At 40.6% G+C, this 139,616-nt stretch overlaps 14 protein-coding genes across 22 annotated transcripts; 7 read left to right on the top strand and 7 right to left on the bottom strand.

Annotated features, from left to right (window-relative positions):
• Window positions 1-22,349: 22,349 nt before the first annotated feature.
• LOC115753345 (transcription factor PIF1-like) lies at window positions 22,350-23,548 on the top strand. Its single transcript, XM_030691910.2, has 3 exons — window positions 22,350-22,486; window positions 22,574-22,639; window positions 23,051-23,548. Exons 1-3 carry the CDS (start codon window positions 22,448-22,450, stop codon window positions 23,417-23,419), a joined length of 474 nt encoding a protein of 157 aa, XP_030547770.2. The 5' UTR covers window positions 22,350-22,447; the 3' UTR covers window positions 23,420-23,548.
• Window positions 23,549-24,556: 1,008 nt separating this feature from the next.
• LOC115753329 (26S proteasome regulatory subunit 4 homolog A) lies at window positions 24,557-29,882 on the bottom strand. Its single transcript, XM_030691897.2, has 6 exons — window positions 29,298-29,882; window positions 28,299-28,544; window positions 27,222-27,391; window positions 26,916-27,132; window positions 26,658-26,798; window positions 24,557-24,791 (listed from the first exon to the last, which is right to left on the bottom strand). Exons 1-6 carry the CDS (start codon window positions 29,772-29,774, stop codon window positions 24,708-24,710), a joined length of 1,335 nt encoding a protein of 444 aa, XP_030547757.1. The 5' UTR covers window positions 29,775-29,882; the 3' UTR covers window positions 24,557-24,707.
• A 5,301-nt stretch (window positions 29,883-35,183) lies between these two features.
• LOC115753381 (LRR receptor-like serine/threonine-protein kinase RGI2) lies at window positions 35,184-63,581 on the bottom strand. Of its 3 annotated transcripts, XM_048275413.1 has the most exons (5): window positions 60,510-63,510; window positions 59,953-60,275; window positions 53,421-53,446; window positions 35,600-35,977; window positions 35,184-35,551 (listed from the first exon to the last, which is right to left on the bottom strand). In XM_048275413.1, exons 1-5 carry the CDS (start codon window positions 63,493-63,495, stop codon window positions 35,479-35,481), a joined length of 3,786 nt encoding a protein of 1,261 aa, XP_048131370.1. In that variant the 5' UTR covers window positions 63,496-63,510; the 3' UTR covers window positions 35,184-35,478. The 3 variants fall into 3 exon arrangements, with proteins under 3 accessions (XP_048131370.1, XP_048131376.1, XP_048131380.1); XM_048275419.1 differs by lacking the exon at window positions 35,184-35,551 and having other exon boundaries at window positions 35,756-35,977; window positions 53,423-53,446; window positions 60,510-63,566; XM_048275423.1 differs by lacking the exon at window positions 35,184-35,551 and having other exon boundaries at window positions 35,774-35,977; window positions 53,419-53,446; window positions 60,510-63,581.
• LOC115753343 (B3 domain-containing transcription factor ABI3) lies at window positions 53,472-57,372 on the top strand. Of its 2 annotated transcripts, none has more exons than XM_048275426.1 (7): window positions 53,472-53,597; window positions 53,980-56,093; window positions 56,186-56,278; window positions 56,456-56,556; window positions 56,682-56,728; window positions 56,957-57,033; window positions 57,184-57,372. In XM_048275426.1, exons 2-7 carry the CDS (start codon window positions 54,306-54,308, stop codon window positions 57,292-57,294), a joined length of 2,217 nt encoding a protein of 738 aa, XP_048131383.1. In that variant the 5' UTR covers window positions 53,472-53,597; window positions 53,980-54,305; the 3' UTR covers window positions 57,295-57,372. The 2 variants fall into 2 exon arrangements, with proteins under 2 accessions (XP_048131383.1, XP_048131390.1); XM_048275433.1 differs by having other exon boundaries at window positions 53,486-53,597; window positions 54,196-56,093.
• Window positions 63,582-69,218: 5,637 nt separating the features above from the next.
• On the bottom strand, window positions 69,219-74,510 carry LOC115753384 (60S acidic ribosomal protein P2-1-like). Its single transcript, XM_030691972.2, has 4 exons — window positions 74,485-74,510; window positions 70,562-70,674; window positions 69,559-69,794; window positions 69,219-69,443 (listed from the first exon to the last, which is right to left on the bottom strand). The coding sequence occupies exons 2-4, from the start codon at window positions 70,647-70,649 to the stop codon at window positions 69,417-69,419; spliced, it is 351 nt and encodes a 116-aa protein (XP_030547832.1). The 5' UTR covers window positions 70,650-70,674; window positions 74,485-74,510; the 3' UTR covers window positions 69,219-69,416.
• A 5,099-nt stretch (window positions 74,511-79,609) lies between these two features.
• On the top strand, window positions 79,610-83,597 carry LOC115753356 (putative kinase-like protein TMKL1). The gene is made up of 3 exons (XM_030691928.2): window positions 79,610-81,186; window positions 82,646-83,450; window positions 83,492-83,597. The coding sequence occupies exons 1-2, from the start codon at window positions 79,776-79,778 to the stop codon at window positions 83,284-83,286; spliced, it is 2,052 nt and encodes a 683-aa protein (XP_030547788.1). The 5' UTR covers window positions 79,610-79,775; the 3' UTR covers window positions 83,287-83,450; window positions 83,492-83,597.
• Window positions 83,598-84,050: 453 nt separating this feature from the next.
• On the bottom strand, window positions 84,051-84,894 carry LOC115753379 (zinc finger protein 6). The gene has a single exon (XM_030691959.2). It carries the CDS (start codon window positions 84,849-84,851, stop codon window positions 84,282-84,284), a length of 570 nt encoding a protein of 189 aa, XP_030547819.1. The 5' UTR covers window positions 84,852-84,894; the 3' UTR covers window positions 84,051-84,281.
• Window positions 84,895-86,443: 1,549 nt separating this feature from the next.
• LOC115753346 (sterol 3-beta-glucosyltransferase UGT80A2) lies at window positions 86,444-97,464 on the bottom strand. 3 transcript variants are annotated; one of them, XM_048271494.1, is made up of 15 exons: window positions 97,362-97,464; window positions 97,049-97,276; window positions 95,079-95,266; window positions 94,383-94,619; window positions 93,643-93,754; window positions 92,489-92,659; window positions 91,202-91,265; window positions 90,971-91,028; window positions 90,711-90,888; window positions 89,605-89,735; window positions 89,199-89,301; window positions 88,978-89,054; window positions 87,950-87,997; window positions 87,709-87,858; window positions 86,444-86,921 (listed from the first exon to the last, which is right to left on the bottom strand). In XM_048271494.1, exons 1-15 carry the CDS (start codon window positions 97,447-97,449, stop codon window positions 86,754-86,756), a joined length of 2,001 nt encoding a protein of 666 aa, XP_048127451.1. In that variant the 5' UTR covers window positions 97,450-97,464; the 3' UTR covers window positions 86,444-86,753. The 3 variants fall into 3 exon arrangements, with proteins under 3 accessions (XP_048127451.1, XP_048127453.1, XP_030547773.1); XM_048271496.1 differs by having other exon boundaries at window positions 97,061-97,276; XM_030691913.1 differs by lacking the exon at window positions 97,362-97,464 and having other exon boundaries at window positions 95,079-95,253; window positions 97,049-97,183.
• LOC115753352 (ribonuclease P protein subunit p25-like protein) lies at window positions 97,156-121,137 on the top strand. Of its 3 annotated transcripts, XM_048271506.1 has the most exons (10): window positions 97,156-97,275; window positions 113,290-113,302; window positions 117,133-117,265; window positions 118,557-118,637; window positions 118,727-118,815; window positions 118,912-118,986; window positions 119,277-119,377; window positions 119,460-119,552; window positions 119,652-119,714; window positions 120,090-121,130. In XM_048271506.1, the coding sequence occupies exons 1-10, from the start codon at window positions 97,245-97,247 to the stop codon at window positions 120,188-120,190; spliced, it is 780 nt and encodes a 259-aa protein (XP_048127463.1). In that variant the 5' UTR covers window positions 97,156-97,244; the 3' UTR covers window positions 120,191-121,130. The 3 variants fall into 3 exon arrangements, with proteins under 3 accessions (XP_048127463.1, XP_030547781.2, XP_048127469.1); XM_030691921.2 differs by lacking the exons at window positions 97,156-97,275; window positions 113,290-113,302; window positions 117,133-117,265 and having other exon boundaries at window positions 118,042-118,637; window positions 119,277-119,352; window positions 120,090-121,134; XM_048271512.1 differs by lacking the exons at window positions 97,156-97,275; window positions 113,290-113,302; window positions 117,133-117,265 and having other exon boundaries at window positions 118,596-118,637; window positions 118,727-118,819; window positions 119,277-119,352; window positions 120,090-121,137.
• On the bottom strand, window positions 101,499-106,065 carry LOC115753354 (thioredoxin-like protein 4B). Its single transcript, XM_030691926.2, has 5 exons — window positions 105,820-106,065; window positions 105,537-105,694; window positions 104,856-104,922; window positions 101,769-101,879; window positions 101,499-101,645 (listed from the first exon to the last, which is right to left on the bottom strand). The coding sequence occupies exons 1-4, from the start codon at window positions 105,949-105,951 to the stop codon at window positions 101,781-101,783; spliced, it is 456 nt and encodes a 151-aa protein (XP_030547786.1). The 5' UTR covers window positions 105,952-106,065; the 3' UTR covers window positions 101,499-101,645; window positions 101,769-101,780.
• Window positions 107,177-112,017, top strand: LOC115753347. Of its 2 annotated transcripts, XM_030691917.2 has the most exons (3): window positions 107,177-107,312; window positions 108,467-108,634; window positions 110,357-112,017. In XM_030691917.2, exon 3 carries the CDS (start codon window positions 110,367-110,369, stop codon window positions 111,543-111,545), a length of 1,179 nt encoding a protein of 392 aa, XP_030547777.1. In that variant the 5' UTR covers window positions 107,177-107,312; window positions 108,467-108,634; window positions 110,357-110,366; the 3' UTR covers window positions 111,546-112,017. The 2 variants fall into 2 exon arrangements, with proteins under 2 accessions (XP_030547777.1, XP_030547775.1); XM_030691915.2 differs by lacking the exons at window positions 107,177-107,312; window positions 108,467-108,634 and having other exon boundaries at window positions 109,280-111,563; window positions 111,632-112,017.
• On the top strand, window positions 113,462-116,187 carry LOC115753351. Its single transcript, XM_030691919.2, has 5 exons — window positions 113,462-114,666; window positions 114,777-114,861; window positions 114,972-115,450; window positions 115,567-115,822; window positions 115,921-116,187. The coding sequence occupies exons 1-5, from the start codon at window positions 114,661-114,663 to the stop codon at window positions 115,938-115,940; spliced, it is 846 nt and encodes a 281-aa protein (XP_030547779.1). The 5' UTR covers window positions 113,462-114,660; the 3' UTR covers window positions 115,941-116,187.
• Window positions 121,138-121,913: 776 nt separating the features above from the next.
• LOC115753350 (pantoate--beta-alanine ligase) lies at window positions 121,914-125,048 on the top strand. The gene is made up of 4 exons (XM_030691918.2): window positions 121,914-122,752; window positions 123,573-123,686; window positions 123,998-124,129; window positions 124,719-125,048. Exons 1-4 carry the CDS (start codon window positions 122,165-122,167, stop codon window positions 124,833-124,835), a joined length of 951 nt encoding a protein of 316 aa, XP_030547778.1. The 5' UTR covers window positions 121,914-122,164; the 3' UTR covers window positions 124,836-125,048.
• A 521-nt stretch (window positions 125,049-125,569) lies between these two features.
• LOC115753353 (vesicle-associated membrane protein 722-like) lies at window positions 125,570-128,381 on the bottom strand. The gene is made up of 5 exons (XM_030691923.2): window positions 127,967-128,381; window positions 126,927-127,068; window positions 126,721-126,841; window positions 126,468-126,530; window positions 125,570-125,864 (listed from the first exon to the last, which is right to left on the bottom strand). Exons 1-5 carry the CDS (start codon window positions 128,154-128,156, stop codon window positions 125,718-125,720), a joined length of 663 nt encoding a protein of 220 aa, XP_030547783.1. The 5' UTR covers window positions 128,157-128,381; the 3' UTR covers window positions 125,570-125,717.
• Between the last annotated feature and the right edge of the window lie 11,235 nt (window positions 128,382-139,616).

Below are 139,616 nucleotides of genomic sequence, written 5' to 3'. Positions count from 1 at the left end.
AAGATAGCAGTGTTAATGTAATGCCAGTTACAAGTGGGACAACTGAGCATCCAAATGAAGGGGCATCTACAAGGGATCATGAATAAAATTTCCCTGTTTAAACCTCAGACACCTAGAATCGGGAAATATTGGGATATATAGGCGAAAATAAGATCCCCTCACCCAAGAATATGATTGATGATGGACAGACGGAATCTCCTAATCCAAATGGCCATGCTGGCGGTCGAGTTTCCAGGGGTTAGTATTGCATTTTTGTGCTCTCAACTTTTTGTTTGATGACTTTACAATTATTTTCAAGCTCCTTACCTCTTATGAGTCCTTTCCGTTCAGCCACTCCTAATTGCGACTTGGGGACTAAAAGGCATAAAGTCTGAGTATTTTATTTTCGTAACTTTTAATAACAGTCTTTAACAAGAGCTGAATTGAAACCTGGATCCGGATCTCAGCCTTTCGACAGGATATTCATTTCCTCAACAGTTCAATTACAGTTTTGTTTTCACACATCTTCTCGTGGTTAGCAACAACAATTCTGGTGAGTTGGAAAGATTGCAATATACATTTTCAACCTGTCTTTTGTTTTAACCAAGAGGTTTTGGCACATGCAAGTACATAGCGGTGAAAGGGAGGGGGTTCCTTTTCACCCGCCTTCTTTGGCAAACAGGAGAATTTTCTTATATGAAAATTGTGGTGGAAAAGAGTTGGATGCTAGCGGGTTGCAACTTTCCCAGTAAGATAGCGATACAGGCTCATACTAGCTCACAAAAGTTGCAATATTTATCACTTGGCCTTGTTCCATGATTCATTGCTTTGTCCAATGTTCTAATCAGCTCAATTTGTTCTTTCATTTCTGGGATATGTTTATCCGATATTATTTATCTGCTTCTCCCGTTATTGGCTCTTGAGGCTCATACATAGCAAGAAGTACGTATCATCTTTGTCTCAAAACCTTATGTTCTACATTCTCCATCATCTATCGGTGAAGATGCTTACGCATTGTCGGTATTTGAGGCGCATGGAGATGAGACTAGATGGCCGAGATATTGGTGAAAACATGTAAATTTTTTGTTTATTCTTCTTATGTTGTGTCGATCTCGTATTAATGGCTACATGTCTTATTCTCGGAGAAGTAAGCACGGCGGAGCAGGTGGGATTACCTTATCAATCAAGGTACTAGCGCGGACAACCTTTGCAACATGTATGAAGGGTGAACACCGTGGATTTGAGTTTTTGACAACAGCAAGTCGGAGGGAATTTGGGAGCTGCATTCTCAAAACATCTCACGGTGCAATGTGCAGCACACTGCAGTTGCATGCAAATTCCAAATGCTGAAGTCAATGGAGCCAAAATGGATGGATTCGAGCAACGCTGCGAATACGCAAAGGGTGTGTTAATGGGCGGGTCAAACTTGCATCTAATCTCGCTGGGTAAGGTAAGTGAGTTGCCGCATACTGATTGCCAAGTCAATTTGGCAATTTGGTTTGGGCTTTAGACTTGGACTATAATATCTTCTCATTTTTGGGTTTTGGAATTACCTCCGTGTATGCTTCACTTCCGAAGTATATAACCAGAAACGAGCTTCTTCTATTGACTAGCAGCGTTGATTGTTGTCGAGTTTTCTTACTTTATGGTTCCTTGAAATTACAAGTAGATGGAATGTCCATCAAATGTACAACATAGTCCACGGCTCCACGTGTGCCACGTTTCCAAGATGATGAATCTCATTTTCGGCATATTGGAGGATGTCCCTTCCAACATTTTGTGCCATTTTCCAGACTCTTACTCGTGTGATTTCAAAAGTTTTAAACAGTGGATTGGAGAGATAACATCTGAGCCAGTGGGTCGCTGCAAATGCGCGTATCCTACTACCCCTAGGTAGTCCCCGATTGAAGCGGGTTCACTTTTCTCGTGGATTAAACGATCTCAATGGGTTGGGACTAGACACAAGCACAAATATAGTGCCAAAAAATTTTCTGCGTTAATTTGAACATACCTTGCTAGTAAGTGCAATCAGATTTCATTTTGCCCTTGAAAAGACACTCCATTGGGCGAGTAACTGCCGATCCATGACCCAAAACTATAGACTAAATGTTCGTCATTGTTGAATATTAGTGGGCCATAGTAAACTAGTAGCATCGATTTCAAGATAAGAAGGTATCAGATTTCTTAACCCAACAAGTGAACTCAACTGCAATATCGCCCTCAACATTGGATTGGAATTTCTTACAGCTCAGAAATAAAATTTCTCCAATATCAAGAATGATTTGTGAAATGGTAACAAGAGCCAAAAACATAAATATGTTATCAACATCTACGCTCGGGTTCTACGTAAATGTTTTTGACTTGGCATTCACTTGTATCTGCCCCAAGATGAACCAAGCCTTTATTTCAGATTATTCTCGAATTATATCATTCACCTTGTTCCTCACGTTTCAACACTATTCATGATCTCCGAAGCACGCCAGTTATTTGTTCCCACGCAAAACCAGACTTTTCTATGGCCTTCTACTTGTCATTCTCCCTTCCTTTATTAGTACCCATTTGCTTCTCTTCTGATATCCATGCACCAACATCAGTAAAGATCCAAACTTTCGAGCCCATTTCAATCAACAAGTGTTCCTTTGTTAAAATTTCTGCAACGGTGGGGATGTGGGAGAATTAGCTAGGAAAGCTGAGAGAGAAGGCTTCATTGAGGAAGTTAATCTTGCACAAACCAAAACATGAACGGGAAGTTGCCAACGAAGGAGGTAAAGTTGCAAAGAAGAAAGACAAGGAAGAATGCAAAGGCGTCTGCCCAGGGATCCTCTCTGTTTGCTTATGGAGTTAATTGTTCAGATGTCTTCTCCTGTAAATGGATTATATTTAGAAAAGTTCATGTTATGCGCCAATCAACACGCTTTGCAACTTTCGCGTGGCTCGCTCTCGATTATTGCAATTAAATATCATGTATAACAATAACTTGCCAAATCAAATCACCAGACAGATGATGATGAAATGGTAATTCCAGGACTCTTTCATTATACTATGAGGCACCAGAGTTAGAATTTGAATCAGCACTTCTACTGAAATATGAACCCTGTTTCCATAGTCAAATATAGAAAACGATATGGTTCCCTTTTTTTCATCCGAAGAACATCTGAAGGGAAGAGTCGTATTTCATTCTACATCTAAATCAGTAAATCCTCTTAATGCATCGTAAGGAAGAATGAAAAATCAAAGCCTTTGTGAGTATATATTGACTAGAAGGAAAGCTGGCTTACAACGAATAAGGAACTGTTCAAAATTCACTAAGCACTGTGTGAGTGTATACATAGACAGAGAGAGAGAGAGCCATGAAAATTTTTATGAATGGCATTGTTCGATGCACAATGACTGAAGTCCAGAACATAACTATTGCTTGATTGGGTTTCCTGTAAGAGATTCATTAGGTGCATCACATGTCCCGGATATGAAACAATCTTCTCTTGCACAAGGCAAGATATCACATATTTTCTCATTTGAGGTGATGTAAGAAATGCATTTAGCTCAATCTCTCTGCTGTTACTACTTACTGACACTACAACTCAAAGAAACCTCCAACCTGCCAAATGACCCTTAGCTTACTGCCAAAACAACAAACATTTTTCTATAGAAAGTGCAAAGCATCATACCTACAGCAGATAGCAATAATCTTGATGGGCCACCACATTAAATTTCCAGCCACCCGGCACGGATGACGCTATGCCTATCACGCTGATCACCACATTGCAGATTATTTAACTCCCATTTTAATTTTAAAGTTCATAAAAGATTCCAAATGAAGATTCAATACATTTAACGGTTACTACCGAACTGAACAAGTTACTGAGAATCTTCTGCTCATGATAAAATTGCGCAATGAAACATGAAAAGTAAGAGCTCCAAATTATCATAACGAAGGCCCCCACACTACTGACCGAATCAACATGTCAAATCTATCCAGAGCCACATGCTGGCATGGTATTGCCATCCCTCGGTACCTGCTGGGGTGACGGTTGTCAAATCTATCCAGAGCCACATGCTGGCACGGTATTGCCATCCCTCGGTACCTGCTGGGGTGACGGTTGATCAACCTTCTTGGAGGATATTTGTTTGCCAACAACACAGGAAACACCAAGACAGTAGGCAAAGGTACAAGTGCCTAAAATAGCCAAGCGCCTTCCTGCTTCTTTGAATTTGGCTCTCGTGGATTCAGTCAAGTCACGATCTGCCTTTTGAATAGTAGCAAAAGCTTCCACAATATCAGCACCGAGAATAGATTTCCCATTCTTATGTCCTATATCACCAAGAAATTTCTTAGCCGCACGTTCCTGCATCAAATTTTACAACAAGTTAGTCAAGGCAGGAAACACTTTACATTTGAACATAGCAGTACTCATGCTAAGTGATGCCACCATAAATGATAGCATTTGAATCTCACAAGAATTCAAAAATTCAACCAAGAGTGAAAACATAAACTACCACAGTGTCCACCTGAGGAGAGCGCGTCCCAGGCCAAGAAAAGTCTTTGGCGGATGATGAGCTCTTAAATGCTCGAAAGCTCAAGCGACAATCGTCCGCCTTGATCCCCACATGAAGCACGCGTTTAAATGCGGACAACATTCTGCATGGAAAGGCAAGAAAGTTCAATTCATTACAATCCAAAAGGCTAGTCAATATAAGATATCTCAATGGCTTTCATAAAGCATTCCGGAAGAAGTTCGCAAATAATCAACTAAAGCAATTTGATAACATAGTTTAGCACTTCAAATAACCAAAACCGATCAGGCTTTATGCAACATAAAAATATCAGACCATGTGATGCTCCTTTCACAAATACAGTAATCCGTTTCTTGTGCCCTGACTCATCAGTCTGTGAAACAATGCCTAAGTTAATTACAATCCATAAGGCTAGTCAGTATGGCTTTCATACAGCATTCTGGAAGAAATTCACAAATAATCAACGAATGCGATTTGATAACATAGTTTACCACTTCGAATAACCAAAACCGTACAGGATTTAAGCAACAAACACGCTGCGAACAGAAATATCAAACCATGTGATGCCTCTTTCACAAATAAAATAATCCGTTTCTCTTGCCCTAACTCATCAGTCTGTGAAACGATGCCTAACTCATCACCGATCGGCCGAAGCAACAGAAAAAGAGAGAACGAAAAAATTCAAAACCCTAGCCCTAAGAAACTGAAAAATCAAAAAGACTGAAGCGTAATAGATCCAGAGAGAGAAAAGAAGTAGAAGGAAGAGTCGCGAACCAAACCTGCAGAGAAATGGCCAAACTAGCAGCAGATGGATCGGTCGCTCCTTCGATGAAATCGGCTCTGTTGTAGCTGAGAGGGAAATGCGACACAGAGGTGGCTTCGTCCCTCTTTTGCTTTTTTTTTTTTTTTTTTCTGCTTATTCCCCATTCAGGCCGTGAGGGTGAGGGGAAGCGTGAGGATATGGGTCGTTCATGGGCCTTAAGCCCACCAGAGCGGTAATTGGAAAATGCCTTTGTTTTTTTTTTTCGGATCACTAGAAAAAATGCCTTTGTTCACGGAGCTATTTAATGAGCAACTTATGCGGCGGCCTTCGAAAAGGGAATTAAGAGGATGTAAGGTTTAATCCAACCCTTGATATGGGGTGGGTTATGCACATTAGAAATAGTTTCTATTTCTCAGAATTTAAAAGGAAAGAATCCAGTAATTTTATCAAGAAATTGGATTGCTTGTCAATGATGCCCTCATGTTAACGTTGATCGAAGTAGCTACATATGCTATATCGCGCCCGTGTTTTTTATTGACCTACTTCGTTCCATGAGTTGAATTAGATTGAAATTGCTTTGATTTTAGTTACGATGTTCCTCCCCGTATGACGTGGAATTAAATTGATTATTTAATGTAGCCGAACCGCATGTTGCTTTAGGAAACAGTTCATAGATCGGACAAAATAGGGCAAATTACACCACAAGTTTTTTGTGTAAATGTAATCGGGTAAGTGCAATCGAGCCCGAAACCTTTCAATTGGTTCAATTATGTCATAAGCCTTTTCGGAGATTAAGTCCTGGAAATTGCGATTGAAGGATGCCAACCGGGTGATTATTGAGAACCACGGTGGCAATTTTAGGCATTGTTCATTTGGGAGCATTGCTCTTGGAGCACCTAATAAAAATCACAAGGAGAGGGTTGGGGTGGGGATTGGTCTGAATAGAGCATGGATTAAATGTTATCCTCGTTCATTTAAAATGAACACATGCCATTAATAGGATGGTCTTATATTCATCTAAATTGTTACAATCCTGTTAATACATTTTCTTATGGCAAATATTGAACAGTCGTTTATGTTTGCATACTTCTATCACATGGTTTGGATAGTTAGATCAGAAGAAGCATTCTCATTGAATCGTCAGATTATGTAAATTGTCGAAAAATATATTCCTAGATAATTTAGCATAAAACATTACTGAAATACTTGCAGGTCTATGGTAGTACGAATTGGAACTTGCAATTTCACAGAAAATGCACATTATTGGGAGCTTCAAGAAGCAGAGACACTGCAAAGCCTTTAAAAATAGTGAAATTGCAACTTCACTTTGAAGGATAGATGATTCTTCAAACCAAACTTTTGGCAAAACATCAGTAGCGTCTTTGGTTGTTTTGGGACTTCATTGACACATGATATGCTGCCGTAGGTGTTCGGCTTGTGGAAGCGGGTTTTCCGAGTGGGCAGGTTGGGGCATGTGAAATAGAAACAGGATCCGAACCTAACGAGAGCAAAAAGAGAGCTGTGTTTAGTGATCATGAGCTGGCACCCCCTCAGTGCCACTTGCGAATATAGGCTAAAGAACTAAATGACAAAATAATGAAAAAAGATACAAAACATACTAACTACTAGACGAAAATACAGTAATCAAAAGGGCAATGTTCAGTGATTGAAGGAGATAGTCACAAGCCCTACCTTCTGTTAGCATAAGACTAGAGTGAGAAGAGATTCAGTTGCTTTTGAGCTAGTCTTGTACGCATGACTGTCCTGTGCCCTAAAGCCAAGTCCAGGAAGCACATGTAACGGGAAAGCTCTCTCTTCTTTCTTTTTATGCCTAACTCATTGGTTAGCTCAGCTCGGATGTGAAGGTCTGTTCAAAATGCATTTATTCCTTGCTTGAGTTATAACCTCCTTCTCTTGTGGCTTAATCCCCATTAGATCGTTTGCTGGCCGTGTTAATTTGCACCTTGCAAGAGTGAGTGAAGTCCTTTTACTGTACTTGTTTAGGAAAGCTGGCATAAGGAGCTTAAATTCATTCAAAATATCTTTGGCTCTCTATTGGAGACATGGATTAAGTCTTTACTGCTTTCCTGCTGTATCATAATGGCAGCCCAACCTTAAGTTTGTTGGTTCTCTTAATCTGTTGTAACTGATTTAAGGCCGATAATTAGTCTTGCCATCATAGCTGGATGACACTTGAGCTTCGGCCACGGCGCCTAACTCCCCTCCATTTCATGTTTTTCAAATTGTGAAACTGCTTATGAGTATGGTTGACATGTAGATTTACTAAAGAACGCTGGTTCATTTTTGTACTTGATCTTAAGGAACATGTTTGACATATTACGGTCTGTATCTCAATTTAAGTTGTAGAGGAAAAGCGGTCATCTAAATATGGTATTGCAGTATTGATCAAGAGTAACATTTTTATGATTTGCTTTTATACATATTATTCTTTTTGTGACTTTTCTTTTAATGCCCATACTGTATTTCTCTAGAGCTTGAGGTGGTAGATGAAGACACTGTTTATTGTTAATTGCTCTAATGTCCGGTACTCAAAGTGCTAAAACAGCACTACCATCCAAGCATGCTGTTATCCTATTCTCTGGGAGTCTTTCTTCCAAAAAGAATTGGAATAGGTATGGTCATCACATCTTTCCCAGGACATAGCGACAAAGAAGATGCTTTTCACAATTAATGTCTGGATAACATAAGAAAGAACAACATAGATATGTAGTTCTAGCTTCATGTTTCTGTTGCTTTGAATCGAAGGTTCAACATAATGGTTCTAGAATTTTGATCGATGGCATATTCGGATCCTCATTCCTTCAGAAGAATTGCATTGACAAGTTGATGCTCTTGTTAATGGCTATCTTTTCTGGATGCATCCTTAATTACCTAGAGTGGTGAACGAGTGCTTGTCTTGTTGCTTCAGCCTCTAGTAGATGATGGATTTCCCGAAGTGTGCTTCTTCTGTTGGAGCAATTTCTTCTGGCATGGGACCTTTGATTTTCTATAATAAGGCGCATGAACTGGTTGAAATCGGAAGGCCAGTGAGAGCTTCTGGTCATGCTGTTGAGACTGACGTCGATGTAGACCTCAACGAAATATACTTCTTGATCATGCATTTTCTGTCGATTGGTCCATGCCAGAGGACCTTTGGCCAACTCTGGAATGAAGTTTTGGAGCATCAGCTGCTTCCTAGAAGGTATCATGCTTGGGCTTCTAGGAGTGGAATAAGAAGTGGGAATGAGGATGATGATGGCATCTCTTTCCCTTTAAATTACAGTAATCTGGTGGAAAGGTATGTTAGCTTCTACTTTCTAGCCTGTTACCTTTTCACACCAAAAGACTTTTAAATCTTATCGTCCAAGTGAATCAACCGTGTGATTTGCATTTATAAATTCACGCAATCACACAACATCTTTGCAGTGTATTTGTATAACCTCATGCTTTATAAGTTTGCTTTATCTCGAATAGTATATGAAGCGATAGAAGCTAGATATAATGTCATGACCTACTTCCTGGAGTTGTTCTTGTGACTTTCTTTTGCTGGTTATTGAGTATTTAAATGATGATTGTTAATATCCATGCCCAGTTTTTTTTGTAATTCATGGTCTTGTCTATAATTGACCGTTCTAATCAATCCGAGACTTATCAAAACCTTTCTTAATGTTCACTTGGTGGGGCTAGAGTTTGAGGGGGAAAGAACAGATCAAAAGTGACATGCAGAAGGATATTGAATTCGGATTTTGCAGTTTTTTCTTCTGCAGTACCTCGACGTGACATAAGCGTGAAAGGGATTCAGGCTGTAGTTATCTTAAAAGCAGGAGACATCAGTGTTACTAACCATAGCGTGCTCCTTCATATTATCCTACTTAGATGATGTAAATTTAACCATCTTACATTGTATGTAAATAGGTGTCCGCATATTGGGAAAGACCACTTGGTTAAGCTTCTCAAGCAACTGATGCGGCATACAGGCCATTTAGTGCATGACAAGGTTGGAATAGATGCACTCAGCGCTGCTGATGTTCCAACGTTGCTGGGAGTAGGTTCCTTTTCCTTGTTGGATGGTATGTGATGTTTCATGGTAGTTCGATTTCCTATGCATTGTTTCTTCTAATAAAATAAATCCATTTATGTGATCAATATTGTGCCTGTTTACAGTTGTAATATGTCCTATGCATACTATTTTATTTGCACCTTACATAACAATGGACCTATTAATTTTTATTTTCAGCTTACCACATATATGTGTAATTATTTTTTTTCAGTTATATTGATAAGCTTAAGAACTCCTATATATCTGCATTTTGCATGACAACACACACAATCAAATTTTATTCAACAAAAGAATTTGTTCATTTTTTTGGACTATTTATTTTCATGTACTCAAGAATTAGTCACACATGAAGTATTTGAGGTCTTAGACAATAAAGAACAAACCACGCCTAGAGGGGATTTGTCATAGTGGGCTCTTGAGTTATATAGATGAGTTGAAGAGATTTGGTCTGCACCTTGCACAACAGCGAACCTTTTATAATCATCATTTTAGTCCAAGTGTGGACAAATCATATTTAACATAAGCCTTCTTATCCAACTGTTTGTGAATTAAAATTTTTCCAAGTGTTTTTAACTTTCTTAGATTTGTATGGTCATAATAGTTCTCAGTTGTAGACATGTAAATTATCCTTGAGGGCAAAACAAAGTAGACAACTAAAATATAGATCACGAAAGCTCAATTTAGATAAAGATACATCCCCACATTGGTATACGTGTTGAAAATGAAGGTTAAAACGTTTCGAAAATTGCAGATGAGGACAGACAAGGGATGCGCCACGTACCGGCGCGGCAGCGGCGCAACAGTTTGAGCAAAACCCAAGTTTGTATCCTAGTCTGCTGCCTTGTGCTCTCACAGGTTCCACATTTTATTCAAATGCATTGTAGTGTAAAAACTTACAATCAAAACTACTGCAAAAGCGTACTTTAGTTTTATGCTAGGCCTAATTGATTTAAATTAAGAGGGGAAAAATGTATAGATGGCAGCCACATATACTCTATGGATGAACTGAAGATACAAAGTATGGTTTGCCACATTTAATTAGTGAGCTAATCTAAATATTATGTACTTCAAATATATGGTATATTTAACATTATCGCAACGTAACATACTCTATGAATAAGTTCAAGTCCCTTGCATGTCCATTGTTGGGTTTATGAGTAAATTCACTCTTTTTTGTGCATCTCTACAGTTCACTTAGGTTATGGTAGACATAGCATTAGTGCATGCAATTTATTAGCTTTATGATGGTTTCCAAGTACTTATTGTGTGAGTTCATTAGATTAAATACATCAACATGATTGATCTTATTTATATGTATTCTACGATTCCTCCATTGTTATTTATCTTAATTTATATTGGTCATGAACTATGTAGATAAGTCCAAAAGATGTTGTATTCGCACTTTGCATGACAACTGGTTTATCCTTATCCGATCCCCATTAGACCCATCAGGTGCAGATTGTGTTCGATATAAGTTCTTTTTTTGGAATTTGCAGACTTTTTACATTCATGTTAGGTCTCAATGATGGACATGTGCAAAATGTTCGAGTAATGTTGCAGACTTTAAAGGTGCAACTTATACATAAAAAGGCATGTCCAGATTGGCATGTGTGTCCAGATTGGCATGTGTGTTACAAATGAAGAGCAAATGTGTAGAAAAGGTGGATGGCCGAGGACACTCTTCACGTCAGTGCGCCACATATCAGTGCGGTAGACGTTTTGTATGAACATCTCATTAGCCCTATATAAGAAAAATATGGTTAAGCTGATGTTCCCATCTTCTAGTAGGGTTCCTCCGTTATAAAAAAGCGGGAAAAGCTTCTATAGTGGGCAGCAAAAGGCAATAAATGTGTCTACAGATATAAAAAAATCTGGAGGTCTCTATTCCTGTTTTTATGCATGAGTGGTGTTTTGCCAAGCGCTGTGATTTCAGTTTATTCTGGCCTGTTTGTCTTTCTCACCTCGGAGGTCCACTTTTATCTTTGGGCAAGAGAGTGACTTTCTTTTAGTAACTTTTCTTGATTAGCACCGTAGTGATGCTACTTTATGTAACTGTATTTAGGTAAAGGTCGATAAAGTTATTAATATGCATATTTGTGGCCTATCTTTGGTGAGTGAGATGATACTTCTTTTTTTTCCTGAAAGTGCATCAATAGGAGGTTCGTTATCCACTTCATGCGATAGTTTTTTTATTATATCTTCATTTTTACAATAGTCAGTTTTCTTGCAGCAGTGGTCTACTGTTCTGAATTGTTCTTGATTGAGGTTTTCTGTCCTGTCCCTCGAATGGCATTTATGAGACTTAAGCTTGCAGTTCCGCATGTAGCCTTGGTTTTTTTCGTTAGTCCTCTCGTGCTCCTCTACGTCAAGCCTCCTCCCCCGGTTTTCTCCTTCTTCGACGCTGCAGGTAATCATCATCAAGAGCAACCCTCAGATCGGGCTCCCCTTTTCTTTCTTTCTCTGTTTCTGAGTTGTTTCGTGCTTCATTTCCTTGTTCCCAGTAACGGGTCTTCTTTTATGTAAGCGTGCGTAGGCAAATTATTGATTGGGATACAGAACAGGGCATCACGCTCTTCTTCCTTTCTTCGTTTCTTTCTCTTTCATGCTTCTTATATCTTCTGCCATAGAAGCATGAAGAGGGAAAATAGCGATAGGGTAAAAGCAGAGAGGGGTTGTGCTCTAATAAGTCCTCATCAAGAACCATATTTAATCAATCCATTTCTGCCGCAGGGTACATGTTCTCGAGCGATGTGAATGCCGCCATGGAAAAGTACGAGTGCGACTTGGTGAATTCGGTGATGGGACGAGCAGAGGCGATCCACAGGAGCTTCAGCACCAGCGTATTTCTCTCTTGACCTCCTTCCTTTTTGACTGATTTCAGATATTCCTCTTATCAAAAGATCGCTTCTTTTCCCTTTCGTTTCTTTTTTACTTTGGTTTTTGTGATGATAAACTAATATTCCGGGAATTTGATTATCCAGCTGACTGTGGAGAGGTTCGTCGGGAAAGAGGAAGCAAAAGCCGTGATATGCAACGCGGTGGAGAAACTCAGAGCAGACACTCTGGTTATGGGAAGCCATGGATATGGCTTCATGAAGAGGTACGTCCACTTGATTCCTCCCTTGATAAGTCTCTTTTCTATTCCAAAGGAAAACACAAAAAGTCATTTACAGCTAGTTTTCTCGTAAACACTTTTGAAATCAGCTTTCGCTCTTGACAATCTCTTTCTAGTTTCTGCCGTAGAAGCACGTAGAGGGAAATTAGTTATTGGGTCAAAGCAGAGAGGGGTTGTGCTCTGATAAGTTATCACCAGGAGCCAAATTCATGGTTTAATTAATCCATTTCCGTCGCAGGGTACATGTTCTCGAGCGATGTGAATGCGGTCATGGAAAAGTACGGGTGCGACTTGGTGAATTCGGTGATGGGACGAGCAGAGGCGATCTACAGGAGCTTCAGCACCAGCGTATTCCTCTCTTGACCCTCCTCTCTTTTTTGATTGATTCCAGTTATTTCTCTTATTCAAAAGATCGCGTCTTGTTCCTTTCATTTCTTTTACTTTGGATTCATGATGGTAAAGTCCATATTCGGGGAATTGATTTTGCAGATGATTGTGGAGAGGTTTGTCGGGAAAGGGGAAGCGAAAGCCGTACGTGGTGGAGAAACTCAGAGCGGACACTCTGGTTATGGGAAGCCATGGATATGGCTTCATGAAGAGGTACGTCCACTTGATACCTCCCTCCATAAGTCTCTTTTAAATTTCAAAGGAGAAACACAAAAACGTCGTTTACATCTAGTTTTCTCGTGAACCCTTTTAAAATCAGCTTTCGCTCTTGATAATCTCTTTCTAGTTTCTTTCCTCCATTTTCTTCGCTTCTTCACCATTCGATGGATAAGAACGGACGAACCCAAAACAGAGGACGAGAGAGAAAAACAGAGAAAGGACGAAGACAGGTTATTAAAGCTTTGATATTTGACGTGGGCAGGGCTCTACTGGGGAGCGTGAGCGATTACTGCTCGAAGCATGTCAGGTGTCCCGTGGTGATTGTGAAGCATCAAGTCAAGGATAACAGAGAAATCTACACTTTCTTCTTGAACGAAAAAGCAACGTAGCCCTAATCCTGTCGTTACTAGTGGCGTCAATCTGCGGGCCGTTGTGCGTATACGCAGTTAATTTTATGGACAGAATAGGCTTTGCAAATAATTGTTTTTAATAGGCTTTGCAAAGAGTTGATTTTACTTTGATTCCGTGGTCGTGCCATGCTTGAAGTCTTGGTGGCAACCTAGAAATTTTCTCGGTTGCAACTTGGGTCAGCTCTATTAGAACCTTATTTCGGACTCTAGGAATTTCGAATGGAAACATAGTTTCGACGGACCTTCACAGTGAAATCACAAGCAAAACCATGTGTATGTAAATTATTCGTGCAGATAGATAAGAGCCAGTTCTCTTCCTGAGGCAATTTTCCATGTCAGCTCTGCCTTGATCGCAAAGCTCTCGATTGATATACTTTTCATCGCTTTACCATCGTCGAGTCTTTCACACCAGCCAGTGGTCGCTGCAATCCTTTGACATGCATAATCCATAAATCCGTCCCCAATCCCACAAATGGGGCAGCAGAGGATCGTAATTGCACAAAGCGAACCCGAAAGACAAATTGATTGGACAAGGATCAGGCGATCGAGTCCCACAAAGATGGACATAACTTATATGTCCTGCAGGCCCTTCGCGTCATGTATTAGGCAGGTTCGGCTTCCTAAACACGACCAGGTTTGATAAGGGACAGGGACGTGAAGTTTGATTCTGCAGGCACCAATACCTGGTGCTGCTGAATTGCTAAGGACGATAATCTCGACTCGCAGACTTGGCAGTTCATTGTGGTTACTGCTATTCCAGTGGTCTGATGAGCGAACAAGTCAATGCATGAGTTCATAAATCAAATTGTTTTTCCTATAACTGCCATATCCCAACAGGGCTACTTGATGTTGGGGCATGATCCATCAGTACACAATGTTCAAAACGACAAAATTTAGCCAAATCAGCCAACACCGATACTAAGCCCAGCAATTTTGGGAAACTCAGTCAGTGAGCTCAACTGAATCAAAGGTCAGAAAAGAGAAGTGACAAGAGAAATACGCACAACTAAGTCATCGTCTGAGTCATAGTCACCTGCTGATTCTACGAAGCTCAGCCAGGCCTTTTTGGGCACGAAGGCAATACTAAAAGCCAGCAGGGAGACGAATGAAAAGATGTACACCATCATACCAGATGTCCAAGCAGACAGAATTTCTGAAAACAAGATTTCCAAGTGACTGAACTGGCTTTCCAGCAGGCATTTAGCAACCCAGAAACAATGACTCATCCGCCAATACGATCTTCTAAACATACACTTTATCAGTTGTTGTTCCTTCATCTGATGTAATGTTACAAAAGGTTAGTCATGCCAAGTGATGCCACAATGAACAATAGAGAGATTCAAAACAATTATAAACTTTCGTTGAGCTCGAATTGAAATTCAAAAAACTAGTAGAGTTTTAAATTTATTAACTAATAAAGAACACTGTAGCTAAACAGACAAGGTAGACATGCAAAGAATGCATACTTGTAGTGTTTCCAGCTCAAACTTGAGCTTCAATGAGACTTCTTTCAGTTTTTCGATCTACAAAGCAAGGAGAGGGCAAGCAGGTTAGACTGAGAGAAACAAATCAAAGCTGTATAGATAGGTACCTTACCTCTTGCACGTCCACTCTAAAATTGGCAACTGTATTCAATCGGTCATCGATCGCTTTTACACATTCCAAGGTAACCAGCTCTGCTTCCTTTGAGGAGAACCCTTCACCCTCTAACTTGCTCTTCTGCATTGTGGAAGTTAAAACAATTACAAAAAATAACAACTGTACATTATTTGTCAATGAGAAATTGGAGAACCAAGATAAAATGCAACTTACCAGCTTGGCTACGTTGAGATTGAGATTGAGATTTGACCTTGAAGTTGAATAATTTCTTGAGTCAACTCGAAGAAACTGCATCAAATTTTACAAGAAGTTAGTCCTGACAGGAACAATTTACATTAGAACATAGACTGCTCATGCTAAGTGATGCTCACATAAATGATGACATTTGAATCTCACAAGAATTCATTAAACTCAACCAATAATGAAACATAAGCTACCGAAGCCACAGTGTCGACACAAGAAGGGCGCATCCCAGGCTGACAAAAGTCTTTGGCGGATGATGCGCTCTTAAATGCTCGAAAGCTAGTGAGACAATTGTTCGCCTTGATCCCCACATGAAGCACGCGTTTAAATGCGGACAACATTCTGCATGGAAAGGCAAGAAAGTTCAATTCATTACAATCCAAAAGGCTAGTCAATATAAGATATCTCAATGGCTTTCATAAAGCATTCCGGAAGAAGTTCGCAAATAATCAACTAAAGCAATTTGATAACATAGTTTAGCACTTCAAATAACCAAAACCGATCAGGCTTTATGCAACATAAAAATATCAGACCATGTGATGCTCCTTTCACAAATACAGTAATCCGTTTCTTGTGCCCTGACTCATCAGTCTGTGAAACAATGCCTAAGTTAATTACAATCCATAAGGCTAGTCAGTATGGCTTTCATACAGCATTCTGGAAGAAATTCACAAATAATCAACGAATGCGATTTGATAACATAGTTTACCACTTCGAATAACCAAAACCGAACAGGATTTAAGCAACAAACACGCTGCGAACAGAAATATCAAACCATGTGATGCCTCTTTCACAAATAAAATAATCCGTTTCTTGTGCCCTAACTCATCAGTCTGTGAAACGATGCCTAACTCATCACCGATCGGCCGAAGCAACAGAAAAAGAGAGAACGAAAAAATTCAAAACCCTAGCCCTAAGAAACTGAAAAATCAAAAAGACTGAAGCGTAATAGATCCAGAGAGAGAGAGAGAAGAGAAGTAGAAGGAAGAGTCGCGAACCAAACCTGCAGAGAAATGGCCAAACTAGCAGCAGATGGATCGGTCGCTCCTTCGATGAAATCGGCTCTGTTGTAGCTGAGAGGGAAATGCGACACAGAGGTGGCTTCGTCCCTCTTTTGCTTTTTTTTTTTTTTTTTTTCTGCTTATTCCCCATTCAGGCCGTGAGGGTGAGGGGAAGCGTGAGGATATGGGTCGTTCATGGGCCTTAAGCCCACCAGAGCGGTAATTGGAAAATGCCTTTGTTTTTTTTCGGATCACTAGAAAAAATGCCTTTGTTCTTTGTTTTTTCGAATAAAAAAAATGCCTTTGTTCTTTCTTTTTTTCAAATAAAAAAAATGCGTTTGCTCAAGGAGCTATTTAATGAGCAACTTATGTGGCGGCCTTCGAAAAGGGAAGTAATAGGAGGTAAGATTTAATCTAACCCTTGTATCCTCGTCCTTGTTAATAAAAGTCTTTTTATTTTTTCGATAAGTCGTGAGTGCATAAATCTTTTTCAATATCATAGTTCGTTGAATCTCGAAAAAAAAAATGAAAAAGTAGGGAGTAGCGAGTTTTTCTTGTCACCAAATCATTAATGGTAGACTCTCTCTCTCTCTCTCTCTCCCTTCTCATATTGAGTCAGGTCGCGAGAAAATTTTCATTACATATGTCTAACATATCTATAATCTATTTTTATTAAATAGAGTTTTCTGTGTCATCTTATGATCAATCCATCTGATTGTGTTTCAAAATGATTTTCTGCTAGCTTTTTTTATTGGGCTGATGGCTAATCTATTTAACTTTTATGCTCTCTCCCTTTTGCGAGCCCCTCTCCCTGCTTTTTTGTTTGTTCTTCGTTTCCCAGTCCCTTGTTACCGAACGAAGACCTCCCCCTCAAATTCTGTTATGGCGCCTCAAGTTTTGTTTTTTTTTTTTTTGACGCGCCAGCCCATACCGCACGTGCTCCAAGCATACTCCATGGTGAGTCGGTGCCGGAAAAGAATGGGTAAAGGGACAATCTTCGGATCGAAGTCTGGGTTGCGCATTCGGGGACTTTGATTTGTATTTTTCCCTTTTCGCTCGTGATTCTGCACATAAGGAGCAGGAGAAAACGAAGACCAGAATTGGTCTTTGGTGAAGCCAGGTCAACGGGTTGACTGGGTCGGATCTCTCTGACCCAGTTGACCCATGCTGCATAAAATCGTCGAATCGGGCCATTTCTTGGCAAATTTCCGCAAAATTAACACTAAAATTGAATTCCAAAGCATGTGTTTCATCTAAGAATGATACATTAGAGTCAAATTGGTTTAGATTCATGTAAAAACCCCAAATCTTAAGTTTAGCCCGAATGCAAAATGTGTTCAATTAGGGTTCTTAACGATCGATACGTGTCAATCTGACCTTACCAATGTGTTTAGAACACCGAAAAACTGGTGGGTCAACATTCATTTCTGCATGGGTTCGCCTTTAAAACGACCAATTTGACCCTAATTGAAAATCGACGACTAAATCGGAAATGCAAAGAAGCACAATTTGCAATCTGCTCAAAAATTGAAATTGATTAGACTAAAATGAAATTAAAGGTGTAGGAATCAAATGTCATAACTGACTCGAAGTAAGAAAAGCAATAGAAAGACCTCAAATGATTTTTTTGGCTCAATTTAGGTCCACATTTGCAAAGACTCATGTGACCCCAAGTTGAATTTTTCAATTTTTAAATGGCCAAAATGAAGAGGGAATTAAAGGAAAAATATTGGATATTTTCCTATATTTTTTAGGCCGAAAATGCTATTTTTTGTGAATTTTGGGTATTTTTCTAATATACCAAAAATATCAAAAATTGTGAAATGGATCCTTAAGCTTGGCCAAGGCTTCCAAAATTGATTTTTCAATTTTATGAATTTTTATGGATTTTTGAAAATTTTTCTAAAGAAAACATGATTAAAAATCAGGTGTCAACAATACCATGTTGATTTCAAACAAGAAAAGTAGTCTCTTCTATTTCTTATTATCACTATGTTATAGAGAACATTACACATAAATAGAGTTTAGGACAACTATACTATAGAAAGGAAATAAAAGCAGAAAAGGAAAAGATTTCATACTTCCTAATCTTGAGGATTCAGAAATAAAGGAAATAAAATAAATGAAAATAAAAAAAATCATGTCCCAAGATTTTCTCCTGATTTTTCGTGATCTTCCCTCGATTCTTCGATAATGGCGCCTGTTATTTTGACCTTTGAACGGCATTTGGCTTCTACAATCCGGAAACCTGAAATGCCTCATGAAGGTGGTTCCATGAGCAGTGTATGGCGGCCATCCATTTCTCAACTGAAAAATGCAACATTTGACGTTTGAGAATCCTCCAAAATCTGTTGCTTCACTTGCAGATGTATGACGGCCATCCGATACTATCTCTGCATCTTTAACATCTTACCAGAGGAAGTCTTCAGTTTCTTGAGGGGAAGTAGCTCCACAGCTTGTTCTCTTATCATCATCTAATGTTCCTATGCCTGGTCTTGAGAAACTGGTTGCGCTATCTGAAGCAGACGGAGGCTTCACTGACCTTCCCAGTGTTGTAACGATTTACTCCTTTTCCGAACAAGTACAATATCAACAAAGACCAAACTAAAGAGATCAACGTCATTATTTCTGATGGTCAAAATTACCCTTATATGTTGAAAGGAATTGAAGATTTGCGCCTTGATGCCAGAATAATGCAGCTTTTGCATGCTTTTGATAGCTTATTACATTCATCTTGTACAACTCATAGTCGTTTGGTTGGTATTCGCCTTTGTTCAGTGACTCCAATCAGTCGTCGGGCTGGTCTTATCCAGTGGGTTGACAATGTGACAAGTGTATACAGTGTCTACAAGTGTTGGCAAGCCTGAGAGGAAGCAGCCGTACTGCCATCTTCTGGCACCGTATACACAAAACAGTTCCTCTACCTGATCCACGTCCAAGTGATGTGGTAAAGATCATACCAGCACTGAAAGAAAAAGGCACTAGGAATTCGTGGGCCCCTGCAGTTACTTATCAATTCACTCTCGACTTTTGTATCTGTTTCAGAAGTGAAGTTTAGGCGATTGAAATTTAAAAAACTAGCCTTCATACCTGCTTGATGCACTCCATTCTGAAAGTATCCTTTACTGCTTCGATATTTCTTCCAGAAGTAATCCTATTTCCTGAGAGATGTACGGTAGATTTGTAGAAGATATCCGAAGTGTCATTTAATGTTTTGGTAACGATAAGCAATTTTTTTATCATTAAAACAAAAATTTGACCGCGACTTTCGTGGTTTCGAGGTGTGGGTCGACCACTCGTTGCGACATTTCTACCCACTTTCGAATTGTATTTCTTTTTTATATTAGGCCGTTGATAAGATATCAACTGCTTCTTATGTACTACTTCTCGAGTCATTATTTTCTTGGTGTCATTGCTAAATCTGCCTTTCGGGTGGCATGATCGAATTGAGTGGAACCAGCAATGTCAAGTGTTATTTATCATGTCCGTGCAAAAATAGTACATTATAAGTGATTATTTACAAGGAGAAGGATAGAGGTCAATCTATTCGAGAGAAACCGAGTTGCTAGACGATTTATCAAGATCAATACATTTTGAGATGCTCTTTTTGTAAATTCTGGAGTGATATGATCTGATATCCCTTTAGAAACCGGCTGTTTTTTCTTCTATTTCTAGGTGCCTCATTAGAAGAGAGAAGCGCTTCCTCAATTGATCAGTTCTCTGTTGTTTCTTTGTGGAGTTACAATGTTGAATCGAACTCCGTGTCGCGTTGTCTCCCGAAGGAAAACAATTGTAATGTCCATATGTTTCTTGTCACGTTCAATTCGACCTGAGCCACGGGCACGGCTCCATTAACAACTTATATCCGTACTTTCTCATCCGTCTAGTAACTCTATCGCGAAATAAGGAATGGCCCTCGTTATCAACCACAAGAATAAGCGGCAAAGCCTAATCACATCCAAGTGAACCAATGGGATATAAGGAAGAAAACATTGATAAATGGTTTTTTCTCCGGAAAAAGAGGGCACATTACAAACAAAAGAACCGTTCATCATCTTAGGGCTAAACTTGAAACAAACGGTATAAATTACAGCATTATCGAAAATGTGAAACGATGCCTAACTCATTAATGGTCATCACCGATCGGCCAAAGCAACAGAAAAAGAGAGAACGAAAAATTCAAAACCCTAGCCCTAAGAAACCGAAAAATCAAAACGACTCAAGCGTAATCGATCGAGAGAGAGAGAGAGAGAGAGAGAGGAGAAGAATAAGGAAGAATCGCGAATCAAACCTGCAGAGAAATGGCGAAACTAGCGGCGGATGGATCGGTAGCTTCTTCGATGAAATCGGCTCTGTAGGCGAGAGGGAAACGCGACAGAGAAGTGGCTTCGTCCTTTTTTTTCTGCTTATTCCCCATTCAGGCCGTGAGGGTGAGGGGAAGAGTGAGGATATGGGGCCGTTCATGGGCCTTAAGCCCACCAAAGCGGTAATTGGAAAATGCCTTTGTTTTTTTTTTTTTTTGGGTCGAAAAAAATGCCTTTGTTCTTTTTTTTTTTTTTTTGTGGAATAAAAAAGAATCCCCGTGTTCACGGAGCTATTTAATGAGCAACTTAGGGTGCGTATGGTAACGTTTACGTTCCTGGAACAACTTTTGGAACATAAACACTTTTTTCTATTTACGTTCCCGGCTACGATTTTTGGGAACGAAACGCGTTTGGTAACAACAAAAAAAAAATGTGTTCAAAAGCTTTGATAAAAAGTCGTCGTCTTTGAAAGTGTGAAGGAGTAGTCCAGGAACAGAGGGTTGCAAAAAGTGTTCATCTTTCGTTATAAAATGTGTTCAAAAGCTTTGATAAAAGTGTTCCGAGAACAAAGAAACAAGTATTTCTTGTTTCTCGTTTCATCTCCAAAAGTGTTCCCATTTTCGAAAAGTGCTCCCGGAACACTTTGGGAACACTTTTTTACCATACGCGTTTCCGTTCCCAAAGTGTTCCGGGAACACTTTGGGAACAGAAACACTTTTTCCGGAGCGTTACCATACGCACCCTTATGCGGCGGCCTTCGAAACGGGAAGTACCCAGTAATACCAAATCTTGAAACCGCATGCGAAAAACAAGTTGGGGGAGAGTTTGCTATTTGTACCTCGCGAACTTCCTTCTCTTCTCTTCAACTTCAGTTTCTACACAGTTGCAGACTCCATTTCCGTCCCTCTCGTACGTACCCACTGAGCGTGAGTTTCGCTTTCGGTCTCTTCATTTGCAGTTGCAGATAACCCAGAGAGAGACGATGAGTTTGTTCGCCCTGACTTCCCCTCAGTTCCGTACTCAACGAGGTCAGCCATATGAGCCAGATGGGCTCTCTTCTCGGTGCTTCCCTGGAACTTTCCTCTGAGTTCGGGGAAAACTGAAGTGTGCTTGGTTATGGATTTGCAGGGTCGAAGATGAGATCATGGAGCTGCTCTGGGAAGACGGACGGCTCCAGGCTCGTTCCGAAGGCAGCGATGGGGGAATTGAGTCCGTCGGTTTCGGGAGGCGGAAGAGGGCTAGCAGCGCAGCGGTCTCGTGATGAGACGACGGTGACGTCGCCGCCAGTCGGGTCCACCCCAACTGGCATGGGGCTGCTAGCTTCGGCGGGGGCGGCATCACAGCTGGGTTTGCAGAGAGAGGAGGAAGCGCGAAGGGAGAGAGGCAGGGGACGGGGACTGGCTCAGCGACGAGGTACTTGCGAGTCTCATTTAGACTTCTGGTTCTTGGCCAAAGACTAAGTTAGATTTGCGTCGCCAATAAACGTCAAAGTGCTATAGTCACGACATTTTTAATCTTTTACTTCTCTATTGACTAGAAACACAAACATGTTTCAAGGTGGTTTTCCATGCCTGGGATGTTTTTCTCTTTCAAAAATTCGTCATTTTCGCTGTTGTGTTCCACGCTTTTGGAGAAGAACGCCCATTTTGAATCTGCTAATGCGAAGGAGGGAGTTGCTAAATCAACACGGGCAAAGAGATCTCATCGCGCGAATATCCACAATCCGTCGGAGAGGGTCTGTACTGCTGCCCCTTCTAGATTATGACAGGCGGCTGTTTTTTCAGGTCTCCAGTTTGCTTGACTTGTGCATTTGGTTCATCTGCAGAGACGCAGAGACAGAGTAAGTAGAAAGATGAAGGCCTTACAAGAACTCATTCCTCAGCGCGCCAATGTTGTTCTGTTACACAGATCAGTTCTTATTTCTCTCTGTGATGAGCATTTTGCTGATGCGAAATTACCTCTCCCCTGTTTTTCTCAGGCTGATAGATCGTCGTTGCTGGATGAAGCGATCAAGTACCTGAAGTCGCTTCAATTGCAAGTGCGGGTAGAGTCTCCGTAAGTGCTTTTTAGATGGTCCTGCTATTTAACTAAGAACTAGATAACAAGCATGTGAACATTTCTTCTGAATAAGCTCGTGGTATCTTCCTCACTGGAGAAAGTTCAGACCAGAGTACTTGTGCTCGTGGAATTACCTCAGATAAACAAATGGGTACGGTCATCAGGCATTGTCTTGCAAAATTGATGCAGGATAATATCCATTTAGGAGTCTGGTGTTTTGATCTTATTAGAGTGAGCCTGACCTCATCTTGAATAAATTGTCATGTACTTTCCAGGACTAGAACACTCTTGTCAATCTTTGAAATATTGGCTTTAAATGGAGTGAAGCTTAGTTTACTACACTGCATCATCATTTTTGAGCCTGATACTGACTTCACAAAACAAACAATTCCTTCAGATGTTGTCCATGGGGTGCGGTATGGTCCCTGTAGCATTTCCTGGGGTGCAAGCCTGCATGCCATTCATGAACATGGGCACTGCAATGGATGCGGGCACGAATCGCCCCGTGATGCTATTTCCTAACATCTTGGCTAGTTCAATGATGCAACCATCAACTAACGGTGCTCACTTGGGGTCTGGAGTCCCCATTACAACCTTTAGAATGCAGCAAGAAGCTCCTAATCAATACACAACACCATCACCTAATCACTGGGATCCAACATTAAGCTCACAGATGACTCAAAATCCGAGCCAGCAATTCCCTGAGAATGCCAGTTCTTTTCAGCAGCAGCTGAGCCTTCATTACGTGCAACAACCACCACAATAGGTACTTTCCAAGTCACTCAATGATTTATAGCTTATACGCAATGCGGCAATAAACTGTTCCTCAATTTCATGCTGTCATACTTTCTTTGCTTTGGAGAGGAAGTCATCATTCTGATTTGCTTATTTATTCTGAATGCCTTCAGTAAAGCAGAAAGTTTTATAAGAAAAACCAGCAACAGCAGCCTCTCGAAGGGGGAGAAGAAACTTTTTTGCTACTTGAATCACCGCGACATTGGTTCAGCCTCAAGCCTAAACATGCTTGAGAGCTCGTGCTACTGAGGCTGGACTAGGATGAGAACACAGATTTATAACTCCTGTTTGTCTACGCTAATGTTAAATTAATGGCAATTGGGAATTTGATTGTATTTTGGTTGCTGTTGTTCTCAGATAGACACTAACAGTTGCTTAATTGATGTGAACTGGAGGAAGTGATGATCCAGCCTGGTGCTGCCAACCCGAAGTAGGAGTAGAGGAGGTCGGTATCACGTCAGCTAACTCATCTTCTTTCCCAATCAACTTCAATGTTTTGAGCAGTTTGAAATTCTGTTGAGTTTAGAAAGGGAAATTCACATATAATTCTCAGATTAAACTCCTTAGTTTATAATTGATCGGAACCAGCAATGTCAAGTGTGATTTATCATGTCGGTGCAAAAATAGTACATTATAAGTGATTATTTACAAGGAGAAGGATGGAGGTCAATCTCTTCGAGAGAAACCGAGTTGCTAGACGATTTATCAATATCAATACATTTTGAGATGCTCTTTTTGTGAATTCTAGAGTGATATGATCTGACATCCTTTTAGAAACCGGCTGTTTTTTCTTCTATTTCTAGGTGCCTCATTAGAAGAGAGAAGCGCTTCCTCAATTGATCAGTTCTCTGCTGTTTCTTTGAGGAGTTACAATGTTGAATCGAACTCCGTATCATGTTGTCTCCCGAAGGAAAACAATTGTAGCGTCCATATTTTTCTTGTCACGTTCAACTCGACCTGAGCCACGGGCACGGCTCCATTAACAACTTATATCCATGCTTTCTCATCTGTCTAGTAACTCTCTCTCGCGAAATAAGGAATGGCCCTCGTTATCAACCACAAGAATAAGCGGCAAAGCCTAATCACATCCAAGTGAACCAATGGGATATAAGGAAGAAAACATTGATAAAATGGTTTTTTCTCCGGAAAAAGAGGGCACATTACAAACAAAAGGACCGTTCATCATCTGAGGGCTAAACTTGAAACAAACGGTATAAATTACAGCATTATCGATCCCAGAAATAAGCGAACTCAGATTATCACATGTAAAGTCCTTCCGGAACCCCTTCTTTCTTCTTGAACATAACCTTCTCCTTCGCCTTCTTGAAGTCCGCATGTGTCACCTGAAACGTTAAGAGTTGCCACATTAGATTACCCGACCATATAAAACCAATTTCAGGAGTCACGAAAACATGTCCCATCCCACTGATTACAAAGCCCGCCTCAATTGTAAAGTGCAAGCACTTCTACTTTAAGGCAAATTCAACATTCTCGGCACAACATATTGGTACGAAAAATACTTGAAAATTGACAAGATTTGGCAAGGAACATTGACAACTCGAGATGATCAAATGCTGTCACTATTCTGATAATATTCCAACAAAGAGTTAAACTATGACCAGTGTGGTGAAAATTCAGAGACAATCTGAACTTGGCCAAGATCCTTGGTGGTTTAAAAGCAATCAATCAAGACAAGAATACATGAAGTTATTTCCATTGAAGTCATGAGTCATCAAGGGCTTGTTAAGCGGAAGAGAAACAACGGGAAAACTTTTTGCTGAGCTGATGAAAATAAGGCTAGAGAACATGGATTAAACATCATATTAATTTGTTCAAAGCACAAAAAGGCAAAAAAATGAGATTCTAGTTGCATAATTATACTCAGAAAAGCAAGAGCTTAGTATGTGAAAAAATCAGGAAATGGCCACATATAAATGTAGCCAAACGTTCAACTACAGAACCAGTTCTGACATCAGATATGATATATCAAGGCGGGAGGTCACCCAACAAGTGAAGTCTAGCCAGTTATGGACAACAGGCTGATGTAAGGCAGCACTTGATGAAAATTACAAAAGATATAAGAGCACTCCACTAGTTTACTTGCAAGATCTCCCTAACCCAATCCCCTCCTTGAGGGCCTGATGGATCCCTCATAAACTACTCTAGCCAAACTTCTTTTCACACCAAACGCATTGACCTCTTTAGAAGAGCTTCAGTGCTATTACTACCCCATGTAAGAACATAATCATCAAAAAGAAGGTATGTTAACAACAGATTGCTTATGCTTTAGTTTTGTAAACCTTTTCTGGGCTAAGAACATAGTCGTGTTTACCATTAACAGATCGCTATAGAAGATGCTAAGTGTGAGAAAAACAACGATTTTTTAGAGACAATAGGATTTTAAATACTTGGCAGAACACGAACATAAAACAAAAACTCAAATTTCAAATCCACCACTAAAAAGTCCCCCACACTCCTACATTTACAGTAAGTGAAGAATGAGGTACTCCTTAGACTATACATGTTCATCTACCAAGGAATATGAACTGTTCCCTCCCAATGTGGAATCCCGCTCATTCAGTGTATACCTTCCAAATGAGAACTCTCTCCAACTCTATCCTTCCTTTAAATGCCTCACAGCAAAGGGAATAAAAGAATGGCCCTCTAATTTGTCGTGCCATGAAAATTTGTCAGGACTAAAATGAACGCTTTTAGCTTGATGCATGCCCAAAGAAGACGCATCTTCTTGGAATAGAAGCAAAGTTCGCAACAGTGATTCATCAGACAGATGATTCCTTCAACTAACACATTTCCTAGCTTTTCTTTTAGTTTTTGAAATCAATAAATTGAAATCTATATAACCGTAAGTTCTTTTGCTTCATGCACCATTTATACTGGTTTGGCTGCACAGGGTAAATTCACCCACCTGGGCCCTCAGAAACGAGAAAGGATCCAATTTAACTAGAAATCTGTATAATAGTGGAGTACAAGATACTTACCCCACCCCAACCAAAAAAAGGGAAACAAATATGTGGGGCGGAGGACACTGGGATGATAACTGATCATATCCAAAACAAATGTCCCTTATTTAAGCGATAGAATATTCCAGGTTAAGAAAAAGTCACTAAAGGACCCTCATACAAAGATAAACAGAGGATGCAATTCCCCATTGAAGAAGCCTGTATGGGAATGAGAAGAATAAGATTTACCTTCATACGACGCTCTCTTAAAGCAAGCAAACCAGCTTCAGTACAAATTGCCTTTATATCAGCACCAGAGAACTCATCCTTGGTCATCACAAATTCTTCCAAGTTGACATCATCAGCCAAGGTCATTCTTGATGTGTGTATCTGCAGATTGACACAAGGACTCTCAGCCATGGACTTAAACAATAAAATGTAACCAATCTATAAGACAAATTCAAGTTCAGCATGCTTTACAATTGGAAGAATTGACACGCCAATTACCTGGAAAATACGTCTTCTGGTCTTGATATCAGGCAAAGGGAATTCGATTTTCCGATCTATACGACCAGGACGCAGCAAAGCTGGATCTAGACTCTCAATTCTGTTTGTCGCTAAAATTACTTTAACATCTCCTCTAGAATCAAAACCATCCAACTGGTTCAACAATTCCAACATAGTCCTCTGAATTTCACGTTCACCACCAGAGTGCGCATCATACCTGCCATGCATATTAATATAAGCTACAGGCTCACAAATTAAAGCATAATTCAAAACATCCTTCAAGACTCAAGAAGAGGCTCTCTTTACCTCTTTGTACCAACTGCATCAATTTCATCAATAAAGACAATCGAAGGTGATAGCTCATCAGCAACTCTAAAAAGCTCCCTCACTAGTTTTGGACCGTCACCCAAGTACTTTTGAATCAACTCACTCCCAACAACACGCAAGAACGTCGCTGATGTTGAGTTTGCAACAGCCTAGAAAAGCCCAAACATGATTTTTAGAAGCTAAAACTTTATAAAACTTCACTTATAGAATAAAAATTCACTTCAGCAATACTGGAATTCAAAATTACACAATCATATTTAGCATGAAAGTGAGGCCATATGCAAGGAGAAGTGAATATAAATGAGGTACCCACATTCATATCCCAAATTCCCAAACAGGAAACTCCTAATGGCATATGAAAACTGTATACACAAAATGCTCTTTCACATAAATTCACTCACCACACTTTCCACTAAAAGCAAAAGATTCCGTAAGCTTGAGATAGCGTGGATTAGAAATAAAGAATGTTTGGTTCTGGGGTTGTCCAGGGCCTCCTGGCACCTATTGCAGACCAATCCTTTTACTATTCCAACAGATGATCCCTTAACTGAAGCTCAACACTCTAAAACGTCTCTTCTTATCTTCTTAAGATACTTCTCCTTATGCTTATGCTGGGTCATTATCAACTAAAAGAAGCAAATTTAACAGGGAAGTGTTCATGATAGCTAACTCATTCTGAAGTTTCATCTTCATATCAAGAACATGATTTATGTAAATTAAGTGGTATAATAATCCATACTCTACTTTCTTGTAGCACAACTTCATGACTGAAGGGAAACAAGGTTCCCAAACTCATAAGCCACATGGATAACAGGATTCAGCACCAAGAAATGCAATACCCAATGCTAGCATTAAGAAAATAAGATCATCACACAAAACAAAAGAACATCACAAGGACTACATGATAGTCTTTCTAGACAAAAATAACAAGTTCTTTTGAAGTGTGAAAGGTAAATACAAGACAAAACTGTTCCGCAGTAATTATTGCTTTCAGACAATATATCGATCCTCCCAACAAAATCTTTGAATTGTTGTGGAATAGCTTGTGTAATATACCTTTGCCAGTAAAGTTTTCCCAGTCCCAGGTTCTCCATATAGTATAACTCCCTTTGGAGGCTTAATACCAATGTCTTCATAAAGCTCAGGATGGGTAAGAGGGAGCTCAACAGCTTCCTTTATCTCTTGAATCTGAGCATCCAAACCACCTATATCTGCATAAGACTCCAAAGGAGCCTTTTCAACCTTCATTACAGACACCATGGGATCAACTTCATCTTGAAGAAGCCCAACCACAGAAAGCACCTGATTGAAACAGAAATGAAATCAAGTCAAATCCGCAGATTAAGGAATCTATAAATTAAACCTCCTACTACATCCTATTTAGTGTAACAACACAAGAAGCTATGTAATGATTCAGAAATCTATCCAGTATACTGCCGGGGTGTACAGTTGATGGGCCATTGAAGAAGTTAAAGCCATGCCAACTGCTATCAGAAACCAAAAGAAAAAGGTAAAAGGTACATGTAGAATTCAGCATGAAACCAATATGGGGGCTTCAAGAACCCTATCCTTTCGGCCTCTGGCCACAGCAAGGATACTCGCACATATGCTCGTGGACATTGAACAAGAACAAGTCTGTTAACACATGGAAGTGACCGCTCTGTTGTAAAGAATTCTTACTTCATCCGGAATCCCTGAAGGTCACCATGACTAATACAACTGATGCGCACCTTACACCATCTCACATTCCACGATGCAATCTAAAAGCTATTAACCAGTTTCCTACCCAGATAACAACTCCTCGACTCTACTCTTACATTTTATTTTTTTTTTTGGTCAGAAGTCTACTCTTACTTTGCCGAAAGCTTTTAACCGATCAAAGAATAACATCTTCCGAACCTAATAACACCGCGTTTGAATCCAAACATCGAATCTTTAAGAAAGCCCTAACCTTTCGTACGCATTCCTTGATAAATAACATAATTCACTCAGCGAATCAATCAAGATCACATAAAACTACAAATACTCCCACAAAAAGCCCTAGAATTCACAAACCTTATTATGCATCAGAATGGCGCATCCAGGCTCCAGCTGGTCCTTATCCACGAAACTCAAGATACTCACGTAGTACTCCGGCCCCACCGACGACGAAACGATCGCGTGGTTCTCGTCGATCAACTCCTCCAGATTTCCCACGCTCATCGGCGACCCCCTAAGATCGTCGACCTTCGACCGGTCCTCCTCGGCCTTCTCCTCCTGCGGCTTGAGCCGCTCCTGGTTCGTGACGAACTCCTCCTCCATGAGCAGGTAGTCCTTGATCCGCTCCAGCTTCAGCAGCCGGAGCTTGCACTTGGTCAGCGGGGTGACGGTCGGGAGCCTCGCGGCGGCCTCCGGCCCCTTCTGCTTCCGCTGCTTCCGGCCGACACGCGACGGCGGGGCGGCCGGCTCGAACTTCTTCTCCTTCTTGTCGGCGCCGTCCTGCTTGCGGTCGCCGGACTGGCGGCTGAGGCCTCCCGGAGTCCCCTGTCCCATGGCTGTGCAGGAGGGTTTTCCGGTGAGAGATCGGGGGCGAAATCAAGGTTGAGAGAGATCGGAGGCGATTTTTATCAGAAGCTGGCTTTGGGAACAAGTTATATTTGTGCTTTGGAGTAGAGAGAGACGGCTTGTGTGTGTGTTTGGGGAGAGAGAATGGGCCGAGCACGGAAGAGTTGTTGGGTTAGGCTTGGGTCTTGGGCTTGGGCTTGGGCTTGGTTGGTGCGGATCTGGACTTACATTTTACGAGGGGAAAAACTTTGTTGCGGGCCTTGTGATTTTTTCCTTTTTGTTTAGAATAACAGTGAAAATTAGTTAGGATTAGTGCCACGTGTTAAGGATCTTACGATGAGCTAATCTCTCCTTGTTTTAGGATAAAAGGATTTGCGACTCCGTATCTTCGGTTGCGCAAGCTACTCCGCTTCCGAATCGTTACCCTGCAGTGCATTTGATTTTACCTGAGGAAATGACGCGAACGCCTCTTGAATTTTGACCTAACGGGCAATAGGGCATATGAACTTTTAGTTTTGCACAACACGGTATCTGAATTTTACCTTAATATACAATGTAGTCTTGGAACTATTGACTTATACGATGCGGTCCCTACACTTTTGGTAAATGTTCAATCTATTCCCCAACTTATGTTAAAATATCCACTACCATCCTCTCATTAAATCAAGTAGAGGCCAACATTGGATATCTTCATATAGTGTGGGAACTAGATTGAACATGTATAAAAAAATTCGGCGACCATATTGAACAAAATTAACAGCTTAGGGATAAAATTGCATATTTGGCCAAAGTTCATAGATGATATTGAATAATTTAAAGATTTAGAAAAGCGCTGCACATTTTAATCAAAATCCAGCAACCATTTATGTTATTTTCTGAGTTTACTAAAAAAAAAAAAAGCAGAACACTTGAGTTTTCATCAACTATCAATTACCCCTCTCTGTACTTATAGAAATGCAAGCTTGTCCCCTCACTTGACGAACTTGTGCATTTATTTAACATTGGATTAGTGTCAAAAAAGTCTTAAATCTTTTTTTAGCGTCAATTCAGTCTTAAATATTTTGCATTTGTGCCAATTTAGTCATAAACATTTTGCATTAGTGCCATTTAGTCCTAAACATTTTGTATTTATGTCAAATGAGTAAATTCGGCCAATTTTGACTGTAAATCGCTGGCGTGAACGTCAATTGTCTTACATGGCATGGTTGGCACTAATGTGGATTTTTTTAATTTTTTTATATTTTAAATAATTTTTAAAAATATTTATTAAAAAACCAAAAAATTATTAAAATATTATTTAAAATATTAGAATAATATGAAAAAATGTCCAAGTCAACGCTAGTCGTGCCACGTAGAACAATCGACGTCCACGTCGGTGATTTTTTATCAAAATTAGCTGGATTAACTCAATTAGCGTAAATACAAAAGATTTAGGACTTAATTGACTTTAATGCAAAAGGTTTAGGACTGAATTGGCACCAATGCAAAAGGTTTATGACTGAATTGGCACTAATGCAAAAGGTTTATGATTTAATTGGCACTAATGTAATAAATTTAGGACTTTTTTGACACTTTTCCCTTGGATTCTGTTAAAACGTCCCGTGGACCACTTGTTGAGCGATGAAATAAATAAAAACCACAATTTTCAATGTGCTGGCTGTGTTCGTAACATTTCCTACCGATCAATGCCTATTTGAAACAAAATATTTTCTCGTTAAATATGTCTAACTAGTGCTTTTAAGAATACTCGTTAACAGGACTCTCGCAAGACTATTTTACATCTCTTCCGAATAGAAAAAGAACCTCCGAATTTTCTCACGCCAACCAACACACAAAATCCTAACTCGTAAAACCCAAATCCTGAGCCCCTAGCTCAACCGCCATAGCCTCAGCCTTCGTCACCCGACGCCGCCGCCTCTGGCCCCTTGCCCTGCCACCGTTGTTTCACCTCCCCGATCCGACAGCCCATTGCCAATGCTGCTCTCACACGACACGCTGCTATGCCAAGAATGCCTCGATTTGAGGTCGGCCGCGACGTCGGCTATTGACCTAGTCGAGATAGCAATGTCATCTATTCGAGGCCACCCATGGCATCTGACCTCACTTCAAGGGGGAAAGAGTCATTGCAATTGGCCGGGTCAAGGTAGGAAATTGGCATTTTCATAGATAGAGGAGGATACAGGGTAAATTAACGAAAATATAGGTATGTTTTTCTTTCTTCTTTTCCCTAATTCTTTTGTTTTTGTTCAAGCTTCATGAATTTATCTAAAGAAAACTAGAAAATATTGTTTAATAAAGAAAGATGTTAGCTTGACAGTTTGTGATCAAGATCGGTTATATCCGACCACACGATATCACAATCAATAAGCGATTTATACAAAACACGCCGCGATGGTACGTGAGTCTATGGTTGAGATTGTACGGTCTTTGACAAGATTGTCGGGGAAGTATTTTCCTTTAATAAGACACATCAGACTCCAACTTTCTAATTAAGAATGGGCCGTCAATACAGGAGACAGCCTCTTTCCTTTATTATAACTTTTTTTTGGGGGCCATCTACAGGAGGTAGTTTCTTTACTTATAAACAACTACGACAGGATAAATTTTTTGGGTGGTGTGGTGTCTCGACAAGAGCTGAATAATTACATATTTCTCCAGCTTTTGCTGTTCAAGCTGAAAAGACCATCCCAATCAGATTAAAGGCAAATCAAAACCCATGTTCGATTTGAATGAAGAACTCTTTATTTCGGTGCAAAAACCTTCGTGATTCCGAAGATCACCGTCCCCCGGAACCATGTTCTTGTAATTTCAGGATCACCAAGGAGCGATCAAACATGGGGAGAGTGAAGTACGGGATAATTATCAAAGTGATCCTGAACTTAGTGTAAAGATGTCAATTCAGTTTAAAAACTTCTTAATTCGAGCAATTTAGTTCGAAACTTTTTTACAATTTGTCAATGTAGCCCTTTCGATTTATCTTGGCTAGCAATCGCTGACATGGATGCCATCCCGTCCTACGTGGCATAACGGATATTGATGTGAAGAGTTTTTGCAATCATTTAAAAAAAAAATCAAAGCTTTTTGTATATTTATTTTTGTTTCTTTTGTTTTCTTTTTCACTTTGGCTGGTGAGTTCAGAATATTTTTAAAAAAAAATTGCAAAAATTATACATGTCGGCGCCGACCGTGCCACGTAGGGCTGTCGGCGTCTAAGTCGGCGATTTCATGCCAAAATTGGCCGGAATGACTACATTAACAAATTATCGAGAGATTTAAAACTAAATTGATAGATTCACGACTAAATTGACATCCATACAACAAGTTTCTGATTATTTTTTCGCAATTTTGCTTGTGAAGCACTTAGAGAGGGAGGGGGGTGGGGGGTTTGAGGACCTACAAAATCCACTCCCAATCCATTAGCACATGCAAATTATAAAGTGGTCATCACCAACCTCATAGCTGTGCAATGATATTGGACAAAAAGAAAAGTTTGGTGGTGTGCATGTATACTAACCCAGCACGAGGTTGATGAGCTCATTCAATAGGACCTGACACTCGGAGTAAATTCGCCCATGCATGGTAGACTCCGCCTACTCCTAGCGCCTTCATTATTCAAACCTGTGTAATTTAATGAACGGCGGGTCACCCTCGGTCACGTAAAGCCTGCTCTCTCCATTTGCATCCATGCATGCCACCCCCTCCCACGCCCAGCTAAATTGGATGCAACCACACGAGGAAGTGTTGTCGCCCTCGTTTGGTTGGAGTTCTTGGACCATTTGGTACTGTTAGCTTTGAATACTAGGTTATTCATATGTCACTCTTAACTTCGGCCACAAGAAAAAAAAAAAAAAAGAACAAAGTGAAAAAAGAAAGACGATCCCTGAATATCGGAGAGAGAGAATCCTAGGGACGAACATTCACATAATCGATACTTAGTCATTTCCAAAACAATGTTCTTACCGTGTCGTTATGTGTAGTAGTAGTAGTATATAGAAAATGAAAATATTAATTTGTTAGATAAGGCTGGGCATTCTGTTAACACCGCCGTTCAATTATAAAGTCCCTCGAATTTGTTTATGGAGAGATGCTATTGAAAATCTCTTACAAGAACTAAAGTGACGCGGCAAAGTCTCGTCGGACATTTTGAACCGTTGGGGGCGCACACAAACTCGGGTGGATTTTGTGGGTCACTTGACAGCTTGTGCACATTTAAGTACACATTTAAGCAATCTTGTCGATCACCTCGATAGCTTGATAGACGACTGGGAGATCTTGGTGCTCACGTACAAACTCAACCGGCTACAAACATGGGTGATGTTCATGCTTGTAAATCCACCGAATTAGAACGGTAGCTGGAATAAACGAATGGCCCAAGAAAATGTAGCCGGTCAGTTTCTCCGAAATAGTATGAGATAATCGTATAATGTATAGATATGGGGTATAATGAACGGTTTGCTACGTATTGACGAGAATACCATCAACACTTAAAGAAATGTAGACTCATAGGCTTGGTTGGCAAAAAATGAATAATTTGGAAAGTATTTTCCTGAAAATGATCCATTGTACTGCTCAAAAGAATTAGTTAATACAAAAAGCTTTATTTTCGATAAAAATTTAAGCCTAAATATTTTCGTGGATAATGAAAATACTTATCGTTATTTCACTTTTATAAGCGACGCAAGCAATCATTTTCGAAAAAATATATTTTTTAAATTGCTTATTTTTCGCGAAATAAATGAAGCCATAGCTATAGTTAGTCTTCTTAGTATCCAGATACTAAAATGAAGCGAAAGTCTCTCAAAGCACTGAGTAAATTTTCGAGAAATATACACATATATTTCAAATTTTAGAAGAATTAGGAATTTTAATTTGTTTCTCTTCTATGAACTTTCGAATTTCCGCTTAGATATCTCATCCTTGCCTCGGAGACATCATGGGCTTGTGTGAATCTAAGGATATAATCACTTATTCGTTACTCTTATCACATTAATTACTCAATCTCTTCGTTTCTTTATTAATTTTTTTTTTTTCCTTTTTGTTGCCATGGGAGAGAAACTTATCATGAAGAGAGATTGAAGAAAGGGACTCGAGTGGACCATTAGGGTTTGATGAATATACGCTAAAAGAGATGCATTATGATTAACATGGAGGGAATTTGAGAAGCAGACAGACATCCATTCTTTCCCCTATACTGAGGATTTATGTAGATTTGTACATATGGTCACTTTTCATTGCTATCAATCTTTGACCCAATTTTCAATTCCTTGACCTACATGATGGGCCACTTTTATAGCTCATAGGACTTCCTGATACACACCCATATATAGATAGATAGATAATCTTGCGTCCGTCGCAGGCCAAATGAAAATGCATATATCCCAACATAGAAAAAGTGAGTGAGAAAGGGCAAAAATAAAGAAAATTGCGTTGCTAATAACATCATGAAATACATGCTAGTGAGTGCACGGTACATTTGCGTATGGAAACTCCACGATGAAAGGAGAGACATAGAACTATAGAAGTACAAATCTGAAGAAGGGAGAACACGAGAACAAGTCAAATGGACACGACAAGAACACATTTCTCACGCGAACTCGACATAGAAAAAAACATGAACAAAGACACTGGGAAATGAGTCTCCTACATGGTTTTTGGACACTCTAGGGTTTCATGAAAAACATCACTATAAAGCTTAGGGGGAAGGAAATACGCCGGAGCCACCACCGACTCCCCCTCCGACGCCACCGCCAACTCCACCGCCCAATCCCCCGACGGGGCCCAAACCGCCGATCCCACTGCCGGCCCCACCCAAACCACCAACTCCACCGCCGACTCCACCCAAACCGCCAGCTCCACCACCGACCCCGCCCAAACCGCCGACACCACCTCCTAGTCCGGTCACGCCACCAAAGAGGCCGCCGGTTCCTCCTATACCGGCTCCAATCCCAGCTCCACCGGCCGGCCCCGTGATCCCACTTGCCCCTCCGACCCCACCGTACACCGGCACTCCACCGCCAGCCCCAGCACCACCGGCTCCAGCAAAACCACCGACTCCACCATAGGTGAGGAAGTTCTTCTGGTCATCGAGGCCAGCACCGCTAGGCACATTTCTAGCAGTAGCTTGGACAACTACGAGAGCAAGAACCAACAAAACACAGTGACTTGCCATACTCTCTCTCTCTCTCTCTCTCAATATACACTACAGTTTGTTGCTGGAGTGACATAGGGTGAGATTGAGTCCTTTTAAAGGCATATGAGAGCGGTGAGAGACAGTTGATGGCAGTAAATGGGGGATTCAATGCGGAGCTCAGGGTTCTGGTGTCTCTCCTAAGTGAGAGAGTACTTGACTCACCCTGCTAAAAACCCCAAGAACTTACAGATGCAAAAGCATTGCCGGTTAGATGGTTTAATAAGCACGTTTTAACGTTCAAAACCATCTCTTTAACCATCTGGAGTTAATCAAAGAGGCATCGAACAGACAAAAGCACGGACCGAGTGGTCAGTAGAGGAAGGGAAGAGAGAGATCGAGAGAGTGGCTTTGTGGCCAACGGTGCGCCAGTGGGATCGATGTCAGAAGCTGCAGCAGGGCATTTGATGCTCGAGAAACACGTCATCATTCCCCAGCGTGAGGCTCAGAAACTTTGTAAAAAAACCCTAGCTACTGTACATTTGGTTCGTGCGAGGGGAGTGAGAGCTGAGACTGAGAGAGGAAAGTTTTACTGTTTTGCCTGTAAAAAAGAATTGATTTGGGTAAGTGTTTCGGCAAGTGGGTGCATTGTGCCATGACCATGTTTCGACTAATTCTTTCAGAGAAATGACATTATGTGTTGGGGTCTTGCCAAGACCACATGGCATCAATGTGGTGCCAACTCGATGCAACATCATCTCTAACTACTACTACTACTAATAATAATAAAACTAAAAATGCAGGAAAACAAAAGTAATAAACATAGTATCCAACACTGTCCAATCTGCCGACAAGGACCAAGTGGCCCTCTGCTATGGATTCATGTTACGTGACCGTCATCGGGGACACTTCCACACCCTAAGGATTTGATGGGAAATTTGAGTAGTATTTGTGAGGCATGACATTTTGTACCGCAGAATGCACTGAATTAGGACGGTTTTAGATGGATCGGTTCTTGGAGGGAAAATTACCATAAAAGTCCTAAACCTATTGCAATTGTGTCAATTCATTCCTAAATTTATTTTTGCCGATTCAGTCTTAAACCTTTTATAATTGTGTCAATTTAGTTCATCCGGCCAAATTTGGCCTGCTGGTGCTGACATGGACGTCGGCCGGCGCCGGCCGTCCTGCGACATAATATTTTAATATTTTTTTAAAAAATTGTTTTGTTTTTCATTTTTTTTTCTTTTCATTTTATTTTTAAATTTTTCCCCACTTCGTCCTCTTCCTCGTCCAGTGACTGCAAAACCCATTTCAACATCTAAACAAGGTGAACAGATCTAGGAAAAATCAAGAGAAATCAAAAAACCACAGATCCGCACCCCTTCCCTCGGTTACTTTACATTTTCCTAGTAATTTTTTTTTTTTCTCGTGGGTGTGTTTTGTTTGTTGTCGCTTGGCTTCGCCATGGCTAGGTGAGGCTCACCTTGCCGCGATTGCGCGAGGCCACACTTCACCTCGCCCACCAGCTAGCGAGGCCGGCAAGGCTCGGCCTTGCGCGACCACGGCGAGGCGCAACGAGGTTGACTCTCGCCCGGCCCCTAGCGAGGTGGATTTCATTCATTGTCAAGACATTACTAAATTTTGAAGCTACTCATGATGGACATTGCGAGGACAAGATTAGCATCGAAGAGTTCCCAAGCCGCTTGCTATTTTTTTTTAATTGAAAAGTCGCACGCTATTGGCCGGAGGAAAAAGATGAATAGGGGAAAAAAAATAAAAACAAAATTAAATAAATAAATTCAAATAAATTAATTAATAATATTAAAATATTATGTCACCAAACAGCCGGAGTCCATGTCAGCACCGGCGAGCCAAATTTGATCGGATGGACTAAATTTACACAATTGAAAAAGGTTTAAGACTGCATCGGCAAAAAAAAAAAATTTAGGACTGAATTAATATAATTGCAATAAGTTTATGACTTTTTTGGTAATTTTCCCGTTTATGGAGGACCTCATCACAATCGTGGATCACCAATTTTCACCATTGAGACTTCGTTTATATCGTGAAAAATAGATAATTCTATAAATATTTTCCAAAGAATAATCGAATGTATCGATTAAAATAATTAGTCAATAGAAAATATTTTTAACATTATGGATAATTTATGTCCAAACATTTTCGTGGATGGAGAAAATATTTTTCATTCATTTATTTTCCTGAGTGTTATATGCAAATATTTTTAGAAAAATATTTCATTTTTCGCAAATCAAACAAAGCGTGATTCTCTCTATTTTCCTTTGGTTGTTTATTCTTTTAGTATTTGTTGATGTGGTGGCATGTTGTGCCCGTCTGAGACCATGTAATCAACTGGTGGGAGTGTAATGACCACACTAGAATTTAATCAGTAATTATAATAAAATTTGGATCGAAGTGCATCAGTTACAAAAAGTTAAAACTATTGCATTTAGTGATTGAGTGATTTGATTGCATTCAATTAGCACCGATAAAAGTTATCCTGGAACGAATTAAATTTTCAAAGTTATAAATTTTGCATGTACAAGAAAAATGCAAACTTCCAACAACAAGAAGGAACAATTTCCTGATGATAGGGTTCAAGTTAAAGCAATAACATCACTTATTCCTAGGAGAAAGTATCAAAAAAAGTCTTAGATTTATTGTATTTGTACCAATTCAATCCTAAAATTTTTAATTGTATTAATTGAGTCCTAAATTTTTTTTAACAATTTGCCAATTAAATGCATCCAATCAATTTTGACCGAAAATTACTAACGTAGACATCTGTATTCGCGTGGTGGGGCCGGCGCTAACGTGGATTTTTTTTATAAAAATTTCAATTTCGCGAGTTTTTGTTCTTTTTTTATTTTATTCTCTTTATTTATTTTCTCTGAGGGCCTTGGTGCCCTACCTAGCCTAGACCTGCGTCGCAATCCTCGCGAGATCTAGGCAAGGGCCCGCAAGACCTCGCCAACTGCCGAAGAGGATCAGCCAACAATCCTTGTCGGCCCTCATCCAAAAAAAATAAAAATAAAGAGAAGAAAAGAATTTAAAAACCAAAAAAAGTTCTAAAAACAAAATTATTAAAATATAATTACAAAACGTAAATGCCAAGACATGTCCCCCACAAAAGACGACCAACATCCATGTCAGCAATTTCGGATCAAAATTTTTTCGGATGGACTCAATTTGCAAATCGTCAAAAAGTTTATGTCTCAATTGGTATAATTAAAAAGTATATGACTGAATTAACACAAATGAAATAAATTTATAAATTTTTTTGGTACATTTCTCCCCGAACCTAACTTGTCCCTAAGAACATTGGTCACATAGTTGAGGGGTCCTATGATTACTCGGATTTCCATAAACCCTCCATTAAGAAAATGCCACATGTTCATTTACATTTGACCGTTGACACCTGTAATTACTCAAACCTAATAGAGAATACCAACCCTCTTTACGGGTGTGTTTGTTTCTGGGAAAACCTTTTCCGATAAAGTGTTTTCCGGATTTTTGTCTGTTTGGTTCGCAAAAAATAATCTGGTCAACGGAAAGCACTTTTCAGTCAACAAAAACTTTATTCAGCAAATTAGGAAAGTGAATTCCCCAAAATAAAAAGGTGAAAACACTTTCCCAAATCTCACTCTCTCGCTCTCTATAGAGGTACGACGCTCTTTCGTTCCTCCATTTTCCTTTATTCACTTCTTCTTCGCCGATGCTCACCCGCTTCGTCGTTGAAGGTTCGGCTCTTCGACGCTCTTCATCTTCGCCATTGAAGCTCGTCATTGAAGCTGGCTCTTCTTCAACAACGCTCAACAAAGCTCCAGGTTCTCTCCCCTCTCCGATTTGAAAAAAAAACCTCCGAAAAGTTGATGATTCTCGTTTCCGGTCATCTTCTTCAAGCTAAATCTTAGAGATCAGTTTTAAAATTTTCGTAGATCCTAGAGTTATCAAGCTTGATTGGAGATTCTACCCTACCACGAGAGCTATATAAGGTTGTATATCTAACGCTTGACCTTTTTGCTCAAATTTTCACTGATCTATTCGAAATTTTGGACGGCATGTGCTCCAATGAAACAATATGAGTCAGATTCGGTTGGTGCTTCATAGTTTGATGAGTATTCCAATTTTATCGTTGTATGTTTTATGATTTCGATTGCATAGGGCTTTTGTAGTATTGACACTTTCTTTGGCATCCTTAAGAATATTGTTTGGCTAGTCGTTGTGTAGAATTTGATTGAAAGAACTTTTTACAGTTTATTGTGTAGAATTTGATAGAGAAGGTTCATGATTATGCATCTCATGTTTTGGTTCACCTAGGAGATAGACGTTGTTATCATTATTTGTTTCCTTGAACTATGTGATCCATATTGTTAAAAGCATGCAAGGCATTTGTTAAAATGTCAAGACGGAAAGAAAACCATCGATTATTATTTATTATAGGTTTTTGCTGCCTAGAACAAATAAAAGAAGGTGCGTGTGTAAGTCTTGCTAACAATGTTCTATTTATTTGTGTAATTTGAACTTATATTCTGGTGATTGGAATTTGCAAGTAGTAGTTGCAAGAATGGAGATTCTACATACCTTTGCTCTCTTTGATTACTCCTTCGAGGGTAATGTTCCATCTTTATCAAAGAACTTCGAAACCCAACATTGGGATGGTTGGGTCCGCTTATGAGTTCATATACATTTAGAGTTCCTTTAGTAAACTCAGCGGAACCGAGTCTTAAATCCTGAAAAGTCTAATGTTTGCTAAAATGACAAGTTAAGCTGCACTTATTTTCACTTTTTGATGATATTTTTTTTTTATTTCATTTGAATGTTTGTTGTTGGGTTTATCTTTGAGATAAAACATATGCCTTGACTGGCTTTGAGATTAAGAAGCAAAAATTCTTATTATTGATTGTAGATGGAAAACAATGATGTTGATGGAGCAATAATGGGTGCATCAATGTTAGTAATGGCGGTTGGTTTATTAGTCATGGAGGATGAATCTTTAAGCAGTCAAATACCTAGAGTTCCACGGGGCGAAAGAGATTTTGAGAGAGAGTTATTCATGAACCGCATTTTTCATTCTGGAGATACTAATTGTGTTAGTCAAATATGTATGAGACCACAAGTTTTCTTTGAATTGTGTAGAGTTCTTGTGTCAAATAATTTGTTACACGAAACAGTAAATGTGTCAATCATAGAGCAATTGTTAGTCTTTTGCATATTTTAGGGCATAATGTGAGGTTTAGAGTAATAGGGTCAAGGCTGAATAGGTCTATAGAGACCATTCACCGATACTTTAGAATTGTCTTACAAGCTATTCTAAAACTACACAAGCATGTTATAAGACCACCGGATGGCACTACACCCCCGACAATATCCAAGGATAGAAGATTTTATCTCTGCTTTAAGGTATGTAATATGACCAATATCATGAACTTCATCTTGAAAAAATGTTTTTACATTAACTAATTTACTTAAATACATTAGGATTGTGTTGGAGCTCTTGATGGTACTCATGTTCGTGCATCAGCTCCCCCAGAAATTCAAGGAAAATTTCGTGGTCGAAAAAACAAAACAACGCAAAATGTTCTTGCAAATGTTACTTTTGATTTAAAGTTCGTTTATGTGTTAGTTGGTTGGGAAGGCGCAGCACATGACTCTCATATTCTAACAAATGCACTTTCAAGGTCTGGAGGAATGAAAATTCTTGAAGGTATAGAATATTTCACGTTTTATATAAAATGTTTACCCTACTTTCTCGAAACATTTTGTTAAAACTTTACATAAAATTGATAGGTAAATACTACCTTGCTGATGCCAGCTATGGCATCCAACCAGGAATTATTTAACCATACCGTGGAGTTCGATATCACAGAAAGGAGTTTATTGACCACTCACCCGAGAATGAGAAAGAGTTGTTCAACCATCGTCATTCATCTTTACGGTCTGTGGTAGAAAGGGCATTCGGTGTTCTTAAAAGGCGTTTTCGTGTATTGGATGCAGAACCCTATTGGTCCTTTGAAATGTTTTCTATCTGTTTGCCTTTTGAAATCACATCCATTTTCCATTTCAAGAGCACATGTTCAGAGATTCAGCTTTCCTTTTCATTTTGCGAGTTCAAATACTAGATTTGCTAGACTCATCGAGAAAATTCGTTTATTAAGTAACATTGACTCAATAAATTAGTTTGGAAGTGAGAGGCCCACCATTGTAGCCAGTCACACGAGGCCGGCGAGCTTGATCTCATGTGGCCGGTCGCTGGTCATCATCGAGGCAAGGTGACCGATGGAGAAAGAAGAAAAAGACAAAAAGAAAAGGAAATAAAAAAATTAATAAAAAATATAATATAATATAATATAAAAAGCATAAACCTTTGGTGCTAATAAAATCATATTTTTTACTTAAGATTTATGAGATTGAAATCATTTTCCAAATGAGAACCAAACACCCGAAAACATTTTCGATAACATATTACCAAACAAAGAAAAACAAACCGTTTTCCGAGAAAATGATTTTCGAGAAATCACTTTCAAGAAAACGGATTCACGGAAAACATTTTTCTTGAAACAAACACACCCTACATCTCTGTTCTCTCTCCTACTGTATACAGTTCAGACGCCGCAGATGCTTCCGATCACCAAATAAGGCCCCGTCCCGACGTTTTCGAAGCATCAACGGCTACCTTCATCCCCTTCTTCCCGCGTCGCCGCTCCTCTTCTCCCGTCTCTCTCTCTCCCTCTCTCTTCTTGAATCCGAACCACATCCTCCGTCTCATCAGTCAACAAAACAAGGTGGCCAAACATAGTCTCTTTGACAGGGGAGACGACCAGATCTTGTCTTCAATGTCCCGGTGGGAGCGAGAAAGAGAGAGATCCTCGTTGGGCTTGAGGCTCAAAGCGCTGGGCTAGAGGCAAAAGTAGCTGGAGGGGGCGGCGGTGTCAGGGCTTCTGGAAACGCCAATTTACAACACACAAGCACACACACACACAGAATAGGGGGATCAATGACCAACAAATTAGAAAGGTGGCGAAGTAGATGAGCTTCTCTTGTCACAGAAGAAATTCATTGTCAAACTAACCACGAGGGCAAAGAGATTACCTTTTATCCTTTTTTATTCAAATTTAATTTTGCAGTTCACTTCACACATGTGACTTTTATTTCATTTGAAACTCCTGAAGCTTTCACCACATTCAAAATGTCAATACGGATACTCACACATTATTTTTCACAATTTTCCGAGAATTCGAATTTTTGTAATTAAAATTTCGTCGGGAAAGCAAAAGGTACTTTTTACTTATATTTTAAGTGCTAATAAAGAGATTGGTTAAAAAAAAAAAAGTGTTAACAAAGAGGCCCTCCATCAATCCGTAAACTTAACAGGGTGGAATAGGAAAACTAAGCCACAACATTAAAAAAAAGTACATGAGTCAATGGCGATACGGAATTAAATTTTTTGAAAGATACAGAATCTATGTTTCCATATCTTCTTTTCGATATACGGTCTCTTTCTACTAGAATCTATGTTGAAGTTGTTGTCTCACATTACATGACAACGGGTCTTATATACTATTTATATTTATATGGTCTCCTTCCATCTATTAGTTTAAGCTTGTAAAACAGTGCTATTACAAAATCTCACATGGTATCGGAGCGAGTGTTGTCCGCAAGCGAACTATTATGTATTTTTTGCAAAATAAACAGAGCTTACATGACTTGTAACTGTAGTGAATATTTATCCATGGGCCTGCCCTGCAAGAACATGAAAGGCACTGTCTTCAACATCCCAATACCGATCTCTCTGGGGTCAAAGCCCAATAACAACTCTAAGCATCTTTTATCCCCCGTTGAAGATATATTGTGAAATCCAATTCAACATTTTCTTTTTCCCAGGATGAGATTGACAATACAGGTTCGCAAGAGCCAAAGAAAACAGAAAAAGAAAGACAGCAAAGCAATAAAGAGTAGTACAAATCGTCATTCCCTTTCGAAACCCAATTGACTGAAGGTCTCTTCCATGCACATATACTTTGACAACTCTATGGATGATCGGTACCCGATTCAGTTCAATCCCACCATGCAATCAGAAATCGGATTGGGAGGATTCCCGATTTCAAGGATTAAGAACCAAACCTAGCCGACCGGTCCGGTCCAATTCCCGAGCAATTCAATCATTGAACTGGTCACATTTTTTTTTATGATTTGTCCTCAAGTTTTCTCGTTAACATCATATTCACCGAACCACCTCTCGTTAATTACATCGTGTTGCCACTAAATCTGAAAGTCATACTAAGCATCTTAGGTTTAGGTTTAGGTTTACATATAAGGATTTTGTTTTGGAAAAAAATTATTATTTGGTCCAAGTATGGACAATCGATCGATCGGGAATTGGACCGACCGTAATCGATTTCAATTTTATGGAATTGGGAACTCAATCGAAGCCCTCGGGAACTGGACCCAACCGACCGGTTCATTAATCATTATACTCTGCCCTAGACAAAACTCAACAATTGCCTGAGAGCATGAGAGGAGTGGATTGATTTTATTAGACTCGAATGTCGGGAGGTGACAGGTGAGGAGACAGTTGGAAATCAAGCAAAACATAGGTTGATTACATGAGAGTCCTGAAATTCGAAAATTCCTAAGTCGAGGAGCTTGAAAGTACATAAGTTCGAAGTATCGATCAAATGAAAATGAACTAATGAGATATCTTTAATAAGAGAGCTATGTGTCCCAAGACACAAGCCACACTTTAGATAAATTGCGATTGCATTAACAAATTGCAAGGTTTCATGACTCGCAATATCATCTCCAATCCGCTCCGTCCCATTTTGAAGTATCAAGTTTCATGATGATGTTACACGATGAAATATTTAGATGAATCACAAAAGCTATATCCTACTTTCATTGTCTTGCTCTCTTACCATTCGCTCACCAAAAACCTTTGGTGCCAGAATGGGAAACTATTGAAAAGAAAAATTGATGTTCTTGGTCACATCGTCGCATCCATTATAACCATTGATGATTGTTGGTTCTCTAATACATCCCACATGAGTTACAAACTCCATACGACAATTTCTTCTTATATATATATTTTTTTGGGCCGAAAAGAGAATAACATTTCATTCACATTGAAAAAGCTAATAGATACATAAAGATGGTATCGGGGATTGGAGACCTAATTAGAAGGGATGGTATTGTGGACTTAGACTTTTACGACCCAATTCGTGATTTTATTTCGGGTTCAGAAACAGTGGACCAATCGAAGGATGGCCTATTAGATCTGTACTTTTCTTATTACTGTTGACAAGGTGAGGAGATGTGACTAGTAGATCTACACTTTATTTTTATGAAATGTTCGATTTGTATCCAAAATTACTTAATATATTCAAAAGAATCTTTTTCGTGTAAGTATCCCGAATTTGAAATATCGGGTATACCCATTTATACAACATAATCATCAGCATGAGATAATAAAAAAAAACGAATTACGTATAAGAGATCGAATTATGACGCAATGCACTTGAATCGTATTTCAACGTCAATTAGCATGATCTCGGTATGAATTGGTCATTTCGCCTTATTGAAATCAAAACTAGGACATGTTGTACCATCCCAAGTCTGTGAATTTTAAACACGACCACCACGTGCCACCTCGGAGTAATCGGTCCTCGGCCACACCAAGCATCGACACGTGGCGCAATTCGAGGGAGGTGTCTTTGAGGTCTTCATAGTTCCCCCCAGGTGAGAGCATCAAAACTCCCGAGGGCTGTTTAGCAGTAACAGTAAGGAGCCAAAAAAATCGAGCGCGTTCATTGGCGGATTCGAAGAAGAGGGGAGTGACGTCAGATATGCCTCGACACGTAGGCGTTGCAGCAAACGGTCGTTCGCCGCCGCTCGATCCCACGAATCCAGACAAAAAAATCCAGAAATCACACCAGGCTGAGTTAATGTCGTGTTAATCCTTCCACTGGAGTGAGTCGGTCCACCTCTTTTTTCTACGTGGAAATTCGGAAAATACTGGTAAAAAAAAGTTCGCGGATGGAAAGAAAATGCAAAACATATCTCGAGGATAATTAATTAAGACAGCTTCTATAGCTAAGCATGTCTAGTCCCAAACCACTCAGTAAACACCTGATTAAAGAAAGTCTGTCATTTCCAATACGCTCAGCTCGCATTGCATGCAATCGATGCATTAGGAATGAATATTTCTCGTTTATAATATGATAAACTTGAGTCCGAAGTACGTTCAATGACAAGATGATATTTTATGAGAATATTCAATTCCACCAAACATACGCGCCGTGATTGAATCGAGAACTCGGAACCAATGATGTCCTTCGAAGTGAAATTTTGGAGGGATTGAGAACGTGATTAGACTCTATTTTTCAGTCATCTTAGCATGAATGACAATGGCGATCCATATAGAAAGTGACCTACGATATCTGATTTTCAATGCTCTTAGAAAATCACCACCATAAAATATAAATGGTTTTGTCATTAGATGACCTCAGGGAAAGTTTTAATTCCACCATTACACATATAAATGGCGATGGAACTGAAAACTCGAAATGAATGATATCTTTGGAGGCAAATTTTTGGAGTGGTTGAGAACTCGTTTAAGCTCTATTTTTCATTTATCTCGGCAAGAATGACAATTGGCGATCCATATAAAAAGTGGCCTATGATGTCGGATTTCTTGTGCTCTTAAGAAATCACTACCATAAGATATAATCTGGCGTGATGGGATTTAATTCCACCATCAAACATATATGTGGTGATTGAACCGAAAACTAGAAACCAATGATATCGTTGAAGGCAAATTTTTTGAAGGGTTGATAACTCGATTAACTTTAATTTTCAGTCATTTCGGCATTAATGACAATTATGATCCATTTACAAAGTAGACAACGATGTCCAACTTCTTGGGCTCTTAGAAAATCACTACCATGAAATATGAACACTATTATCGTTAATTTGTGTGACGTGAGGGGAGGATTTAATGCCACTATCAAACACATATATGGTGATTCGACTGAAAACTCAAAACCAATGATATCCTTGGACGTAAGTTTTTGGAGGGGTTGACAAATTGATTATAATCTATTTTTTAGTAATATAAAAAGTGGCATACGATATCCGATTTCTCGTGTTCTTAGAAAATCACTACCGTAAAATACAAATGTTATTTTCAATATATAACACAATGGGAAGATTTAATAGAGTTATCGGTTCCCAATCCAATCTGATCCAATCTAGGAACCGAGAATCGGTCCAATTTGGTTCTCGAGCTATCCAATGGAATCGGTAGATTATTAGTAAAGGTGAGCAACACGGACTTTAATCTAAATATATTATTTAAAACTAAGTTTATATTTATAAATTAAAAATAAGAGTGGATTATTAGATTTACATTTAAGAAAAAAAAATCGATTCCATCTAGGCGATCTGGTTTCCCCCAAGAACCGGATCAAAAATCACCGGTTCCAATTTTGTGGAATTGGGAACCGGACCAGCACCCTAAGGAATTGAACCGGTCGATTCAATCTCGTCCAGGCGGTTTTCGATTCGATAGGTCCATCTTGCTCACCTCTAAAATTTAATTCCACCATCAAACACATATGTTATGATTGAATCCAAAACTCGAATCCAAGAGAGGGTTGAGAGCTTGATTAAACTCTATTTTTCAATCATACGGCATGAAAGACAATTGATGATCCACATCGAAAGTGGCCAACGATATCCGATTTCTCGTGCACTTAGAAAATTCCTATAGTAAAGAATAAATTTTTTTATCACTAAATCGTATGATGTGAGGAGAACTTTTAATTCCACTATCCAAAATATATGTGGTGATTCATCGAGAACTCAAACCAATGATATCCTTTTGAAGGTAAATTATAGGAGGGGTTGAGAACTCGATTAAATTCTATTTTTAACAATTGTTGATCCATATAGAAAGTGACCGACGATATCCTATTTCTCGAGCTCTTAGAAAATCACTACCGTCAAATTTAAACGTTGTTATCCTTAAATGGTGTGACGTAAGGGGAAGATTTAACTCCACCATCAAATTTTAATGCAGTGATTGGACTGAAAACTCAAAATCTATGGTAAGAAAATTTTTGGAGGGGTTGAGAACTCGACTAAACTCTAATTTTTAGTCATCATGGTAAGAATGACAATTGGTGGTCCATATAAAAAGTAGCCTATGTTATTCGATTTCTTGGGCTCTTAGAATCACTACCATGAAATATAAACGTTATTATTGTTAAATGATGTGAGGGATGATTTAATAGAGGTGATCGGTTTTCGGTTTGATCCGGTTACCTATTTCTAAGATTAAAAACTGAATGAGATGGTCCCGAGAACAGACCTAACTAGTCCGGTTCGACTCCCGCTTGGTCCAATGAAACTGGTGGATTATTGGCAGGGGTGAGTAACATGGGATTTAATTTTGATACATTCATGAAAATTAGGTTTGCAATTAATAAATAAAAAATAGTAGTCTATTATTAGGTTTACATCTAAGAAATAAATAAATAAATAAACAATCGGTCCTATCCGATTTCCCACGAAATTGGGAACTGGATCCAAAATAACCGGTTCCAATTTTATGAAACCGGGCCGACGCCCGAAGAAACCGAACCGGCCGATTCGGTCCGGTCCGGACGATTCCCAATTCGGTCTGTCCGTCTTGCTTACTTCTAAGATTTAATTCCACCATCGAACATATATGTGTTGATTGAATCAAAAACTCAAATCCAAGGGAGGGTTGAGAGCTCAATTGAACTCTACTTTTCATTCATCTCAGCATGAATGACTATTGGTGATCCATATAGAAAGTAGCCTAAGATGTCCAATTTCTTGGTTCTTAGACAATCACTATCTTACAATTTAAACATTATTATCATTAAATGGTGTGAGATGAGGGGAATATTTAATTCCACCATCAAACATATATGTGGCGATTGATGCGAAAACTCAAATCCAAGGAATGGTTGAGAACTCGATTCAACTCCACTTTTTATTCATCTCGGCATGATTGACAATTGGTGATCGATATAGATAGTCGCCTACGATATTTGATTTCTCGTGCTTTTAGAAAACCACTACCATAAAATGTAAAACATTATTATCATTAAACCGTGTGATGTGAGGGGAAGATTTAATTACACTATCATACGTATATATGGTGATTCAACCGAAAACTCAAAACCAATAATATCCTTGGAGGCAAATTGTAGAAGGAGTCGAGAACTCGATTAAACTCTTCTTTTTAGTCATGTCGGCATGAACAACAACTGGCAAACCGTAAAGAAAGTGGCCTTGATATCCAATTTCTTGTGCCTTAGAAAATTACTGCCATAAAATACAAAAATTATTATTATATCGCGTAATTTGAGAGAAAGATTTAATTTCACCATCGAACATAAATGTGGTGATTGAACCAAAAATCTAAAACGAATGACATCCTTCGAGGCAAATTGTAGGATGGGTTGAAAACCCAATTAAACTCTATTTGTAGTCATCTTGGCATGAATGACAACCGGAGATCCATATAGAAAGTGGCGGAAAAATTATCAAAAAAGTCAAAACATATTGCAATTGTATCAATTCAATTCTAAACTTTTTTTATCAATTGAGTCATAAACCTTTTGCAATTGTGTCAATCTCAATCCATTTGGTTAGTTGGCGCTGACGTGGTTTCCATCGACGCTAACGTGGACAATTTTAATAATTTTTCCTTGTCTTTTTTAATTTTTTTTAGGGCCGATAGGACGCCCGGGGTAGGCAACCTCCATTAGCCATGGGGAAAGGGTCGCCACCCTCACCCAATGGTCAATGAGGGCTCACAAGCCCTTGCATAGTAGCCAGTGGAGGTCGTTAGTGGCCTCCTGCTAGCCCTAACCAACAAACAAAGAAAAAAAAAAGATAGGAAAAATTATTAAAAATTATCCACATCAGCGCCGGTGAGCCAAATGGATTGAATTGACATAATTGCAAAAGGTTTAAGACTCAATTGGTAAAGAAAAGTTTTGGACTGAATGTAGCATCCCAATTCCACCACACCTTTGGGAAGGCTTTCCAAAACCCACTCTCTTCTTTAATCTATCTTTCCTTATTCGGAGTAATTGGCGCATATAGAAGACTAAGTAATCAAGACGACCATACATAAACAAGTGTATGGAATACAAAACAACCAATTGGCAGGCATGCCTATAAAAAAGAGGTATGGCCTTTTATGGGTTCACTAACCAGATAACACGTGTTAACAACAAAATACCCAGAGCACAAAACATTCGGTTTTATAATATCATTAAACAGTTCTTTACAAAAGTTCAAAATCTACGGAAGCATCACAAGTTACGATAACTACTCCTAGCTTAATAGCACTCTCAGCGGACTTCATTTTCACCACCAACATTCATGGATATCTCTTTACCGCCGACATCAACGGCTAACTATGTTAATCTGAAAAATAGCTATCCCACAAAGAGTAAGCTCAACCGCTCCGTGAATAAACTTCTAACTCAATAGAATGCAAGCACTGGAATCAGAATACCACATCAATAATTCATGAGTCGCAAGGCATGCGTATAAGGCAATTCATGTATGCAATTTCTTTCAAAAACTCATCAATTTCGTATGCAATGCAACGCCAACTCACAAAGAGACTGTCATCTTCGAATCACACAGCGAAGGCATCTCCGACTCACACAGTGAAGGTATCTCATCACCAAAGGCATCCCCAAATCACACAGCGGAGACCCTCATGGAACGCATCCCACGACATCTCTACAGCAGAGGCATTCCCCGAATCACACAGGGGCACATAGCAGAGGCATCCCAATTCCATATTGGCTCCATGGGGCATCATCGAATAAACCTCACAACAGGATAACCACTTGTTTCATCATGAAGTTCCATGCTTACCCTCATCAACGTCCGTAAGATTTAATACAAATGAATGAGTCACATCATTTTCATGATCATGCCCTTTTTAGAAATTCAATACAAAAATCATGCATATCGGGCAAGAATTCAAGAATACAATCGGGATTTCAAACCATCGACGTACTATTCTAACGTCAATCCAAACAAACTATAAAAGTTAGAAATCCCCTTGCCGGTTACCGAAACTCCGATATCCGGGAGACGACGAACGACTAAGCTAGGGCATAAACCGCCAAAGGCGGTTGCGAGCAGCTACGGCGTCAATCGTGGACGGCGCGAGTCACAGGTGGCGAATGGCATATGGGCGGATTAACGATAGAGATTTTCTGACGAGAGGCGACAAAATGAACCGACGTCAATTTCTATTTATAATGGGTCGATTAGCTTAGGCCGATGAGCTTGCAGTAGAGTCAACTTATGACAAGTCAGCAGCTTCAGCCGCTTGTAATCGCTTCAGAACACGATACGTGTCAAGCGGCTTGTGACGTGTCGTGATTGACGCTTTGTCGAGCTTACATTGGCCGAGTTCTAAATTTCGTGCCAAATAATTCTAAACTGTCAAGCACTAACCTGCTCATATTTTAAACAAGTGAAAGTTCGGGTCATCGCACAAATTTGCACAATTGAAATAGATTTATGACTTTTTTGTTAATTTTCCCAGAAAGTGGCCTAAAATATCCAATTTCTTGTGCTTTAGAAATTCACTACCATGAAATATAAACGGCGTTATCATATAATCCTATGATGTGAGGGAAAGATTTAATTCCACCATCAAACATATATATGGCGATTGAACCGAAAATTCGAAACCAAAAAAATCTTTGGAGGCAAACTTTTGAAGGGGTTGATAACTCGATAAAACTCTATTTTTTAGTCATCTCGGCATGAATGACAATTGGTGATCCATATAGAAAGTGGCCTATCATATCTGATTTCTCTTGTCCTTAGAGAATTGCTACCATAAAATATAAACATTATTACCATTAAATCGTGTGACGTGAGCTTGTAACTAAATTGACATTAAAGCGGTGGGACGTTATGGGTTATGGGTGGGTGGATGGGTTGAGGTCCTTTGACATATATGGCTTTGTATGCTTCCTTCCCCGGGTAAAAAGGGACTTCGATCACCGTTGATTGGGCTAGCAAATAAATAAATACATAAATAAAAGTTACGATCGTGTAAAATCTACATATATTAAATGCTCGTGAGGTTCTTGTTAAGTAATTCTTTTTATTACAATTCAGATTTAAAATTCTTATTATACATAACATGAGGATAATCAGTGTGTTGGAAACTGTAAATTTTCTTTAATTGGTTTCTTAGCGAGTTCCTTTAGGCTATTCTTTCAAAAAAATTGATCATATGGATTTAAGGACCCAAGCGCACCTAGCAAGAGGACAAAAAATGTGGTTTTTTTCACAATAAACAATATTCGATTTCTTAGGCTCTCAGAAAATTGCTACCACAAATATAAATATTATTGCATTTAATCGTGTGACGTGAGCTTGTAACTAAATCGACATCGAAAGTGGTGGAACGTTACGGGTTATAGTGGGTGGTTTCATGCCATTTGATCTACATTGGCTTTGCGTGCCCTCTTTCCCGGGTCAAAAGGGATCAAACACCGATCACGTAAAAATCTGAGTACATCAAATGTGTATCGTTAAAGAGTGCTCGTGAAGTTCTTATCAAATACATTTTATTTGTATTAATTTACTCTTCAATATTCTGATTGTGCAAAACATGAGGGTAACCAGTGCGTTAAAATCTGAAGAATTTCTCTAATGGATTGCTTAACGGGTACCACTTAGGACACTCTTTTACAAAATCTACCATATGGATCTTATTAAAGAGTGCCCCAAGGGCACTTGACTAGGGTTAAAAAAACGTCCAAATATTCGTCAATTAGAACCTCATTAACATTAACCTCATTTCGATTTCTTTTCGATTTACATAGATTAATTGTACATAGACAGCACTCCTGTACAAAATAAATAAAATTTTCTCGCTTTCACAACGAAGAAAATGAATAATCTTATTTTATCTATTCATTCTAAAAGTTCCCAACATAAATTGGAAAATATCAAATAATGAAAATACTCATCTTTTCATCATGTCATAGGTGAAAATACGAGTATAAAAAAATGCACTAAATGCTTGTTACCAATTTACTCGTTAGCTTCTGACCAAAAATAAAATAAAATTTACTCGTTAGCCAGATGAGAACAGATATAGACGTTGAGAGAGCTATTAATATCAAATTCCTGAAAGCTCCTCAAACCGCAGTTCCAAAACAAGAACCGGGCACGTTCTTAAGGCAAAATACATAGGACGAAACAGGTTTTACTCTTTTGTTTTCTCGCGTTTTGCCATTTTATAAATGGTCTGATCGCACCGCTTTGGGCAACCATCCAGTGACGAACGTATGGCGAGCGGCACAAAATCCGGAACGTGAGTCGAGGAAGTATCGGCACCATTTCCATCTTTTGTATTTTGTGTTCTTTTCCTCCTTGCTGTTTTTCTTTTCGCGTCCGTCTCTCTCCCTCTCTCTCTCTCTCTCTCAGATCTCTCTCCGTAAACTGTCTTCTTCTTCTTCTTCTTCTTCCTCTCTCTTTCTCTCTCTCTCTCGCGTCAAAGAACACCCTCTTAAAGTTTAAGAGTCTCAGAAAAAAAAAAGTCCACTTGGTGATCCTTATCTTAAGCCCGAAGAGAGGTTAGAGACTGAACTGAATCTTCTAGTTCTTGTATGATGCTTCCAGTGAGTTCTGTCTAGTATTCAAGCAAGCGGGGCTCTCGCCGAACAGATTGTAGCTTCGTATGTTTTTTGTGTTAGGACAGATTTCGATCTCTTCTGTTGATAAATTTGCTGGTCTCATTTTCTTGTTCTGTGTGTGGTTTGTTCAGATCATGTAAATGCCTTTTCGTTTTTGTTCTTTGTGGGGGTGTTTGAATATAGAATTGGGGGTGGCGAGAGGTCGCTTTCTTCGATGATTTTTGTGGGTTCTGTATTGTTTTAAGTGATTTTTCTTAAAATAAGTATGTGTGTTTGTGTGTGTGTGTGGATGTAGGTGGGGTTGGGGGTGTTGATGGACCAGATGGTTTATGTTGCTTCTCTGGTTGAGAATCAGATGGTCAGGAACAACTTGCCTCTCTTGCTTCCTTAATCACCTACAGAATCTCAAAGTTGCCCTTATCCGTACTCAGTACAAACCCTAACAGCCTCCTCCGTTTCTTTGTTCATCGTCGTCGTCATCTTCTTCTTCTTTCCCCCTTCTTCGTCTTCTTCTTCTTCGTCTTCCCCTCTTGTTCAGATTCAGCTCTTTGACATATTTGAAGCAGACCCAACTGGAAAAAAAGGGGGGAAATTTTTTTAGAGAAAACAGAAAGAAAGATAGACCGAAGTTTGGGAAAAGAGGGTATCATGCAAACCAAGCAATTGTACGGCAGCAATCGGAGATTCAGCGATGCCCTTTTCGCTGCACCGAAAGGCGAGGGCGCGATGGAGGCGGAGCAGGTCGTCATGAACAGCGGAGATCCCAGGAGAGAGATGTGGCTGGAGAAGCGAGAAGAGGAAGAGGAGAATTTGCTCAACGTGAACGAGGCGGCCTCGGTCTTCTACGCCGATTTCCCTCTCCCGGACTTCCCGTGCATGTCGTCATCGTCGTCTTCCTCCTCCACCCGCGCCCCTGTCAAGGCAACAACATGCTCATCGTCCTCCTCCTCTTCGGCTTCCTCGTCGTCCTCGGCGGCCTCCTGGGCAGTCTTGAAGTCCGAGGACACCGCCACAGACAACATGGGAAATAGGACTAATAGTCGCAGGAGCAACGATTATAACGACAATGGCAACCGTATTTTTCAACATGCAGGAGAAGCGGATGCCCCGCCTCGGGCTTTGTCCTCCACAGCGTCGATGGAGATAATCCTCGAGCCGCAGCCTGTGGATCTGGCCTCCACAGATGCAGTTGGCTCATGCATTGATGAGATGGACACTTTTGGGTACATGGACTTGCTCGAGAGCAATGACTTCTTCGACCCGGCATCGATATTTCAGAGTGAAAACCTGCTGGAGGAGGATTTCGGAAACCAAGTGCCTGAAGCCAAGCTGGCGGAGCAACAAAACCAGACACAAGCAACCGTGGCTGAGGTGGGCAGTGGGAATCGAACTGGCTCGGTCTCGGAGGAGTTGGGGGCGGTGTTGTTCGAGTGGCTGACGGAGAACAAAGACGACATTTCACCTGATGATTTGAGGAGGATCAAGATCAAGAAAGCCACAGTGGAGAATGCGGCAAAGCGTTTGGGCGGTGGGAGAGAAGCTATGAAGCAGCTGCTCAAGCTCATACTTCAGTGGGTCAAAACCAACCTCCAGAAGAAGCGCTTGAAAGAATCAGCCTCAGTCTCAGCCTCTCAAACACCCTACCAATACCAAGAACCGTTTCCCCACCACCAAAACCCTAACCCTAACTTGAGCTTTCCTCCAGAGCCCAACGGCCTCCACCCCCAAAGTTTCCCCCTCCAGGCACAATGGATGGGACCGCTGCCACCGCCTTATGTTGCGTGTCCCGCCCCGATGATGGAAGTGCCGCCGCCTCCGCCTGGTTACGGCCCGGCACCTGGTTATATGGGCGATCCTATGTATTCTCATGGAGCTCCTCCTGATCATTTAAGTGGAAACCCTTTTCCGCCTGAATACCAAATGATCAACTCGGCGCAGTCGTGGCCAGTGTCACAGTTCTCGATGGCCTCACAGCCCTATGATTACCTGGAGAATTTTCAGCCTCCTCCACAGGCGCAGGGTTTAAGGGGTTACCAGCATCATCAGTACCCGTTTCAGTACTATAATGGGCATGGCCAGAGGGTGGTAAGATTAGGGTCCTCCGCGACGAAAGAGGCGAGGAAGAAGAGGATGGCAAGGCAGCGGCGATTCCTGTCCCACCACCGGAGCAGCCACCATCACCACCAGAGCAACCACCAGGGCAATCACCAGAGCATGGCGGTGGCAGCGGAGCAACATCCAAGGCTAGCGGGGGAGACCTGCGCCATTCCAGAAGCTGCTCATCAAGCTCATAACCACCTGGGAAGCTGGGTGTATTGGCCGTCCCCAGCTAATGCTGGGCCGGTGGCCGCGCCACCACCCCTTCTTGCAGCGGATCCGGTGCAGGAGGCTCGCCCTCAGAATTATCAGCGGCAGGTGGCGCCAGAGAGGCGGCAGGTGGGTCTCTGACTATCTATTGAAGGGTCACTTTTACTAGATTAACTAACCTAGACGTTAATGACAAAGAAAATTGTGCCTTTTTTGGTTAGGGTTGGAAGCCAGAGAACAATCTGAAGTTTCTTCTTCAGAAAGTGTTGAAACAGAGCGATGTCGGGAATCTAGGCCGGATTGTTTTGCCAAAGGTATGCACAATGATTCCCTTCTGAGAGATTGAATTGCACTCTTCTTGTGTCTGTTTTATAAAAACTCTTGTTATTGTACATAGTACTATCAATGACAAAACTTCTAGTTGATGATTGATTTATTGGTGACTAATGAGGAAAATAACGTTATTCGCGATATCATTATGAATCGACCAGAAAGAAGCTGAAACCCACCTGCCGGAGCTGGAGGCGAGGGACGGGATCTCCATAGCCATGGAAGACATTGGGACCTCCAAAATCTGGAACATGCGTTACAGGTTTCTCTTCTCTTTTTCAGTTTGTCTCCTTCTCTTAGATTCAACAAATACCTTCGGATTCGAACTGTGATATGTCACGCAAGAATGGTCTTCATTACTGTTCACTTATCATTTTACTTTTCCAGATTCTGGCCAAACAACAAAAGCAGGATGTATCTCCTCGAGAACACTGGTGAGTTTGTTTGATTTGTTCTTAGCGTAAGCAAAAAAAAATAAAAAATTACTGTAGGGCGCTCAATCGAATGAGGCGCTGCTAGTGAACATGATGTCAAGCGTCAAATCGAATGTTTTCGCTCCTCGTTTGTCGATCTCGGGTTTCTTCCAAGATTTGTTTCGGTGTCTGTAGAGCGTTCCGACGAGCTTTTTTCTTTGTTTTATTTTTTTTCTGCAATTTTTGCAGGAGATTTCGTGCGAGCAAATGGGCTGGAGGAAGGGGACTTCATAGTCATCTATTCGGACGTCAAATGTGGCAAATACGTACGGCGTTTGTCCTTCTGCGTTTGTGCTTGCTTACGTGTTCTTGAACCGCATGTGAAGTTTGCCGTGGTTTCGGTTAATATTGCTGACGCGAAGATCGAGTTTGACTGATCTGATCCGATGTGTACGTGTTCCTTTTTTTTTTTTTAGCTGATACGAGGAGTGAAGGTCCGGCAACCCGAGGGGACAAAGCTGGAGGCCCACAAGAGGCCCGAGAAGCCGCAGAGAAACGCCCATGCCAGCTCTTCGCAGAAGAAGTAGGGTTTTAACCAAAAACCAGAGTTTTATATAATATATATTATTTATATGTAAGTAATTAAGAAGAAAGAAGACCAAAAACATCTTGCGTCGCGCGAGGGTTGGTCAAAGAAATGGAGGGTTCTGATCTTCTCGGGGGAGGGGTGGTTGGGCGCGATCGGACGGCCATCGATTCTCTCTGCAGAAGGTGGGGCAGAGAGACCGACTAATTGCATGCAGAGGGAGGAGTTATTGAAGCTTTCTTTTCTTTTCTTTTTTTTGCTGTTTCCTTTTTCTTTGTGAGGAAAAAAAAAAATTGTGACATCTTTAGGGTTTTGAGAAGCTGCGTGCCGTGCTTGGATTGTGTCTGTGGAGAAGTTGGAGGATGGATTGGGAAGATTGTGTGGGGTTGTCTTATCTTTCTCCGCCGACGTTCTTGTTGTATGTTGTTGTAATCTTGATTTTAAAGAGAATGTCGATTAAAAAGAGCCATAGGTTTCTCTTGCTCTTGGTGTTGTTGTTCTGCGTTAAGGAAAGCATTTTCGGTTTTTCGCTGGGGTCATGCGAAAGACTTTTGCCTAGAGAATGTTATGCAGGAATCAAAAAGGGTGTGTGTAGAGTTAGTAAATAGAAGATATTAGTGTCATGGGCTCAGAGATTCCTTAGCCGCGGAGCAGCCCGTGGGGTGCTTGGCAAGTCGTTCGAGACCAGGCGAGCCCTTTTTCTTTAGTTGTTCATAGAATACTCGGGCAAATGTCTTTTTTATATCGAGTCATACCACGCCTAACTTAGCTAGGGCATCTTTTGTATCGAGTAATAGCAGACTACTTTTGGCACCACAACCGGTTTTGGCCTACCATGGCTTCATCAGAAGAGCGGCATTAGCTCCCAACTAGTTTGTACACGGGAGGCCAATTCCGCCTCCAGAGCTCCTAAAGAAAGTATTCTATCTAATTCTAGAACCCTGGCACAAATCATCCAAACACTACTCCCACAGAACCGGTTGACTCTTACCCTCTGCATCGCTCATTCACTTTGTTTGACACCAATAAGCATCACTTCAATATTTATGAGTGTGGGAGGGCCCGACGACACCCGTTGTTCGATCCCCCGCATTGTTCAAGGGACACGAAAATCTCTGCCCGTGTCACTAGCCCGACAATCCGACAATACCGTAGCTATTTTCGATCACACGATCTCTCAAAATTAATGAGTGCTTTATGAAAAACACTTAGTGATGGTGTGTAAATTAATGATTTAGATTGTACCATCCCTCGTAGTATTATCAAGAAATTGAAGTTAAATCGCCTCGTCACAAGGTGAGATTCACATCATCAATTGTTAAAAATGATAATACAGCTTGCAATTGAATTTACATAAGCTTGTTCTCTACCGACAAAATAGGTAAAATACAATGCATATAGGTGTTAATTGGTCAATGAATAATCAATTGTAGGTCATAAGTAGGCCTGTTAAATGGATGGATCAAGTTGAAAATGATCCAACCCAAATTGACACATTTAATCCGTTTTGATCATTTCCATTTAATACAAATCTAGTGACCTATAATCCAATTTAGAACATTCTTGCCCAAACCGAGGTGAGAGCACGAAAAGAGCAAGCGCGGAATCTACTAGGGGCGAGAGAAGATTGAGTCTAAGTAAATTATACATCCCTTTAACACATTTATCATTTTGGGTTTTACCATTCTATATCCATTTATGATCCATTTGCTAAATATAACTAATTCATATAGTAACTCAGTCTATCCAAATATGAGTTAAGAGATTGGTTAATGACTCTTCTTGGCATGCGTGACTCATATATTAGTTCAATCTCCATGAACTTGGCCCATTGTTTCATGTATTTCCGAGCTTTCGGCATCAATTGGGCCGTTCGTTCACACTAAATCAATTTCAGGCCGGGCCGAATCCGGCTCAGTGTGAGCTGCGATTGGAGGACTCGGGTCGTTCAATCTTGAAGAGAGAGGAGGAGATTTTTCAAGTCGTTTGACTTTTCAGTCAATTCGATGTGCCTCAAAGGCTCGTGACATATCGAAGATGAGTACTCCTTTCTCCTCCGAGAACAGAAATTGCGAGCGTCACTGAAATAATTTTCGTTAGCGCGTTAGTCTAGCTTAGGCCGGCTCCGATGGCCGGGACAGACCTCGATGGGGAACCTGAGATCGAGCTTAATCATGTTACGGGGCTATTCAAGCGAGTTGCTCGCGATCGACATGGGTGGTTAAGTGGTTTGGTAAGTTTTGTCCCGTCCTCTAAAGCTTGAACCTGAATGGGTCGAGGCTGCAAGAAAGTGCTCTGTAAAGCTAATGTTTAAGCTCAGATTATTCTACAAAAAAATGCTCTGTAACAAACGATCATGATCATGCAAGATCCACATCTCAAAAGAAACTCTCCAATTCTACAGGAACAAATTCTGCTCTCTCTCTCTTGATGAATCTGAGAACTGTTTCATCTGCTACTAAAATGATGTGTGTCCATGGGAAGATGATGAGTACAGGAGCGATGAAACAGAGAAGCTTGCGGTGTTGCCGCTCCTGGTGTACGCTTCTGGTTGCCTCATCGTCGCCGGTCTCTTCCTTGAACCGTCGACATCGTCTCCATCTTCACGTCCCTTCACTGTTGAAGTCCCGTGGCCCCTGAGCACGTTGCCCGCCTTCATGCTCTCCTCTCTCCCCTGCCTTATCTCCCCTAGCAATGCTGCCACGTCCTTCATGGTCGGACGGTCGGTCGGGCTCGGGTTCACACACAGCATCGCCACCCCCAGCGTCTGCAGCATCTCCTCGATCTCAGGCTGGGGCCGTGCCCTCAGGCTCTCGTCGAGAACCTCGGCTCCCCCTCTCCTCTGCCGCACCCAGTCCACGATGTGGAGGCCCTCGGGTATCGTCGGGTCGATCGGCTGCTTCCCCGTCAGCACTTCCAGCATTACGATCCCGAAACTGTACACGTCGCTCTTCTCTGTTATCTTCATCATGTACCCGTACTCTGCAAAGCCATGAACAAGGGCCTTTTACATCTTCTGCTGCTGTGGCTCTATATCTACACTAAATTCGAGTCATCAAGCTTTAGGATTAACGTTTGCCTAAGCTTGAGATGTTTGTAGTTGTACTGACGACTCTCTATTAAACAGAAACATCTTCTAATAGCTTCCTCGTCGATTGTAAATTGTCACACTAAAGTAATCAAAGCTAAAATTGGTATTTAGATTTTTCAACTTACCTGGGGCGATATAACCGAAGGAGCCGGCGACAGTGTTGGAAGACCGCACGAAATCCCTGTCGCCGACCAGCTTGGCGAGCCCGAAATCAGCGATGTAAGGTTCGAATTCCGGACCAATCAGAATGTTGTTGGCCTTAATGTCTCTGTGAACAATCGGCGGGAGACAGTCGTGGTGCAGATAGGCCAGGCCCTGAGCCGCCTCTAGGATGATTCGGTACCTGACGTCCCACTCCAAGCAATTGCCACTCCGTTCATGCAGGAGGCTGCCCAAGTTCCCGTTCGGCATGTAATCATACAGAAGAAGCCTCGTGCTCCGACTCCAACAGCAGCCTAAGAACCTGACTATGTTCTTGTGCCGGATGGTGCCGAGAGTTCTGACTTCTGCAGAAAACGAGTCCCGAACGCCCGCTTCGGTGCCTACTTTGTCCTTACAACAGTTGTATCCTGGAGCAACAGTTGTCGGCCAGAGCTTCTTCACTGCGATCACTTCCCCGTTTTCCAACTGTGCGCGATAGACTATCCCCGAACATCCCTTTCCAATGACGTTTTCTTCAACCAGGCATTTGACGACTTGCTCGACCGAAAAGTTCAGTTTCTGGAATGGAGTGAACTGCCAGGGCAATTTATCCGCTCCCATCTCAGAGTCATTGTCATTCTGACCGATCTGTCGCGCTCTTATGACTGCAAACACACCGAACACTGCTAATGCCACAATTAAGGTGCTGAGCAAGGCGATGGCCAGTTTGATCATCACCGACTGCTTGGATGTCTGGCTATTTTGCGAGGACAGTGCCATTACGTCACCTACAAAACATGCTTCTCTACCTCTAGGACACAATCCCGTGTTTCCTGCCAAGTCGGTTGACGATAATTGTCGGAAGAGTTTCGTGTCCGGGAGATAACCAGTGAAGTTGTTGTACGAGATGTTCAGCGACACGAGGTTTTCCAGCTCAGAGAGTGCCAACAAGTTACCCGTAAGCCGATTGTGAGAGAGGTCAAGAACAGAGAGCTTGTTGAGAGCGGATATTTCGGGAGGTATCATTCCCGACAGCGCATTCCAGCTCAAGTTTAGAGCGATCTCAAGAGATTTGATCTGGAACAGCTCGACCGGTATCATTCCCGAGAAGCTGTTGCCACTGAGGTCGAGCATTTGGAGATTCGAACACCCTTCCAGCCACGAGGGGATCAGCCCAGAGAGCGAGTTTTGCCGAAGGACGAGACTATTGAGGGAAGAAAGCTGACCGAAGCTCGCTGGAATCTGAGCTGCAAGTCTATTCAGGGAGACATCAAGCACCTGGAGCCTAGTCAGGGAAGACAGAGAGCTCGGCAAAGCGCTGCCAAGGCTGTTGTTGCTGAGGTTAAGCATCTGCAGAGCAGTACAGTTTCCAATTTCTTCCGGTATTGGCCCTGTGAAGTGGTTTTCGGATAAATCGAGAAAGCTGAGGTTATTTAGGAACCCAACTTCTTTTGGGATCTCTCCGCCAACCTTATTGTTCGCCAGGCGAAACCTAACGAGAGAGCCGCAATTACCAATCTCTGGAGGTAGCGAGCCTGAAATGTCATTTGAAAGCAGGAGAATCTTGGTCAGGTTCTGAAGCTGAAATAGCTCTGGAGGGAGGCTACCGGTGAGTGCATTGTGGGACAAATCAAGAACTTCTAGGCTCTTGCAATCCGCCAATGTCGAAGGGATGCTTCCCTCGAGGCTGTTCTGCCAGGCGTAGAAAACTGTCAGCTTCGCCAGCTTCCCGATTTCTCTCGGTATCGGACCGGATATTTGGTTCGTGTCCAGCTGAAGCTGCACAAGATTAGTAGTGTTCGACAACGAAACTGGGATTGAACCCGTTATGTTGTTATTACTCAGCATGAGCTCTTCAAGGTAAGAGAGGTTCCCTAAAGACCAGGGTATGCTTCCAGAAAACGAGTTCAACGACAGGTCGATTATCGCCAAGCTTTCGCACCCGCCAATCTGCTCCGGGATTGGCCCATGGAAGCCGTTTTGCCAGAGCAGCAGCTTCTCCAACTTCCGAAGCTTGCCTAACGTAGCTGGTAGTGGACCCGAGAGGTTATTCTCATAGAGGAACAACTCGACGAGCTCCGAGCAGTCCCCTATTTCTGGGGGAATCTCGCCCGACAGCATAGTAGTGTACGCCGACAGCGTCTGAAGTTGGCTCAGTTTGCCCACGGAAGCCGGGATCGATCCTGAAACCTTGGTGTCCGCTAAACCCAGCACCTTCAGGTTGAGGCACTCGCCGATCTCGTCTGGGATGTTCCCTGCGATGTCCTTGTTTCCTCCGGCGCGCAAAACTTCCAACCTCAACAACTTTCCGACTTCAACCGGAATCTCTCCGCTCAAATAGTTATCGAAGACTACAAGATTCCTGAGACTAGTGCAGTTACCAATCTCTGCAGGAATCTCCCCTGCGAGCTGGTTAGAGTTCAAGATCAAATCCTGAAGATTCTGGAGCCTCCCGATGCTCAGGGGCATGCTTCCCACGAGGCTATTCGAGCTGACGTCGAGGGTGGTCAGTCCGGCGCAGTCCCCGATGTCCGGTGGTATCGAGCCGGTGAGGTTAGCGCCGGATATGACGAGCCTCCGGAGGAAAGGGAGCGAGGAGAGGTTCGAAGGGAAGGGGAGCACGAGCTCGACGGACTGGATGTTGATCTCGGTCACGAAGCGCTGCGGCGAGCAGGTGACGTAGGACCAACCGCACGGGTCGGCATCCGACGGGTTGTTCCAGCTCGAGAGGGCGGGAGGAGGCGGAGCGGGGGAGGAGTGAAGCCATGAGTACAGAGCGAGGGCTTCGTTGTTGTTGTTGCTTGCAGCCCAAGCACAGGAGGAGAAAAGTATTGGGGGGAGGAGGAGGAGGAGGAGTTTGAACACATGATAATGGCTGCGGTGGCGGAGCGAGAGGCGGCTTCGGGCGGCGGAACACTGCCTCAACATCGGGCGGAGGTCTTTGTAGGGGCTCAAGGCTCTCCTCGGCATCGGCTTTGCCGAAACTTATCTCCTCAAAATCCCCAACTCTCCTCTCTCTCTTGTTGGTTTCTCATTGGGCCTCACTCAACTCTCTCGCACGCTCTTGCTTGTCTCTTGAAGCCCTCGCTTTGATGCTGCATTATTTGGTGACACCACGGCTGGCCTCAGTTCCTTTTAGGGCAAGCAAGAAAACAAGAGATCATCGAAAAGAAAGGGGGTCAAAAAATGGAGAAAAATTAAACAAAAAAAAAAAAAAAGTCGTTTGCCTCGAGGTTCTGCAACTCTTGCTGTAGGTTTTACTCTCTTTTGACATTAAACTACTGCATTATAGCTCTTGCAGGCACCATGTGTTCCTGCATTGTTTTCCTCAACCACTGTCGATTAGGGTCATTTTCTTCTTCTCTTTGAAAACGGGCCCAGCCTTTGAAGTTTGAAGGGCAGCCATGTCTAGTTACTCCATGTAAACCCTATTTCACAGCTTGAAGATTCTGTTTCCACTGGGCGGTTTTTAATCTTTTTGGAGACGACCCATCATAGTTATTGTACTTCCCAGCTCAAATTAGAATCAAACTCCACGACCCAATGAGCCAAAACTACTTTTGAAAATGAAAAAAGAAGGATAAGATATTGGTTCTTACCCACTGAGCTGTTTAAGCTTTTGCAGAAACCTGTTAAATCTTTAGCTTGGATGTCTTGCTGTTCAAACTGCTTTTCTTCTGCTCTCTTTTTTGGTTCCTTTTATTACCACAGATTACTATTATGATTACAAGCCACGCCTTGCTTTTGAGCTTTTCTCATTTCCCGTGCAATTAGGCATGGCCAAAATCATTATCTAGCAGAAAAGCACCCCCAAATTGCGACTCGGTTTACGACTTGCTAGATATCTGTCAGCTTTTATCTAGAACCCAAGGACCTGTGAATACAGCGCGTATATGGTAAGAGCCCACTTCTCCACCAATTTATCAAAAACAATTTCTAGTTCTTGTTATATGCACATTTATCGCGAACCGCGACACACAGCAGAAAAAAAATCCATTTATAGAAACTGGTTTTCCTCATGAAATAGGTTAATATCATCAAAAACCCTAATCTAATACAATTATGATAAATTTATCTCAAATTAATTTTTTTACCATAAAAAACCCCATATTAGTACACTTATAGCAAATTTACCCTATGTTATTTTCTGTCCCATTTTTACCGTCAAATTGCTGAGTTGGATGACACGTGACAATTGACAAGTATGCAAGTTTGGGATTTTTACCCTATGTTTATCACATGTATATCGGTTTGGGATTTTTCGTGGTATTAACCATGATTTAAAAAAATTAACAGATGGTTAATTTGTCAAAGACGAGGATAATTTATCACAAGTATACTGATTTAGAATTTTTTTTTTTTTTGTTAGATTTCTGTGGTCAAAAATTAATTTTTAAAAAAAATTGTCACAGTTATATCAATTTAGGATTCATGAAATAGAGTGGTCAGTAGGCATGCATGCATCTGTCTATCCTATGAGCAGCGAAACCCTAGATTTGAATTCTTATTCTTCAAGATCCGTCACTTCCCAAATGGTTCATTCCGACAAATGACCATGAGTTCTCTGTCCTCGGTTCCAAGGCAGGTCATGTGAGAAAACGAGACTTTTATCTTCTTCAAGCCAATGTCTGTACTGACATGACCTAACCCACTCTTTTCCCTGGAGCATTACTTAATTATCACACAAGCAAAAATAATGCAAAAGCTAAAGGAAAAACACTGGGATTTAAGAAAATCGCATAGAGCTGCTGAATAATGGAGGAACACAAGCAGAAAACAAAGAAGAAAACAGTGCCACCTAAACGTTAGCTCGGCGTTCTAGGGTATTGACCTTGGGAACTTCCCTTGTGTGGAATCTGTGCACGTTTCTTTGCTTTTGTCGAGGCCACTTAAATAATTCCACCTAATTTTAAAAAAATAAATAAAAAGGGCCATCAATTAAAAAAAATTAATTTATTCGATATGATGGTACCATGAAATTTTGCAGTCCAAAGATTCGTTCATATAATTAGCACTCAAAATTCAGAAAAAAAATATATTTTTTTTCTTAGCTTTTCTAATTAAAAATGGAAGTTGTAGATAACAGTAGAGATGGCCAAAATGAATCGTGAACCCGGAACCGGCCCGTTGACCGGGCCCACGGTTCCAACCCGGAACCGGAACCGGCTCTCATGGGCTGGTTCCGACCCGGTTTAAAAAAAAAAAAAAAAAGGGGGGAGGCCCGGGAAAAATAACCATTGGGCCTAGGAACAGGCGGTTTCGAACCGGAACCGGCCTGGAACCGGCAGTTCCAAACCCGGAACCGGAACCGGCGGTTTCAACAAACCGGCCACCTCTGGATAACAGGACTTGATGTGCATCGCCGACCTTTGCTTGTTTATATATATATATATATATATATAGGAGCGGTTGTTCTAGGGAAGTGAAAGATTATGCAGGAGTTTTGAAATTGGAGACCAAATGAGAAGAAATTGAATAATTTGCTTAGGTTGTCTTTGTCGCCGTAAACTGTTTCCATATGTTAAGGAAAGTAACTCAACGGCGCTTGTTCTCATGCCACGCATTTTCAAACTTTGGTGCTTGTCCATGCTCAAATTATTGCTCAAAGATCTTTGAAATTCAAGTCACTTCGCCGACTTGACTTGCGGACCTTAGAGCCGATCAATAAGTAGGTCGAACTTGATAAAAGGTCTCTAAAAAAGCAATATTGTCCACAAAAAAAAAAAATCCTAGCTCTATTGTACGACAGATAACTCGATCCTACGTCATTCAATTGATACGTATGCAAGAAGGAAGCTTGACCTTGACAGTTTAAATATTTTAACAATTTGCTAATGCAGTCATTCTAGTCAATTTTGATCAAAACTCGCCGACATGATAGTCCAATCAATACTAATCGTCCTCGTGGCACTATCACGTTGACTATTTTTATGATATTTTTTTAGTTTTTCTAGTTTTTTTCTTTTATTTATTTTTTTATTTTTCCCCTATTTCTCTCCGTCGGTCACCGGCCACAAGCCAAGGTTGCCCTCGCCTATGGCTAGTGACCTTAACCAGCTATCTCCAAAGCCCCGGCAACCAGTGGAGAGAAATAGGAAAAAAAGAAAAAAGGGAGTGTCGGCGGTGTCGGCACGCGAGTGTCGGCGGTGCCGCGTAGTACAACCGGTGACCTAGTCGGCTATTTTCGGACAACTAGTGACCTAGTCGGTTTATGATCGGCTCTTCCATTTCAATGTTCTCGAGAACCCGTCGACCGTAGAAAAAAGGGGTAAAAAACAACAGGCTGCAAGTAAAGAAGAGGATGAATTTGGAAATTAACTATAGGCCGCGTTTGGTTCGACTTTTCTAAGAGACATTAAGCCTTGGACGACTATAGTGGTGATGCTGGCAAGGACAACCATCCAAGAGGGAGGAGACGCTCTTGCACGACGGTCTATGAAAGCTGAATTCACATGCATTGTGGGATCATCCGGGTCCCATGTTAGGCCCATATTTTCAAACAGTGCATACGAGAATTATTTGGATAAGCGGCTCGATCATATAGGTGGCTAGTGGACTAGTAGTGACCTAGACTGATTATTAATGTCGAGCGAGTTGCATGACATTTGCGTAACAAGTCCTTGTCAGAGGTTCAAGCATCCGTTGTCCGTAGATTACATTTCTCTTCCCCTTAATCGTTCTAAACAATGAAAAATGTACTTCTCTTTGGCAATTTTTAAGGAAATAAAGGACCCTGGTGTATTAACTGTGAGATTAACATGGTAATTTCTCTTTTAAGAATGGGAGATTTCTTAACAAATTATACTTTCAACTCTTTTGAAGAATTTCCACTTTGCCATGTTGCCCAATGAGAATGCTCTCGAAAGAAAGTTGAGGGTGGAATCCACATGTTGCAACCTACTTGGAAATTGTTGTATGGTTTAATTAGCATGAAGTAAAAAACTTAAAAGTGGAAAGAATTGGCTCCTGAATTAAGATATCTAGGTAGAAGCTCCTGGGACACAAATAGATTTTTCAAACCCGGTCTCAAAAAACAAATTACGGGATAGGTCGTGTTGACCAATAACTTCGGAACCCTTGTTAAACAAACTCAATGTTGACATATTCATTTCTCTCGAGCCACTAAGTGTACATAACACGAGGGCAATCAGCTACATTAGAGACTATAAAGTGGCACTCGTTGAAATATCCCTAGAAATGTTTATAAAATGTCAACACTGACTAATTAATTTTAGTATTCAGGGATATGAACCTTTTTATGTGTGTTTTCATATGTTGGGATGGTATGTGCTCAATCCATTGATTGGCCCGAGATGGCCTTTAGCCCTTATCGCAATAACTTACGATCCAAGCACAATGATACATAATCGAATTAATTAATTTTACTCACACAACTTATGGGTAGGGCCACAATCAAACTCATAAAAAGTCATAAGTCCCATCTCACAATTCGCCTGGCGAAATTAAGCAAACCGATAGAAGTACATGGACCACATCTAATTTTTCGAGTAATTAAAAAGACGAGCATTTCATTTCATTTGCACGCGAGAGACTATAGTAAGATGTCAATGTTCAACCATTGGTTCAAGGAAAAATTTCAAATGAAAGTTTGAAGTACTTTCATTTTTTCAAATAAGGGTCCGAAATAGACATTATTTTAAATAAGAACTTGAATTACCCTAATTGTTTTAAGAAAGGCCTTGATTAAGGGTATTTTTGTCATTTATATTTCTGATTTTTTTTTTCCTTTTGCCCTTGTCTTTTTTTCTTTCTTTTTTTCCTTTTTCTCCCTCTCTTGTTGCTGGTGACCGATCTTAGACGGTGCCGGGCCAAGCGAGGGCTCACCTCACCCAAGTGGCCATCAAGAGCGTCGGCCCGGCCTGGGTAGGTCGAGGGTCGCCTCACCCGGGCAAGAACCTCGTCTGGGTGAAGCCCTTGCCGGTGGCTAGCCATCTCACCAATGGCCGTTCCCTTTCTTCAAAAAAAAAAAAAAAAGGAAAGAGAGAGACAAAAATAGGAAGAATAAAAAAATGTAAATAACAAAAATACTTTTAATCGAGTCATTTTTTTAAATAATAAAGGCACTTCAAGCCCTATCTAAAAAAAATCTACTTCGGAGAATACATATATTTCAAAGACTAAATTGAGCATGTACCAATAGTATAGAGACCACATTAGAAAACTTAAAACTCATAGAATACATTACACATTGAGCAAAAATTCAAAAACCACATCGAACAAATTAAATATTCAAATACCACATTGCATATTGAATTAAAACTCAATAACCATTTGTGTCATTTTTCCTTATTCAATTTGCAAAGATACATTTCAGGATAATATCTTTACTTGGTCTGTCGAAATTTAACAGGGCTAGGTATGAAGATCGACAGGAGAAGATCAATTCAATATGGAAGGCAAAAGACATGCAGCTCTTAATAAGATCCTTTCTTTGATCTTCAAGACATTTATCCGAACAACGATAACAGCAAAGCGAACTCAGGCATCACACCGAATAGGACCTGATGCTGAATCTTGAACTCACCGCGATCAGATTAATGATCAGAGAACCTGCCTGCTGCCATTGTCACAGGTTCGAAAACCCGAGTTGCATGCCTAGTGTTCGCCTTAATTGCCAGTGCCTCGCGATGCAAGAACTGAACCGAAACAGGATAAACTGTGTAATCGAGAGGGAATCCGAAACAGAAGAATCTCGGGGAAAAAATTAATCCAGCGTCCAAAAACATCTCATTAGGTAAGCCAAAAAGAAAAATTGAAGGAGTCCCGACAGTAACAAAATGAACAACTTCTAACTATTACACTAGGGAGACCACACAATTGTGCCTATATCCACGACACTCCTCTTTGTAAGCAAAATCACCGTCTGTGCCTTAGTCAAAGAGACTGAAGCCCATATCCTGCGGCAATGCGAAGGTCCAGGTTAGCTTGCATTAAACAGAAAATGAAAGACAAAGTGGTCGTCCACACAAAACAAACAATGAAAAGACCAGAGGGCCGAGGGATCGTGCTTACATCGTCAGACTCTTCCTTCTCCTCGACCTTCTCCTCCTTCTTAGCCTCAGCAGCCGGAGCAGCGCCACCAGCAGCAGCACCACCCGCTGGAGCTGCAGCAACGGCCATGGCGCCACCGCCTCCGGCGGGCACAGAGGCCAACTTTTCCCTTCCGGCGGCAATCAGCTCAGTGATGTCTTTTCCCTTGACTTCAGACAAGAGCAACTCAATCCTATCATCATCAGCCTCAGCTCCAACTGTCAAAACCACAAGTCGATCCTTCAGTACAATAGCGAATTGCACTCCCTCGAAAGTGCCAAAAATCTGGAAACATCTTAGAAACATATGGTGCACTGACAAGTCCTACATCTATTCAACTACTTTAAAGATCGAAAATTCTCCTTTTCTATCCAATACCTGGAGTGATGCCCAGCAGCTACTTCTACGAGAAGGTCCACTAAATACAAATCGACATTGCAACAAGCACTAAAAACCTTTCGTTGACGCAATATAACGGTAAATCCATACACGAAAAGCTTAATCTACCAAGTAACTCCTGGTCATTTCTGCAAACCATATCCACCATGACAACAAAAGCCACCCCGCACAACAATCCAAAAGGCAGAAACAGCATTTCCAATGGCCAAAAGGAACTGTTTGCTGGAACCATCCGCAGAGCAATCAGAAAAGACATCAGTCAAAGCTGACAACGGATGAGCACCGTATTTTTCGACATAAATCCTGAACATCCGTGACCAGATATGCATCAAAGCAATCAGTACTTGTGAATGGAGGCAACTTGACAGTCCCTCGCTTCAGTCACAGTAATAGGCAACGCAACATCAAAAATTTCAAACTGATTCGCGTTTGAATGGTCAGCTATTCTACTTTAACATATATATCAGCTAACTTTGTTCCTAATTCAATCGATGCAAGATTACTTAAACTACTGAACCACCACCGAATCTAGCGCCATCATCAAAAGAGGGAAACATAAACTAAATCGAGAGAGAGAGGGGGGGACCTGATCCGAGGATGTCCTTCAGATCACCGGCCGAGGGGCAGGTGTTGCCTCCCAAAACAGCCAGCAAGTAGGCAGCGACCACCTTCATCTCCGCTCCGACGAAGCTTTACGGACTCGAAATGCTGTATGGGACGTCGGGCGTACCTCCGAGAGCTCTGCTTGTGGCCGAACGAGAGTGAGAGAGAGAATCGGCGCTAAACCTCGTATATATATCTAGGGTTTGTAAGCGTGGGGGAGTCCGGGCTGATGATCAACCTTGAAGTTCGGACCGAGCTTCTCGGCCCAAAAAATATGGCCCGGTGAAGTGCCTGTCAGGCCGGGCAGGCCGGGCTTCTGGGCCTGGAAAAATATGATGAGCGGTTCGTACGTAAGTTATTTTTTTACGCCGCCAGTGAATCTAACAATGAAATAATTATTTAACATTAGTTATTTTTTTATCTTTTAAGATTTAAAGTTTATTTTTCCCCTCGTTTTTTTTTTTTTGTCCATCATTCACACCTTTACATGTGTGTCTTCGTTTTCTGCGAGAATTATAAAAAAAATAAAAAATAAAAACTTTTTGAACATAGAAATTTGGAAATTTTCCAAATAAGGATTTGAAATACCCTAATTTTCTTAAGTAAGGACATGAAGTGAAAATTGTTTCAAATAAAGATCTTGAGTGACCATATTAATTTCAAATAAAGGCTTGACCTCGTCGGTCGAAGAGCATTTTCGTCGTTTTGCTTTTTTTTTCTTTTTATTTCCTTTTTGATTTTTTTTCTTTTCCTTTCCTTTTTTTTTTTTTTTTATGTTTTCCTCTTCCCTCCGCTAGCCTCGGGCAAGTGTTGGCCAGAATAGTCGCATACTCGTCGATAGGCCAAAATTCCTTATTTAAAATAATTTAGCGACTTCAAGCCCTTATTTTTCCTCTTCCCTCCGTCAACCTCAGGCAAGGGTTGGCCGGAATGGTCGCATACTCGTCGGCAGGCCAAAAGTCCTCATTTGAAATAATTTAGCGGCTTCAAGCTCTCATTTGAAGAAAACTCATTCTATGCCCTTATTTTAAAAAAATAAAGATATTTTTAGGCATTTATTTGAAATTTTCTCTAGAAATTTTACGAAAACAATCTCATAATGTGCCCTTCTCTGCTTTGGTCATGAGCAAACTATTGGGAAAAGTACCATCCTAAACATTTCAATTGAGCCAATTTAATTTTAATGTGAAAATATTTTCAATTAAATTAGCCCAATTAAAAAAATTTAAGACCGAATTGATACCAATGCAATAGGTTCATGATATTTTTTTTTTCGTACTTTTTCCCGCAAACTATTATACCTATGCTCTCAACAAAAGCAACTAGCAAAAGTAATTGATGCTTGAAATATTAAGCAAGAAACATTTTTATTCCAACATATTTAAATCGTTAAATAACGGGAAAAAATATCAATAAAATGCACATACATATAAATTATATATGAGAAGAGATAAAAAAAAAGTTCAAAAAAATTGAAAATTCCATTAAGAAGGTTATTTTAGAGTATAAATAACTCATCTTCAAAATTGACGGATGTAATAAATTAATCGAAAATATTTGAAGAAGAAAAAAATAAATGAGATCCCTTTGCTTTATACGACAATATACACGATTACTATAGTTTGTCAAGCATTGAACAAACCAATACAACTAGTCCTAGAAAACGCTACAATTTTGATTGTTTCCTCGACTCCAAATTAAATTCTTTTATTGAAACAACTTCGCGCGGACAAATATCGGATTGAATGATTTACTCTTGTATTAGTTCAAAAAGCTTATATAGATCGAACAATGGTCTAGATCATATACGTGCCTCTTGTCCAAAGTCCGGCAGGAAAACATTTTGCACGATGTTTTAGATTATATGGACCATATGATGTTCGAAATCCAAATTGATGATTTTGCGCAAAGAGGAAGGAGATAGGTCCTTCTAACCTCTCACTTTCACACTCGGAGCTGTTCGGACGTTTGAATTCATTTGGGATGATGGTGCCGTTACTCCATGTTGAAAGCATTTGGATTAGTGAAATTTGTGATGTCTATGCTTGTCGTAATTTTTTCTTGTATAAATACAATTGAAGTTCCATTTTCTATCATGCAACCGACGAATTGTCATTTCCGATGATTACTCGATGTGGCTATCACATCCCAAAAAACACGTGGCAGCAATGCTAAATCCGATTTCTCAATAACAAACTCGAACAATGCGAGCATACGACAAGATAGATAGATATGCTACTTGCGCAATTCGCGCGCTTAGTTCTAATCCAGATTTCGCATATCCAATCATGGATGATAGAAAAATCATTTTACATTATCTTTGGTGCGAGAGCGACACTATCTTTTAATCAATCGTTTAGACTTTTCTCAAAATCTCTCGGAGCGTTCAAGAAAGCATAATAGGCTGTGTACGGGGTTACATTTGAAACTTGAAGGGTGGGTGAGGAAGAAACAACGAATCACCTATGAAATCGAGTCGGTTTACATTGTCTTTGGTGCAAGAGTGAATGCTATTTGTTAATCAATCATTTGGATTCTTCTTCTTCCCCTCCTTCAACGACTGAATTAGATTTTTGGTTTCTTCCCCTCTTTTTTTTGGCCTTTTTCCCCACTTTGGGGGAGCTGAGACGTAATGAAAGCAGCTAGGATCATCGGCTGGGTCGCCACGTCAGCTGACATGGGGATCACTACGCAGCGACTTGTTGCTGCATTTTATCGTGCTTTCGCGATAACGATATTTTGTCCACTGTTTTCTCGGGTCGTGACGGCGGGTTTCAGCCCGAGACCCAAATCAAGCCTTGTCGAGTGGGGCAAGACGGCAAGTCTTCCGTGGCACTGATGTGCTTCCTCCCCAATTAAGTCGGTAATTCCCCGTCAAAACCCGTTTGTACGACACAAACATCCGAGTAAATAGATTTAAGTTTGATATATACGAATTTATGTCATAACTCATTACTCGTAAGTAGGTCACAGGACAAAAATCGTGTCTGAAACAAATGAACAAACATGATCAAGCTAATGTGTTCTTTTCTTTTCTTTTTTTTTCCAAACGACGTGATTAGACGCGTTAACATATTTAGGAATCATATTTGAATGCATTTTTATCGTAAAAATTTTAAAAATTAACACTTGTGCTGAAAAGAGAATATGACAAAAAATAAAACGTCACATTAAACATGTAAAAGCCAACTCAATAACACACTCTAGCTGCAAGATAATGGAAAATTACTAGTATTATTTGTCAAGATTCATTGCATAACCACTAGGGGTGTGCATGGTCCGGGCCGGTCCGATCCCAGCATGGAACCGGGGACCGAACCGTAGTCCCGGTCCCCATATTTTCGGGACCAAGGACCGAACCGGCACCAGCGGTCCCAGTCCAGGCCGGTCCTGGTCCGGTCTCGGTCCCAGCCCAGTAGGACCGCTAACTATTGAAAATCTAGTCAACTTAATAAACTATGCCATGGTAAAAACATAGCGACTTACTATGACTTTTATGATCGACGAACTTGACCAAAATGTTTGAATTCAATACCGAATTACATGATAAAAACATCACCAACCGCACTCAAAAAAGCCCGCAGAGAGAAAAGATGACCAAAAACAAGATGGAAAATAAGACTAAAAAGAGAGTCTTGAGGAGGAGAGTGCGACCGTGCAAGGTTGGGAAAAAAATGGGCGGTGGACTTTTATTATTCTGTTTTGTTTTCAATTTTTTTTTTGCAATTGTATATATTTATATATAAATAATTATATATTATTGGTGGTCCGGTCCGGTCCCAATACAAGAAACCCAAGAACCGGACCGCCCGGTCACCGGTCCCATTTATTGGGACCGGACCATCCACCTCAAGGACCGGACCAACCCGGCCGGTTCGGTCCAGTTTGCACATCCCTAATAACCACAACGAAATAAAGAGTAAAAGTAAGAAAAAGAATTCGAGATACAATGTTTTATCCTAACTCGTCCTTAAATCGGGGTTATATCCAACATAGGATTCCACTGTAATTTAAGACTCACACAGATTCTAGCTCACTCGGTTAGTTTGAATCTACTCTAGAATGGAAATTCAAAAAATCCCCGACATGGACACCTTTTTTTCTCAAAAGACCCTCCGAGACAAAACTTATTTTAAAATCCTCCCGAAATATATCACAATATTCCAATTGAACCCTCCCAGAATATCGTCGGTGCTAAACACCCACGTTTTGCGAGCAAGAGATGGCCGCATGCCAATTTCCGGTCGTCGGGCAAAGGCAATTTTGTCCCAAAAAATTCGTTTCCTCGATTCAGTTGATCCGAAGTCACACACTAATGTTAAAAAAAAAAAAAACAACCTCAAATGCCCTGTTCAGAGAATATAAACTCTGAATTAGAACTTACTCGCACGGGATCGGCTTGTTGAATTCAATAGTTCCGTAAGAGTGTTATAAAGAGAGAAATAGAAATAGTACTTTGCCTCCACTAGAAATATTGTATTAACGGAATAAAACACCTTTTAATGATTATGTTCCCACCATGCCCGACTCTCCTAGTTTTGAGAAAATCCACCAGATTCCCTCTTAAAAAGGCCTGCGTCGATGGTACTATAGAGGCTGACATATTCTTCTTGTCAGCCCACTGCTTTTAACGATATAAAAATAGCAATTATCATCTTATTATAAATGAATTTTGAGAAACAAGTTCATGCTTTAACTAGTTCCATGGTAAGAGTCCAATTTTATTTTTATTTTTTATGGCGATGGTGTATAGTTTAATTTTTCTTAAATTGAGAGACATTGTTTGATGTTCGAAAAGTATCTATTTATATGTTCATAGTCGATTGATGAAAATTTAATTATCATAACATTTAATAGCGATTCAAATCGACACGATCTTGAAATGGTTCCGGGAAAATCGGGGCTTTTGGATGTCTTTTTTACGTAAATTCTCGGTTGAGAATAACGTAGCTTTTCAGTCTGCTTAGGCTTGTAACTTGAACCTAGTTTCTTTTTATTTTTTATTGGAACGGTTTAAAATTGAAATCTCTAGCAAAAAAAAAAAAAAAAAAGGAAAGAAAGAAAGAAAGAAAGAAAAACATATGAATCGACTTTTATGTTTTAGTTTTTACATAATCAAAATCTAACGGTTCACTCGTATTTTTTCTATTCTATTCACAGAAAAAATTCACAATACATAAATGGCAGCACGTATATCAACATATAACCTCTTTCGTGATTTTCGCAAAATTTAGAATACATTTCATATTTTATCGAGAAGGTAAAAAAAAAAATCCCTTTTGCTATTGATTAATGGCAAACAAGCATGCCCTATCCAATTAAAAAAAAAAGGTTGGTGCTTTAGAATTTATAATTTTTGTACTTCAATAATTAATAGCTCTTTTAGGGACATTCATATATTAAAATCAAAAGGACCCCGAGACAAAGCAGTCACTTTTGGCCGGAAAGCCGGTCGAGCATGGGAATCATGTTGAGCTTTGACGCCTAAAGTCAATTGGGTAAATCATTACGTTATGGACATGCATGAGCACCCACAGTGTATCTTTGTCTATCTAATTATTTCTTCGTTCACTTCTGCTTTTTATCTTTTGCTTGATCTGAATCTTGCAACTCACATGCTTTAGTTTATTTAAATTCGAATCACCCAAAAACGTAACAACATCCGGATACGTAGATTCGTGTATAATTCTTTTACAATTTCTAGAATTCGAACGCTAATATAAATTTTCATAGAAAAGTGAAAATATCTGGATATTGCCGTCTCATAAGCTGCGAGACGAGGAAGGAAACGGCGAGTACCAAACTAGTTCAAAAAGGGCGATGCTTTCCCTCACATTTAAAATATGATTACTAACCTTTTTTACAAGAGGTATGGGACACATATCAAGCCTTAGTATTGAGTGATTTTCGATATCTTTCACGCTAAAAGTTAGTTCAAAATGCGGGACTTTCCCACATGTTTGTGATATTTCACAGCCGATTGGAGTTATCTCTCTACTCGGTCCATCCCACGCATATGTATTAGTTTTATTTTGATGTTAAATAAATGGTCAAATGACAATAAAAATCCTCATCTATTATCCTCTTTTCATATTCATTCCTACCCTTTTAGGTTACCAAAATGAAATTTCACCCATCGCATATCAAATCTATCTTGAGATTAGATTCTCTCCGAAAACTATATCTTAGTTACTTTTTTGACATTTAAGGTTTTTTTGGGAAAAAAAACTTAAATGTCCTGTTCTTATTTATTAAATAATAAATGTATTAAAAACGGTTAACATAAAGTCAAATAAATCTAATGGAATGTTCCATCTTACAAATGATGATGAAAGCTCCCGAGTCATGTTTAAAAGATTGGGATAAATTTGGGACGGTGAAAATGTATTGAAATCTATTGTTCCATCCGGCTTAAAAAGTTCAACACTCGTTAGAAAAAAAAAAATGTCACGGGCTAAACCTTTTCGTTCATTTACAGAAATTCGTTTGGCACGATGACCATTTTTTTTTGTAAGATTTTGTGCGTGATTTATGACGAAAAAACCAAATTATTATTCCGAAAAAACACCTAAACTCTTTCCATTTGATCCAGGACAAAACATAATCAAACTAACACGAATAATAATCTAATAATACTCTCAACTCTCTAGTTCCTAGGACAAGGCCCACCGAATGGACCGGTGGACCCTCCTCCACTTTAATAATGCCCATCTCAAAAGAATTTTGTAAGGACTTTCCTTATCTATCCTCAGGTTACTCCCGTGGGGCCCACTTCCCACCTCGGCAGGGAAACCGCGATTTGATCGTACCACTTCTTTCCTGGGGGCTCGCTCACTCGGGGCCCCACCGGCGTGCGACCCTCGGATACGAAATCTTGGAGGTGGGGCCCGCGCCACGTGTAGGTTCGCTAAAGCAGGAGCACCGGCCGTCCTATGGGCCTGCCCTCACGCTTTCGCCTTGAAAAGACCACACCGGGGGTTGGCGTCCTGCACTGCCCAAAACTCAAAAAAGAAAAAAAAAAGGAAAATGTTTTTGCTAATTCCAAAGACAAGCGTGCGAGAGAAAATACGGATGCGAAAGACAAGACCTTTGATTGGTATCATAATTTAAATTATTAGAGGTAGCCAATAATTTAGTATGGAAACATTTCGAAGATTCCAAAATGATGCATTTCAAAAATTTAAAATTTAAACATTTCGAAATTCCAATTAAACGTTATTAAATAAAATTATTTTATTCTTTTGAACATAAGTTATGCAATCGAAAATACATTTCTTTATTTTTGTACTTAACATCCAATAAAAAAAATTCAAGGTACAAGCCACCCGGAGATGATAATTAGAGGCGAGCATGGGCCGGATGGGTAGGTTTCAAATCTAAAACTCGAAACCTATCCTGTTATAATTGGTTCACAGCCTTTTTGAACCTAGATTTAGCCTTTTATCGTGGAACCCTGTTTTGGAACCTACCAATTTTTTGCGGTCCGGTTCCAAGGTCTACTAAGAACTTGTTTTTTAATTTTTTTTTTCTGATTTCATTTTTTTCAGCAAAATAATATGAGTAGCAAAGAAACGATTCAAAGTAAAAGATGAATAATAAAACTCACTATCCGCTATTAGCAACAATCCCTATACACGAGCAATAAAAATTACAATCAACAAAAAACAGAGTAGGTAAGGTGAGCGAGACTAGATTTTTTAAAAATCGGTTCCAAAACCTTTCCGATTCCCGAGTGGATCTTCACTTGGAACCGGGAACTAAACCGGTTCCCAAAAATTAGAACACGTACCTGGACTTGCTTTTCGGGAGATCCGAATAGGTTTTCGGGTAGACCTAGTTCGATTGCATACCCTTATCGGCAACGACAAGTCTTCTAAATGTATGATATTTACATCTCAAAAGCAATATAAATGATTATTTTGTGTTTATTTTGGTGTAAGAAAAGAAAACCCGACCCTTTTTACCTGTCTTTGAGATTCATAATTTTCAAGAACATTTATTTGCAAATTACATAGAGTTTGAAAAATTGATTAATTTGGGTAAAACCAAAATAAAAAATGCGTGCGGTCCAAAATTCTTTTTAAATTAATTAGAGAAAATTTCAAATGAGGGTCAAAAGTATCATCGTTTTCTAAAAAAAGAGCTTCAAGTAGACTTTGCTTTAAGGGCCAAAATTATTTTCTTTTTAAATTATTTTTAAATGAATTAGAGAAATTTTTTCGCTTTTTTCTTTTCATTTTTTGCTATTTTTTTCTCTATTTGTGCCTGCGAGCTCTCGCCGGCAATTGGCGACCTCACCCAAACCCTCGTCGGCCGCACCTCGCCTAGATCTAGCAAAATTATTTCATGAAAGATTTGCTGAACCGTCTTCTAATACTCTAGTTATCTCTTTGCTCTTTCTTGAATCGACGTTTTCGGTAGATTGACTCTTGCTCGTATGCGGCTATTCGTGCCTCGGCACCTCTTTCTATTCAAAGGAGTTTCTGGGGTGGCTATATTAAGGACTCCTCCGTGACTTGTCCCTTTTTTATCAACTACATTTTCGTGAAATATATTCTTTAGTTCTGTGAGAGAAGCGGCGGGCGAGAGTCTAGGTGAGGTTGCTAGCTATCGATGAGAACAGAGGAAAAATATAGCAAAAATGAAATAAAAAGAAAAAAGAAAATAAAAAATAACGAAAATGTCCTTGATTAGATATTTTTTCAAAATAGTAAGGCATTGCAAACTTTTCTTTGAAATAAAATTTATTTTAGTCTTTATTTAAATAAATAATGAAACTTCATGCTTTTATTTAAATTTTTTCGCTGGATTTGAGACATCCCTGTTTTTTGTTTTTGTCAATACGCTTTAGTGACATTATTTTCAAACATGTGTGCAGTGTACCGGGAGAAGAAAACTATTTTTGAAATATCAACCTTGCATCCTTCAACATCGTCATCACCATTCGATCATCATCAATTCTGCGGTGAAGGGACCCTCCTTGTCAATCCAGCGGTGGGTGATGAACGAGGGTCATGCCATGCCCCAGGTTTGCTGTTTGGAGTCACATGCAGTCAAATCGTGGCCGTCCAATCGATGGGGTTTGACATCACTACCATTTCAGTCAACACTGTGTCAGCTTTCCCCAGAAAGAGAACCTCCTTGAAAACCGCAGTGCACCACCCAAACTACTTTCCTTTCTCTCTCTCGGTAACCTGATGGCTGCTTCGTTCATGGCGATTTTGAGATGTTCTTTTCTCTGCATTGTGGTCTCCTTGCTTATTTCACTGCCCACTCTTGCATTTGCTCAGTCTTCTTCTTCTTCTTCTACTGATGTTGAGCTTCTCCTGGGAAAGATCAAAGCTTCACTACAAGGTGAAGCTGAGAACATCCTGCTCTCTTCATGGAACGCTTCAGTGCCTCTGTGCCAGTGGAGAGGGCTCAAGTGGGTGTTCTCAAACGGGACTCCTCTCTCTTGCAGTGTGTCGTCGCCCCATTGGGCCAATGCCTCCCTCTACAAGGACCCATCTCTCCACCTCCTCTCTATTCAGTTCCCATCGGCCAACCTCACTGGCTCACTGCCCAGAGAGCTCGGCGAGTTCTCGATGCTGCAGAGCCTCTATCTCGGCGTCAACTCACTGAGTGGGACCGTCCCTCTTGAGCTCGGGTATAGCTCTTCCCTCTCTGACATCGATTTGAGTGGTAATTTGGTGAATGGGGTTTTGCCACCTTCTATATGGAACTTGTGTGACAGACTTGTCTCTCTTAGGCTTCATGGGAATTCCTTATCTGGGTCTCTCCCTGAACCTGCTTTGCCTAACTCTACTTGTGGTAGCTTGCAAGTTCTTGATTTGGGTGGCAACAAGTTCACTGGAGAGTTCCCTGAATTCATCACCAGGTTTCAGGGTCTGAAGGAACTCGATCTTTCGAATAACATGTTTACAGGTGTAATCCCCCAGAGTTTGACCAGTTTGAACCTTGAAAAGTTGAATCTTTCGCACAATAATTTCACTGGGGCATTGCCGGTGTTTGGTGGGTCGAAATTCAGCGCGGATGCTTTCGAAGGAAACAGTCCTGGGCTTTGTGGGTTGCCCTTAAGTAGTTGTGGTGGGGGTTCTAGAATGAGCGCCGGCGCAATAGCCGGAATAGTGATTGGTCTGATGACCGGGGCTGTGGTCTCCGCTTCATTGTTCATTGGGTATATGCAGAACAGGAAGAGAAAAAATAGGAGCGAAGGTGATGATGAATTCGAGGAAGGTGAGGATGATGAAAATGGAGTTACCGTCGGTGGTGGTGGTAGTGGCGGTGAAGGCAAGCTTATTTTATTTCAGGGCGGTGAGCATTTAACATTAGAGGATGTGCTGAATGCAACAGGGCAAGTCATGGAGAAGACTAGCTACGGGACGGTGTACAAGGCGAAACTTGCCGATGGTGGGACAATTGCTTTGAGGTTGTTGAGGGAGGGAAGCTGCAGGGATAGGAGCTCTTGTTTACCAGTGATTAAGCAGCTGGGAAGAGTTCGGCATGAGAATTTGATCCCTCTTAGAGCTTTTTATCAAGGAAAGAGAGGAGAGAAGCTCCTCATCTATGATTATCTCCCTGTTAGAACTCTTCATGATTTGTTGCACGGTATGCCTCATCTCATTCTTGTCTTTCTCATTGATTTTTGTGATTCTGTAGTCTGGCCCGTCATGATTCTGAACTGGAGAAAGTGAGTAATTAGATATGAAATCAACAACTACATCAATATGCAAATTCTACCAACTAACGTCTCTTTCTTCTTCCGTACTCAAAAAGGCCTCCCTGTCTAGCTTGGTGGAAAGAAGCTTCATGCAGATGTGGATTTGTAATTAGTTGAAGGAAAAGCAGGTGCTTGCTGTAAATTTATAGTTGCGTGGTCCATGAATTGTCAATGATGATTCGCGGGTTTGGAAATAAGCATGAATTTTCCAATATTCCTTGATAAAAGAGACATTTAATATGAAACAGAGTATAACAAATTTTTCGAGCATTACCCTGCACCCTAATCACGCTAAAGATTCATCTTTCTCTGGTGTCATGATTATAAAAATTAAGCTCATAATTCATGCCAATGCTAAAGGGAAAGAAAATAAGAGGTCAAAATCAGGGAAAGAGAAATCATTCTAGAATCTGCTATTTGCACACAACTTTCTTTGAATTGCAAAACTGCCCGAAGTGAACCGCAAGTTCCCCGATACAATCTAGTGTAGCTGTTAATTTGTTCATCAGCTGAAGGGGGAGAGAAGCTTGTGGTATTACTAGGGCTAACCTAATCTCAGTAATATTTTGGTGATGTAAGGGCCTTAAGGCTAATGTTAAGGTAGAATAGCATTAATGTTATTAATGCTATTCCACCTTGGTTTGATCCTATAGCCTTATGTAATTGATGTTCCGTCACTAAAATGTCACCTTGATTTCCTGAGGACAGTCTTTTTTGCTCCCATCTGATCCAATCTGTCTCATGGCGGTGATAAAAATGTTGCGCTCTTAAACTCGATCTTTGTTGTCCTATTGCCATGGCAATACTATTTCATTTTAGTGGAGTTTCTGACTTTCAAAGCTTTATCCTTGTGATATTTCCTTTATAGAAGAGAAAAAGAAATTATCTTTCTGTCACTTATGAGAAGGAATCTTTAGACAGTCGCAAGGCTCGTAACAAAGCTATCAGCCTTTTGTACTTGACAAATATTCCGCTGGTTGTGCCAGGCCCCCTTTGCCCAAGTAAACCGAGGACCGGAGTAATTAGGTAGCATGGTTATTCAGTATATGCTCTATCAAACTGCAGAATTGACAAACCACTATTGATCTTTTTTGGCACCATTTTGGGCATGAAGTTTGGTCTGGAATTAATGAATATTATTATAGCTGTGTATATAAGTCTTTGCTATGATTTGAGGATAAGACCAGAAATAGAAGCATCTTGAAACGAAGAGTAAATTTGGATAGAAAGCAAAAATGGGAAGTTTACGTGATCTTTGAAAGATCTGTGTTGAGGTTCTTATGTCAATGTCGTGTGGGATAAGTTTGAAGCTGATGAAACTGTCTTAATCTTGATTATTGAACTCAGAAACCAGGGCAGGGAAACCGGTGTTGAACTGGGCCAGGCGACACAAGATTGCGCTGGGCATAGCCAAAGGACTGGCACATCTTCACACAGGCCTTGAAGTACCAATCACTCATGGAAACATCAGATCAAAAAACGTTCTTGTTGATGAATTCTTCGTGGCCAGGCTCACTGAGTTCGGGCTTGACAAGCTGATGGTCCCTGCCGTGGCTGACGAGATGGTGGTACTCGCGAAAACTGATGGCTACAAGGCACCGGAGCTTCAGAAGATGAAGAAATGCAACTCCAGGACAGACGTCTACGCCTATGGAATACTTCTGCTCGAAATACTCATCGGCAAGAGACCCGGGAAAAACGGCAGGAGCAGCGATTACGTGGATTTGCCTTCAATGGTGAAAGTTGCCGTCTTGGAGGAGACAACGCTCGAAGTCTTCGACGTGGAGGTCTTGAAGGGGGTCAGGAGCCCAATGGAAGAAGGGGTTGTCCAAGCGCTGAAGCTTGCTATGGGGTGTTGTGCCCCAGTGGCTTCGGTGCGACCCACCATGGACGAAGTCGTGAAGCAACTTGAGGAGAACAGGCCGAGGAACAGGTCAGCCTTGTATAGCCCTACCGAGACGAGGAGCGAAATCGGCACGCCTTTCTAAGACGAATCTTTCGGAAGTATCTCATGATAAGTATTGACTTTTCTCGTTTATCTCGATATGGTTTTCTTATATAGGAGGCATCAGTAGTTTGTTGGTGATTTTCTTTGCTATAGTCGAGGCAGGCTTATCATAGGATCAAAATCTATAATTGTAATGTAGCTTGAGTGGTTTGAAATGCTAGAGAAAGACTTGGCTTGTGTGCCAGAAAATGCTTCTATCGCATTACCGGTGATTAAAATAGGGAATTGCACTACTGGTCCATGTAATTTTTGGGGGATTTATTTTTGGTCATATTGTTTGTTTGGTTGTCATGGACTAATGCCCGGTTGTGACGGTTTTCGGTCAGATTTGTTGCATTCCCATTAGAGATTTTTCAGAAATTGCTAAGTCAGCACGGTAATCACTCGAACAAATTGTGCTTTATTCCTCGTACTTTTAGGAGTTGATCAATTTCAATCTTTTTGGTTGGTCCAAAATGACGATGTGCCCGCGACGTCGTCAGATCTTTAAACAAGCATACTCTCTTCCAACATATGATTAGAGTGAGTTGTGTGTCCTTGGAAAGTTCATGAAGAGCAGTAACAATGAATTCAAAACTAGAACATCTGGGAAGAAGACATGGTTTCATCTCTCTATCTCTCTCTGTGTTGCGTTTTGGAGGACCTTCTGAGTTCTTATCGCCAATGGCAGTCTTTTCCTAGAATTACCTGATAACCTGGTGGACTGTGGGAGTTCCTAGAACGCTGACAATGGGAAACAAAAGCTTGAAAGTACAGAAGTCAACTGAACTATGTTCTTTGCATGGAGGAGTAGGTCAACGACTTATTTCTTCCAAAAAAAAAAAAAAAAAAAAACAAAATGGAGACCCAACCCAACTCCTAGACCTCTCTCGACAAACTAAAGCATACCTTGAATTGAAAAGATAAAAAAAAAAAAAAATTGAATCCGCCAAAATTTGTCTCCACTGCCAAAGAAATCGCTTGTAGAGCATCATCCTACAGGTGGAGAGACAGATCAAGTTTTTTACTTTCGTCCTTATCGCCAGCCTCAAAGGCCTGATCTTGATGCGCTTCGTGACGGGAGAGAATACCTCCGTCGATGCCATTGCACATCACGACGCTCCTTCGCCAGTCGAGCAAGCTCGGGTCGCCGTCTTCGGGACAAAATATGCCGTTGCCAGACCAAACCCCGCCGCCGTACACGGGACCGCCAGCGTCGAACCTAGGGGCGGCGTCGGATCCGAACATGTCCGAAGGCACCGTGTGGTGAGCGGGCAAATAATGGGGGTGGGCGGAAACGCAGAGGGAAGGACTCAGGAATCCTCCCACGTGATGGCTCTGAGAGAGGATCAGCGGCGGGGTGGCGGGGGAGAAGTTCCTGGCTAGGAACTCGGACGCCCTTTTGGCCTTTCTCGCTTGCGTCCTCTCTTTCTTGTGCGCATTCTGGTGGCCTCCCAGCGCCTGGGAGCTGTAGAACTTCCTAGAGCAGAACAAGCACGGAAAGAGTCTGGCTCCCGGGTCCTCTCGCATGGAGTGAGCCAGGCTCGCTTTCTCTTCATCTTCCATATCTGAGAATTAATGTCAGATTGTGGGTTGGGAAGGGAACCGAGAAACAGGGGGGAAGGAAGAAGTCAATGAGATGTTTGCAAGAAGATGAGAATTCATAAAGAAATGGGGGGGCAGTGGAAGTGTGGGAAGTGAATGGACCGAATGGCGAATGTGGGTGGTCGGTTTTTATAGGGTGATCTGATCGAAGAGTGGAGGAGAAGAAGTTCAAACTTCAGAGGGACTTTAAGTTTTCTTCTCTTTAGAGAGAGAGAGAGAGAGAGAGAGCGCTTTTTTGGAAAACGTGAAGCGTCTCTGAGTGAAGATAATTTAATAGGAGGGGAAGACACAAGTGAGTGTCATGGGCTTGGGAACAGAAGAGATAAGAGAGAGAGAGAGAGGTTGGTGTTCATGAAGACCGTTTCTGCATGACAAAGTTGATTGGTGGAAACCAAATGGTTTTTTGGATTGGGAAATGGCATCTCTTCACCTGACAGCACATATCCTGTTTCGGACTGTCATGGGAGGCCCTTGGTGTTTTTCTCTTTTCTTCTCTTTTTAATGTTAACCTGGATAACTCTCCAATCTCTCCACACTAATTTCCCACATGATGTTCATCAATTTTACCAACTTCAAGAATAATAGGTTCGCATTTTGGTTAAGTGACCCCTCATCACCCCCATAATGATTCAGACTTGCAAGTTCTGTGAAAGATGCAAAGAGGGGGCAATTCTTGACTTCTTCCTTAAATCCACAGAGGGGGACCTCGTATTTCTCCACGCTCTACAGAAGTGGCGATGTGAGACTGTGGATGAGAGAGAGAGAGAGAGAGATTGTATGAAAGAATGGGGAGTCAGACCATCTCTGACGACGATGGAGGCTTGGAGAAGAGATCCAATGGCCAATGTTGGAGGATTGGGTTTAGCTTACAAGCTACCGTCGGCGAGTTCTCTGCACTTGGTCCCCCCTCCCCCCTCCCTCTCTCTCTCTCTCTCTCTCTCTCTCTCTCTCTCTCTCTCTCTCTCTACTGTGTAAATCCGCTGAACTTAGATATAAATGGGGGTGGGAGAGAGTTATGGGACTGAAAGAGCAGCTGGTTTCTGCGTGCCTCATCTCCACCGCCACCCCTGGCGTCGATTTTGTCCCCATGCAGCATGGCAACGCATGATGCTGACTCGTTTCGTTCCCCCGACATGTTTCCGTACACGTGGCCACGTTCAAGAAGTGGGTTTTAAGGTTTTAAGGATTTTTAGATTTTATTTGGAGTTTCAGAGCTCAGAGAGAATCAAACTTGCCATGAAACTCAGCAATCGCCCCAGAGAGAGACCCCAAAATTGGAGAGACGAAAAGCTTACCAGGATTGTCGTCTGATGCCACAAGCAGCTCTCGCTCCAATCAAAGCCCCACTAAACCTCTTGAGCTTCTTCTGCTCCGATCTGCAGGTCTTTCAAAAAATCACGGTCGTGCAAGAAATCTGCACTCTGTCTCTTCAAAGTGATTTTGTTCTCAGAACAACCTTCGGATGCAAGAAACGACGACAATGTGCCCGTGTAATCACGTTTGGGTGCATCGTCTGAGATCTAACCGGTGACCGCTAGTCAATTTGAGGGTATAATGGAAACATCTCACTCCACATATACAGAGACATGAAGAAGATCCGGAGATGGAAGTGCATGGCTGACAATGCAAGAACCATTTGCTCCTACTGCCGTTTGCTCCGGCTGAATGTTTACTATAGTGAAAATAGAATAACTACAACAACAAAAGGGACTCGAGCCTTAGATCTGTACAAATTGAATTCATGACTTTGGGCAAGTAGTTTTCCGTTGCTAAAAGGCATTGGTAGACCGTACTCTTGTGCAAATGCTGCTAAGAAGCCGATATCCGGAGGTGAGCACATTTGAGACAGTGACCGCCGTCAATTCAGGCACAACCGAAACATTTACTAAAAGAGAGGAAACTTGATTCTGGTTGCTCAGGCTCTTGAACGGGTGTTCGATGGGGCAGATGCTTAAAGAATGCTTTCACCGCTCCAGTCACTCCATCCTCGTTCTCCATGGCCTTGGCAAGCTCCAATGCACGCTCTTTCACCTGGCATTTCTCTCAGGTAAGTACATTTTGCTTCAGCATTTAATGAAAACGGCAGATATCCAATGCCTTCCGCAAAGAATTGTAAGCACCGAACAGCAATTATTTCTTCTTGTAGATTCTTTTCCAAGAGAAAGCTTTCCAACGACTGGGAATGGAAAACAATTAATTGCTACATATCGTTGTATCTGTGGCCAGGTAAAAGGGACAGTGGATGTGAGATTTAACAGGAGTCGAGCATGAGAAACATTGGCTTCTCTACTCAACAAGTTTGCATGCTTCTCATGAGGCATCCAACCTATAAGATCACGGAAAGTTTTCCCACCTACAGAGGGAGGATATTGGTCAAAGTCCTTTCTTCAGAAAGTTCCAAGGAAAAAGACGAACCAAGATATCGCGCTAATTGCTGGGCTGGCTTTGGTCCCAGCTTAGGGCCGTCAGGCTGAATATGTTGAACAAATCACAAAAAACCAATAATTTACTGGACAGCCTTGAGCAAGTGGATTTATCAAAGAACTCTCAGCATAGCTAAGATGCAAACTAAATGCGTGTTGTTTTAGTCTCTAATACGAATTCCAGTAAATTGTTGCTTCAGGAAACATTCTAGGGCTGATAATTGAGCATTGAAATTATGCTCAAGCTCAGTACATCCACATAAAGCTCTTAATTTTTTCTTTTGCTGGAAATAAATTAAAGCTGTTAAGACTTCCCAGATGCTTGAAAAAGCTAAAATCATCCCATTCAGCCACAGAACTGATTGAATCGGGCAAAAAGAAAATGCAATTCTTACCTTGGGTTCCAGCATAAACCTTATCGCATCAACCAATTTGCGATAGGAGAATTCATCAACCGGTATTGGCAGAGGACCTACACCTCTGGCATGTACTCGTTCTCCCCAGAAAGGTTGATCGCCAAAGAAAGGTACAATGGTTGTGGGGCACTGTATAAGGGCAAGAGAAAGGATAGGCTATTATCAAGCAAAGTTTCATATCAAACTAAAATAACTAAATGATAAACCCTGAAACCCTTACAGCAGCTTTTAGACCAGCAGCTGTTGTTCCAGCACCACCATGATGCACCTGAAATGATAGGACAATCAAGGGAACGACAAATGAGCAGATAAACTCTACTTATGAAAGGAAAACAAGAAGATCTACTTATAGTAAAGCATGGAAAATTCCACATTTTTGAAGTTGATATTCTGATGAAGAATCTGCCATGAGAATCATATCAGCTTGAAGTACTAAAGGCAACACAAATCGAATAGATCAGATGAACACATTTTCGGATGATATGAGGAGATCAACTACAAAGAATATAGCTCAGGGTAGCAGGTTCAGCAAAACTCTTCAGTGATGGTAGTAGTAAAGTGGCAAAAACCAAACTGGAAAAATGCATCTCAAGAAGCATAAGTCCCGAAATTTGTAATTCATAAACGTGCTTCCATTGTTTTTAGAAGGCCAGGCCAACCAATTAAAGCCTCGATCCACTTTAACATATCTCTCAGCCTAAAAAGTCTTATGGGGCAAATTTCAGGGTAAACATCTTTCATCTGGGAACTGTTGAAGTCAAAACAAGAGAAAACTCAAGGGAAAGTCCTCACTATACATAGAGAGGGTGGGTCATTTTTGGATAGCTTTTCACTCGGCTCCCGAAAGGCAGTTGAAAATTATACCCTTTTGGCATGACCCTTTGCACAGGGATCTTCATTTATAGTTAATCATTAAGAGGAAGTGCTTAGCTTTGTAGCATCTTTTACTGAACACAGAACAGATTGGATTGCCAGATTCTGTACATATACTTGATTGAGCATTAATTTGCAGGGCAGAAACCAAGGCGGCATCAGTCAGCCATACCAACATCTATACAAGCGGTATCAATTTGGCCTCAATGTTGGGGCCAAAAACCAAGTCTAACATCAGAAAATAGAATACTACAAGGATATGCAAGAAGCATGTTATATCTGACAGAAAAATGAGTATGAATGCAAACGCATCCATGCATTTCTAAGATTTATGCAGCCCACAAAACACAAAACGAAACAGTACACAATCCTCACCACAGCCTTGCATTGTAAAAAGAGCCAGTCATGAGGGCAGTTGTCCAGCAGGTATATAAAGTCCTTTGGTTCTGGCACTGAAATATTAACAAGATATTTGATTTCAACCAGCAGGTGGTCAACTCTGGTGGAAATGATTGTAAAGTAGTGATGGAAGCTATCAGAAAGCTCTAGCAGAAGATTGTAACATGGATGATGGAGCCAAATGGCTAACGACTTACAGTTTCCAAGACCACCCCATCCTTTGTTGATGATGCCCCTCTGTCCAGTTTCTTCCAATGCTTGCACAATAATCTGGGTCATCTTTTCAGGCTCTTGAACAGGCTGACATTTGCAAGACAAAGGCGGAAGCAAGGTTTCAACTATCAGGTCAGGAAGTTTGGCCCAAGGATTCAACTTCCCAAGTACGATCAACATAGCACAACTCATCAACTACTTAAAAGAATACAATGTCCAAAATATGTCGTCACAAACCTTGTGTGTTTCATCAAATATATGAAATGTCAATAACGAAGGTAGGAATTTCCTCAGTTACATGAGTAGCTACTCTGGATAAGTGTTATGGGTGATAGTTTGGTGTGAAAATGATAACTAATAAATTGAATGTAAAAAAGGGAATAAACTCACTAGGCTACCAAACCCAATATATATAGGCTTTTCACCAGCTTTGAGCCACTTTACTAGAGGCTCAGGAGGTTGATAGTTTGAGGCGAGATCAAGGAAACAAAACCCAACCACGTCAACTTTGGGTCCCCAGTCTGCAAATGAAACGCAATGCCAAGATTGATTAGAATCATTCCTAGGAGCATCTTCCAGGTCATATAGCATATCTACTCTCAGTCATCCAGCCAAAAAAGAAACGAGATTCATTACGGGATTCAAGATGCAAGTTCAGTAAGAAAAGAAGTTTAGTAATCCCCCAACCTGATGCAAACAAAGTGGGACTTTTTTCATCTATTTTGTATGGGATCATATGTTTTGGCGGCATGGCCGAGTGGTAAGGGAGGGGACTCCAAATCCTTTTTAATGAAATTGATAACAAAAAAAGGATGATAATTTGGTTAAATAACGTACAAGATCACAGAGAGTAGACACCTTACCCAAAAAAAAAGATCACAGAGAGTAGATGTAAAGGATGCTAAAGAATGCATTTACATGTATCTTCAATCTACCATGGCTAACTTGCGTCAGTTGAAGGCTACTGGCTGGTGAATAAAACGACAAAGAAAAGAGACGATAAAACCAAAGAAAGGAAGGAGGGGGGGGGGTGCTAAAAGAAATGTAAATAGTATATAGAGCCAAAAGAACATTAAATTGCAAAGAGGAAACAAAAATTACAAAGGTATCTGTCGGCTTAGGAAAAATGAAAAAGATCCAGAAATCCAATAAAGAAATAAGCAGTACCAGCTATGTGCCCACATACCAGGATGACAGCACTGCGTTCATTTACAAGGACAGATATAGAACCTAAACCCCATCAGCCACAGCAAACACCATAAAATAAAGAATATATTGCTATGTATGTCACTACCCAACACACGACAAAAGATGACAGGAAAAGGAAACTAGAGACAGCATGCAGCAAGCAATATATATTCTTACTGAGTTTCAGTTCAACAGTTACTCTATTTCAAATGCATTACAGCTAGTGGCAGCAAAGAGTGAGATTTGGGTTTATCAAGCAATCACCAAATCAAGTACTAAAGATGCAAATTACAAATATCTTAAACCACCTTTTGGCTTGGGAACGAGGTGAGGGCTCCATATGTATCCATAAGGCACGTCAGTATCAGAGCCTTGTGAACCACTCAAATATGTAACAGGACGTAGCTTTAGCTTCTTCTTCCTAACATCATTTATCATGTCCCGTATGCCAAGCCAAATCAAGGAATCAACAATCTGGTAGGACAGCTGGTAATTCCAAAGAAGGCAGACATTAGCTGAAGATAACGAGAAGAAACACACCAAAGGTAATGACACTTGATGAAATTACTCTGTATCCAGCTTGCTGCTTAACGCGAGATAGAGGATGTGGGAATTCGGTAGTCGGTCTGGCGAAAAATAATGCAATGAAAGCACAAAATTGGGTCAGGAAGCTTCTAAACCATTTTCTTGAATGGTAACAGGCAGAAGGAAATGTGAAAAAGCCATTGACTGAGATCTCTTGAAAAAGGTGCGGAATATGTCGAAATAGACTACTAAAGGCAATAAAAACAAGACTTACGTCCATGGCATAGTAAAAAATATATGAAGTGGTATCTTTAAAGCTTCCGCCACATGAGTATGTCCTAAAGAAGCATCAACCAGGTTAGACAATTCCGTAAAGTATAGGAATCAATAAAATCAAATCAAATTAAGTGAATAAACAAATAAGCCATGGCAATGCACTTCGTTGTAGTGATCTACTGCAACGAAAAGAACTCAAAGGTTGGGTCAGGAAGATAATGAAAAGTAACATATTTTCCTAGAGATAATGTTTAAACGTGAGGGGAAACCCATCATCAACCACCATGCCGGATAAATTTGTGATAAGGCTGACATTCATAGTCTCTGTCACTGAACAGCCCCCAAAGAGAGTATACAAGAAACATCAACAAATGATTACAAATGAAACAAGTATCTTATAAAGTTACAGATTCAAATGTTTCACGAGGGAAGCTAGAGTAACTATTAGGGTAATTTCGTTTCGTGGAAAATGAGCGATTTGGAAAACATTTTCCAAAAAATGATTGCTTATGTCGTTCAGAAAAATTATTCAAAGGAAAATGTTTTCATCATCGATAACAATTCTATGCCTAACTATTTTCTTAGGCGATGAAAATTTTTTCCATTTATTTATTTTTGTAAGCAATATAAGCAATTATTTTTCAGAAAATGTTCTCCAAATCACTCATTTTCCACAAAACGAACGCGCCCTTAGTCTGATATGCCAAACATTTATGTCATCACACAACAGAATGAACAACAAGGTACACATCATTTGTACTTAGACATGCTCAGAAGCCCACTGCCCACTTCCGGAAACAATTTCAAGCAAAATCAATACCCTCCGAACTCATTGGCAGCTGGTGTGATTCACAGGGTAAATCAACAAACCAGAAATGAGGGACTAGAGTCAATAGATTTTTCCATCACATAAGTGGAATGGTAGTAGCCACTTTAGCAACCTTGGATGCACCATACATCCAAACTTTTACTAAATTTGCGATATCCTGAAAAAAGTGAACTCATATAACCTTGATGAGATCAAACTAATTCTGTGTCACAATTCTCCACTAAAATGTCACCCAGAACCTCATATTTAAAGAAACAGCTCAAAAGCACATAAGCTTTACAGCATTTTCCTTCTTCATAGTCCAGTAAAGAAGAATTTTATAAATCACCCAAAAAAGCCTATAAAGTTCAAAGCAACTAGTCAAATCTGCCACAGCAACCGAACACACAATAAAGGCATCATATGACAGTCTTCACAACAGCAAAAGATAATGAAACAGCTGGGACAAGATCTAACCATACGCTGGGGGGTTGGCAATGATGGCATCTGCTTTGAATGAAATGCCAGAATCAATATCTGGATCCTTGCAAGCTGGAAGTAAAGAATATATAATGTCCTTTATTTGATTACGTTGGATTGGTATCTCTGAAGGCCCTGATGGCAAAAAGCCCTTGTTTTTAACCATGTCTGCTCAACAAAAGTAAAGAAAAATCAATTAAGCAGAAGTTGGAAGAAAAGATAGAATCTATTGACAGACTTAGAAAATTCAAGTCCGATGAGGTAATTCTACTTACTACAGGAGTTCTAGGACAAAACCATCTCATCCAAAAGAAGCAAGCTTTCTTCCTCTAATATTTATGGTTTCCAATGAAGATTGATGCCAGCAAATCAAAATCAAAATCAAAATAGCATTTCAAGAGACTTTGAAATATTTCATTTCTATGTAATATGCTTTGCCCTTCCAGAACAATTTACTTTCCTCACGAATGTCATGCATTATTTCCAACTGAAGAGTACTGAAGATTAACAACAAAAATAGAAACAGAGACTTGAATTTTTGCATTTAATTCAACGACTATAACGAGCAAACAGTCCATTTACAAAGTCCAATGTATTATATAGAAGCCAAATACCACTTTTACGCTTGCTTGTTAGAGCGCACAACAAAGAATACATCATTATTCCGTTCCATATGTAACAGTACTCGGAGATATGCAGGTTAGGGAGAGGCAAGGAAGGAGGAGACCAAGATGTCCTCGAGAAAATTTAAGTCAAGCTTCTCCTCCGAGAAATGGAATGTACCAAAACAATGCCAAGCACATCAGGAAAAAGCAAAGTATATGACTACGATATATTGTCTTAATGCATTCCATCCCCATGCTCCATCAAAAACTAACTGTCTTAATGCATTCAATCTCCATGCTCCATCAAAAACTAACTAAACCATAGGTCACAACTTGGCCAATTTAACTTTTTCCTCGTACTAAACATAATTACTGAATATGTTGACGAAGTTTACCATAACATTAGAAGTCCAACGGAACAGCAAGCAATTAAAAATGGATTACATAGACCAAATCTACTCAGACAAACACACTGTCGCCCTATGAAATACCATGATTCTGCACAATAGCAAACTGAACATGAAAGAAAAGGTATGGAATACTTACAACCAGCGAGAACTTTCGGATCTCCTCCTAAAGGGAAAAACTCCAACCCAGCAGTTAAAACAAACTCTTTAAAGTTGGCATGGGTCGCTAATCTAACACGATGGCCATAGTCCTGCATGCAGATGTTGTACCAAACAAAAGTTTGACAAGACTGATCAATGAGATAGCACAAAATTGACATTGTCATGCTTCATAAAGTGACAAATGAGCAACCCCAACTTATGAAACTTTATAAGAATAGGAAAGTGAGGCAATCAATTAGGATGATAGAAAAACAAGTCTTGTGAAGAAAACTAAATTACTTTTGATCAATTCAGGCCTCTGCTTCTGCGACAGCCATTTTTGCAGTGACCTTGCCCCTATGCTCCAAAGTTTTAATCGGGCAAGTCCACATGATCTAATTCATCTATGGTAACATAAAAAAGAGCAGGAAAATTTGCAGTCTCCAAATTTGCCGAAGAGTCTCCCAGAAGGGAGCTCCTACTCTCTCATTATACTCGTCATTTAAAATTGACTCGAAGTTGACAGCTCCGGACTGCTTTCCAGCAACTCTACTAGCTTATATGGTGCCTCAGATACCAAACTAATATGTATAGGTCCCCTATCTTCTAGAGACGCATTTAACCTGGTGACATATCCAGTTCAAAATTCTCCAAATTTTGCTGATCAAAGAGGGGCAGTATCATAAAAGCAAATGATCAAATAGAAGCCCCAGAACAAGAATGCACGATCTGGTTCACCTGCAAGCGTTTGCCAATAGCAACAAAAGGCTGCACATCCCCACGAGTACCCACAATGAGCATAACAATTTGCAAGGGCGGTATGCACTGAAGATCCATGGCATCAACGGGTTCATTATCAACAACTTCATTGCAAGCATCTCTAACATCAAGAGATTTAGCTTCAACATCAACTGGAACTTCAAACTCAACAGTTCCATCATCTTTCACAGTGGCTAGTCTGCTCAACAATTGAATCTGCACATTTTTAACACTTCAATGAAAATCTCAGGTGCACATGATTTAGAAAGAATAATAACAATACAATACGTAATTTATGAGTACACATTCTAGAAAAACTTTTCTATAATATTGCCAAAGATTTGGTTTGCAGCACTTAAGCATTGGACGCACTTTACTTCACACCTACTGCGTACTCATGCCAAAACCTCTGATGGAAATGAGCAATCATAGACCTTTCGAAATTAATACTGACAATGATAGTCCCAAAAGCTACAGAGACCATTTGCAAGATAGATGTAGCATGTCTACTTTCTTCATAGGAAGAAGTTAAATTTCTTCTGGAGATAAATGGAAGTTGCCATGCAAGAGAGGCCCCCACTTGCACTAATGTTAAAAAGGAACAACCATACCATACGGTGAACATTCTTCCAATTAGCATATAAAAATTAGTGACAAATAGAACAGAAATCATACCTTCTGTTGCACAGGTATTTTGTCATCAAAAATTTGGGCTGCTTCTTCAGCAAGTATATTAGGGGGCATTGGTTTCTCGGTCTTCGCTCTTTCCAACCTAACCTGGTTTGAAGTTGATTCCTCTCTTTCAGTATTTAACCTTTCCACGGGTAAGGTGTTTACTTTAGACATGATCCTGTGAGAAAATCCTGAAAGAAGTTCAGATAAGCATTAACATATCTTACTCCTAAGCATAAAAAAGGTAAGTTCACCCAAAATAACCAATTGTCTCCAATAAGGAGACATAACCAAAGAACACATTCCAAAATCATACTTTCAAGCTTTCAAAAGAGTTCATATACTATTCATTTAAAAGCATGCGATGCGATCACCGAATTTTGATACAGCAAAATGATTACTAAAAAGAAGGCATTACTGATAGTAGCATCAAACGTGCTCAACAACTATTAACATGGATATCGACAGAACCAAAACAAAGATAAGCACCAGATCTGGAAGCTGCCAAACTTCAGAAAAAGAAAATTCAAGCAGACTACGTAATGTAACATCTATTAGAAAACTAGAAAAAGTAAACACATATCATCTAGTTTGATAAAACTAAACTGAATGGCAGATTTCCTTTATCAGAGAGAAATTTTCTTTTCCACTAAAGGAAGCAACACTGCGGCCAACAAGTAATTCCAATTTTCTGAATACTTGCCCATTCGAGACCAAAATAAGATGACTATAAAGAAATGCATTGGCATTATGCAATGACCTTAAAACGTTAGCGGAGTGAAAACATTCAATAGGAGGCCAGATAAAAAGAATTGTTCAATAATTGAGGTGGAAACAGCTATTTTTCACAAAATGCTTACTCATATTCAACAATATGCAAGAACTTATCATAAAGAGTAGTACAACAGAGACACTATACCAGAATAATAATACTACTGCAAGACAAAACATAAGCTTTCTAAATCTCAACTCGAATTCTCAGACTTCTGCTTCTTTTCTTTCTGATCACACTCGCACATTCACACACAAAAGACCATCTTATATCTATTCACAAATGATAGTATCATACGAACACAGGTTGGACTCTCACAGGGACTCAGTGGAATCTTATGCTTACCACACACTCACGAAAACTTGAAGAAGACCTCAGCTACTTATAGACAAAAGAAATTTTCGCGTTACAAAATCTTTGATGTTTCATTTGGACTGTTAGTGCACTTCAAGAGGCGAAGAGCAATTCTAGGAAAATAGCAGAAAAGTAGCATGTCAAAGTAACTCTTTAACTCTTTGATTGTCTGTAATAAGCGCTCTCGTGCATGTCAACCCAAAAGTGGTACAGCAAGCGTGGTTATGCAAGAAGGAGGACAGTGTTCTGCCTCAGAGTCAAGCACAAAGAAGAGATACAATTGGAGGACACAAAAATCACCCCATATTTTCAACCATTTTCGGGTATTTTATTAGCATTTAAGGAATGAGGCAGGTACTTCTACGGACTATGCAGCTTGGACGGTCTAATTTCTTCCTTTAAGGACCAATGATAATCGAGTTTGTCATTAACTTAATTCTCTTCAAAGTTATTAACTCACTTGTCATTGTTCGTCATCCAGTTTTCTGATAGATGAATCTTAATTGATACCCCAGAAATCGACTCGCCACTTTCTAGCAGAATTGTCTATTCGTTAAATCTATCAACGTCCTTTCGGAGCAAGAGCAAGCATAAGTAAGTCCATCAGTTCCCCGACCCGTAACACAGCGAACGGTAAGTCCGGACCAAAAAACAACCACCATCATCATCAGCTAAAGTAGGCTCCACCTACACACTTCCGAAATCTAGCTCACGGAAATTTCGCGCTCATCTAGCCAACAAAGCACGACGGAGATTCCCTTCCAGATTTCTCGAGACAGTCAAATCAGACGCGTACTTAATCATCACAACCAATTTCAAACTCCATAGGAGCATTTACAAAACACGCCTGGAAAGCCACCTTCACCATCACTGGAAGCCTCGGTAGCGCCAGGCGCCTCTCCATTGTCCAGCTGCTTGCCCGCGTCGCCGACGTCGCCGTTTTTCGTCACCGGAACTTCGGAGGAGCTGGGGAGAGAGCTCGGACGGCCCTCCTGCGATTCAGACATCGCCGCCGCAGCAACTTCCGGCGCGGCTCGATCCTGATGCTCCAGATCCAGTGGAGATTCTTCACGCACTGAGAGAAGGGGGGGCAAGAGGAGGAGTTGAAGCCAGAAAATTCCAAGAATCTTCTTCAATATTCTTACAGAGAGAGAGAGAGAGAGAGAGAGAGAGAGAGCACGTTCGGGAGGAGTTTGAGGGGGACGAGAGAGTGGGGCGAGTGGTGTTGGATTTGCAGAGAAGCGTCATCACGAGTCGTCGGAGCTCAACTGTCGGAGCGAGGGGGGCATTTTGGTCAATTCATAACCTGTCTCTTTCTTTGGTACTTTCCTACAAAGGGAGAGGCCTTTTTCGTGATTTCAATCGTTTTTAATTTTAAACTCGTCATCACATCTTACACGTTGGGAGTAACTGCCCACAATTAAAAAAAGAAAAAGAAAAAGGAACCGCCCTTTGCGATGACATTATAATTACCATTTAGACTTTTTTGGTGTCGAATTACCATTTTAGACTTTATTCTTATCATAATATCAAAAAAATTTGAGGGCACTTAAGTAAATGTGATAGGGACAAGCCATCGATTTTAATCATTGACAACGTCAGAGCCCAATAGGGAAAGCGAAATTTTCCCTTAAAACAAATAGACGAGTGTAAGTCTCGGACCAACACAGCCGTTCATGTCTAGATTTATAGCATGCTCATTGTACTCTCTCTCTTTCTCTCTCTCTCTCTAAAATCTTGATTTCTAGATTTTTTTCTTTTTTGGTAAAGTTCTTGAGTTCGAGATTTTTTTTTTTTTTTTATAATCGAAATGTCCTCGCGGTTGACGAGCTATGGCTCAAACAAGCGGTGGGGCACGACTATTTCTCGAGGAGGCTAGCGTAGCATCCCACCACCACAACCGCTCGTTTAAATCACCGACGCCTACGAGTTTCGAACCCGGGACCTCTCGTGAAAGGAACCGGACTCAAACCATCGCGGTTACCGATGGGTGGTTGAGTTCGAGATGTTTGTGATGCGGTATGTCTAGAAATTTTAATATCCGGAATATTTAGAATAAACCCTTAATTCGCTATTCGATATATAGCTCAATATGTACTATGGTCTTTTAAACTTTAATTTATTCAATGTTGTACCTAAATTTTACCCTAATGTGCAATATGATCCTTGAACTTTTAATATGTTCAATATGACCCATGAATTTTTTATACATATTCCATTTAGTCCACGGACTATATATAATATTCAATATTGTCATTCAATTAATTCGAATTTAAGGATAAATTGAACTTGTGCGAAAAGTCTATGACCACATTAAATAATTTAAAAGTTCATGGCGATATTGCACATTGAGGTAAATTCTGTTGATTTGACTTTTGGTTTTTATCTTAACCTTAACGCTAAAAGCGTGGAACCTCTTATACATAACATCTCGAATTTGCGAAATATATGAAGATCGACATTTATGCTTTATTTGGGAAGGAGGGAAGAAGAGAAAAATGGTCTATGAGTGAGGAAAATGAGGTAAATTTTGAAATTTTTGCAAGAAAGGACGGGAGGGATATTTACATTTTTCTTTCTCACGAGATAATGACGCAATAGCCCATAAACTTAGGGGTGATGTGCAATGCCATCATTGAACTTCTAATTCGGTCAATATGATTCTTAAAATATTCCTAAATTCTTAATCGATTCCTTAAACTTTCAAGTAGTTCAATCTAATCTTTCACCTTTCTATAACAAAATCAAATCTGTCCTTCGTTACTATTCACAATTTCATAATTACATTATTACCGAGATTTGGAAGTACCTTTTCATATCCAATCCGTTCAACAAAAAAAAAAAGAATATAGCCATTTTCAATTGCCTTTTTTTTTTTTTTTGTCTTTGTAGATATTGCTATAGCTATTTAAATATATTTGAACTTATGATCTCTATAATCAGAACAATATAACCTCATTTAGAGTCACATCAGCTTCATAAGAATAAGTGTTTTTATAAGAATATTAAAAATTGATATTCCATTTTATCTATTGTTCTTATACTTATTTTAATCTAAATATTTTTAGATAAAATTTTCGAGTTTTTGTATTTTGTATTTTCTTATCCAAATTTAGTTAAACTAAAAATTAGGAAATTAAAATAGTAAGAATGTTAATCCAACGTAACTCTAAATGCGGTTCTACCTTTACTATTATACTGATAATAAACTAAAATATACTTAAATTGAACTACGTGTAATATCTATAACCCCCCCCCCCCCAAAAAAAGGAATAATTGTTGATATATAAAATGAATTGAAATGAAAAAATATTTTAAAATCTAGGCAATAGTGTAATTAAGAAGACTTTCGACTTTGGTCAAAAAACTAGACGGAACAAATTCAAAGTTTAGGGCCTATTAGGAATAGTCAAATGACCACATTGAATCACTTAAAATTTTCGAAAATAATATTGCACGTTAGGCCATAGTTAAGAGACTACTTGTGTCATTTTCTCCTACTCAAATAGACCTTTAAAATTACCAAGCAGAGAATTCGAATTATAGCTATTTGGAAAGGCTTCACAAGGCTGACAGTTTGTGAGTAATACTTGAAGAATGTGATGACCGTCCTACTTGAGTTAGTTCAAAATTGATAGAGCTTAATATACATTTAACTTGTCAAACTCATGTAGTTTCCGAGATAGTCACTTTATCTATTTCAATATCCGTGTATTTGTAGTTTTTATGGAAACATATTTTTATGCGCATCGGTTAAATGGTGTTCTAGGTCTGTCTTCACGTAAGAGATTAAGTTTGCAAGACCTCGTATTCTCACTCTTCTGTAATATTGTAGTCTTTTGAATCCTTAAGCCGGTCCAACGCCTTAAGCTCGATCTTGCACGCTTCTATAACTCGATAATCACATCAGTTGTTCTAAACCCAAGTTGATGATGGACTCGTCACGACACGATACTACCAAATCTAGATCATGTGCAAAGGTGATGCCGTCTAGACCTCCAATTTTTTATACGTGTCTTGAGCCTCTACATAAGATTGTGCACGCTACGCTTATCCGGTTCACCTCTGTCTCTCAAGTTTGCGAACCAGCCTCACTGCATATGTTCTTTTCCGTAAAGGAAAAGTTGGCACTTTCAAATTCCCAAACCAGCCAGACAACGAACGCGGCACGTTACATTGCTGTTTCTGCATCCCCTGTCTTGCCCTGCTGACAAGGGAACTGAAGCAAAACAGAACACAAAACTGAAATCTTACGATTTTACTCAATCCCAAGCGTAGCATGCAAGGACTTCGAGTCCAGAGTCAATGGAAAACTATGAGTTAACTTCAGACTTGAGTCATCTATTGTTAACTGCTTCTGGTTGGTTTGTGTCACGTCTTCCCCTTTTGACCAAGCGAAAATCACGTGAAAGTCGAACGCCCCCAGAAAATTCTGCGTGTTATAGCTTGAATGTATCGTGAAGACCACGCCCACTTAAGGAAAATTGTCCAAAAAACACCAGATTTATTGTACTTTTACAAATTCAATCTTAAATCGTTTAATTTTGTCAATTAAATTCATCCGGTCAATTCTGACAAAAAATCATAGACGCCGATCATACTACGTGGCACGGCCGCGCTAACGTAAACAATTTTTAATAATATATTTTTAATTTTTTATTAAAATTTTCATATTTTTCTTTCTTTTCCCCTTTTTTTCCCCTTTTTTTCTTTTTCTTTTCTTTGTTTAATAAAATATTCCAAAAATATTAAAATAGCATTAAAAATTATCAATGTCAAAATTGATCATATGGACTCAATTGGCAAAAGATAAAGAAGTTTAGGACTCAATTAGCAAAATTAAAAAGTTTAAAATTGAATCAATAAAAGTGCAATAGATTTAGAATTTTTCGAATAACTTTCCCCACACGTTTGCACTACATTATATTTCATAATTTATGCTTCTCGTGCTCTTGATGGCCTCAGTATTTGATGGAATTAGTATTCTCTTCATTCAGTTGTGCTTGAAAATGATGCATGGTGTTGTTCATCATCGTAACATAAAAACAGAAAACAAGAATGTGTGGGGCTGCTCGAACTGGAAATAAAATACAGGGGCAGATCTGTAATTGAACGACAGCCACATCAGTCGGCTTTCATATTTGATCTAATTCTTCGGAGAGTGTATCATTACCCGTGCAAGAAACCTCTTTCTTTTATCATACCATGTCCAGAGTGAAGAAAATACACACCCACACATATTTTTCTCTACTGGGTATTTACTTGATGAAAGCAAAGGGTAACGAATCCAGGATTTTGGAAGATTGTGCAAGAAAAGCAAAGCTATCAAGAGCAGTAAGACAATCAAGATGAAGTGAATGTTAGTTGCAATTCATAAACCAAGAACGTAGGTGGGTCATGCGAACTTTCATATGCACAACACAAGTAAAAGGCACAGATGAAATGTGCTCTATCAAGAGCAGTAAGACAATCAAGATGAAGTGAATGTTAGTTGCAATTTATAAACCAAGAACGTAGGTGCGTCATGCGAACTTTCATATGTACAACACAAAGAAAAGGGCACTGATGAAATGTGCTCTTTATATGTCTTTGTACAGCAACTGATATCTCGGTATTCTCTCTGGTGGAAGGGGACAGTTCACAATAAGCTTGCCCTTCATGGCACCCCGGTAAATGGCCTGCAGGAAGGACAAGAGTTTTGCCATCAGCATGTGCCTACATCAGAACCATTTAGAGGTGTTTCATTCAGTTAGAATTGCAGAATAACTCCAGTGAGGGGATGCACCATCGCATGTGACTGAAGAGACTACTGGAATTGGGACTATAGACAAATTTTACATTTCACTCTTGGCGGTAACTATTGCACTTCTCACTTCATCGATAATAATCTGTACAACCACCACTCATTCAAGCCAACCTACCAACTGAAGTTTGCATTAGAGTGTGCATTGAGATGGATGAAGGAGGTTTTAACACCCTTCAGGCAACAGATCATTGCAGAACGTATAATGCATGATAAGGAGACCAAAAAAGAAAAAAAAAAAAAAACAAAACAATGAAATCCATGACAACATCCTTTACACTTCTAATCGAATTTGCAACCTTTCTGTCCTTCGACTTTCTGTACTCAGGATGTCCACTCGGTTCACTGTCATCAGCTGGGAAACTTTAGGGCCGCATACACCTCTACATGTCCACTACAGGGTACTTATTCCATGCTCAAGAAGGTAGACCTTAGCACTCCAGAATCTTATCAAGCCATATCATCTTTATGATTCTATGAGAGAGGGAATTTCTCTCCATCCCCCTCCTTCCATTCACTCTAAGCTTGAATCATTTAAAAGGTGAATTCCCTCCTTCCATCCACTCTAAGCTTGGCGCATATAAAAGGTCAATCATCCTATGTCCCATCAATAACTACCTAAGAATTTAGAATTTGTCATGCCAGTCCCCAAAAGTAGATCAGCCATGGATCATTGTACAACCCACTGCAAAATTTATTATGTAAGAGGTGTATGGTATAAATAGAAATGTCTGCTGTAGCTCTCACCTTTAGCCCTAGGCATATCTAAGTTTTAATATCTGAAGATTCTCCCTCAAAATCTGAATACTCTAAACATATTTTTCCAGGTTTTCCTGAAGTATCCCGGAGAACTGCCGAAAATAAGAAAGAACTTCACAGGCTTCAGCACTTTCAACTCCCAATCAAATAGATAACAGAGACTAAAGGTCTGTAGGACAGGTGACAAAAACTATAAAACTGACTATCCAAGACCTAATCGAAACGTTTTTATCACCATTTTGAGTTAAAAAATTGTTGTAATAGCTTTGTTGTGTTAAAGTACCATTTATGGGAATTCAACAGGCCTTAGATACATACAATGTACCTCCACCTAATAGTTTAAACTTGACTTTTCTTTTGTCCAAGTTTAAATTTGACTTGAACATTCCAATATGGTATTAGAGTCAGGTTTAGTCCCAATTTATTTTGCATCCGTAGCTCCCTGTTTGCCATTCCCACATGCCATTGTCTGTCCGTTTTGCACATGAGAGAGGATGTTGAAGTTTAATGTCACTTGTCTATAGGGTTCCATTGGCCTTACAAAATTGTAATCTCCCTCCATTTAATGGCCAAAGGTTTTTGTTGCCGGACATTCTAACATGATATAAGAACTAAATTCCTTCCCAGTTATTTTGCATGTGTGGTTGCCCTTTCGTAAAATCCACATGTTCTTCTAACTTCGGTTTATACGTGAGAGAAAGTGTTAAAGTATCAAACATTCCTTGTCCATGGTGTGTCAACAGATCTTATACATAATCCTCCTCCAACTAATAATTTGAAGTTCTTTTGTTGGACATTCTAAGATATTGATGACATATTGGTTAAGATAGACTCACCAAACCAAACTGATAACTTTTATTAAATAAAGTAGTTCTTGTAGATGGAAGAATCGCTTAGTTTGAACATAGCAAGTGGAAGTTTGCTCAAGTTGGCCTTTGCGGATGGATTTTTAAATCTAGACGAGGGCCTATATTAGAGTTCTCATTCTGCCACACTTTCTTTAAACATTAATACTATCTTGGTTCTTATATATGATTTTAGTCATGTGATCATGGAGGATAATCTTACACTCATTGTATATTTTTTATTTCTAGTTTGATATTGGAGGTAAAGCTTTTATCATTAGTGTGAGGGGTTGGCGCAATTAGTTTCAAACGGATAACTATCTTTCTTTTATTTGGGTAGAGATTTTTTTAAAGGATAACCTCAGTTTGGGTTGAGACTATCTACAGATGGAACCATGGACAACCCTAGTCCATAGATCAAGCAGGGTGTAAGAACAGATTGATGGACAAACTCCCCCTCTTTGCTTACACATTGTACACCAACCCAAGATAGAGTAATCTTTTCCTCAGATTATCATCACTTCAAAACTTCAGACACACCTTAAATCTGCTGATGTGCGAACCAAAAATCCTAAATGCAGCTCAAAATCTTCCAAATGTGCTCCAAAGAAACACATGAGGTTTCTTTTAAGACCTATAACAAGCTTCAACACAAATCACCTTTACTCAAGTGTGACTGCAAAGAAGCTTTCCTTTAGGCTCCACCATGCCTCTGGCACTCCGCTAACAATGGAATAGAGACTAGAGAGTAAGCACGGCTATCCTCAATCTCCACTTCAGATTAAAGAAATACCTCTTCACCACCTACCATGCCCTAAATTCCCCAAACAGACATCTAATATCACAAAACCTTGCTGATTAACTTGCCCATGTGCAATTCTAGACATTAGATAGACAAGGAAGCAAGCAGCAAATCAGACTACGTCACATAAGCTGCACAAGCTATATTAACCAAAACTTAACTGAGATTGAAAAAACAAATCCTCGGTATATCCAATATGGTGCATCACTTATCTCTCCATTTCTACACAAACCAACAAATTCTCTCTCAATCAGTACTAGTAGACTAGTAACTTAAATAGTGAAGCATTGTTATTGCTCGACCGCAGGAACTATTCCTTCATAATATTATCGTCACAGAATCATCTATATGTCTGGTGACATTTTGAGGTATGTCCTCACAAGCTACTGTGAAAGAAGCAATGCTGCGATTGCAACATCCAGTAAAACAGAATGGGATTAAATACCTCCATGACATCAATGAAATCTTGTTTTCTGTGAAACGCACCAACCCATTTTGTATGATCTGCAGTGCTGAAATATCACAACACAGTAAACAAAAACATCAGTCTCACAAAAGCCTTGGAAATCCATTGAATGAAGCACATCGGTAATATATCCAATTTGCATGCAAATCATGCTTGCTAATGTCTCCAAAGTAGCTGATGAAAGATGACGAGAGGATGGAATGATTCAAAATTAAGATTTTCCAGATATATGGAATAATGGATCTGCAAATGCTCAAAAGCTGCTCCATTACATGCGACAATGTAGATGTTAAAAAGAAATACCATAGCAGAAACATTCAATCAGCAAGAGCTATCTAGACATGGAGGTTTCATTTAACCGAGGATGCACAAAAATCTAAGCCACCAACTATTGCCGGCCATCATCAACTTAATCCATTGATTGAAAGAACTCAATCCAACATCAAATGATCAAGTAGCACCGAGTAATCAAAAACACTATACAACATGAAGGAGCAAATCGCAAAAGTTGCTCGAGCCTATACTGGAAAAGGATAGATTTCTGCTTTGGAACCGTCAAGTGCAACCCAAAAATTGTTGTAACCCTCGAAAACAAGCATTTGAAAAAGGCCAAAGAACAGAAAAATACCACTATACTCGCCAGAAACGAGACATACATACCCGGAGTCCATCTTCATATGGTGCGCGTTGAAAAAGAAAACAGTGGACGGAATCAGAGTAATGTCAAAGTACTTGACGTAGACTTGCACGTCCTCCGAATCGACATCCACGAGCGCAACCACCGCGAACTTGGACACCTCCCTCGCGGATTTCGCGAGCTGCACAAAAAAACAGCTCGCACAGAACACCCGAGCATCAGCAAAACTCATTCGCCCGCGCAATCAAGCGCTACAGAAAGAGGGGGGGGAAACTCATAAATGCGAAGAGGCCGCGAGAAACTCACGATGTCATCGAGCTGGAGGCAGACGGCGTCGGAGGCGCGACCAAAGCGAAGGACGAGGACCTTGTCGATGGTGTCTCTGATGACGGAATCCACCTCTCGCTTCCTTGTGAGAGTGTTCAGCAAGTACGCCATTAATAGCTCCCGTCGGCGATCCGGAGATCAGATTCGTTCGACCCCTCGACTGAATCGGACACGCGGCGCAGAGTTTTTAGCACTCTTTAGTCTTTACCGACGCGGAATGGCGATGGTTGGGCAGCAATCGCAAAGAGATGATGCCGGTCGGCGTCCGGGTTGAACCGGACCCGACGCGATTCCCAGGTTGGACCGGACCGGCAGTAATTTTTTTTTTTCTCCCAATACACGTACAGCCCCAGCCTTAGCCCAGATAATCCCTTCCTGTTTAATTCAAGCCCCAAAAGAAGAGATTCGCCGACGCAAGCATTAATAAAAGGAACGATAGACTCAAAAAATGAGATTTTTATCTCCTTTTTGTGTGCCAAGGAACAGACGATCGCGGGAACTTAGCATCGAGCGCGAGACGAGAGAAGGAGGTGACAACTCGAGCGGGAAGCAGCATGAAGAATCAGTGAGAGACTTGGGCCCTGTTGTTGATGGAACAGCCACTCTGAGAGTCTCATGAAGAAGATGAAGGACTAAAGATGACTCTCTATCTACACCCAAGTCCCTAAATATTTAGGAATTAGGAATCGGATCACTTCTCATAAGAACCGTTTAGAGTCGGCCGATTCGGCCGGATTCGGACCAGTTTCCAAGTTAGACCGAGACCGAGACCAATACTTACTCCATCAAATTCAAATCATGCAAGTTGTACATACATATCTCATCGAAAATTGATTATATTATATCGAATTTTATCATATGTTAATTAATAATAGTTAAATTTTAAATTAATTGTGCTAGAGGCGAAGCATGACGGGCGTGCGTAAATATAGGTCATCGTAAATGGCAAAAACAGATAGTTCCCTAACGAAGTACTCGAAATAAAACGTTAATTTTTATGATTTAACACAGGGTAATTTGGAAAATAAATTTATTTCCTTTTATTTGCTGCTGGGGGCGTAATTTTTTTCTTCTGTTCTGGAAAAAAAAATGTAGGTTATTGAAAGAATTGGAAAAGTGAGGTAAAAAATGGATTTGCTTGAAAAAAAAAAAACAAATACTTTGTAAATTTTTGCTAGAAATTTTGACTTTTATCTTTTGGGATGATTAGGCGGCGGAAGGCTGAAGCCAGCAGTCACGAGTCACGCCTCGCCTTCTAACCTCCAACTAAAATTCTATAAATAAATTCTAAATTATACTCATTTTCTATTTTTCTTGGGCTATAAATAAAATCGCAGGCCTCGAATGTTTTGGTGACTTCAAGTCTCACACCCTCTCATTTTCTCCCCAATTTCTCCCCAACTCGAGCGAGTCCTTTCCGGAGAAGATCGAATCTCAAATCTATGCGGACAAGAGCAGTTTCGATCAATTTTGTAAAACCCTCGCCCCTTTGTTCTCTCCTTTTGCCGTCGATCGCCGTGAACTGTCGTAATTCGCGTTGTTTTTGATTCTTGATACTCGATAGTTTGTAATGGATTGTGAATCTCGTCCGATCTGTGGTCTGTTGGTTCTGATCTCCCTTGATTTGTCCGAGGTCAACGCGAACGAGGAACGATGAGATTCTTTGTTGCTGTTGTTGGGGATTGCACGTTAGGGTTGGGTTGGGTTTGCATCGGATGGTTTCTCTTTATTGGTGCTCATGGGAATATTGGCGGTTTGTGAAAATTAGATCGATTGACATCAAAGAACGAGTGACAATAATATGCAGTATATGGATAAAAGGTGGAATTTTTTTTTTTGTTTGGGGGGGTGGGAGGGGAGAGAGAGGGGAGATGGGTGGATGGACGACCAAGATTAGCTTCATTTATATATCGTCTTACGGTGATGATCTGGTGGGGCTTGAATTTAAAGGTGGATTATAATTTTTTTTTTTTTTTGGGGGGAGGGGCGGGGCTGTGGATGGATGGACGACCAAGATTAGCTTCATTTCGAAATCATCTTACGGTTGATTGATCTGGTGGCGGTTGAATTTAATTTGCGGGGCAACAAAGTGATCATTGGTCATGCGTTAATTCATTATGAAGCTATAGTTCCTCCATTTCTCCATTTATGGGCCTTAGAACACAGGTTTTTGACATGGTATACGTTGGATCGTTGCTGAAATATTTTGTTTGTCATGTATTGCTCTTTTGTTGGTAGACTTATCATTCTGATTGATGGTGCTCACTGTAGCTGCTGAAATGGGGGAGATGATCTGACGGAACATAGATTGTTCATGGACCTTGCTTTTAAGATACCCTAAGTCCACTTTTATTGTATTTTTTTTTATAGCTAATAAGCTCTTGGGAAGTTAATCCTGTAGAGTTTCTCAGATAAATAGATGGCTATTTGTCGTATCAAAACTCATTAAAGTGATGCTTTAGAGAAGTGGTTTACTTAGAGAATGGAATGAACTTGTGTCTCCCTGAATCGGACATTTTCATTGAGGATTTTTCTGCATCCAAATCAGTTTCTTTTTTCTTTTTTGGTCCATAACATCCAAATCCAATGATGTGACCAATGCTTCTCTTTTCCTGGATAACTGCAGGTTGTAGAGTCCGTGGGTGTTCTTACCTGCCTCGCGAAACAAAACATTGCTTGATAGCTTGCCTTTTGATTTCCCCTTTAAGCTCAATATAGGATTTGTTGTTCACAATAGCTAAAATCGACAAGCTATAAGGACTCGTGTTGTTACTCCCCAGATTTCTTGGTCTTGGTAAGTAGCCATCATTACAATCATTCAGCGACATACATAATTATATTAATTTCATGTTTCTTGTGAATACTTATGCTTTCTCTCCTAAAGCTTTTCACTGGTTGAATCTGGCACATTTGCAACTAGAGGATGATGTTAATTGATGCATAGTTATCTTCCTGTAATAGTACTACTTACAGCCTTGTTGGCAAAGTGGGAAACCAGATTCAAATTGAATGATATCTATAACTTCTTTGGTTTCTATATTCAAGAAGCAGCAGATTATGGAAAACTAATGCATCTACTTCTGTTAAAGTAAGTTGTTTAAAAAATTCTAGATTAATCAGAATAATTAAAGATTTATGGGAAGAGTGATGGATAAATGCCCGAGTAGCTGTCTCTGCTTTGGCTCAATTTTCAGTTCGTCGTAAGCTTAGGTCTTCTCGGAACTTATAAGTAATTCTGTTTGAAGGGTAATGGCATTTGGTATATTATTTGATTATAGTAATTAATCTATGAGTAAAAATTGGATCAAATGAACATTTTGGGATATTTGGCCCCCAAGTAACCTTTTGTGCAACTTGTTGTATGAGTAGGATATAGTCGATGATGAATTTTGTACACAATGTTAGTATATGAAGAGAAATGAAGTACAACTTGATATTTTACCAAAATATGTTCTTGTTGGTGTGATGGAATTGTTGTACTAATGATGAAGAATATGAAGAGAAATGAAGTATTTGGATGTTTATTGTCAAAACTTAGGCACAAAAAGTGAGAATACCTCTGGGAAAAGCTTTGCCACCTTGCAATATAACTAACATCGGGTAGTCAGTAAGCATCTAAACTACCTCATGCCTCAAAAGCAACAGACATTCGATCTAAGTCTGGCCGATGTCAGTTCTTCTTCTTCTTTCCCTTTCGATTCAAAAGTTAAAATAATGACGTTGATATCAATTGACAAGTGTATATCACATTGATCAAGTCCTTCAGAACTACGAGTAATTGCAGCCTAGGCATGCATTTAGTTTAGTTATCATTCTTCACTGTTGAGTTAGTTGCCATAATTTGAATTTCTCTGTGGACAGCCTCATGTTAGTTCATTTTAGTTACTTGATTCTCAAGAGATGGGTGGAGTTCACGAAAGGTTCACAATGATTCTTTGAATAATATTTCTATGGATAAGGTCTTCACCCGCTTATACTGAAGATAATTGAGACGACCCAGAATTTGGTTGATTGTCGAGCTAGAACTCTTTGGATTATAACATGACTATTGTTTGTTTTATGAATTTTACCAGAGTTGTTTTTCTTGCCCAAAAAAAAAAAAAAAAAAGATTGTAGTTATCCTTGATCTGATGCTCAAGTACAGACAAATTATGAGCATATAGGAGTGTGCATTTTCTTGTTTAATGAGAGTTACATGTAGAGGTGGAATCTGATTCAGTTTTCTGGTGAATAATAACCTTATACTTGTTGTCAACGATCAATTTATCAGCTACTAAATTCCCGAAACTTTGATGTCTTACTTTTATTGAATCGTTTACAGTACAAAATGTGCGCAACTGCTTTAGCTGATTGGTTGTAATATCAATTCTGGAGTTTTTTTATTCCATATGCTGCCATGGTTTTGTACTTTACAATCGATGTCAAGACTAGCAATGTTGTACTACGCAATTAATTTTTGATTGTCGCTTCTATTTGGGCATTCTAATTAGTTCAATATGCTGAGTAAATACTACAGTGTATGCAAGATGGCTGGTGTGAAAAGAAGGGCTTATAAAGATTCAGATATTCGTGCTTTTCACAAAGAGTTGGATGAGGTGTCTTGTCCTATCTGCATGGACCATCCACATAATGCTGTTCTCCTACTATGCAGCTCACATGAAAAGGGATGCAGATCTTATATATGTGATACAAGTTACCGACATTCAAATTGCCTAGACAGGTTTAAGAAACTAAGAGTCAACTCTAGGTGCAGTCCAACTTTACCTAATTCTTTGCCTAGAAATGCAGACCATTCTAATGATGCTTCTGGTAGGACTTCGTCAAACAATGCAATTCATTCTAATGATATTGATAATCCAAATGGAAATCACAGTGCAACAGTTAGTGGATCATCTGAGGGGCATGGGGATGATAACAGTGGAGAAAATCACATTCAGAATGATGTTGCAAGTGTGGAAGTTGAAGTGGAGGGTGATCTGGAGAATGATAATACTGAATCCTTGCAAGAAAGGCCTGATCTTCAAGTGGCTAATGTGGAGGAGTCAACAGATTCAAAGTTTGATATGCAATGCCCATTATGCCGTGGAGCCATACTAGGCTGGGAGGTTGTTGACGAAGCCAGAAGATATCTCAACCTGAAGAAGCGAAGTTGCTCACGTGAGGCATGCTCGTATCATGGGAGCTATCAAGAATTACGGAGGCATGCTCGTAGGGCACACCCTGCTGTCCGACCTTCTGATATTGATCCATCTAGAGAGCGAGCTTGGCGACGCCTTGAGCACCAGAGAGAATATGGTGACATTGTCAGTGCCATTCGTTCTGCTATGCCAGGTGCTATTGTGGTAGGGGATTATGTGATTGAAAATGGAGATAGATATTCTGTTGACAGGGAAAATGGCTCAGGTGAAGTCAATGGACCTTGGTGGACTACTTTCTTTTTGTTTCAGATGATTGGCTCCATGGATTCTTCAGGTGAGCCAAGATCAAGGGCTAGGGCTTTTATGAGGCACAGACGCCCGGGAGGATCGGAAAGGAGGCTTCTTTGGGGTGAGAACTTGTTGGGTCTGCAGGATGATGATGAAGATGACGACGACGATAGCGATGATGGGATCCATGTGCTAAGTGATGGGGATGAAGATGCATCTCCAATCCCTAGAAGACGTAGACGGTTGATGCGATCAAGGTCTGATGAGGATCGGTCGTGATGGCAGCATGCTTTTATGGTATCTTCTCTAGCTTTCTGGTGCTGATAGTGCCTAAAATCAGGTGCTTTACCTGTTTATTTCTTCAGTGATGTGCAGAAGCCGCCTTCCCCGTGGAGCAGGATCTCTGTTGCTCTCATAAACACCATGCTAGAAAGCCGCCAACTGGTATGGTGCATCAGCATGAAGTTTCAAGAATGGTTTGAAGGAGCAAGTTCGTATGACGATGTCTCGCAATTTAGTATTTGGGTCCAGAATGCGCGAACTTCCTGTGTGTGGAATTCATGCATTTTGATTCTTCTTCTCCTATAGTAGATATCCTGGCCATCTCTTGGTTAAGCTGTGTGCGTATATTTATTTGTTTGTTTACATCTTTGGAACTCAGTGTCTTATCTCTTTGGAAAAGGATTGGAAGACTTAAAGTTGCGTATATTGTACAGTTATTCTCATCATTTATGGTTTACCTGTTTCTCTTCAGTGGGTGGTTAATGTTCAATTTTCAGTGCCATAGCTTGGTTAGATTTTTGGATGGACTAAGACTATTGGTCTCTCAATCCTTATTGGTTTCACGTTGTTGGTATATTGTGTGGATGTTCTCTCCTCCTCCTTTCCTTTGGGCCTGGAATTTGCTCCTGCGTGGTTTCGTACTCTTTCATGTGTCACTTTTGTTCGTGTTTTTTTTTTTTTTAATTTCTTAATGTTTTAGCTCGTCTTTTACGTGGTTCCCTTGATTCCACGAGTTCACTTCACGCCTTTAGAGAAGGCGCTTCGCCCTAGAGGGAGGAGAGAATGGAGTACGATCTTTTTGATGACTCCATGATCGATGTTTGATATTGTTTATTGTCTTTGGGCTCATGCGGTTGTATGCAACTGTTGCTGCCGTGAATGATTCTATATTTTGAGTCTCCGCGAAAAGCTCCTTTCAGTATGTGACATTGCGAATTGGGTCCGACCGGGGGTCTGGAATCATGATGGTTTTCCTTTATCAATGTGTGGTGTTAATCGAAGCTAAAGACTGGAGAGGCAAATGGCATGCTATTTCATCGTAATTTCAGCTTTAATTAGATTCTGTAGTATGTTTACTATACGTTCTGTAATTTCAGCTTTAATTGTTTCAAGTAACAGCCTTTCCAATGAGTGGATCTTTCTGCTTATGTGAGTAAATGGTGCTTAATAAACCATGTCGAATCGACGGTCACCCAGCTAGGGAAGCGATAAATCCCGTTTCGCCGATCCTTCTACCACGACTCTCATGTCCATTTGAGTTTGACCAAGGGAATTTTCCTGTTTTTAAGGAGTGAAGAGCACCCTCAACTGTATGCAGACAGAATATGGATAAATGGGTGATTGATGTAAGAATAAGGAGCACAAACACATCCGGTCAGTGGGAAGACGCCACGTCACCTTAAGCGCAAAAGATGTCTAGGAGCGTGGCCCCGTCACTGTACCTGGGCCCCGGGGGTTGGTTTTGTGGATCTTCGTAGTTTTTATTCAGGGAGAGTGATGGGGTAGGAAAGCCGGAGCACAGGATGATACCAACAAGATATGAGCCTCCCATTGCCCTCAGCACAATAATTAATGAAAGAGTGTCTCAGCTGTAAACCCATTCTCCTACTCAAGCCCCCATGTGAGGTCCCCCCACTGCAACCTTGTCTGTATTCACCAGAATAAGCCCCTGAGCGATGTGTTAACATCCTGAAATATCTCTTCCCCACATGCTCTGCTATCAACCCACATGTTGAGAGAGAGAGAGAGAGAGAGTTATGACAGCATTTCGCATTAGAGGACCATAGTGGGTTGGTACAATGTTGTTGAAGATCTGTAAATACAGCAAGTTCGTTCTTTTCTATTTTGATGAGAATGTCCATCATAGGGAGTTAAGTCTCCATCCCATGAAATGCCCCGTCCATCTCGCGGATTAGGTAAGTTACAGAGACGAAACCAGAAGAGGTAGCACAAATGGGGAGCCGTTCGCACTTTGCGATGTCGCCCCTCGCTCTGTAGTCACGGATGGTGTGTGGCTGTTTGGCTTTCAAGGACACGAGTCACTGTTTTACCATGCACTTTGAGGATCAATGGAAAGGAAAAGAGGAACATCTTTCCTTTTGACATGCACCTAGATGGAGAATTGGCTTCAATAAATAGATGAAATATGGACTATGCCAGGGTTCAGGGGAGAGTGAAATCCTGGGCAATGGCATGAATGGAATGATCAAGCATGTATGCAAATTGCCGCGAGTCTTCACCGGAATAGGAAGGGCAATCCCCTCAAACTAGAAATTGAAATTATGCCCATAAGTAGCATCAGACATCTGCCATGGAAAATCCTTTCCCCCCAATCTTTTGCTGGTGGAACTACTGCAAATCCCTGGAGGAACTTTCATTTTCACAATCCTTGCAAATAGTACTTCCCCTTCTTTGTATATTGAATCTTCCATTTTTGCTAGTCTCAAGGTCAATGGCAAAGGAACATCTCACCCCCACCGTGCCAAGCCAATCCTATAATGAGCATGATCAGCTTCTTCTTCAGCAACCATCACTGCATTTTTACTCAAACCAATGCCAGTCGGTCCCCGGTTCACTCACCAGCAAGAAGGTGATGATGGGTAACGATCAGGGAAATTGCCCCCAAACGTGACCCGCCTCTCGGGGACCGCGCGGATCGACATACCGAAAAAATGTACGCACAAATGTATGGTAAAGAGAGATGCCACCGTGACCTTAAACAGCAAATTCGCCTTTGCAAAGCCTAATTAAATGCCAAAAACCCTTCTCCTTAACACTCACCACATGATCAGCTTATATAAATAAAGTTGCCCTCCCATGTTACCGGCAATCATAAGCCAACCAGCCCTTACTCACTGCCTGGTTGTCTACCTCCCCCATCTTCCCTTGGATTCACATTCCATAAGCCTTACTTTTGTCTTGACCTCCCCAAAAAGAGCACAAGAACAAAGCCACAAGACATGGAGGAAGGAATCTTTTGAGGCATAGGGACAGAACAGATAGATCTCCTCTTCTCTTCTGTCACATTTTGACCAAGACCAGATCACCATCATCGCATGCACTGAGCAGTTATATAAGCAGGAGGAGCTTTGACATAGCAGAAAGCATAGACATGCAGGTACCTACCATTCAGTGTTTACCATAGCCATTGTAAGAAGAATAAAACATTTTTCCAATCACATCAAAGCTGCTCATGCAAGTCCCTTTTACTTGAACCTCACATATCAGATCCTCCGGTGGCTATTCAAGGGATCACAAGGGGAAGCAAAAGGGAATTCTTGCAGTTCGACGGATAGGAAGAATACTGCATCAGGTAAGAGTCTCGGCAACCATATTTTGTCTCGAGAAAGATGACGGTAATCGCTTGTTAATTATGTGGCTAGTTCTGAACCCATCATGCAAAAAATGTACTTTCTTCGTCAGATCAAGAAACAAGTAAAGGGAAAAATATAGTTCTGTTCGCGAAGTCCCGAAGACCAAGAGGGGAAGAGAAGGCCAAACCGGGCTACTCAAAATTCACTCCGTTTGCCATATTATGCCGAAAAGATGTTGCCAAGGCTTGCTTCTATAGCACCATCAACTTGAGGAAACTCGACAGCTTACACCGGAGACAAAATCCAATCCACACAAAAAGAATGAAGAAGGAAGATATCGCGAGAGGGCTCGGCATTATCGGCCAAAAGGCAGATTCTGGCGCTGCTCACGGTGGGAACAAGGTTTTGCCAATTAGCGACACCGCATTAGCCTCCTCAGCAGCTAGTGCACATGGCGAATCCGGCACTTCTGAGAAGAAGGAGAAGGTTAAGGGTGATAAGGTAAAGGCCATCTCGAGAATGAAGGAGCTCTTGAGATGGGCCGCGGCTTCGAAAGCTGAGAAGGGCGGAAAGTTCATCAGTAGAAAGGTGAGTAAGACACCTAATTCATGCATACTTCTGACAAGTCGAAGCATTTCATCAGCTACCATTACATCTAAAACGATCTGTTTTTGCAGTCCTAATGGGAATAGAACATATTTCAGGTATTACAGTTCCGTCAACGAGGAGCCCTCAAGGCGATACCAGATGACGACCAATTCAGCAATGAATCTCCGAAGATCAGTTTCAGGTGGGACGTGGAAAGTTGCTCCACCATTTCCACATCTTACTCGGCCTTTTCTCTAGCTTCGGTGAGGATCGATCCGATCGCTAGCCGATTATCGGCGGACTCAATTCCACCTCAGATAACAGATCAGTGCCTTCCAAGAAGAGCGAACTGGATCACCACAGACACAGAGTGTAAGTGGTCTACAAATCCATCAAGCTACACTCACAGCATGTTTTAACCGGGGATAAAGCCGCAAAGACTAAACCCGACTCTCTTGTTTCGTGGACAGTTGTGGTGCTAGAGCTGTGAAATGTCGGGACCAGAAGAGGCTCCATCTATTCACAGGAAAATCAACTCGCTTCTGCTGCGAACGGAACTTCTGCTCGTCGCTGGTCTTACCAAAGCCTATTCGTTGCTCAACTGGAAAGATCGGAAAAGTGAATGTACCCCCGTGTAAATTACTTCGTTTTTGTAATGGATCAATCGAATAGGTTTCGGATCAGTGAGTACTTGATGAAGAATCAACTTGCCATAAACTAATGTAGTCACTGTAAGATCCACGATCTGGAACATCTTGGTCAGAGCAACTCCAATCTGGACTTTGGCAAAAATCAAGCGAATGAGACTTGAGCTGTCAAGGCCGGGACACGTACGTGTTTCTTCAGTGATCATTATAATCGCGCCAAGTCGATCTGTTTTTTTTTTTGGTGCCAACATGACCATTCGATCCAAGCTAACCTTACATCATAGCCAAACTGAGCTCGGAAAAAGTGCAAATCCGATCCCGAAACTCAGAATCTCCGTGCGGAATCATACGAACATGCTGGCGATCGCACAGATTCAAAACACCATGTCACACCATCGGTGCGAAATCAACTTAAGCAGATGACAGACACAGTCTTGCAAATTGGGATCACTACATCTGGGAGAGAGGAGCGATTGCGGGTTATGTTCTAAGTAGATGAACTGTAAAGATCATTCGGATCAAAATCTAACTTGAATGGTCAAGTGATACGTTTAACCCTCCTTAGTTCTTCTTTTCTCTACGTCCTTGTAATGGATGATTCGAATGAGAGAACTTTCATTTTCATTCTCAGTTTAGCCCCTCAACTTTGAGGTTATTGCACATTGACACCCTTCGAAAAGGTTGGATTTTCAATTTTGTCGCCGGGAGCTTGGAATCTGTCACTGAAGTAACCATCCCGTTTCGACCATAAAAAAAATAACCATCCCGTTCCTCGTCTCGATGACCAATGACGGACTCCGTCTCGCCACGCGTCAAACTTTGGCGCGTATACCCCAGCCGGATCTCCGTACCGTACACCTGCGAGGTGGAAAACGCAGTCCGACTCTACCGCCGTTGAAACGGTTCCTCTGAAAAACGCGCCCCGTCGAACCCGGAGAAGTCTCCTCCTCCTCGCGCTCACGAGAGCAACCCAGAGTCAGTCACTCTCGCGCTCACTAGGGTTTTTGGTTTCAGAAAATATCTCTCTCTCTCTAGAGAGAGGATGGACAGATACCAGAGAGTGGAGAAGTCGAAGGGGCTGGAATCGCCCAGACGCGAGAACGAGGTCCGGATCACCTCCCAAGGCCTCATCCGCAACTGCGTCGGCTACGCCTCCACTCTCCTTCAGGTCCTTCTCTGCGTGATTCTCTCTGGGTGCGCGTGTGTTTTCTGACTGTTTTCTTGGGGGTTTCTCGTTAGAAAATGGAACTGTTTATGCTGCGTCGGACGTGGTCTGCAATGCCGCTTTTGATGGTGGCGCTCTAGGGTCTTGTTTTGATGGAGTTCAACTGTAGATGCATGCTGTTCGTGCTCTTTTGATTGGAAGCATGGCCAAGGGGTGTCCTTCTAGTGTCTTGTGGGATGGTTAAGGTTTCGATTCGTGTAGGTTCTTACGGTCTTGACTGTTTTTGGTGGAAATGAGGGTCGGAAGTAACTAGCGGAGGAGATATCCTACGCGTTAAACTAAGAATCTGTGATGCATTTTATAGCATTCGATTAAGCGTGCAATGCTCCATGCCTAAGCGTCAAATGAAGGCAATAGGATTGGACCTAGGATGAAGTTTGTTCCGTGTTACTTATAGAGGACAACTGAATTCCTGGAAAGGTTTCACATATGGGAAAAAGATGGATTTCCAGGCGCAGGGGTCCAGCCATTGTATTGCCCTATCTATACCATCAGCTATTGAGAGATAAAATGTGTCACTCCTGCTCATTAGAATAGAAAGACTACAGATATTGACTGGACAATTACTGAGAGCCACTTATCTGTAATCATAGTTTAGAACAGCTCTCGTCCTTTATGTCCTCCATGGAGGCATAACATCCCTGAAACATTCCGATTACAAATATTTTTAATGATGAGAAGCAATTTGATGTGAAGTCCCTCATGGGAAATAAATTTTATCTCAGTATGAGTTACTTTCCCCTATCTGCTTTTGTTTTCAGTTAGCACTTGCATGTCGATATTCCATCTAGCTGTTTCCGCCATAAGTTTTGCTTCTGTATTTTGTCCTATCCAATGATCTTTGTGCTTCCCACCTATCAAGCCGTGTCTTTTGGTGCATTCTGGTGGATTTTTTGCTATCTTTTTGGATGCTCACCACTATTAGGACATCTTGCGAAAGCTAGCGTGATTGGTAATATTGTCATGGCATGTTGTTGAGTTTTGTTTCCGGTTGAGTCTTTACCTTTTATATGTATTTTCTGTTGATTTTTGTGATGGAAGTTTGTCATTCTTTATGTCTTGAATTTTGATAGCCATTGGGATCTTTTGTATGATATTCATAGTTGATAGACAATACAAATCACTGTCTTACAATGTGAAAATGTGGCTGTTTTTATCATTGAGAATGACTACGTTTGTGGTTCATTTCACTCTTCCAACTTTACTGATGGTGTAAAAGGTTCTTACTATGAAGGAAAGGCACATGCAAGAAATTGTTTTGAAGGCAATGGGACAAGCAATCAGCAAAACAGTAGCCATCGCGGAGATTATTAAAGTGAGTCTGATTTTGAATATCCTTTCAATTACTTTTGATTGGAAGGAAAAATGACATTACATCTCATTAGCAATTTCTTCCCTGCGCAGAAAAGAATACCTCGGTTGCATCAAGATACTGCTATCAGCTCAGTCAGCATAACTGATGTGTGGGAGCCCATCGAAGAGGGACTTGTACCGTAGTTTCCTACCATAGAATTTTGCCTTGAATAATTGTGAATCTTACTCTGAACTGTGCGGCGAGGATGTGAAAACGTTTTTGAATGCTCATGCAGTGTGGAGATGACTCGGCATGTCTCAATGATCTCAATCACCTTGTCTACTAAGGAGCTTAACATGAATTCACCCGGGTACGTTTGACATCATAGGACTCAGTAATTCATGGCAGTGACATCTACATGAGTTGAGGAAATCACTACTGGATAGAAAATCTCTCTCTCTCTCTGCAATTTGTTTCTTTTGTATATTTCGTGTCAAGTAAGCTGCATTCTGAGCGGAATGAATGTTATATATTTTGTTTCGACTATGATTGTGCCTGTTTATTTAACTTATGTAATACTTCCTTACCTCATTGCTATGGGAAGTGTTTTAAATGATTTATTTCTCACAATTATTTTATATAATGAAAGCTGATTTTCAGCTACCAAGCACCCCTTCACATGGAGCAAGCAAAGCCACAGACCCGCTACCAGCAGCTTCAACCTCAACAAAGACGGGTACCCTACAATGTTTATAATGAAGGTAAGAGTAAGACCGGTTACTCTTATGACCTGCAGTAGTTGTGCCTTTAGACATTTACAATTGACTGCTTTCTTCGTTGTAGACTCATATGGTCGGGGAAGAGGCCGGGGTAGAGGGAGAGGGCGGAGCTGGAACAGGGGAGGATACGGAAATTACCAAGATGGATACCTTCAAGGTAGATCTTCATATTGCTGTACAATGTGTAACAACAGCTTTTGTGTCACCCTAGTTCTCGTTTTTTATAGTTTGTTGATCTTTTAACATCATCAAATAGATAATAGTGGCCATGCAAACTGGGACCGAGGAGGTGGCAAAGGCAGAAGCTGGGGCTACCGTGGTAGGTTTAATTACTTCTTATTTTCTTGTTCTTCATATTCAAGAAGAAGTGGTAGAACATTTAGGGAGTACTCCGCTCCTTTCTTGCAGTCATCTGTTTTGGTACAACTTAGATGAATCCCCGAACGATTAATCAAATCTGATCTGGTTTGCTTTATCTGTTTACTCTCTCTGGTTATCTGATCTGGTTCAATGATCAATATGGGTCACTTCACTCCGGTGATTGTTTTAGATTGAATCTAGTCAATGTCCAGTATTTCTTTCACTTTGTCAAGAAACATTTGGTCTGGATTTTACTTCCTTTGAAAGTCATTTGCTTCCAATTGGTCATGCTTGAGAAAACACATGCCTAACACTCGACTAGACCTGTCAACAGGCACTGGGTATGAAAGGGGCAGGGGTGGAGGGGGCAGAAGCTATGGACGTGGTAATGGAAGGATGGGTGGTCGATCTAGAGGTGGCGGCTACCAGGCGTAGCCGGAGATCAGTCTCCTCATCTAAGTGAATGCTTGCGTTGACCAGTGAATTGAACTTCTATCAGAGTTGTGTTTATAACAGGCAAGTAACAGTGGTATTCTGTTGTGTCCCCCCTCCCCCCCTCGCTCGCGATATGGATGAGGAAGGTCTTATTGGTCAAAGTTTTGGCTTTAAGCGTATAGTTTTAAGTCCTTTTGGTGGAATTCTTTTCCCACCCGTTGGTTCTTTTGGCCAACCATTTTTCTCTGGTGTTCGCAAACACCCTTCTCCTTCTGCGCTCTCTCTAACCTCCTATGTACAGAGCGATGATGGAAGATGTTATATAGTTTTTGGTCTTGACAAGTGATAATCTGACCATAAAATTTCACTGATTTCTGTAAATGTATGCTGCCTTTGCAGCTAAATATTTGTAATCGTACCTTCCGTCCTTCCGTTGATTTTTTGTTTCCTTTTAGATGGAAAGGATGTGTAGGCATATCCGATTAGGCACGAGACCGAAGAACATAATTCATTCTGGGTGCTTGTTTGTGTGGACTGTTGCTATCAAAATCGTTTATTGAATAAAATACCTCACTTGCACAAAATTGTTTATTAAAGTGGAGAATTCTGTTGAGCATTGCAACGATGCGCTGCCATGATCGCTCTGAGACTTGCCATGTTGATCAATCGCTCCTCTTTACTTAACTCATCTTAATTTGCTCCTGTGAAGACAGTCCAAGATCCAAGCCTCTCTTCTCTTCCCCCGCCAAATCTGTTCTTCTTACCTGCCTGTTCACTCTGGTGGGAAGACGCAAGAGGATCCTCCATAGGTCTTGCATTGTGGTCGTGCTTACTCGTTTCCAAATCTTACCTTCTCTGGTTTTTTCTCGTCTTATGAACACTTGTTATGAGCACATGTGCACATAAGGCAGAAACGAGGCTAGGAACTTAGGAAATAAAATCAAACTGGGATATTCCCATAATGATATCCTTAATGGGCCTCGATTTACATGAGGCGTGTGCTTTCTCGAGATAAAAGGATTACGGGAAAATGATACAATTGATTCTTGAACTTTGGTTCAATGTGCATATTATATTTGCAATGTAAATTTGTTCAATGCGGTGCCTAGAATTTTAAACATTTTCATATAATTTAGGGATTACATTGCACATTTATGAACGGCTCAACGATCACATTGCACAAATTAAAAGTTCATGGATGATATTTTACATGGGACCAAAATTCACGGATCATTTGTGCTATCGAATTCAATAATTGCATTTTGTTGCTAATTTGTGCCTTGTAATGAGAAAACAAAAGAATATCATATTGATTTGTATACTATAACATAATCATGTTAAATGCACAAGATAATTGCATTATCGTATTTTTGTTATTCATTTGTTATATGACGATAATCGACTTGTTACAGCACCAATTGATTAATTGAAATGTATAAAAGAAGACAAAAGTAAAAAATTCTCGCACGGGTATAATTCGTTACACTCTAAAAGAACGAGTTCTTGAAATGCATGGGCTGAAATGAACGGATAGAATGTCAATGAATGATTACGACGCGACACTTGATAATAATAATTTATCTCATAACTTGATATATCAATTTATAAAGACATGCTTGGATTTGATTTCACTTCTTTAATTTTTACCTAAATTCAATTAAATGTCGCCGTTTCTAAAGACATGCTTATAAGAAAGTCACGACCAAAAAAAAGAAAAAAACAAAGAAAGTACAAATGTCGCCGTTTCTGACTTCAACCCCAGCCGCCGCACATCCTCCAAAAAAACTCCATCGATTTGCCCCCTTCTCTCCATCTCCTTTCGCTTTGCGACGTTCTTCAATGACTCAACCACTGAACAACAAGCTTAATCCATCCGAGCGGCCGTATTCTCCTTCGGCCTTAGCCAATTTCTGCTCTCCCTCTCTCAAGTGACCCAGAAAATTCCTCGCTCCCAATCCCTTCCAGCGTCTTCCAATGGCGTCGCCCACCAAAGAACCATTGGTCATCACTGACAAAACCGAGATGAGGAAGTGGTCGAGGTCCGTGAGGCGCCAGGGCAAGACCATTGGCCTTGTGCCCACCATGGGTTACCTCCACGAGGGCCACCTGTCCCTCATCCGAGAAGCCCACCGCCACGCCGACGTCGTCGTGGTCTCTGTCTACGTGAACCCCGGCCAGTTCGCTCCCTCCGAGGATCTTTCGACTTACCCATCCGATTTCGAGGGCGACATGAGCAAGCTCAAGGCTGTTCCCGGCGGTGTGGATGTTGTCTTTCATCCCCACAATCTTTACGATTATGGTCAACGCGGGGTTGGTGACCAGGCTGCTGCTTCTGGTGTTGATGGTGATAATGGGTCCGTCTCTTGTGTGGAGGGGAAGGGTTTGGGGCACGAGACGTGGGTGAGGGTGGAGAGGTTGGAGAAGGGCTTGTGTGGGAAGAGCAGGCCTGTGTTCTTTAGAGGGGTGGCCACTGTGGTCACCAAGCTGTTCAACATTGTAGAGCCTGATGTGGGTGTGTTCGGCAAGAAGGATTACCAGCAATGGCGGATAATTAGGCGGTTGGTGAGTCTTTTGGATATGTTAATTTGGGTGTGGCGGGAAAAGGGCTGATTCTCAGAGAAGTTCATTATTTTTCCAATTTGTATGATAGCCTTGCTTCTAGAATGTAGTCATTGTCAGTGCATGCCAGTTTCGAAATTGTTGACGGTTTTTGGTGGTAAATATGACTGAATTGGCAGAGTGGTAGTATTAGATTTAATTTGAAAATCTGATGTTGTTTTAGCCATAGGTGAAAGATTCTGTTCTGTGCTCATGTGAAGCCTGGTAGCTAATGATTTGGATTGCTGTTTTTCTTTTGTTGTTCTACTGCAATGTATGAGATGCATTTACTTCATATTTCTTAACTGAGAGTTTGAGGCTGCCTGGCTATAAAAAATATATGTGGATTGGATTTTTACTCTGTTACAACTATATGGAATAATTCAACATGAGGGCTTCAATGATATTTGTGCATTAGTCTGAAAATTTTCTTTTCATGTTTTTGTTAGTTGGTGGTTTAGAATGTTAGAAATGCTATTGACATTGCCATCAGTTATTCTAACATTGCTTAAACTTGTCGAGAATCAATTTGCCAATAATGTGTTTTGGTAGCTGACTCCAATGCTTATTATTTTATTGCACCATCTTGCTTAACAAGTAAGTTTATGATATGGGCTTGGTCATGTTCACTCAGCTGGTTTTCCTGTTTCTTTTCTTGGTTGTGTAGTCTATCTAGTTTATTCACACTTGCATCTTTGAAGGGCTTTATGGAAATGGCACTACTGATGATTAACAGGATTGTAAGTATTGTTGCTAATCATTTCTTTCCTTATGCCTGCCCCAGGTTCGGGATCTTGACTTTTCCATACAAGTGATAGGTTCTGAGGTAATGCGAGATCATGATGGCCTTGCACTGAGCTCACGCAATGTGCATCTCTCACCTGAAGAAAGGGAAAAGGTTCCTCATTCCTCTCTATCTCATTCACTTGAGTAGAATTTGTAAATGCTCTTTGTCTTGTGTCTCACAAGGAGATGGAGATTTTTTTATCTCGTCCCTTTACACTTTCCCTCAGTTTTCTGACAAAAGTTTGTCGACTATTCTCGACTTTTATTCACTTGTGCGAATGCTTTGTATGACATGTTACTTTTCAACTTAGTTTTGGCCAGTTTTTTTTTTTCAATCTAAGAGAATTGTTGGAGGTGCAGTTGCTTATGTGATAACTTTTAGTTCAGACTTGTTTTTATTGTAACATCTGCAGTACCATGCAGGCATTGTCCATAAGCAGGTCATTGTCAAGAGCTAAATCTGCCACAGAAAAGGGTGAAGTTAACTGCCAAAATTTAAAGGACTCTGTCATCCAAGCAATACAGGCAGCTGGTGGGAAGATTGATTATGCTGAGGTGAGGCGCATGTCTCTTTAGCCAAATCGTTTGTCTGTATGATTTAATACCTTGGTCTGATGATGTATAGAATTGATATTGCTTTAGTTACACTATGGGATTAGGTCAAGATATAGTTGGTAGAATAGCCATGGTATCAAAGGTTATAGAACATAGCACATGTAGACAAATTCCCTGCTTTTAGTATAAGATGTTCCCCTGGTTCGGTTGATGAGGACATGGTGTTGCACTAGCGGCAAATGACAAGTTTGAGAGTAATAGGTTGCATTCAACATGCAAGGAGCTGGAGTTGCGTCTTTGCCTTCAATTCTACAGTAACTATTGAATTTGGGACCTGGGATTTGCATAACCAAAGTCTCGGCTATTTCCAATCCACTTAGGAAACAATAAGGAGTTCACAAAGGCTCATTACTCTCCAAATTTCGGCTTCTGTTATCTTTCTAAATGAATGTTGCTCCCTAAGAACTGATAAAACATTGAAGTCTTTGGTAAAATAGATTGCCATCCCTCATTAGATTTCCTTTCTGGTGGTGGCAATACTACAGTCAGTACTCCGATTTACTTATTAGTCTCATGCACATATCTGCAGATTGTAGATCAAGAGAGTTTAGAGGCAGTTGAAGAAATCAGGAGCCCCGTTGTCCTCTGTGTCGCCGCCTGGTTTGGGAAGGTCAGGCTGATCGACAACATAGAAATCAATGTATGAAAGAACATTTTTGTGCTTTGTCAATTTGTCATGAGGAAGAGTTTCCTTTTTCTTTCCGCTTCTGTGGCGGCCCAAATGACCGATCTCTGCTGGTGGCACTACCAATAATTTCTGGTTTTGACACAGTTCAGTGGAGACTGCCGATGTTGGTCACTTGAGGATTATCGACCCTAAAACTATGCTTAAGTAATTAAGATACATTTATTTGAAGCATCTGTGGATCTGGCACAATCAATATACTAACAACTTTGACAATCTGGTCTGACTTCATTTTTTTGTTTTCTCGTCAGATCTGGTCCGATTTCATCAGTCGTAATGGTTGCTAGGTAAATACACCTTGTGGCTCCGTGACATGTTCATCGGTCCAAAATGTCAAAACCAGGGATTCGCCAATGTAGACTCCCGTAGTCAAAGCTCCTCGAATTGCCAGTCTAGAGATATGTAGTCTAGAGAATTGCCCGGCCAACTATGATAGAGCTTACAGAATAAAAAGCACTTACCAAAATCACTTTTCCTTTGCCATGTACTAAGCTACGTGATGAGTCTGACTATCAAGGAAAGTAGAAATCGGAAACAGGTTAAGGGCATACACCCTTATTCTTAGTTGAAAAATGGCTCGGAAATCTCAATTGTCTGTGGGAGTTTCCCTTCCCAACCAATTAGTGAGGACCGGATCTACAGCAACCGATGAGCACAAAGAATTCTGCCAAAGACAGACTCATAGACATCTCAAGAACCAGAAAGTTCAAATAGCACACTTGAGACTCGCTAGAACAAAAGTTCAGAGTACAAGCCTATACACAGCAATTAAATACTGTCATATAGAAGGCGCGTCCATATTGTGTGACTGGAAACTATGTAACCCCTTCAAAGCACCAAAATTTATTTACATTTGTGGTTGCCACAGATAGATAGGACGATGATGAGAATCAAAGCAATCAAAATGCCGAGGACGATCAGCTTGACCTTCATGTTCTGCAGCCACATCTTCCTTCTGATCTGAGTTCCCTGTTGCCTGAAATCTTGTGCCTGAATAAGAGAGAGTGTAAGTGCAATCCAACTCCAGCTTAAAAGAATGGGGAATCTCTAAATGAAAAGCAATTATTCCGACAATTATTTAATGGTAGGAGCTGAGGAGAATCAACAGAAAGGAACCCTTTTAGAGGACGATAATATCACCCTCGGCTAAATTATTGACTACTGTGAGTGCTTGACGGAAAGCCCAAATAAGAGCAACTATGTGTTTCACCCCATGGCTTCACTTAACTGGACACTTAAAACAATGCACTTCTTTTGAAAGGAGAGGCGCGGACATGCACAGGTGTTGACATGTTCAGGTACAAGTCATGTGTCCAACCCAGTTTACACAGGCTACAAACCATATACAATCCATTAGTCAAATCATCTCTCTAAATCAGGATGCCATGTATTATCAGTCCCCTTTAAGCTCGAGTTTGGGTATGTTTTATCCTGTGCTGGTTTTTCTTCATCCATAAATAAGAGGTTCTGACCAATTGCAAAACTCAACCAGAATGCACGGGACAAACATGACCATGTTTAAAACAAATGTCGTGAGATGTGCCCATTTTGACTGCCTAGAGAGTCATCAAGACAAAACATGCATGTCCCTACCTGAGATCGAAGGTTCTCAGTTTTGTCGACCAAAAGCTCAATTTTCTCCCCACGATCAAGAACCTGCAAAGCAGAATGAAATCCATAAGGAATATAACCACACATTGCAATGTAACCCATTTAAAGTTCGTCTGTTCATGAATGAGATTGATGATATACATCATGCAATCCAAAACCCAATAAGAAATTAAGAAATCAACTTCCTGTTCAGATAATCAGTGAGAAATTGTAAACAGATGCTAATTTGCCTTACTTTCTCAATATTTTCCATCATAACTCCTTTTACTTCTGAGACCTGGGCTTTTACTTTAGCAATCTTGCTGATCTCCTCTGGATGATCCACACAGTACTGCATCTGCTCCTTCAATTTGGGCCTATGTCAAGTACAAAGTCTTAACCCCAAAGTATTTTGCAACTGTGGAACACTATCAATTAGACTGGATTAAGAAAAAAGTTCACCCAAATTCCCTGTTTAGGCTTTTGGCAACTGCAGTTGCAGCTTTTCCACCGCCATATCTCTTCGTAAAATCCTCCTTGATTCGCTCAAGGAAAGCAATTGGAACTTGCCGACCGACGGACTCAACAGCCACCACACAGTATGCTGCAAAAAATGACTAGTCAAGTTTAGCATGCTACCACGGGTAACTAAAAGTGACCCAAATCCAAACCCCAAAGACAAGGTAAGGAAATTTGAGCGGTAAGCGAAAAAAGATAGTGGTCCCTTGGTTAACTGATTGGGTTCCACAACATTAGTGTAATTTGCATCCTAGTTCACTGCTTTCAGTCAATATATGCTTTGCTACCTCGCCAAATAGAGGATGAAATCATCCCCATCTTAAATTCTATTTTAATATGAGTATGACGGTAAGTGTTGGTTCCAGAGTTTGTTCAGGCACGGCCAAGAAGCCTAGCACTAGTAGAGTCATTTCCTTTGATCTTACTTAGATCTTAACCCATGAACACTACAGCTAAACATCCAGCAGCGAATAAAACATCAGGAATACCTATATAAATTCAATGTTTCTGTGTGTGCATGAGTATCATCTTCACGGAATCAGTCCGTGCTACCAACAGAACCGTTGTTTCAATCAAACTTCAGCAGAATTATAGCAATCACATAGAAATCCTAAAGGTTTATCAAGAGACCAACTGCAGAATTTTTCGGAGTGCTCAGTCAAAGCATTTCAACTGAAGTCAACATAACCAGAAAGACTTTTACCGAGCAGTATTTTCCTGCGAAGTTTTCGTAAGAATACATCGGGAGACGCCAGACCTAATCATCACATGCTTACAGAATATTTATCCCAATCGCGTAGAATCGAAACAATACGGGCAGACCGTCCTGATCACATCATTTCCCTACGCATACGATCAACTCCCCCGAAACGAAGCGCGCGGAACAGATCGGACCAAATCAAGCGCACAGTCGCACAGATCAGAGCGCGAAGACTTGGAAACCAAATCCACAGAGATCGATCGAAGCGGGAGATGCAACTTACTGAAGCCGTCGTCGACGAGGAAGTTGAAGGTGTGGCCGTCGCAGCTGTAGGTGAACTTGTTGTTGGTGGCGGGGAGCTTCTGGAGGCACTGGAAGGCGACGCTGGTGAAATTGCCGGTGAACTCGGTGAACTCGGCCAGTATCACCGTGCCCCGAGCCACGAAGCTGTAGATCAGCGACTGTTGCCCCATCCCGCACCCGCGTCTCGCGCTCTCTCCGCACCCTCTCTCTCCGCGGCTCTGCGATGGAGGAGGCGGCGACGAAGACGAGGACGACGACCGGGGGCCAAGAGAGAAAGAGAGAGAGAGAGAGGAGGAATCGGATTTGAATTTATCTAGAGAGAGAAAGGGAATGGACTTCGGTTGAAGCAAAGTCGCGTACTGAAACTTCTTGTTCGGGAGCGATGGGGAGTTGTTAAGCTGACCCCGAGTTTCATCGGAATTAACGCGAATGCCACGCTGTCGCCCGTTCATCTTATCTTGTATTTATTATTCGGATTTTCACAAAAAAAAAATTCGGTCGATATTTATTTATTTGGAATTTTTTGAACGCTGTTTAGTTTCGCTTTTCTTGTCGACAAAAGGGTGTTTTCGTAGGGTGATTGAGAACCGAGAGTGTGGGTGAAAAGGCCTCTTTTGTTTGTCTTGGGCAGAGTTTTCGAAATTTGAAAGGCATGGAGCAACCGGCCTTTTTATTTGTTTATTTTTTCTCCTCCTTTTCACTCTCGAATAAAAAATAAATGTTATAGAAAATATAAAAAAAAATAATTTATCGTTTAACTTTCGTCCCGCTCAGAACGGAGATTCCACGTTACGCGATCGGAATTATAAATAGTTAAAGATTTAACGTAAATGACTAATATACGGGGTAAAAGTAAAAGCGACGTAGCTCCAATTAAGTTGCTATTTTCATATACGATTTTCACACGGCTCTGTACTGTATAAATTAGATGGCATCATCTGCTGGTAGGTGCTTTGCTTGGGCTTATCTCGAGATCGTATGCGTTCAAATCGAAATCTCTATATCTCCCTTATTAGCGGAGTAAATATGGTGATCGAAGATTCTAGATCCAATTCTTGCTCGGGAGATCTAGCCAAGATAAAGTACCACACCATCTCTGCAAATCCCTTGTCTGGCACATATATGATCTACTTCTTCACATTTAATTACACTAGAAAAAGCTAAGTTATGATACGTTTCCAAGTTGAGTTAGCGGTTGAGGCATGGAGATGTCGATGCGAATCCAGCGCTCATATTTCCTCATTAGGACACCTGCCTAGGGTTTTTCTTTTTTGTCCTATCTCTAATTTTCTTCTCTCTAATTTTTGCTCTACAATACTAGCGTTTCCAATTTCCTTATCGGTAGGACCGTATGCCTATTCGCATCTGTTTAGGGGTTCGAATGCGGCTTATTTACTGGGGCTCGTGATTTACCAAGATATACATGAAAGTCCTCGTTAAAGATTCAATCCGAGTACAAATTACGAGGTCATACTATTCTATGAATGATCAAGACATCGTTCGACCGATCTGATGAGATCTAGTTTCCCTCCCATCGTGAAGGCAAGGCGAGATGTTTCACCAAAATGTAATTAATACTTATGATGAGATATGCCTTGACGGAGACGTGAGAAATTAAGACTACGATGTTTTTTCTCATCGTCTCTGTCGTATATCACGACGATTTCTCGAACTAAATAAAACAACCGTGGACGTAAAATGGAACTTTGGTCTTTGGGTGGAATGTGTTTGTACCTAGTAAATTCCGATGCCACTCTTTTGTCTCGCATCGCAATTTTTTGCTCTCTTGGAATTTTTCGAGTCAATCGTGCCAATTGTCAACGTCGGCTTGCATCGTGCGTGATTTGCCTGGTGGGTATTTTCCTTTTCATGTAAATCCTGCCTTTTTCAGGGGATCCGTCATCGAAATGGGCTGCGCGAGCCGGATCTAAAGCTCGAAGGTCTCCATTAATGGTGATCGTGCGCCTAGTCGATCGAGAGATAATGGCAACCCATGAACTTCCCGACCTTTTTCACCCGAACCAGTGGTTACAAGGGGTCGATCATTAATCGAAGTGGAGTCACGCAACATCTGCCAGCGTGCATAAAATGAAAGCATTTCATCAGTCTTGCTTTTCATAGAAATGGAAACTCCAAACTCTTTCTCGACTCATTTGTTCCTTCGAAGTCGAATTGTCGGATACAGTGACCGTTGTTTGTTGTTACTCGGAGAAACTATCTTTCGACCAGACTCGCGAGCCTTCGAAATGTAAAGAAGCAGTGATTTTTCCCCTTAGATTTCGTAATGATGCCTGGAACAGGACCGGTCATGAGTTTATGACGTTGAGCCATGCCAGTGCAGTTCATGGCCAACTGCTGCGTCTTCTGATCCGTTATTAACTAGGCAAGGTTCCCTGTCGTGTAGATTCGCCTGGAGATTGTGTTCGGTTAATAAGGCAAGCTAGCTTGTTTTGAGATCTGCGTAAGAACTTGCAGATTTGCAGGATTGGGAGCGATTTGGTATCTTTCTGACCGATTATTTCGATCTCGGATGCAAATAGGAAACTTAAAACCTCGGAAGTGGGACTCCAATAGCAGTTCCAATGCAGAATGAACTTGCAGCTTCAGGGAGTTTAATCGAGGATGCAATCCAGAAGGCCATTTAAGAAACTAGGCAACCTCCACCTTGTATCAGTTGCCCCTTTTTCCTACAGTTGTCTGAAATACTAACATTTCAGACAGCAAGTACAGAAACTCCTCGTGTCCTCGCTAGAGGAATTTGAGCTGACAGGAGGAGCATCGCTTGCTTCGAGTATCCTTGAGAAAAGTACACTAAAAGTGCCATAACTTGTGTACGGCGTTCACTTGAGTGCTATAACTTTCAAAACGTTCACTTAAGTGCCATAACTTTCAAAAATCGTTCACTTGAATGCTACGTCGGAGCAAAATCGTTCACTTGAGTCCTACAAGAACTTTTCCGGCATGACATGTCGGCTTTCCGGCGTGCCACGTCAACTTTTCCGACGTCTACGATAACTTTTCTGGCCTTTACAGTAACTTTTTCGACTACCACGTCGGCTTTTCCGTCTGCCACGTCAACATGACACTCAAGTGAACGATTTTTAAAAGTTATGGCACTTAAGTGAACGTTTTGAAAGTTATGGCACTTAAGTGAACGCCATACAAAAGTTATGGCACTTCTCGTATACTTTTCCCAAGATACTCTTATCGGTTGTCACTATGATAATACCAAAATCATCGCTAAAACAATTTAAAGGAATCAAAATAGGCACCGTTGATTCTTTTTGTCCTTCACTCTCAAGTAATTATCATTCTTTGGAAAAGGAACTACAGAAGGACAAAGGAGGAGAAAAAAAGAAAAAAAAAAAAGGAACGCTTCATGTGTTAGAGATGCTTCTAAATGTCTTTTGCCCAAACGAAAAGCCAGGAACGTAGACTTCCTGGTCATCGACACTTGATTCATTGGCCAGCAGCAAATGCCTCAACAGGGAAGCTCTTGGTGATCCTGGCGAGGCTCTTGAGGTGGATATTCCCCGGCCGGCGAGTCGGCAGTGATCTCCGACACCGGTGGCCGCTGCATGAGCTCCTTGGCCTTAACACCCTTGAGCTTCTTGATCTTGCCCTTCCCGATTATATAATCTGTTCATGGTCTAATGAACCACAGGATCATTCCCAAGAAAAAAAGCAGTAAGAAAAGCAATAGATCCTTCATTTTCTGAAAATTTAATCCCTTTCCGTTGAAGCTTTGACACTCTACCTTACCCAGAGGAGAGATCAGGTTCGCCAGTGACATGAGACTTACTGAGAACAGGAATCGATTGAGAAGAGTCGGCATTACTTCATCATGCCCACCGCCGTAGAACCCTGAAATAATGCCGAGTCCTCTCAATCAAACGATCGCTGATCTCCTGGATATTGCGTATACTACAAAGTAAGGAAGAAGTGAAGATCTCCCGCCCTTTTTATAGTAAAACCAAGTCATAAATGAAGGGGGAAGAAGAGGGTGAGGACAGATGAAGCATTTAACAGAAGGACAAAAGAGCCCACAAGGTTTGTGGGGGAATAGAAAACCAGTTTTGCGGAAGATATCCACGCAGGTGGGTTTTCGCAGTCCAATCTGCAGCTGCATTAGAGGCCCCGAGAGGAGTGGGCTACACTAATTGAGGGATGGGCCTCGAGAATGTTTATACAGTCCGCAATAAGGAGTCGCTCTTCCCAGTTAACTTGATCTGCACACCCGCTTATCTACTTGTTCCGCTCGATCAGTCTCCGCGATCAAGTTTTCAGTTCGGTCTTTGTACGCAGCTGCGGTTTGGAGCGCTTCAAGAGCAGCAAGGGTTTCACCTTGGGAAGCAGAGGGAACCTTCACTGATTTAGCAAAGCCCGGGATAATCACGCCTGTATTGTCTCTGCAAATCCCGGCTATCGCGCCGTCCGCAGATCCACCAACGAAAGAAGCCTCATCGTTGGATTTTTACTTATTTCTGGTTTGTGGGTGTGCCATTTTCTGTAGTTTGCTAGCAAAATTTGTGCTGATTCCACCGTTTCTTGGGGATAAATTTGCCAAAAAAATTTGCTTCCTCAGCTGAACTTTCAGTTTGCCAAAAGCTAATGGACCGAACAGGCTGGGGCAAATTCAAATTCAGCTTTATCTTGCAGTTCCTCTAACGGCAGATATGTCATTACCTACGCGTCCACTATTTACGCGGGAAACAGCTTGCGGGTGGGCACATCTGTCCTTTCGCACGTTTCGCAAGTTGCTCCATCGCGTTCAGACAAGGATTGTTACATCCATTTCTTGATATTGTAATTCATGTTAAGTTTTGTTTTCTGACAATCCATAGAGTAAAATCACAGAGATTAAAAAAAAAAAATTTTGAAGTAAATAACCAATCAATGTCATAACAGCAAACAAGAATAACCGTTGGCTTCAGAGTTTTACATACAAGCTATTAGCCTATGTATCCACTCGTAAATATATGCAACGATTTATTAGAGCCGGAGATATTAGAAGAAAATTATGGCCATTTAGTTCTATGCAATGCGCTCCATGACCTTGATTTTAATCGCGCCATGCGCTCTCTCTCTCTCTCTCTCTCTCTCTCTCTCTCTCTCTCTCTCTCTCTCTCTCTCTCTCTCTCTCTCTCTCTCTCTCTCTCTCTCTCTCTCTCTCTCCATAGTTCAAAATCCAAGTTTCTTCTTGAGCCATTATTATGTAAGAATTAGGATTGTATGCCACCAATTACTACGTTATAGTCCTTCTTATATCCATCTCTACGCTAGTACTTCTAGAACCTTCAATTAGTTAAACTTCCATTCTAAGAATGGAGACACTAAACAGAGTGTCAACCTCAGTTGTTAGAATTAGATGCCTAAGAATGTCACAGAAAAGCAACGATCTTTACTAGTATTTGGCTGCAAACAATAGGTGAAATTCTGGAAAGAAACTCATGAAAAAATTATAGCTATTTTGAGGAAAAATTACCAAAAAAGTCATAAACCTATTGCAATTGTGCCAATTCAATCCTAAACTTTTTTTTTTTTTGCCGATCCAGTCCTAAACCTTTTGCAACCGTGTCAACTCAGTCCATCCGGTAAATTTTGGCCGAACAACGCTGACATGAATGTCAGCAGGCCGGCGACTTAATATTTTGATGTTTTTTTTTTTTTTTTTTATGATTTTTTTTATTTTCCCCTTTTTTTTTTCCTTTTCTTTTTTTTTCCCTTCCCCTCCATCTTTCCCTTCCCCGTCCCACCTCCCCCTTCTCCTTTCCCGTTCTACCTCCAGCAGCCGACGATCAGCCCAGAGGACGACCGGCGAGCCTCTCGCCGTGGTCGGGTTGTGCAGGGCCGAGCCACGCCATGGCCGGGCAAAGGCTGACGACGCCAGCTAGATCTGGAGAGGTCGAGTGACGCCTTCAGCGATTTGTTCTATCGCTCGTTGACATTCCGGTTCATAACGAAGCTACGGTCCTCTCAACATATAGCTGGTCAACAACCGTCGCGAGACCCTCATTACTGGACAGAGTCCATAGCCGCCAAGCACACCGCACCAATTGAAAATAAGGACAGAGAAGGAGCGAAGGAGAAGATCTCATGATTCCCACTCAGGCGCGTTCAACCCTTCGTTTAACACATGTCGGAGGCCCACTGAGATTCAAGCACACTTTCAGCACTTAAATGTTCCATAAAAATTGTGCAAGATAAGCACAGGAGAGTTCAATGGGGGAGGTTCAGAATCGCCTAGTAAATAGAGAAAGTCTGGCGAGGCCGGCGAGAGCCTCGCCGAGGTCCGGCAAACAAGCAGCCATGCGTGATATGGATCGGGGTGGCAGCCCTCGACACGTAGACCCACGGCAAGGGCGCTGCAGCGGCTGCGGCGAAGAGGTGCGGGGGCAGGGCGAAGGTGAAGATGATGGGGTTATGAGCGTAGACGGTGGCATTGTAGATGGCCTGCTGCAGCTGGGTGTGCTTGAACTGTTGCCGCTCCTTCTTGTGGGCGTTCTAGTGAAGTTGAAATATTAAAATATTAGATTGCTGGCCGTCTAGCGTCAACGCCGGCCGGTCAAAATTCGCCGAATAAACTGAATTGAAGTGTTTTCTTTAACTTTTATACTTAGCAACTTTTAGCATTAATAAATTCCTCAACTGATAATTAAAATGCACACGCCTTGTGCGATATTTATTATAAGTAAAATACTCGTCCTCTAACCTAAAAGACACGTGTGTCCGCGACTTCTGAAATTTCCGTCCCTGACACGTTTAGTAAACTATGGATAAGCTCTTGTTCTCTTAGAGCGAGACGAATTATGTACATTTAGAAAGCGTGCCTTATTATGCTCGGGCATGAATACTTACATTTTCAAATTTGTCACTCATTTGCATAAGCCAATTAATCATATAACATTGGGTTATAATTTACATATATACACACACTTTATGAGTCTATCATACTGTATTCACACAAATAGATATATCGTTCTTTAATTTCTGATATAACTTTGTTAGTAAAACTAATGTCAACGAAACTCTTGCACCTTTTTTTTTTGGTCGAAAACTTTTGCACTTTAAAAGGTCGTAGTTTTCAAGCTCTTCTCAATTTTATTACAATTTATGAGTGAACTCATAACAACACAATTTTTTAATATCATCGGGATTCATGACAACATCGAATTTTTGTAGGTTTCAAGTAAGTAGGTCGGGTCGAATATGGTCCGATATATTAAGCAATTTTCAGATAGTACAAATCTAACACTCATACCCGATACAATCCATATGGACCCGTCCCATATTACTAAAATACTGCCATTTATGACCCATTTAAAATTCATTGAAGACTCATTAATTTGTTAGCGACCCGTTTAAGTTTGTTAAGCAACCTATTTATAGTCCACATTCTTAAATATGCGTTAAAATATGGGTTCTTGACCTATTTTGCCACTTTTAATGACCTACCAAAAGCTCATCCGCGAGTGTCGCATGCTCAGAAACGACCTAGATCAACTTCAAGCAGACGATGCTTGGCCAATGCTCATCCCCGCTCTTAAAAGCTTTCACAGAACCGAGTTCAAATGCAGTGAACACAACCCACTTGTATCACCCACAGATCCTCGATCAGCCGGTCACGAACTACTAAAAAAACACATCAGGAGAATACATGTCCAACCCAAGAATGTGGAAAAAAAAAAAAAAAGATGAAGAGGAAAAACCCAGAAATAGAAGCTAATACCAATTATTTTCTCGCTCGTAGTAGCATATGCAAACTCTCTTAGCCCCACTTCCAACAGCAAATTTGTTTTCTGCATGCAGGGAAAAGAAGAAATCAACAAGAGTACTTAGTAGCAATATTGAAACTATACGCAATATTGAAACCTAAATTTTGAATTAATGATTTATTACATAAAAAAAAATTAGAGGCTAACCTTAGTCATTAGAAAAAATATTTACTTCATTTTTCATAAAATTTGCATTTAGTATAGGTTTTATTTCTGCATTACATTTGCATTTGATTGGACCGGCGGTGGAAATGAACCTAAATTGACGCGGGACGGGCCTGGACCTATCACACATTGAAAGCTCAGCGACGAGGAGTGGACGGTAGTGGCCAGTGGCCTTACCTCCCTGTTATCATTTCGATGTCATATTTCATAAGGGGTGCTTTTTTGCTCTGAACTACCCCCGTTGCATATTGAGGTGCGATGGGATGGATCAACTCCGTTCAAAGCTCAAGTAATTTTCAAGATGTCGAAAAGACTCTTTATTTGCAACAAAGCGTATCTAGTGCAATCAGCGACAGGATCTCTATTGATGGTGTTGCGACGTGTGCGATGGAGGACAGGAGTACCCAATCAATTCGATGTTTTTGAGATTGACTTGGAAACACAATCATGGAAAAGAGTTGAGACCCTGAAGAACATGTCACTCTTCTTGGGCTGGAATTCTTGCTTCTCTTTGGAAGTCCATGAAAAGCATCACATTAAGCCGAATTGTATTTATTTAACTGGTGATTCTCTCGATTATCCCCTGGCCACTACATACATGGGAATATATCACCTCGTAGACGGTACGATCGAGCCGCTCTTCAGGAGGAAATTTTGCGGGGGGATTCTCCTCTGCTTTGGATCGAATAAGGCTTTTTAACTTGTCATGATTGATGAAGTGAGCAGACTAGTAGACTCATTTCAAATTTGTACTAGAATTTATTTTGGTTTTTGCCAGATGTCTGGGTGTTTTTTTTTTTTTTTGGGGGGTCAATAGATGTCTGGGTGTTTGCTTTCTAATGTTTTGTATCATTTTATGTTCTAACGGAGGCAAAGCATAGTGTTTGAACTTTGAACGAGGAAAAAACAATGGAAAGATGAAAATACAAGGCAAAGACAATGGATGAAGCAACCTTATCGCTTAACAAACTTATAAGCGCAATTGTGCATGTTATTACTGTTAATCATGACGGGTGCCAAACAATCTTTTAGGTCAGTTAGGTGGAAATTTTTATGCATCGAGAAAAAGTTTGATTTTTTTTATTATAAACGTGGTTAATTTTGTTCCACAGATATAATTCATGCTCTATTCGGAATTCGGTGAATATCTCTGTCCCTCGAACAAAATTGTATGCTTTTTTTTTCATTTTAATTGAGAATTTTTTTTGTCCTCCTTATCTAAGCCGAAGCTTTTTTTCTTTCCAGAGTTTGACCGTTCATCTTCGGGTCAACCAATCGATCAGCCATTTATAAGTTACTACCATGAAGAAAGAGAACCTTTCTAGTTTATCAATAGATCGTATTATCTATGTTTATCGTCAATCAGACCTTTGAATTTATTGTTCTGCCCCGTATTTACGAAAATGAGTGATTTGTTCAAATTTATAGCCTTCCCCGAAGCATAGCAATATCGATTTAACACAGCGGCTAAGTTCTGACATTCAATAATCTTCCCATGCAGAGAAAATATGGCATCATCTCATCTGCCAACAGCAAATGTGATAACGTGGGGCAAAATCTGTTAAGCTTAATTCCTGTAATGCTGCCATCTTCAAGTGCTTTGTTCGGTAAATAAGAGAGCGCATTAGATAGTATAATGAACAAGTGAGGGGATAGGGGATCATCTTGTCTAATACCTCTCGTTGTTTGGAATAAGTCCATTTGATCTCCATTAAATTTAACACTGAAAGTCACCGATTTAACACAAGTCATGACCCGATATACCCATTTGTCACAAAAGCCTATTCTTTTCATCCATGCCACCAAAAAGTCCCATTCCACACGGTCATATGTTTTTTGCATATCAAGTTTTAGAATGACCTGAAGTTTTTCTTTTCGTCTTCTCACTCTTAATTGGTGCAGCACTTCCTAGACAACCATGATATTGTCTTGGATTTGCCTACCTCCAATAAAAGTAGTTCGTTCCAACGCAATGATCTCTGGGAGCCAAGGTTTTAGTTGGTTTGCCATAACATTGGAAATGATCTTGTATGCAAAGTTACACTAACTAGTAGGGTGAAATTGCGATAGACTTTCTGGATTTGAAACTTTTGGAATCAAGGAAATGCGAGTCATATTTAGTTCAGGATGAAGAATACTTGAATCAAAGAAACTTTTGACTTCCCGGACACATCCCCTTTGATTTCCTCTCAATGATGTTGGAAAAGTTGGCTGTTAAATCCATTGGGGCCTGGTGCCTTAGTTGCTCCTAGCTGAAAAACTGCATCTTGCACCTCCTCTATTTTGATTGAGCTCACCAAAGATTCATTCATCTGTTCACTAACCAGATGAGTTGGCTTGACAATCCATTATTGCTGAAACAAGGATTATGCCATGTTGATTTAGTCGTCCCTCCATATTCCTCATCTTCAAGCCAAAACGCCTCAAAATTTAAATGTTTTCCTTCCTTTCTTCACTTTAGGATTTAGGGACAAAAGAATCGGGCTATGATCCGACCCTATTGGTTGCTTTGTCCTTCGAAACCCGTGTTGGACATTTTAGTTTCTAATGTTAACAAGTTTTCGTTCAACTAATGAAATTTCAGTATTTTTGATTAAAAAAAGAAAAGTGGAGTCATGCATAATTCATCACTATGTAAATCATATATGCAAGAGGCTATGCTCGTGTAGTTGGTCTTGAACCACAACCATCTCATGAAATAAAGTGGTATGCATTCAACTGTGCTAAATTCGTACGTCAGAAAAGAAAAAGCTAAGAGTATCGGGTCACGTATTCATTGAATTGGTCATTCCAGCTCGGTTTTCAAAACACCATGAAAATTAACTCATTTCCTCAAGAAAGTGAACGCATAGCACATACTCTGTCGTTATACCGGAAAGAATAATTATGAATTTGTGTGGTATGAACTAACAATCGCCTCCCCTTCGACCAAAACAGATAAAACTAACAATTGCCTCATTATTGTCATCAACCTTGGAGAGTTTATTGATGATGGCCTTCCCGAGGCCGTCCCACCTCAAGCATGCCCATGCTGGCCGTCACCGGCCTTTGTCCTCTGTGACCTCCGATACGGCTTAAGTACATTACAAGTGTCGAAACTTGTGTACAGCGCTCACTTTAATGTCAAAACTTTCAAAACAATCACTTAAGTGCCAAATTTTTTGAAAAACGATCACTTCAATGTCAAAACTTTCAAAACGATTATTTAAGTACTAACTTTTTTTAAAAACGATCATTTAAGTGCCAATTTTTTTTAAAAAATGATCATTTTAATGTTAACTCCACCAAGCCACGTCGGCTCAAATATTAATAAAAATAGCACGTGTCGGATTTTCGGTAAGCCACGTCGGCTCAAATTGGAGTTAGCACTGAAGTAATCGTTTTTAAAAAAAGTTGGTACTTAAGTGATCGTTTTTTTAAAAAAGTTGGCACTTAAGTGAGCGTCGTACATAAATTTTGACACTTCTAGTATTCTTTAGCCCCTCCGATATGCAAATATCATATTCTTGCGTTTCGAAAGTTTACCACCTTCTTCATGTACAACACAATGATCGGGTCAACCTCGTTTGATCGGAATTGATCAGAACCATTAGCCCCGGCCAGATAAAGCTCGACCCAACACCACATCTTCTACAGCCGAAATTCTTATGCGACACGGTACATACTTTATGGCCAAAATCCTCACTATTG

The sequence above is a fragment of the Rhodamnia argentea genome, chromosome 1 (assembly GCF_020921035.1).
Source record: "Rhodamnia argentea isolate NSW1041297 chromosome 1, ASM2092103v1, whole genome shotgun sequence".
Taxonomy (NCBI): Eukaryota; Viridiplantae; Streptophyta; class Magnoliopsida; order Myrtales; family Myrtaceae; genus Rhodamnia; species Rhodamnia argentea.
Note: the sequence above shows the minus strand (reverse complement) of the source record. Positions and strands in the feature narration are given on the sequence as shown.

Excerpts from the sequence above, each read along its gene's own strand:
- LOC115753345 (XM_030691910.2), top strand. The coding sequence starts at position 22,448 with ATGAAGGCCTTACAAGAACTCATTCCTCAGCGCGCCAAT. Across the intron at positions 22,487-22,573 it reads TCATTCCTCAGCGCGCCAAT|GCTGATAGATCGTCGTTGCT; the intron begins GTTGTTCTGTTA and ends TGTTTTTCTCAG. Across the intron at positions 22,640-23,050 it reads CGCTTCAATTGCAAGTGCGG|ATGTTGTCCATGGGGTGCGG; the intron begins GTAGAGTCTCCG and ends CAATTCCTTCAG.
- LOC115753329 (XM_030691897.2), bottom strand. The coding sequence starts at position 29,774 with ATGGGACAGGGGACTCCGGGAGGCCTCAGCCGCCAGTCCGGCGACCGC. Across the intron at positions 28,545-29,297 it reads CCATTCTGATGCATAATAAG|GTGCTTTCTGTGGTTGGGCT; the intron begins GTTTGTGAATTC and ends TGTTTCAATCAG. Across the intron at positions 27,392-28,298 it reads GGAAAACTTTACTGGCAAAG|GCTGTTGCAAACTCAACATC; the intron begins GTATATTACACA and ends GGGCTTTTCTAG.
- LOC115753343 (XM_048275426.1), top strand. The coding sequence starts at position 54,306 with ATGCAAACCAAGCAATTGTACGGCAGCAATCGGAGATTCAGCGATGCC. Across the intron at positions 56,094-56,185 it reads TGGCGCCAGAGAGGCGGCAG|GGTTGGAAGCCAGAGAACAA; the intron begins GTGGGTCTCTGA and ends TTTTTTGGTTAG. Across the intron at positions 56,729-56,956 it reads GTATCTCCTCGAGAACACTG|GAGATTTCGTGCGAGCAAAT; the intron begins GTGAGTTTGTTT and ends CAATTTTTGCAG.
- LOC115753381 (XM_048275413.1), bottom strand. The coding sequence starts at position 63,495 with ATGCCGAGGAGAGCCTTGAGCCCCTACAAAGACCTCCGCCCGATGTTG. Across the intron at positions 35,978-53,420 it reads GAGAGAGAGAGAGGGAGAGA|GAGAGAGAGAGAGAGAGAGA; the intron begins GACGGACGCGAA and ends GTAGTGTATATT. Across the intron at positions 35,552-35,599 it reads GTCGGCGGTGGAGTTGGTGG|ATTGGGCGGTGGAGTTGGCG; the intron begins TTTGGGTGGGGC and ends CCCCGTCGGGGG.
- LOC115753384 (XM_030691972.2), bottom strand. The coding sequence starts at position 70,649 with ATGAAGGTGGTCGCTGCCTACTTGCTGGCTGTTTTGGGAGGCAACACC. Across the intron at positions 69,795-70,561 it reads GAAGGACATCCTCGGATCAG|TTGGAGCTGAGGCTGATGAT; the intron begins GTCCCCCCCTCT and ends TGGTTTTGACAG. Across the intron at positions 69,444-69,558 it reads AGAAGGAAGAGTCTGACGAT|GATATGGGCTTCAGTCTCTT; the intron begins GTAAGCACGATC and ends GCATTGCCGCAG.
- LOC115753356 (XM_030691928.2), top strand. The coding sequence starts at position 79,776 with ATGGCTGCTTCGTTCATGGCGATTTTGAGATGTTCTTTTCTCTGCATT. Across the intron at positions 81,187-82,645 it reads TCTTCATGATTTGTTGCACG|AAACCAGGGCAGGGAAACCG; the intron begins GTATGCCTCATC and ends TATTGAACTCAG.
- LOC115753379 (XM_030691959.2), bottom strand. The coding sequence starts at position 84,851 with ATGGAAGATGAAGAGAAAGCGAGCCTGGCTCACTCCATGCGAGAGGAC.
- LOC115753352 (XM_048271506.1), top strand. The coding sequence starts at position 97,245 with ATGCTCCAGATCCAGTGGAGATTCTTCACGC. Across the intron at positions 117,266-118,556 it reads ACGCCTCCACTCTCCTTCAG|GAAAGGCACATGCAAGAAAT; the intron begins GTCCTTCTCTGC and ends CTTACTATGAAG. Across the intron at positions 119,378-119,459 it reads CTACAATGTTTATAATGAAG|ACTCATATGGTCGGGGAAGA; the intron begins GTAAGAGTAAGA and ends TCTTCGTTGTAG.
- LOC115753346 (XM_048271494.1), bottom strand. The coding sequence starts at position 97,449 with ATGACGCTTCTCTGCAAATCCAACACCACTCGCCCCACTCTCTCGTCC. Across the intron at positions 93,755-94,382 it reads CTATTGGCAAACGCTTGCAG|GACTATGGCCATCGTGTTAG; the intron begins GTGAACCAGATC and ends ATCTGCATGCAG. Across the intron at positions 89,055-89,198 it reads ATGGGGTGGTCTTGGAAACT|TGCCAGAACCAAAGGACTTT; the intron begins GTAAGTCGTTAG and ends TTAATATTTCAG.
- LOC115753354 (XM_030691926.2), bottom strand. The coding sequence starts at position 105,951 with ATGGCGTACTTGCTGAACACTCTCACAAGGAAGCGAGAGGTGGATTCC. Across the intron at positions 104,923-105,536 it reads CATATGAAGATGGACTCCGG|CACTGCAGATCATACAAAAT; the intron begins GTATGTATGTCT and ends GTGATATTTCAG. Across the intron at positions 101,880-104,855 it reads ATTTCATTGATGTCATGGAG|GCCATTTACCGGGGTGCCAT; the intron begins GTATTTAATCCC and ends TCCTTCCTGCAG.
- LOC115753347 (XM_030691915.2), top strand. The coding sequence starts at position 110,337 with ATGCTGAGTAAATACTACAGTGTATGCAAGATGGCTGGTGTGAAAAGA.
- LOC115753351 (XM_030691919.2), top strand. Across the intron at positions 115,451-115,566 it reads GAAAGTTCATCAGTAGAAAG|GTATTACAGTTCCGTCAACG; the intron begins GTGAGTAAGACA and ends AACATATTTCAG. Across the intron at positions 115,823-115,920 it reads GATCACCACAGACACAGAGT|TTGTGGTGCTAGAGCTGTGA; the intron begins GTAAGTGGTCTA and ends TTTCGTGGACAG.
- LOC115753350 (XM_030691918.2), top strand. The coding sequence starts at position 122,165 with ATGGCGTCGCCCACCAAAGAACCATTGGTCATCACTGACAAAACCGAG. Across the intron at positions 123,687-123,997 it reads CACCTGAAGAAAGGGAAAAG|GCATTGTCCATAAGCAGGTC; the intron begins GTTCCTCATTCC and ends AGTACCATGCAG. Across the intron at positions 124,130-124,718 it reads GGAAGATTGATTATGCTGAG|ATTGTAGATCAAGAGAGTTT; the intron begins GTGAGGCGCATG and ends ACATATCTGCAG.
- LOC115753353 (XM_030691923.2), bottom strand. The coding sequence starts at position 128,156 with ATGGGGCAACAGTCGCTGATCTACAGCTTCGTGGCTCGGGGCACGGTG. Across the intron at positions 127,069-127,966 it reads CCTCGTCGACGACGGCTTCA|CATACTGTGTGGTGGCTGTT; the intron begins GTAAGTTGCATC and ends CATTTTTTGCAG. Across the intron at positions 126,842-126,926 it reads AGCCTAAACAGGGAATTTGG|GCCCAAATTGAAGGAGCAGA; the intron begins GTGAACTTTTTT and ends TACTTGACATAG.